The 144,179-nt window shown below is 43.8% G+C and overlaps 2 protein-coding genes, 2 long non-coding RNA genes and 1 pseudogene across 5 annotated transcripts; 3 read left to right on the forward strand and 2 right to left on the reverse strand.

Moving 5' to 3' along the window:
• Window positions 1–2,141: 2,141 nt before the first annotated feature.
• On the reverse strand, window positions 2,142–3,274 carry LOC126949017 (uncharacterized protein C12orf29-like; annotated as a pseudogene).
• A 12,965-nt stretch (window positions 3,275–16,239) lies between these two features.
• On the reverse strand, window positions 16,240–71,723 carry LOC126947835 (uncharacterized). Its single transcript, XR_007723215.1, has 3 exons — window positions 71,582–71,723; window positions 64,658–64,801; window positions 16,240–16,787 (listed from the first exon to the last, which is right to left on the reverse strand). It is a non-coding gene; the product is annotated as an uncharacterized LOC126947835 (long non-coding RNA).
• Window positions 71,724–72,011: 288 nt separating this feature from the next.
• On the forward strand, window positions 72,012–83,595 carry DPPA4 (developmental pluripotency associated 4). 2 transcript variants are annotated; one of them, XM_050778905.1, is made up of 7 exons: window positions 72,012–72,075; window positions 75,585–75,708; window positions 77,967–78,127; window positions 78,214–78,264; window positions 80,483–80,771; window positions 82,175–82,373; window positions 83,221–83,595. In XM_050778905.1, exons 2-7 carry the CDS (start codon window positions 75,642–75,644, stop codon window positions 83,255–83,257), a joined length of 804 nt encoding a protein of 267 aa, XP_050634862.1. In that variant the 5' UTR covers window positions 72,012–72,075; window positions 75,585–75,641; the 3' UTR covers window positions 83,258–83,595. The 2 variants fall into 2 exon arrangements, with proteins under 2 accessions (XP_050634862.1, XP_050634861.1); XM_050778904.1 differs by having other exon boundaries at window positions 72,016–72,075; window positions 75,588–75,708.
• Window positions 83,596–96,337: 12,742 nt separating this feature from the next.
• DPPA2 (developmental pluripotency associated 2) lies at window positions 96,338–108,464 on the forward strand. The gene is made up of 7 exons (XM_050781418.1): window positions 96,338–96,560; window positions 96,744–96,789; window positions 98,597–98,744; window positions 101,686–101,846; window positions 101,937–101,990; window positions 102,723–102,984; window positions 108,265–108,464. Exons 1-7 carry the CDS (start codon window positions 96,547–96,549, stop codon window positions 108,462–108,464), a joined length of 885 nt encoding a protein of 294 aa, XP_050637375.1. The 5' UTR covers window positions 96,338–96,546.
• A 432-nt stretch (window positions 108,465–108,896) lies between these two features.
• Window positions 108,897–116,582, forward strand: LOC126947832 (uncharacterized). The gene is made up of 2 exons (XR_007723212.1): window positions 108,897–108,968; window positions 116,366–116,582. It is a non-coding gene; the product is annotated as an uncharacterized LOC126947832 (long non-coding RNA).
• Window positions 116,583–144,179: the final 27,597 nt, after the last annotated feature.

Below are 144,179 nucleotides of genomic sequence, written 5' to 3' on the forward strand. Positions count from 1 at the left end.
ATACAAAAAAATAGCTGGGTATGGTGGCACGTGCCTATAATCCCAGCTATTTGGGAGACTGAGGCAGGAGAATCGCTTGAACCTGGGAGGCGGAGATTGCAGTGAGCCAAGATCACGCCACTGCACTCCAGCCTGGGTGACAGGGCGAGACTCCATCTCAAAAAACAAACAAACAAACAAACAAAAATATATATATATGCAAGAATATTTAAAGTAACTTTATAACAGTCCATACCAGAAGTTAATCCAATGTACATCTATATTTGGGTAGAAAAATAAATATTAGTTACTTTGGATGATAGTATTTACTGAAAACACACCTCATATTACCTTCTGGGCTGCTGCGTATATTCAGATAATTTTAACCGAATTGTGGTTAAAAGGTGTTTTCACGTGTAAAAGTTCATGGAGCACTTAAGGTTGGTACACTTTATTGTGCATATTATATGACAATAAAAATTTTAAAATGAACCAAAAAATATGATCATGTGTATGTGTGTGTGTGTGTATAAGCCTTCTTCTGGACTTTTTCGTGTTCCTTAGTAAAACAGGAGCCTGCCAGCTTGTAGCCAAGAGAGCAGTAGCCAGAGGATTCTCCCTGACCACATCCAGTTCTTACCTCTAGGTGGAATTAGAGGACCAGCTACAACCCAAACCCTCCCTGGGCACGTCCAGAGTCTACATCAACCTTTCCTTCCTACCTAGCCTCACCCTCCTGCCACTGGTGATCAAGAGAAGAAAAGCAGAAAGAGTGGGAAGCAGTCACTACTTCCAGCACTGGCCCAAATACAAATGTTTACCCAGAAAATAAAAGCTTTAAAGGATCCCATAGAGTCACTGCTTATATTAATTATGTTATACAACAGAGTAATTTCAACCACCTCTCATCTGTCTCTACTCTAGGCCTGATAATACCCCTCTCGGGGAATGTCTGACCTAAAAGTGTAGAGTGGAGGCAAAAAGTAAGGAAGATGCACCCCTTTAATGCTTCCATTATATGTTCCCTATACACAATCGATCAAAGATCACATTCCCTTATTAGTGGAACAGGAAGGTTCTACACATAGCACAGTCTTCCCAATTCTTGTTTCTGCTTTCTCCCAGTCTTTTGTAATTTTTTTGAAATGGATTCTCACTGTGTTGCCCAGGCTGGAGTGCAGTGGCATGATCTCAGCTCACTATAACCTCCACCTCCTGGGCTCAAGCCATCCTCCAGCCTCAGCCTCCCAAGTATCTGGGACCACAGGCACACCAACATGCCCAGCTAATTTTTGTATTTTTGGTAGAGACGGGGTTTCTCCATGTTTCTCAGGCTTGTCTTGAACTCCTTAGCTCAAACGATTCAGTGCACCTAGTCATCTTTTGCAGTTTTTAACAGATGTATTATTTTTTCTGTTTCGTGGCTTGTCTTCTCTTTTTTTTTTTTTAATAATAAACTAATTCTGGCCAGGCGCGGTGGCTCACCCCTGTAATCCCATCACTTTGGAAGGCCAAAGCAGGAGGATCACTTGAGTCCAGGAGTTCAAGACCACACTAGGCAACACACTGAGACACTGTCTCTACGAAAAATTTTAAAAATTAAAAACATTGGCCGGGCGCGGTGGCTCAAGCCTGTAATCCCAGCACTTTGGGAGGCCGAGACGGGTGGATCACTAGGTCAGGAGATCGAGACCATCCTGGCTAACACGGTGAAACCCCGTCTCTACTAAAAAATACAAAAAAACTAGCCGGGCGAGGTGGCGGGCGCCTGTAGTCCCCGCTACTCAGGAGGCTGAGACAGGAGAATGGCCCGAACCCGGGAGGCGGAGCTTGCAGTGAGCTGAGATCCGGCCACTACACTCCAGCCTGGGCGACAGAGCGAGACTCCGTCTCAAAAAAAAAAAAAAAAAAAAAAAAAAAATTAAAAACATTAACCAGGCATGGTGGCACGCCCCTGTAATCCCAGCTACTCAGGAGGCTGAGGTGAGAGGATCATTTAAGCCTGGGAAGTCGAGGCTGCAGTGAACTGTGAGTACACCACTACACTCCAGCATGGATGACCCTGTCTCCAAAAAATAAATAAATAAAACTAATTTTAATTGCACTTTATATGACAAGTATTGTATCTTTAAGCCTACTAAATTTCTGATTTAAAAAAATTATTAAACAGTACTAAAAGCATAGTCATATTTGTTAAATTTCATATTGATAAGAACTGGTTTTGAATTCATATAAACATCTGCAGTTGGCCAGTGTAAACAAAGACGATAGACGATGGTAATGGACCTTAATTAAACAGCCATCACTGCAATCCCATACTATTCCTTCCACTTTACCTACTCTGCGGCTTTCAAACCAGGACAACAGATCATTGTGCTTCACTGGAGGCAGGTTTCTTTTCTTTTCTCTTTTTTTTTTTTTTTTTTTTTTTTTTTGAGTCGGTGTCTCGCTCTGTCACCCAGGCTGTAGTGCAGTAGTGCAATTCTGCTCTCTGCAGCCTCCGCCTCCTGGGTTCAAGCAATTCTCCTGGCTCAGCCTCCTGAGTAGCTGGGATTACAAGAGCCCGCTACCATGCTCAGCTAATTTTTGTATTTTTAGTGGAGACGGAGTTTCTCCACGTTGGCCAGGCTGGTCTCGAACTCCTGACCTCAAGTGATCCTCTGATCTCAGCCTTCCAAAGTGCTGGGATTACAGGCGTGAGCCACCACACCCAGCCCAATGTAGGCAGGTTTCTTATTTGAAATGGTCCATGTGGTCTAACATATCGTGGATGCTTCTTCCTTCCTAACCCATATGGGTTTCCATTGATATTTGTTCCTATAAGCCGCAATATTTGTTCCAAGAGACCTGATAGTGGCACTACACTAATTTCCAAAAGCCTAGGATCCTCAGGATGATGCTTTAGTACTAGAGCAAATTCATAATTAACCACAAAGGAATGCCAGTAATGCTATTTGTAATTTTTCTCTTCTGGTGCCCAACCAGGAATGTGTCCATGTTTCATCATGGACCAGATTCCTATTTAATTTTTCTGTTTCCTTTGCTGCTATCCAGCACTCTGGAGTAGCTTTGAAGTACTCCTCAACATTCCAAGAAAATTCTTTGAAGTTTTCTTCTGAATGTAGAAAATTTTAAAATCTTTTACCAGGTTGTTTGTTAGGTTTTCTATCTAATCAAGCCCAAAGGTATCTCTGTAAGTAGCAACGTAACAACATGTTCCGTCCACTTTTTCTGTTGGAATTGCACTGTATATACCTCCATCTAATGCCTCATGACTTACAGTTTTCGTTGCCAAAATGTTTTTTTTTGTTTTTTTTTGAGACGGAGTCTCGCTCTGTCGCCCAGGCTGGAGTGCAGTGGCCAGATCTCAGCTCACTGCAAGCTCCGCCTCCCGGGTTCACGCCATTCTCCGGCCTCAGCCTCCCGAGTAGCTGGGACTACAGGCGCCCGCCACCTCGCCCGGCTAGTTTTTTTTTTTTTTTTTTTGTATTTCTTAATAGAGACGGGGTTTCACCGTGTTAGCCAGGATGGTTTCGATCTCCTGACCTCGTGATCCGCCCGTCTCGGCCTCCCAAAGTGCTGGGATTACAGGCTTGAGCCACCGCGCCCGGCCCGTTGCCAAAGTGTTAAATGACTGATGTTGCCTTTCGGTGGAGGGTTCCATTTTCCCCTCCCTAGAAACACACAGCATTTCCGCTCCTCGGAGCCGAGGGGCCTAGTGGTGAGCCCAGCAGGCGGTGCAAGAGGAGAGCGCAGCAGGCGGTGCAAGAGGAGAGCGCATTTCTGAGCAGCGCCAAGCACAGGCGGGAAGAAAGCCCTGCGTAAGTAAGCCGGGGGCTCAGGCTGCTCACACCACGTGCCCAGTGAAAGCTGCAGCCCGCGCCCCCAAAACCTTACTTCCATTTTTTTTTTATTTCTAGACTTCTTCCTTCAGGATTATGATGAAAAGGGAGAGGAATATGGGAATAGAGGCCGGGCGCGGTGGCTCACGCCTGTAATCCCAACACTTTGGGAGGCCGAAGCGGCCAGATCACTTGAGGTCAGGAGTTCGAGACCAGCCTGGCCAATATGGCAAAACCCCATTGGGCATGGTGGCACACGACTGTAATCCCAGCATTTTGGGGGTTCGAGGCGGGCGGATCACTTGAGGCCAGGAGTTTGAGACCAGCCAGGCCAACATGGTGAAACCCCGTCTCCATTAAAAATACAAAAATTAGCCGGGCGCGGTGGCTCAAGCCTGTAATCCCAGCACTTTGGGAGGCTGAGACGGGCGGATCACAAGGTCAGGAGATCGAGACCATCCTGGCTAACACGGTGAAACCCCGTCTCTACTAAAAAATACAAAAAGCTAGCCGGGCGAGGTGGTGGGAGCCTGTAGTCCCAGCTACTCGGGAGGCTGAGGCAGGAGAATGGCGTGAACCCGGGAGGCGGAGCTTGCAGTGAGCTGAGATCCGGCCACTGCACTCCAGCCCGGGTGACAGAGCGAGACTCAGTCTCAAAAAAAAAAAAAAAAAAAAAAAAAAAACAAAAATTAGTCAGGCATGCTGGTGGGCACCTGTAGTCCCAGCTACTGGTGAGGCTGAGGCAGGAGAATCGCTTGAATCCATGGAGGTAGAGATTGCAGTGAGCCGAGATTGCGCCATTGCACTCCAGCCTTGGTAACAAGAGTGAAATTCCATCAAAAAAAAAAAATTAGTAGAGACAACTTATTTTATTGTCTAAGTCTTTCCTACCAGTACAGTGGACAGATTATGTAGTAAAGATGAACCAAACCCTAACTGTTTACTAGCTGGATAGCTGTGGGGAAGCTGTTTAACTTCTCTAAACCTCAGTTAACTCATCTTTTTAAAAATTAAGATTAAGATTTATATTGATTTAGGCCGGGTGCGGTGGCTCACGCCTGTAATCCCAGCACTTTGGGAGGCCAAGAGGGATGGATCACGAGGTCAGGAGATCGAGACCATCCTGGCTAACACAGTGAAACCCTGTCTCTACTAAAAGTACAAAAACTTAGCCGGGTGTGGTGGCAGGTGCCTGTAGTCCCAGCTACTCGGGAGGCTGAGGCAGGAGAATGGCCTGAACCTGGGAGATGGAGCTTGCAGTCAGCCGAGATTGTACCACTGCACTCCAGCCTGGGCGACAGGCTGAGTCTCAAAAAAAAAAAAAAAAAAAAAAAAGATTTATATTGATTTACATTTAGATTTAGATTTAAGATTAGGATTCCTAGAAGACTTTTCGTCATTGAACCTTTGTAACCACCCGCTGAAATATATATGATTATTAATTCCATTTTACAAGTAAGGAAACGGGTGAGAGGATAAGTGATCTGTCCAAAAGTCACTCAGCTGCCAAGTGGCAGAGCTGAGATTTGAACTGGCATATGGATCCTGAGTATAAATTTTTTATCACTCTGCTCTATTGTCTCACATACTTGTTGACTTAATATTAACTATTACTGCTTGGGAATTTAGGGTAGTGAACAGATTATAACTAAAATCATATTCTAAAGATGAACCTGGGCCACACACAGTGGCTCATGCCTGTAATCCCAGCATTTTGGGAGGCCGAGGCAGGCACATCACTTGAGGCCAGGAGTTCAAGGCCAGCCTGACCAACATGGCGAAATCCTATTTGTATTAAAAATATAAAAATCAGCCAAGCGCCGGGCGCGGTGGCTCACGCCTGTAATCCCAGCACTTTGGGAGGCCGAGGCAGGTGGATCACAAGGTCAGGAGATCGAGACCATGGTGAAACCCCGTCTCTACTAAAAATAGAAAAAATTAGCCGGGCGCGGTGGCGGGCGCCTGTAGTCCCAGCTACTCAGGAGGCTGAGGCAGGAGAATGGCGTGAACCCGGGAGGCGGAGCTTGCAGTGAGCCGAGATTGCGCCACTGCACTCCAGCCTGGGCGACAGACCGAGACTCTGTCTCAAAAAAAAAAAAAAAAAAAAATCAGCCAAGCGTGGTGATGTGCACCTGTAATCCCAGCTACTCAGGAGACTGAGGCACGAGAATCACTTGAACCAGGGAGGTAGAGATTGCAGTGAGCTAGGATCACCACTGCACTCCAGCCTGGGTGACAAAGCAAGACCTTGTCCCAAAAAAAAAAAAGTAAAGGCTATCCCAAATCCCCTAAAGCTTCCTTAAAAATAAATAAATAAATAAATAAATGATGCGCCTGTGCCTGTGTTTACATAGAAAGAAAACTGGTGGTTAGCCCTCATTGACAGAAAAAAATTGATTGAGGCCTGGTGCTGTGTCTCTCACCTGTAATCCCAGCACTTTGGGAGGCTGAGGCAGGTGGATCACCTGAGGTCAGGAGTTCGAGACCAGCCTGGCCAACCTGGTAAAACCCCGTCTCTACTAAAAATACAAAAATTAGCCAGCCACGGTGGCACATGCCTGTAATCCCAGCTACTTGGGAGGCTGAGCAGGAGAATCACTTGAGCCTGGGAGGCGGAGGTTGCAGTGAGCCGAGATTGTGCTATTGCACTCCAGCATGAGCGACAGAGGGAGACTCTGTCTCAAAAAAAAAGAAAAAAAATTGATTGATCGTTATGAGAGTGGTTAACTCATTGATTTATTCATTTAACAAATATTTGAGGGCTACAGAATAAATATCTAACTATGTATGAGACAAAATGTCATGGTTTTACCTCTGTACCTTTTTACACATTCTTCCCTTTACCTGGAATGTCAACACACACACGTACACATAAACACACATACACAAACACATACATGCACACACACATATACATACACATACGCACACGCATACACCCACACACCCCCTGCTCCACGATCTGGTCAGCGCCCCCACACTTTGTCCTCACTCTGGTAGAAAGCAGCTACTCCTCAATCTGTTCTGGGTTCCCATCTTCTGCACACGTCTTTGATTCCCCAGTTAAACTCACAGAGGAATAAAGGAACAAAGGAAGAACATTTAAAAAGGAGAATGAAAACAAAGAGATGCATGTGGAGAGGTGCCAAAGGAAAGAAACCAAAAACAGAATTTAAAAAGTAGAGAAGAACACAGAGAATTAAAATAAAGAATGAAATAGATAAGACCAAGCAGCAGTTTAATAGTACTTTTTAACACATGAAGGACCTTCACCTGGAGAGTAATAATAGGCTTTTCTCCTTAGGGGATTATAAGGAAGGAAATCATTCTCAGTGAAAGTGGCAGAGACAGAGTCAGCGAGCTTTACTGGGTACTTACCATAGGCGGGGCATGATTTCTACTATCAAGGGGCTTACAATTTAATGGAAAAGACAGCTGTGCATAGAAAAAAATGACTAATAATCTATTTAATGGAACAGATTACAAGAGCAATGAATTCAGAGGAGAGGGAGATTTCTGAATTCACGAGCTGGGATAAAAAGAAAACACTTTACTGAATAGATAAAAATGGGAGTTGCTATCAATGAAAGACAGAATGGACTCGGGCAAAGAGAAGAACACGAGAGAATGGCACAAAACATGATTGGCAAGTCTGAAAAATGAATTTTCAGTAGCTCCTTACGAAACCCAATTTTTCCACTTGCCCACTACAACCTGCACCAGCCTAGGCAAATCTCTCCTCTCTAATTTTTTTTCTCCTCTTTCAGTTGGACAATTTTTTTTTTTTTAGTTGTTTGAGACGAAGTCTTGCTGTGTTTCCCAGGCTAGAGTGCAGTGGCACCATCTCAGTTCAGTGCAATCTCCGCCTCCTGGAAACAGAAAAACATTTCACAAATTACCATAAATTGTCGTTAATATGTAGAAAAACTCATGCCTACAACCTTTCTAAAATAGAAATGACTTCAGCAGCTCTGTTTCGTTATTTTTTTTTTGAGACAGTGTCTCGCTCTGTCACCCAGGCTGGAGTGCAGTGGTGTAATCTCAGTTCAGTGCAATCTCCATCTCCTGGGTTCAAGTGATTTTCCTGTCTCAGCCTCTGGAATAGCTGGGATTACAGGCTCCTGCCACCATGTCCGGCTAATTTTTGTAGTTTTAGTAGAGACATGGTTTTGCCATGTTGGCCAAGCCGGTCTCTAACTCCTGACCTCAGGTGATCTGCCTGCCTCGGCCTCCAGAAGTGCTGGGATTACAGGAGTGAGCCACCACACCCAGCCTCAGTTGGACAATTTTATCAACACTCAGTTTTGCTATCAATACACAAAAACAAAACTACTTCTGTTCTAGCTATGTTCTCATTTCTCTTCTTTTTCTTTCTTTTTTTTTTTTTTTTCTCAGACGGAGACTCGCTCTGTTACCAGGCTGGAGTGCAGTGGAACGACCTTGGCTCACTGCAACGTCCACTTCCTGTGTTCAAGCAATTCTCCCGCCTCAGCCTCTCGAGTAGCTGGGACTACAGGTGTAAGCCACCATGCCCAGCTAATTTTTGTATTTTTAGTAGAGATGGGGTTTCACCATGTTGGCCAGGATGGTCTCGATCTCTTGACCTTGTGATCCGCCCCCCCACCCTTCGGCCTCCCAAAGTGCTGGGATTACAGGCGTAAGCCACCGTGCCCAGCCTTCTTTTTTAAAAACACAGGAAAATTCTGGCTGGGGGCAGTGGCTTGCGCCTATAATCCCAGCAATTTGGGAGGTCAAGGCAGGCAGATCACAAGGTCAGCAGTTCAAGACCAGCCTGGTCAATATGGTGAAACCCCGTCTCTACTAAAAATACAAAAACAATTAGTTGGGCGTAGTAGCAATTTTTTGTAGTCCCAGCTACTCGGGAGGCTGAGGCAGGAGAATCGCTTGAACCCAGGAGGCGGAGGTTGCGGTGAGCCGAGATCGTGTCATTGCACTCCAGCCTGGGTGACAGAGCGAGACTCTGTCTTCAGAAAAAATAAAAATAAAATAAATAAACAAATACAAAACAGGAAAATTCTTTGAAATAATTATCTATACTCCCAGTCTGCTATTCCTCCCCTAGAATTCTCTTTAGATCCCACTACAATCAGGCCAGCCCCACAGCAAACACCAAACTGCACCTATCAGGTCTTCAGTAACATCCATATGGCTAAATTCACTCGTCAATCCTCAGCCATCATATTTGACCTCTTCGAAGCATTTGACTAACCTGATGCCTCTCCCCTTCCTGAAATGCTTTCTGTCCTAGCTTTCAGGATACCTAACTCCTTTGGTTTTTTGGTTTTTTTCTGATGTTTTGTTTTGTTTTGTTTTGTTTTGAGAGAAGGTCTCACACTGTCTCCCAGGCTCGAGTACAAGGGCTGGATCATGGCTCACTGCAGCCTTGAACTCACGTGCTTTATCAATCCTCCCATCTCAGCCTCCCAGGTAGATGGGATTACAAGCACACACCATCTCACCTGGATAATGTTTTTGTATTTTCTGTAGAGATGGGGTTTCACCATGTGAATTTCACCAGTTCATGCCCAGAGTCATCTTAAACTCCAGAGCTCAAGCAATTCGCCAGCCTCAGCCTCCCAGAGTGCTGAGATTAGGGGTGTGAGCCACTGTGCCCGCCTCCTCCTTTGTCTTCACTCCTTTGGTGATCTCATGCTATCTCATGGCTTTAAATACCATCTACATGCATTCTTGTGCTTTTATTAAAAGGAAGATGTAAGTAAAATAAATTGGTCAAGATATTCCTAATATTTCCTCACATTCACAGTTTGGATTTTCTGAATTACTTTTCAACTCAGTATTACTGATGCCCAAGCTTTTCCACCAACTTTGTCCATTATACCATCAGAGCAAAAGAACACTGTGATCTCTGGGGACTTATCTCATCTCACTATAAAGTGTCAGTATAAGATTTCTAATCCACAACCAGGATTTATAGTCTTTCTCAAATGTTCCTGAAATGATCCATTGGTTGCAATGCTGAGTTGCAGTTTCCCAGTCACTCCACCAGGAATAATAATGTGGGACTCTCGGCCAGGCGCGGTGGCTCACGCCTGTAATCCCAGCACTTTGGGAGGCCAAGGCAGGCGGATCACCTAAAGTTGGGAGTTTGAGACCAGCCTGACCAACATGGAGAAACCCTGTCTCTACTAAAAATACAAAAAAATTAGCAAAGCGTGATGGCACAGGTATGTAATCCCAGCTATTTGGGATGCTGAGGCAGAAGAATCACTTCAACCCGGGAGGCAGAGGTTGCAGTGAGCCGAGATTGCGCCATTGCACTCCAGCCTGGGCAACAACAGCGAAACAAGTCCTAACAATGTAGGACTCTCATACCTGGGCAACGGCAACTAGTCACATCTACCCAGCTGACAATTAACGTAAGATGCCCTAGACGGTAAGATCGTTCATATATGATGCCCTAGACACATCCCAATTTCAGAAATGTTAAATGTGTGTCTCACCACTGATAACATATGGTAATAAACATCACTTTTCTTCTCGTATGGATGCACCGAAACTTTCCCTGCAAAGTTCTGTGACACAGAATCTTTTACTGCTCCATAGCATGGAAAGATTTGATTTGGAGCAACTAGTGTGGAGGCTGCTATCAGAGGTTAATAAAAGAAAACTGATAGAAGCTAGAGTCCTGCTCAGGCTGGGTCACATGCAGAGAAAATGTCGCAAAGAAGAGGGTATCCCTCTTCTGTGTCAATTTGGTTTTGCTTGACCGCTTGCAAATAAAGGATTTTGTGAGTTTTTCAGTTTGTTTTTTGTTTTTTGTTTTTTTTTTTTTTTGCTATACTAAGTTGGGATAAATGACTTGGATAGAGAAACTTAAAGATTCACAGTTTAATACATTTGTGTTAAAAAAAAAAAAAAAAGAAGAGGCCGGGCGCGGTGGCTCAAGCCTGTAATCCCAGCACTTTGGGAGGCCGAGGCGGGCGGATCACAAGGTCAGGAGATCGAGACCACAGTGAAACCCCGTCTCTACTAAAAATACAAAAAATTAGCCGGGCGCGGTGGCGGGCGCCTGTAGTCCCAGCTACTCAGGAGGCTGAGGCAGGAGAATGGCGGGAACCCGGGAGGCGGAGCTTGCAGTGAGCCGAGATCGCGCCACTACACTCCAGCCTGGGCAACAGCGTGAGACTCCGTCTCAAAAAAAAAAAAAAAAAGAAGAAGAAGAAGAAAACTCACATTTGATATCAATATCTAACATTTATTGAGTTCCTTAGTTCTTATAACAGTTTATGAAATACAGTATAAAAGATAATTCTATAATCCTCAGGAAAAATTGTTGACTTTCAACCACAGCATGAAAAGAAGGAGCTTCCTGTTTAATAAGCCAATTCACAGTCTTAGAAATCCTATTAAAATAGCTGAATATTATGCTCGAATCTCTTAGACTCCTTTGGTACAAGACAAGGATTAGAAACTTGGCTATAGAGAAATGTTTTAGACTTGTGCATCATTAAATTTACTCCTAAATTTGAGATGGCTGGAGTTTCCCCCGTGTAAGAAAACATTGTGATTTTTTTTTCTCTTCTAGCTTACAGCAATGTTAAAATAATAAAGAAAAAAAAAAACTTAAATAAATTTATCCAAAAAATAAATGTCTCAGTATTCAGGGGAAGGGAAGAAACTAAAAGGGGTTAAGCATCAGCATTACACTAGGCTCTTGATGGGGATCATCTTATTTAATTCTCACCGCATATTTATGAGGTGAGGATTTTTGGAAACCAAGACTTGGGAAGCCAAAGTAAGATCATGAGGCTAGGCCAGGCGCGGTGGCTCACGCCTGTAATCCCAGCACTTTGGGAGGCCAAGGTGGGCAGATCACCTGAGGTCAGGATTCAAGACCAGCCTGCCCAACATGGCAAAACCCCGTCTCTACTAAAACTACAAAAAATTAGCCAGCCAGATATGGTGGCGCGCACCTGTAATCCCAGCTACTCCGGAGGCTGAGGCAGGAGAATCACTTGAACCCAGGAGGTGGAGGTTGCAGTGAGCCAAGATCTCACCACTATACTCCAGCCTGGGAGACAAGAGTGAAACTCCGTCAAAAAAAAAAAAAAAAAAAAAAATCACAAGGCTAGTGGAAGCAGGGCTGAGACTGAAGCCCAGTCTGCTTAATGTTCTCGGTTTATGCTCTTGACACCTTCACAATTGCTAACAGATGATTCAGTCTACCAAAAGTCATGATTTCTGCTTCATATATTCCTAGATTTCTGAAAGAGGGAGAATTAAGGAAGAAGCCAATTCACATGAGACAGAGGCAGAGATTCTGTTTCTGTCTGCCTGGTAGTAAATTTAATAGTCTATCTATTAAGCAGAATTTTTAGAATATCCTCTGGCTATAGGTTACTTTGCTGACGCCACTAATTAGATCCTTACCCAGGGCCCAGTCAAGGCCATTTTGTAACCCTCTACCTCCCTTCTTTGTTCTACTCCCTCTGCTTTATCCAACGTTAGATAATTGGGAATGGAAACCCAAATAGAGGAGGCAGTGCTCCTGCACCCTAATTTTATAGCCTGGAGTCTTGGGGGTCTAAATCAAGTTTTAATATTGGAACAATTAAGCAGCTTCCTGCAGCTTCACGCATAATTATGGCAAGTCCTATAAATCTAACCAGAATTCAGGGTGTTTAAACTACAATATACTCTGCTAGAGCCTATAGCAGGTGCATTTTTCAGTAGAATGGGCCCCTGATTTTTTTCCAGATGTGATTTTTCTTCTTCTTTCTTTAAAGACCTCATTTTATGTATTGAGACAGCAACAGGAAATCTCTTTGGCTTTCTTCCCTGTCCCTGCTACTCTATTTATAGTTCCAAATGTTGCCAGGTGTCAGCAACAAAATTAAAGAGGGACTATTAGAGTCTCTCCAAGCTGTTGTTGTTACTTAGGGCTCATCTAATATTTTACATTAGCAAGTTGCAGTGCAGTTGCATTCATTCAAATATTCTGAACATTTTAAAGATGCCTAATGATTTCCTGTTTTCCAAGCCCCAAACAAAGCCCTTCTCTATACTGTGTACACTTAAGCTGCTAAAACCTAAAGAATTGAGCCTGAGGGAATTATGATCCAGGCTGAAACTGTTCACTAAAAATGGCTGTGCTAGCTGGAGTGTACTCAACTTCATGTTGTGATAATGCAGATAAGTAGCTATGTTTTTGTTTTTGTTTTTTTGAGACAGAGTTTCACTCTTGTTGCCTAGACTACAGTGCAATGGCCCAGTCTCGGCTCACTGCAACCTCCCCCTCCTGGGTTCAAGCGATTCTCCTGCTTCAGCCTCCCGAGTAGCTAGGATTACAGGCACCCACCACCACGCCTAGCTAACTTTTGTATTTTTAGTAGAGACAGGGTTTCACCGTGTCGGTCAGGCTGGTCTTGAACTCCTGACCTCAGGCAATCTGCCTGCCTCGGCCTCCCAAAGTGCTGGGATTACAGGCATGAGCACTATGTTTTAACACCAAAAAAATGGAGCACATGCTTAAGGTTTAAAGGCATTCCCATGCCTTTCAAAGCAGCCGTACACGTTTGTCAACAGGTTCAATTTATTCATCTAGAAAATGGGAATAGTTTTAATTAAGTGATAACTAATGGAGGCAGGGGAGAGAATGCCTTCTCTATTGCTTTTTCTATTGCTCTCGCTTAATTAGCTTTATCACAAAAGGACGTGGTGGCTCACCTGTAATCCCAGCACTGTGGGAAGCCGAGATGGGCAGAACACTTGAGCCCAGAAGTTCAAGACTAGTCTGGGCAACATAGCAAAACCCTCTCTCTACCAAAAATACGAAAAAATTAACCAAGTGTGGTGGTGCACTTCTGTAGTCCAGCTACTCAGGGGGCTAGGATGGGAGAATCACCTGAGCCCAGGAAGCCAAGCCTGCAGTGAGCCGTGATTACACCATTGCACTCCCGCCTGAGTGACAGAATAAGACCTTGTCTCAAAAAAAAAAAGGAAAGAAAGAAACCTATAAACTCATAGCCTATAAAGTTTCATAGTTCATAGCCGTGACAGGAATTATGCAGGTGGGTGTATGGAGGGACAGGAGTCACAGAACACAGAGTCATTTGCTCTATTTCTCAGTATAATCCATTACGAACAAGCCTATACTTTGACCAGTGGATGTGAAGCATGTAGCTGGGTACTGCCATCTCCTCCCAGTCCTGCCAGGCAGTAGAAATGAAAACAAGGCCGCGGTGAAAAAAAAAAATAACCAAACCTCAAAAAGTGAGCTTGAGTTTCCCAAAGAATAAATGGTTACGAGGGCCTAGTTATAATGAGGCAATTGATGTTTGAGACTTGAACTCAGCTACTCAGGAGACTGAGGCAGGAAAATGGCGTAAACCCGGGAGGCGGAGCTTGCAGTGAGCTGAGATCCGGCCACTGCACTCCAGCCTGGACGACAGAGCGAGACTCTGTCTCAAAAAAAAAAAAAAAAAGAAAAGAAAAGAAAGTTAGCAGACATCTTTTGTAAGACCAAAAGATGGAGTTAGAGAGGGACATAAGAAAACTAAACTTCTCTTCTACTATTTGCTTTGAACAATTCTATGTGTTTTAATTTTTATCAAAACCTTTGGAAGATAAATATTTTATAGCGATTTAAAAGATGATAAAAATGCCTGGTGTGGTGGCTCTGGCCTGTAATCCCAGCACTTTGGGAGGCCAATGTTGGTGGATAGCTTGAGCTCAGGAGTTCAAGATTAGCCTGGACAACATCGTGAGACCTTATCTCTACAAAAAAACAAAGAATCAGCTGGGTGCTGTAGCATGCACCTGTAGTCCCAGCTACTCAGGAGGCTGAGGTCAAAGGCTGAGGTCAGAAGGATTGCTTGAGACCTGGAGGTCAATACTGTAGTGAGCCGAGATCACACCATCACTAGCCTGGGCAACAGAACAAGACACTGTCTGTCTGTCTGTCTGTCTGTCTGTCTCTCTCTCTCTCTCTCTCTCTCTCACACACACACACACACACACACACGAAAATAAGGTGCACATAGGCTCTGAACTTGCTGACATGCCAACATAAAGCTGACCTGCCCCAGAACCATAAATAATCATTACATGCAGGTGGAGTGGAGAATCAAACTCAGGTCTGTCTGGCTACAAAGCCTATGCTGTTTTCACTTTACTTTTTGAGTTTGTTTTTTTAATTACTATTCTAGGAGAAAAAAAATAGCCAGCATGAATAATATTTTACATATGTTTAGTTATACTTAAATGTATTTCAGTTCTAAATAAACAGTAGAAGTACTAATAACAAAGGAGATATGACTAGACGTCCAGGAATGAAAGCAAATCAGAAGCATTTGGAAATTAGAAGAGACTCACAAGATCATTTTGTGGCTTTCTACAAAAATTATCTATCTACCAAATTATCAGTTTCTTTTACAGAACACACACCCCATCACCACCACCACTGAAAGGGAATAGAAAGTAAATGCCCCAGGTTAGCTAAGGCTGGAGCATTCCCAGGGAGGACTATCACCAGTTACTCTAAATCATGCCTCAGCCTCTCACCACTGAACTAGCAACTTAATTATACAATAAAATATAATATCTGTGATGTATTCCAGCACTCACCATGGCCCCTGGCCCCAACTTTTGCTCCAGGGCCTGAGTCCATTTGCACTAGCCCACTTCAGAATAGTTGAGGGCATGGCTTGATTCCCAAATCTCTTTGTGTTGATCATTAGCATAAACATTAATCTGTCTAGTATCTAATGACATTTTAATTGCTCTAGCCTTAGCTAAGCTGGGACATTTACTCTCTATTCAATTTTTAGTGACGGTGGCGGTAGGGTGTGTGCACATGTGTGTGGGGGGAGGATAGGGGAGCTATTGACAAAGGATGCTTCAAATTTAAAACTTTACAAAATGTCTGAAAGCCTTTCCCCACCCCCCACCCAGAGATGGAGTCTCACTCTGTCGCCCAGGTTGGAGTGCAGTGACACGATCTTGGCTCACTGCAACCTCTACCTCCTGGATTTGAGCGATTCTCCTGCCTCAGCCTCCCAAGTAGCTGGGACTACAGGTGGGCGCCACCAGGCCCGAAGCCTTCTTTTTTAAACAAGAACAACAACAAAAGATGTTTAGACAAAATGCTGGGTTTTCATAGTCCCAAGCTTTTTATAATTGAAGTTTCTCATTTCTTTGCAACTGAAATCAGTGTGTAAATACTTGTATTAAAATGCAGAATGTTTGTGCTGTTCAAAGGTGTCCTAGAGCTTAGAGAATAGTTGGTTTATCTGCAGCTATCTCATATTGATCTTTCAGTCATCTTCAGGATTAATTGATTTGCTTCAAATGAGATTTTTGTACTACCAGCATCAGGGAGAATTTCAAAACCTCAGTGGGAACTTAAATAAGCAGAAAATATATAGAAAGTATCATAGCAAATAAATATTTTTTAGTTTACTGTACAAGTTATTCCAAAGAAACTTCTGAATTGCATGAATGAAACACATGGTTATAGAAATAAATGACCAATCAAATGAGAAAAGCAAATGCTATTTTTTCACAGCCTGCTATACTGCAAGGGAGTCAACTACTGTCGCTGTGTTTTGGCAGTGATTCAAAGGCAGAGAAATGAGAACACTTTATAGTGGGGTGTTGGGTGGGGACGGAAGGGTTCAGGTGTATCCTGATTGGAGGCTGTTGCCATGGAGAAGCTGTAAGCGGGCTAAACAGAAGTAGGGGCATACTGCATGATCGGTTAGGGGTGCATGTTTCGCTTTCTCTGTTTGGTCTTAAATTGGATGTAGGCACAAAAATTAGGGTAGATGTCAGTTATTAATCAAGTCCTGGCCGTGTGGGGCCAGTTGTTACAGAAGTTATCCGTTAGCTTCCTGGATTGTTACTAGCGATAGCAACCTGGCTTCCAGCAAATCTGTCAGAAGAAAAACTTCTCTATATTCTTTTCTTATCTTCAGTACCTGGGGCCTATACTGACGAAAGAAAGATTAAAAAGGAAAAAAAAAAGTTTTCTTCGCATACAACGAAGAAGTAGCTTGCTAATTGAAGTTAGAGGTTCATACGTAATTTAGTAGAGAAAAGGGAGAGGGCAGAAATGGCTCTCATAGAACAAATAGGTTTCTTTAGGAAAACAAATGAGTTTCTAGGAGAACAAACAGGAGTTAAGAAAATTTGCTGTAATGTTTGTTTATGCAGATGTGGGTGGTCTTTCCGTCTTCTTCATGGCCATGAAACTCCCCAGGAGAGGGGATTTATGTAGCCTCATTTTTCAGAAGTTGCTGCTGTTAATCAGATAAGACAAGCTCCAAGGATGCTATCCTCTGTATCTGTTGAATCTCAGATATCTTCAGTTTAAAATAATCTTCATATCAACTCTCGTGTTTCAAGTGGGTCCCCGCAACTTGTAGCAGGTTGGCGTCCTGAACTATTTATTGTAGATAAAGAAGTTAGTTTCCAAGGCAGGTTGCTGCATAATTCAGAGTTCTATTTTTTTTTTATATATGGTCCAACCATTGTTCATTTATTTGTACATTCAGTCTCTGACCGTCATGTGTGATGCCATTTTGCAGGGAAGGAAGGCAGATCTTTTATCTCTTCCTTTTCTTACAAATTCGTATTGTCATGATTACAAGCATATGTGCTGCAGTTTAAAGGAATTCAGAATGAATATGGCATATTTTCAGCAAAGTCAGCTTCTCCTTTTTGTTTCAATTGTAATTGTGCTGCAATCACACTCTGTATTGGAAGAAGATCTGTATCCCTTAGTCAGTAGATACAAAGAAAATGTGGCCGGGCGCGGAAGAGAGAAATAGCACAAATAGAAAAAAGACACCGAGACTCAATAATTCTAATTCACATTTAACTTTCATCCACTCCAGAATGGTTAGAATGACAAACCCTCTTCTTCCATACAAGCTAATGTCCTTTTCTATCTTCTCCTTTAACAATTTTAAATTGAGTTTTTCTATAATTCTGAGGCTAATGCCATCGTCTCATCCTCACTAAAAGACAGCACAGAAACTTATAGGACAAAATCAGTTGATCAAAGCAAAACAGAAATTGCAAGGGAAATAAAAGGTAGGAATCAAATATTGGCCAGGCACGGTGGCTCACGCCTGTAATCCCAACACTTTGGGAGGCAGAGGCGGCAGGTCACTTGAGGTCAGGAGTTTGAGACCAGCCTGGCCAACATGGTGAAACCCCATTTCTACCAAAAATAAAGGCTTGGCATGGTGGTTCATGCCTATAACCACAGCACTTTGGGAGGCCAACGCTGGCAGATCACCTGAGGTCAGGAGTTCGAGACCAGCATGGCTAAAGTGGTGAAACCCCATCTCTACTAAAAATACAAAAAAAAAAAAAAAATGGCGGGCGCAGTGGCTCATGCCTGTAATCCTAGCACTTTGGGAGGCTGAGGCGGGTGGATCACGAGGTCAAGAGATCAAGACCATCCTGGCCGGCCAGGCGCGGTGGCTCAAGCCTGTAATCCCAGCACTTTGGGAGGCCGAGAAGGGCGGATCACGAGGTCAGGAGATCGAGACCATCCTGGCTAACACGGTGAAACCCCGTCTCTAATAAAAAATACAAAAAAACTAGCCGGGCGAGGTGGCAGGCGCCTGTAGTCCCAGCTACTCGGGAGGCTGAGGCAGGAGAATGGCGTAAACCCGGGAGGCGGAACTTGCAGTGAGCTGAGATCCGGCCACTGCACTCCAGCCCGGGCGACAGAGCGAGACTCCGTCTCAAAAAAAAAAAAAAAAAAAAAAAAAAAAAGACCATCCTGGCCAACATGGTGAAACCCTATCTCCACTAAAAATACAATAATTAGCCAGGCATAGTGGCGGGCGCCTGGAATCCTAGCTACATGGGAGGCTGAGGCAGGAGAATCGCTTTAATTTGGGAGGCAGAGGTTACAGTGAGCCAAGATCATGCCACTGCACTCCAGCCTGGCAACAGAGCAAGACTCTGTCTCAAAAAAAAAAAAAAAAAAAAAAATTAGCTGGGCCTAGTGGTGCACATCTGTAGTACCAGCTACTCAGGAGGCTAAGGCAGGAGAATCGCTTGAACCCAGATGTTGGAGGTTGCAGTATGCTGAGATCATGCCATTGCACTCCAGCCTAGGTGACAAGAGCAAAACTCTGTCTCAAAAAATAATAAATAATAAATAAATAAAATAAAATAAATAAAAAATATAAAACAAATAGCCAGGCATGGTGACACATGCTTGTAATCCCAGCTACTGGGGAGGCTGAGGCAGGAGGATCACTTGAACCCGGAAGGTGAAGTTTGCAGTGAGCTGAGATTGTGCCACTGCACTCCAGCCTGGATGACAAAGTGAAACTCTGTCTCAAAAAAAAAAAAAAAAATTAGTGGTATCAAGGGAAAGAAGATGTTCAGTGAAAATTTTGTACTCATTTTACATAGCACACTCCACAACTTGGTATCTCTAAGTAGACTATGTTTTCAAACTGCAATCTTAATTTTTTATTAAAATAATTATAATTTAATACATGTAATATGCACTATCTGTACCAAGAGAGGGGCAGAAAGTCAAGACTGGCTTGTCTTGGGAAGAAAATGTCAAAATGTGCTTTAGATAGGGAGGGCTAATTGGCTTCCAACTTAAAATACTCAAGAAATTAGCCTACACTGCCAGGCCATTATCTCTCAGTAAGGAACATTGGGAGACAGAACATATGTGCTATGCTTAAAAAGGGCAGAAGTTATATTCATTTTTAATTAGAAAAATTGTGAGGCCCTATAAATTACAGAATATGCAACTTTCCTTGGAGTCCTAGGAAGATGCTGGGTTTACTCTTCACATAATCAGTCCAAAGACAACAACAGTGCCACGTATGGAAGAATGCTCAGCCTGACTCTGATTCTCTGAAGGGAATCTCATCAACCCATTTGCTCCTCTCCCGTAAGAGCCTACCAGGCCATATAGACAAAGTAAATACAACTGATGGAAAGTTGTTAGACTTGAATAAGATTTTAATTCTATAATACGTGATTTTCTCATCTACAAAAATGTTTAAAGTTATAGTATAAAATTTTAAAACCTTGGCAAAAGCTTATATCCAACGCGTTCAAAAGCTTAAGAACTCGATATCGCCAGAAGGACATTTCGAAAGTGTCCCATTTAAAGGCAGAGATTAACATTTTGGTCAGTACCTGAGGCTTTTGGAGCCCTGTCATTACTCAGAAAAAGGCACCTTCTCACCAGAAGATGGCTGGATGTCAGCTCATACTTATCTCTGCCCAAATATCCTTGTGCAGGACGCAGCTAAGCAGGTAGTCTGACTGCAAACCCCTCCGCCATTCTCTGATTCCTTTTTCCCTGCTTTATTTTCTCCACAACATACAACAGCTTACGGCTTGTAGCATACTGTATGCATTAGCTTATTGCACTTATTTTTTATCTCCATACTATAATATATGCTCCATGATTATAAGAATTTTTGTCTGTTTTGTTCACTGTTCTTGTCACCAGCACCTGGTGTGCCTGATTAATCATGATAGTGTTCAACAAATATTGCTGAAATAATAAATGAATTGGGTCAAGTGAAATAAAGACAAAATAAATTTTGAAAGCAAAAGGAATAGGATTTCCCTGTTATTACCCAGCTTGTCAGTAAAGCCCTACCATGATAGCCAAAGTCAAGAGACGACCGTATGAGACTCATTGTTCTTGACCTAGACCTGAGCACCACTGCACAGCATTAAAATCTTCCCTCTTCCTCCTCCTTTTGGTCCTCTTCTTTGCTCTTCTTGAATTCACCAATACCAGCTCCATTTCTAAGGCAGTGTGATGTTTGCCCTCTAGTGATTTGCCACTCTGCAAGTCTGTGAAACCAGGATGAATTGGGTATACTGATCTCATCATTTCCTATGGCATAAAAGAAGCACTCTTTTTGAAGAATTTTCAGAAAATTTCCACATAGAAAACATTACAACTGAAGACTACTTTTTTTTTTTCTTTTTTGAGATGGAGTCTCGCTCTATCATCAGGCTAGAGTGTAGTGGCACAATCTTGGCTCACTGCAACCTCCAACTCCCTGGTTCAAGCGATTCTTCTGCTTCAGCCTCCCAAGTAGCTGGGATTACAGGCACGTGCCACCACACCAAGCTAATTTTTGTATTTTTAGTAGAAATGGGGTTTCACCATGTCGGCCAGGATGGTCTCGATTTTCTGCCCTGGTGATCCACCCGCCTCGGCCTCCCAAAGTGCTGGAATTACAGGTGTGAGGCACTGCGCCCAGCCAAGACCGCTATTTTAAGGGGAGAGAGGGAGAAAGTGGTGAAGGCTTGATTTGAAGACTAACAGAAGAGTTATCACTTAATTTTGTCAGTCATTCTGAATCTAATCAGGCCTCTTCTATGAAAAGTGTACAGTTTTGTCTTATTTTACAAAATAAGCACTCTCAAATGTCTTTCATCTTAACAAAAATAAGTTTAAAACTCTCTTCCTTGACCTTGTTGCCTTTCCAGTTGCCCCAGTCCCTTGTCTTCCTTTCATGGCCACATTTCAGGATGAAATGCCATGGGTCATTGGTCTCCCCTTTCTTACCTCCAAATGCCATTCATTTCAGTTCACTTCACTCAGCTTTCCATCCATGAACATTCTCTCCTAACTCTCTTTCTTTCTCCCAAGCTATTCCTTCTCCATCCTTTTGCTGGATCCTTTTGCTCAGTTCTTAGATGGAGATTGTCTCTTCTTAGCCCCCTCTTTGTTTATCATTCGTAAACAATGACATTCACTCTTTAGAATCAGCTCAAGGCCCCAGCCCAAATGTCTCTGTGGAACTCCAGATTAATATCCCGTCTCTACCTGGATGGCCTTCAGTCATATCAAAATCAAACATACAAAACTGAAGTATTAAATTCTAATACAACGACCTCATTATTTTTTCTTTCCAAAATGTTTCCTCTTTTGGGCCCCCTCATCTGTGAATGGCACCATCAGCCACTAAGTCAAAACAAAACATGTCAGGGGTGTCCTTGACTCCTCTTTCACGGTCAGCTTCCACAGCCAAATGTCACGGTTGCACACTGAGTTCCCGAGGAAGCAAACTCTGAGATGGAGGTTTGTGAGCAGGCAGTTTATTAAGGAGAGTTCTTGGGACCAATACCTGAAGAGGGAAGGGGAAACAGGCAGGACTCAGCAGGAAGAGAAATGGAGTCAAACTGTAATGAAGGCCCAATAACTGCCTCACCTGACTCCATGGAGAGCTCCGAAGCTCGAGTGACTTTTCAGAGTTACTCTGAGATGAGCTCATATGGCAAGGCCTTTATACTACCACATTAGTAATGGCTATATGATCTCCAGGGCCCAGTGTGAAATGAAGATGCAGAACTCCTTGTTTAAAAATTACAAATTGGCCGGGCGCAGTGGCTCAAGCCTGCAATCCCAGCACTTTGGGAGGCCGAGACAGGCGGATCACGAGGTCAGGAGATCGAGACCATCCTGGCTAACACGGTGAAACCCCGTCTCTACTAAAAAATACAAAAAACTAGCCGGGTGAGGTGGCGGGCGCCTGTAGTCCCAGCTACCCGGGAGACTGAGGCAGGAGAATGGCGCAAACCCTGGAGGCGGAGCTTGCAGTGAGCTTAGATCCGGCCACTGCACTCCAGCCTGGGCGACAGCGCGAGACTCCATCTCAAAAAAAATAATAAAAAAAAAATAAAAAATAAAAATTACAAATTGTAAGAAAGTGACAGGAAATATTACACCATGCACTGGCCCCCTTCTGTGTGACTGCACAGGTCGCACGGGAGCCATGAAGCTAAGCCTATGGAGCTTAGCTCTGGAGCCATGGAGCCATGAAGCCCTCCTGACCACTCATTAGATATGGGAAAGGTTTCTCTGCAATTGAGGCAATCCCTGAAGAGGCTGGCGACTGAAGACGATTTGCCAATGGCACTCCCAGAAGCTGGGAATAGCAGGAGTCAGTTTGCAAAATGAAGATGCCATGTTTTTTATTAGGAGGTCTCTGATGCTACTTCTGAAGTCCTGAAGTATAGGTCACCAATACTTAGAAGTGGTTATCATGAAATATTGAAAAGAATTGCATAAGCCAAGTGCAGTGGCTCACACCTGTAATCCCAGCACTTTGGGAGGCCAAGGTGGGCGGATCACTTGAGATCAGGAGTTCAAGCCCAGCCTGGCCAACATAGTGAAACCCTGTCTCTACTTAAAAAATACAAAAAATTAGCCAGGCGTGGTGGCGCGTGTCTGTAGTCCCAGCTACTTGGTAGGCTGAGGCAGGAGAATCACTTGAATCTGGGAGGCAGAGGTTGCAGTGAGCTGAGAGCCACTGCACTGCAGCCTGGGCAAAAAAGCAAGATCTCACCTTGGAAAAAAAAACCAAAACCTGCATAAATTGTTTAGTTTCTTATTACATAAATATTTTTAAAATAATTTTCAGGCTGGGCACAATGGCTCAGGCCTGTAATCCCAGGACTTTGGGAGGCCAAGGTGGGCGGGTCATAAGGTCAGGAGTTCGAGCCCAGCCTGGCCAATATGGTGAAACCCCATCTCTATTAAAAATACAAAAATTAGCCGGGTGTGATGACATGTGCCTGTAGTCCCAGCTACTCGGGAGGCTGAGGCAGAAGAATCACTTGAACCCGGGAGGCGGAGGTTGCAATGAGCCGAGATCACACCTGGATGACAGAATGAGATTCCATCTCGAAAATAATAATAATAATAATAATTTTCAGAAACTGGCACTCCCAGAAAATGGAGTAACTGAATATCCTTGCAGAGAGATCTGGGCATGGGTCTTCCTTTCAGGTATCCACCATAGTCATTAAGCCTGTCAGTTTTACCACCTTGAAATTTCTTGGATCAATTCTCTCTTCTCAATTGACCCTGCTGGTCTTGGTTAAGATTCTTATCATACCTCCCATTAACTACTGAAATATTCCCATATCTATTATTTCTCTACTTCTATTCTAGCCTTCACATTCCCCCTACTGAAAATGAGACTGTCATTCTCATTCTTAAAATACTAAATGGCTTCCTTTTACTCAAAAGATTGAAATCTAAACCAACATTTCTTCTTTTCTTTTTTTTCTTTGAGACTGAGACTCACTCTGTCACCCAGGCTGGAGTGCAGTGGCATAATCTTGGCTCACTGCAACCTCTGTGCCTTGGGTTGGAGCAATTCTCCTGTCTCAGCCTCCCAAATAGCTGGGATTACAGGTGTGCACCACCACACCCGGCTAATATTTGTATTTTTAGTAAAGACGGAGTTTCACCATATTGGCCAGGCTGGTCTTGAACTCCTGACCTCAGGTGATCTTGTTATGCCCAGACCGTTTATTCCCCGAAGAAGACCACCAGAGTCCAGAGTCAAAGCTAAGCAGCAAGGATCTTTACTACAGGTTCGAACCTGGAACTCTCCCTCACTCGTGAAACGAGACGGGCAGGAGAGCTCCCCCACTCAGCTCCGAACAATGTTATATAGTCTAAGAAAAGTGGGCATAGAGTTATTATACAAATCAGATATATGATTGGCTAGTGTTTGAACAAGGCGATTTGGCTAACTATGATTGGTTCCTGCCATTTCTGATATTTTGGTTCAAACTTTGAGGCGGGAGAGCAGGTTTATGGCAGCAAGAGTTTATCTTACTTAAACACGTCTTGTGACCTTGCCTCAGAACTTACAAAATCTCTGGTATGTGCAAAACAAAATCTCTGGTACTTGCAGAAAACCAGGTACTCACAGAACTTACGAAATCTCTGGTATGTGCAAAGATTAGAGGGCAGAACAAGGGTGTAGCGGGTGGGGGGCGGGTACACATCTATCTTTGTGTCCTTTCAATCTGCCCACCTCAGCCTCCTAGAGTGCTGGGATTACAGGCATGAGCCACCACCCCTGGCCTAAACCAACATTTCTTAAACTGTGTTTCATAAAACACTAGTCTTCAGAGTAAAAAATATGTATATATGATGCTGGTAATTTTTCTTCTGAGTTGTTTTTAGTATATTCATGTAATAAAAAACGAAACCATTTATGCAGTTGATTCTATTTCATGATAATCACATCTAAGTATTGGTGACTTACACCCCAGTGTTGGGGTCCGCATGTTTCCTAAACAAAGGAATGAACACACAAGACAACACAAGACAAGACAAACATGGCGGCCACCCTGAATGGCGCTTTATTTTATACAATCGTTTGTGGAATGTTGCCAAGTCACAAGACACATTGTTGTTTTTCTGACCTTTCCCTGACTTTCTGGATTTTCAAGATGTTTACACATAAACAAGTCCCCAGGGTCAACTGTTTGCAACTGGCTCCTTTGTCCTTCCTGTTTGTAGGGAAGGAACGCCCTGCTTCGTTTGCAAGAGCAAGACTTATCAGAACGCCTTGCTTCGTTTGCAAGAGCAGGACTTATCAGAAACGTCTGGTCTGCCAGCACGTAGTCCTCTACGCCCCAGAATTTCAGAAATAGCATGACAGTGTCTCGCTGTGTCACCCAGGCTGGAGTGCAGTGGCGCTATCTTGGGTCACTGCAACCTCTGCCTCCAGGATCCAAGCGATTCTTGTGCCTCAGCCTCCCGAGCAGCTGGGATTACAGGCTCCTGCCATCACGCCTGGCCAGTTTTTGTATTTTTAGTAGAGATGAGGTTTCACCTTATTGACCAGGCTGGTCTTGAACTCCTGGCCTCAAGTGTTCTGCCCACTCTCAGAGTGCTGGGATTACAGGCATGAGCCACCGTGCCTGGCCTAGACTGGGTAATTTTAAAACAACATAAATTTATTGGTCATGGTTCTGGAGGGTGGGAAGTTTAAGGTCAAAGTGCCAGCAGATTCAGTGTCTCGTGAGGGCTTCCTCTGTGCTTCACAGATGGTTCCTTCTATTTATCCTCATGTGACAGAAGGGGCAAACAAGCTCCCTCAAGCCCCTTTTGTAAGGATTATGATCCCATTCCCGAGCATGGAGCCCTCCTGACCTAATTGTCTTTCAAAGGCCCCACCTCTTAATACCATTGCCCTGGGGATTAGGTTTCAACATATCAGTTTGTGGGGGACACAAAGATTCAGACTATCACTCTTATAAACATTTTATTAAATAATACACACATAAATAGTACACACAGAAAGTACTGTGCATAGGTTATACAGCCTGATGAATAATCACAGTTCACATACTGGTGCAACAACCACCAAAATCAAGAAACAAAGTATTACACGTGGGGCACAGTGGCTCACGCCTGTAATCCCAGCACTTTGGGAGGCCAAGGCAGGCGGATCACGAGGTCAGGAGATCAAGACCATCCTGGTTAACACGGTGAAACCCCGTCTCTACTAAAAATACAAAAAATTAGCTGAGCGTGGTGGCGGGCACTTGTGGTCCCAGTTACTTGGGAGGCTGAGGCAGGAGAATGGCGTGAACCCGGGAGGCAGAGCTTGCAGTGAGCAGAGATCGGGCCACTGCACTCCAGCCTGAGCAACAGAGTGAGACTCTGTCTCAAAAAAAAAAAAAAAGAAAGAAAGAAAAGAAAAAGAAAAAGAAATAAAGTATTACAATCTGGCTACTTCCCTTTTGCTCTTCCAGCCACTATTCTTTTCCTCTTTTCCAGTTAATCACTAACCAGCTTCTACAATTGACAATCTACTTGTATCCAAGGTGGACTTACATGAGCCCCTGTTGACATGTCATTAGTGTGCCAACTAACAGTAGAGCTGGGATTCAAATTAGACTCTGTCTGTTTGTAAAGTTTATGCTTTGGGAATGTTCTTAATGGTCGTTTCCATTCCCTACTGATACAGCAGAATTGCTAAGAAAAAGAGCCTAATTATTTCTTCAAATCACTGATGTTCCCACACTGCACCTTGACAGAAGAGAAAAATGCCCTTCACAGCCAAACAAAACATGTGAATGAAAAAGGACATTAAATTAAATTGTTTATTAAATAATAAAGCTACTGACTCTAACACCTTTGGCTAGACATAGGAAACATATATAGGATATAAGAACTGTACATAAGTGTGTGTGTATGTTTATATATACATATGTATATGATATATACATACAATATACAAACACATACACATTTATGTGTATTAGAAAGAGAATGGCATGAACCCGGGAGATGGGGCTTGCAGTAAGCTGAGATCCAGCCACTGCACTCCAGCCTGGGCAACAGAGCCAGACTCCGTCTCATAAAAAAAAAAAAAAGAAAGAGAGAGAGAGAGAGAATAAGAGTCCATGACCAAATGTGTGTAATAAAATATCTTTGTTTTTTTGTTTTTGAGACTGAGTCTCACTCTGTCGCCCAGGCTGGATCTCGGCTCACTGCAAGCTCCGCCTCCCAGGTTCACGCCATTGTCCTGCCTCAGCCTCTGGAGTAGCTGGGACAACAGTGGCCTGCCACCAGACCCGGCTAGTTTTTTGTATTTTTAGTAGAGATGGGGTTTCACCATGTTAGCCAGGATGGTCTCGATCTCCTGACCTCGTGATCTGCCCGTCTCGGCCTCCCAAAGTGCTGGGATTACAGGCGTGAGCCACCACACCTGGCCAATAAAATATCTTTCTGTAAGTCTGGCATAAACTCATTTGGTAGCACAACCTGCCCTGAACCTATATGAAACTAAATATAGAATGTTTATTATGACAATATAATTTATTATATAAATATAATACATAAATATATCTTTATGATCAAATATTAAGTGTTTAGATAACTTATACCATCCTAAACTTCACTAGGTGTGTCATGTAACGTGGCATATGTATTACATTATCTGATTTCTAGTATCATTAGTGTGACAAGTATGCATCCGCTTCCATTACTACCCACCTCAAACAAAAAAAAGAAAGCAGAAGGCCAGGCATGGTGGCTCACGCCTATAATCCCAGCACACTTTGGGAGGTCGAAGTAAGTGGATCACCTGAGGTCATGAGTTTGAGAACAGCCTGGCCAACGTGGTGAAACACCATCTCTACTAAAAATACAAAAAAATTAGCTGGACTTGGTGGTGGGCACCTGTAATCGCAGCTACTCGGGAGGCTGAGGCAGGAGAATTGCTTGAACTCAGAAGGCAGAGGTTACAGTGAGCTGAGATTGTGCCATTGCACTCCAGCCCTGGTGACAAAAGTAAAACTCCATCTCGAAAAAAAGAAAAAGAAAACAGAAAAGAAATCTGGCAGTGTATACATAGATTGTTATGTACTTAAAAACAAAACTGTTGGGAGGCCCAGGTGGGCGGATCTCGAGATCAGGAGTTTGAGACTAGCCTAGCCAAAATGATGAAACCCCATCTCCACTAAAAATACAAAAATTAGCCAAGTGTGGTGGCACATGCCTGTAGTCCTAGCTAATTGGGAGGCTGAAGCAGGAGAATCTCTTCAACCTAGGAGACAGAGAAGTTGTAGTGAGCCAAGATAATGCCACTGCACTCCAGCCTGGGTGACAGAGTGAGACTCTCTCAAAAAAAAAAAAAAAGGCCAGGCGCAGTGACTCACGCCTGTAATCCCAGCACTTTGGGAGGCCGAGGCAGATGGATCATGAGGTCAGGAGTTCGAGACCAGCCTGGCCAACATAGTGAAACCCCATCTCTATGAAAAATCTAAAGACTGGCCAGACATGATGGTGGGCACTTGTAGTCCCAGCTACTCGGGAGGCTGAGTTGGGAGAATCGCTTGAACCCAGGAGGCAGAGGGTGCAGTGAGCCGAGACTGCACCATTGCACACCAGCCTGGGTGACAGAGTGAGGCTCCATTTCAAAAAAAGAAAAAAAAAAAAAAACTGAAGGAAATTGAGACTGTTGAACTACTGTAACCAAAAGAAAGTAATGCAAACAATGTCCTCTTCTGCTGAGATGACTTGAAAACAGGAATGAGATATTGGAAAACAAAAATCATACTTAATGGAACGTCTCCATAGTCCTATAGTGTAACAAGCTGCCTCTTTCACCTGTCTCTAACAAAATATACAGAAATGTCATTTAAATATCACGTATACTTGACTACAGGATTTTTTCCATTTGATCATTTCTGAAATCCAAATGTACCATTCAATTAATGTGTATGCATGTGATATATAGGTAAAATATCTATGACTAAATCAGTAATGAGCCTTATAGCCATTGGTACCTCAGGATATGTATTACGTCCCATCACACTAAGGCATTCACCTAGCTGTTTCTACTAGAAGGCTATAATAATAAAATTACAAGGCCTTCAGAGGAAAGACAATCATAGAATTCTAAGCAATGTGTTAGTGTGTAAGGCTTTAAATTGGAACCATACAGACCTACTCAGCAATCCTTTCACTATGACTAAATTACTTTTGGGAGTAACTCCTTCAAGTTAGCAGACCAGAAAATACATTTATTCATTAAGCAAACTGTTATATCATTAAGATATAAATAGAAAAAGGTCGGGCTGGGCGCGGTGGCTCAAGCCTGTAATCCCAGCACTTTGGGAGGCCGAGACGGGCGGATCACGAGTTCAGGAGATCGAGACCATCCTGGCTAACACGGTGAAACCCCGTCTCTACTTAAAATACAAAAAAAAAAAAAATTAGCCGGGCGAGGTGGCAGGCGCCTGTACTCCCAGCTACTCGGGAGGCTGAGGCAGGAGAATGGCGTGAACCCGGGAGGAGGGGCTTGCAGTGAGCTGAGATCCGGCCACTGCACTCCAGCCTGGGCAACAGAGCCAGACTCCGTCTCAAAAAAAAAAAAAAGAAAAAGGTCAAGTTAGACTGCAAAAATACCAAAACAAAGTGCACCTAATTCTTAATAATTAAATAATATTATAAATATAAAATTTATATTTTTCATGTTATATTTTTGTGTTTGTTTAAAAGGTAGATATCACAATAAACACATATGTTGCAGCCTGCTTTTTTAAATTACTACATAATATCCAAAGGGTGGCTATTCCACAGACATTTCCCAAAGTAATGAATATTTTTATTGTTTCTAATTTATTGCTATATCAAATGTACTTCAGAATATCTCTAGAGGGCATGTTAAAAAATGGTATATCCTGGTTGCCTCTAGGAAAAACAAATAGTATAAAAGACACAAGGGTTTGAGGAAGATCTCTTCACTTTTCCCTGAGTAACCTGTTATACTATTTGAATTTTTTTATGTGAAAATAATAATTACATTAAAAAAGGTTTAAATATAATATCAGTACTGTATAGCCATTAAAATTGAAATACACAAAGAAAAGCTGCAATGAACTTGCTCTCTTGGATGTATTTTTTGGTTGCAATCTACCAGGCACTGTGTTAAGAGCTGTATGTATGTTGTCTCATTTTGCCTCACTTAATCTTCATAGTAATCTTATAAGACAGGTATTGTCCCTACTTTACAGATAAGAAAATTGAGTGTGAACAAGTTATTTTCTCAACTCGCAGAGAGAGGCTGTGTGTGACAAAACCAGAATTTAAACCAGATTTTTCTGGCTCAAAAATCCTTGCTCTCAGCCACTGAACTGTAATAACTGCTCTGTCTCCAGAAAATGCTAAACTCTCCTACCTCTGGCTGTGCTACAACTTTAGTGAATTACTTGCAGGACTCTGGTGAACTAGATTTTCCCATGTCCTTGGACTTTTGCACATTTTGTCTTTTCTGATTACAAGCCTTCCCCTCTTGATTAATCCCTACCTTTCCTTCAATGGTCAGATTTGATCTCTTGCAATCTTTCCCTAAGCATCAGACTTAGTTGAAAGCCTTCTGTCTGCCTTTTGCAGCATTCTGTGCTACCAATGTGTTCATTAACATATCAGATCACTTGTGTGTCTCCCAGCCAAATGACACATTTTTAGGGTCAGAAAAATCTAAATATTCCTCATATTACTAGTCCCTATATTTGCAATATTTAGCACATTTATTTAGCTGGTAATATTTAGCCTCAATCACTATATGCTTAATTTGACTTAAGGACTAATATATACAAAGAATCATAGAATGATGGAGCTACTGCAGTGGTTTCCAACCTCAGCTGCACACTGTAAACTCAGGAGCTTTAAAAATAGATTATCTGGCTTACCCTAGCCTTAATAAATCAGAGTATCTACAGGTGGAAATCCATAATCTATATTGTTTAAATGGTCTTCCAGTTGACGCCAAGCTTGGGAATTTCTGATCTACTCTACTTGTCTCATTTTATGGAATATGAAGATTGAGATCGAGAGGATAAATAACTGGCCAATGGCACAAGCAGAAGTAAAGATAGGACTTGCACTCCAGTCTCTTGATTTATAGCCGCTTCACTTAATCACTCAAAAACTATTTATTAAATATCTTTGGCTGGACACAGTGGCTCACACCTGTAATCCCATCACTTTGGGAGGCTGAGGCGGATGGATCACGAGGTCAGCAGTTCGACACCAACCTGGCCAAAATGGTGAAACGCCGTCTCTACTAAAAATACAAAAATTAGCCAGGCATGGTGGTGCGTGCCTGTAGTCCCAGCTACTCGGGAGGCTGAGGCAGGAGAATCATTTGAACCCAGGAGGCCAAGGTTGCAGTGAGCCAAGATTGTGCCACTGCACTCCAGCCTGGGCAACAAAGTGAGACTCCATCTCAAAAATATATATATATGTGTGTGTGTATATATATATATGTGCATGTGTGTGTGTGTGTATATATGTGTGTGTGTGTGTGTGTGTATATATATATCTTTTATGTGAAAAGTATTGTACTGAGCACTGAAGATACAGCAGTGAATAAACCAGACTTAATAACTGTACCAGAACTTGTGTTGTAATGGCAAAGATAGCACAGCATTAAACACATGACCATATAATTAATTGTTTAACTTGTATTGCATTGAAAGAGTACCTGGTGGTGGGCCGGGCGCAGTGGCTCATGCCTGTAATCCCAGCACTTTGGGAGGCCGAGGCAGGCGGATAACAAGGTCAGGAGTTCAAGACCAGCCTGGTCAAAATGGTGAAACCTTGTCTCTACTAAAAATACAAAAATTAGCCAGCCATGGTGGCGGGTGCCTGTAGTCCCAGCTACTCGGGAGGCTGAGGCAGGAGAATCGCTTGAACCCAGGAGGCAGAGGTTGCAGTGAGCCAAAATCACGTCACTGCACTCCAGCCTGGGCAACAGAGCCAGACTCAGTCTCAAATAAATAAATAAATAAATAAAAGAGTACCTGGTGGTATAAAGCATATATATATAATTGGGGACCTGCCTTACTTTTGGGGGTTGAGGGTAGTCACATAATCTTACTTGAGATGAGCTCTCGAGGGAACATACAGAAATAAATAAAAAATATTATCTCAAGATAATCTTGGGCCCATGGGTTCTCTATGAGACATATTTTAATTTTCTGTTTTCATTGTGATGACAACCTTAAAATTTAACAGAAACACTTTTTGGATCCTGTTTTTATAACTGAGTTCTGCCCGAGGCCCATATTGAACACGTGTGTTTTTTACTGAGTTGGCCACAAGTAGTACAACTGTAGTAATCTTAGCCTAAGGTGAAAAGAAGATATCATTTAGGCCAGGCACGGTGGCTCACACCTGTAATCCCAGTACTTTGGGAGGCCGAGGCAGACAGATCATGAGGTCAAGAGTTCAAGACCACCCTGGCTAACATGGTGAAACCCCATTTCTACTGAAAATACAAAAATTAGCCAGGTGTGGTGATGCACACCTGTAATGCTCAGCTACTCGGGAGGCTGAGGCAGAAGAATTGCTTGAACCTGGGAGGCAGAGGTTGCGGTGAGCAGAGATCACGCCACTGCACTTCAGCCTGAATAACAGAGCAAGACTCCATCTCAGAAAACAACAAAAAGAGAGAAAAATAGAGACCCACTTAATATGTACGTGTTGCATTCCTGCCAAGTGAAGATCAAACGTGCATCATGAATGCTGAAAGAAAGAGGGTTTCACAGTAGTTCACACAGAGGAGAGTGGTGAATGGTGTGTGTCATGACACAGCACCTATAGACCAGTCATGTCGAGCTCAAAAAGACCTGTAATCCCAAAGTGCTGGGGTTACAGGTGTGAACCACCACACCCAGCCACATGGTCTCTTTCTGTTTAGTTAATAGCCATTAACTAAAATTCGTTTTGGGTGTGATGTTGTATATGAACTGTGAACATAGGAGTTACAATTTTATATTTGTATCCAGCCAGGCGTGGTGGTTCATGCCTCTAATCCCAGCACTTTGAGAGGCTGAGGAGGGTGGATCACTTGAGGTCAGGAGTTTGAGACCAGCCTGGCCAACATGGCAAAACCCTGTCTCTACTAAAAACACAAAAATTAGCCGGGCATGGTGGCACCCAGCTGTAATCCCAGCCACTCGGGAGGCTGAGGCAGGAGAATCACTTGAACCTGGGAGGCGGAGGTGGCAGTAAACTGAGATCATACCACTGCACTCCAGCCTGGGCAACAGAGTGAGACTCTGTCTCAAAAAAATAAATAAATAAATTTTATGTTTGTATATATTTTATGTTGTAATAAAATAAATTAAACCAATATTTGGACCCAAGAAGATATATATATATTTTTTTTTCTTTAAACTGATTCTGGCTGGGTGCTTACATCTATGATCTCAGTGTTTGGGAGGCCAAGGCAGGAGGATCACTTAAGGCCAGGAGTTCAAGACTGGGCCTGGACAGCATAGTAATACTCCATCTCTAAAAAAAAACGTATTAGCTGGGTGTGGTGGTGCACACCTGTAGTCCTAACTACTCTGGAGGCTGAGGCAGGAGGATCACTGCAGCCCAGGAATTCAAGGTTGCAGTGAACCATGATCACACCATTCTACTCCAGACTGGGCAATAGAGTGACACCCTGTCTCAAAATAAATGAAAAAGTAAATAATAAACTGATTCATACATTACTCACTAGACAAGGGGGCAGGTGTGTGCACATGTATTGGAGGGTCAGTGGGAGGAAGCATCCAGCAGAATTAAAAAGGTTCACAGGGCACCTAGGGAGAACTCCGTAAGTAGCCCTGAGCATGGTTGGTGCAGAACCAGCAGAGGGCAGACAGGGCAGGCCAGTTGCTGACATGGGCTACTAAGAGGAATTTAGCCTTTTCCCTAAGAACAATGAGAAGCCCTTGTTCCTTACATTACATTAGCCATTCTAGAAATCTATTTCTGTTGTGGCATTTAAAATTCTAAGACAACTTTTTTTTTTTTTTTTTGAGATGGCATCTAACTGTGTTGCCCAGGCTGGAGTGCAATGGCGTGATCTCAGCTCACTGCAACCTCTGCCTCCTGGGTTCAAGCGATTCTCCTGCCTCAGCTTCCTGAGTAGCTGGGATTATAGGTACATGCCACCACACTTGGCTAATTTTTAAAAAAATATTTTTAGTAGAGACGGGGTTTCACTTTGCTGGTCAGGCTGGTCTCAAACTCCTGACCTCAGGCGATCCGCCCACCCCGACCTCCCAAAGAGCTGGAATTACAGGCATGAGCCACTGCGCCCAGCCACCACATCCATGAATCACACGTTTTGTGAACTCCTGTGCATGCATACAATTAAATTGTTGTATTTGTGTATTAATCTGTCTTTTGTCAATTTACTTTGCAGAGATCCAGCGCTGGACCTAAGATGACAGAGGAAAAAAAATATTCTACCTGCAATTCATGGACTTTCTCTATAAAATACAGTAGCTACTACCAGGCGCGGTGGCTCATGCCTGTAATCCCAGCATTTTGGGAGGCTGAGGCAGGTGGATCATGAAGTCCAAGGGTTTGAGACCAGCCTGGCCAATGTGGTGAAACCCATCTCTACTAAGAATACAAATATTAGATGGGCGTGGTGGCACTTGCCTGTAATCCCAGCTACTTAGGAGGCTGAGGCAGGAGAATCGCTTGAACCCAGGAAACGGAGGTTGCAGTGAGCCGAGATTGTGGCCACTGCACTCCAGCCTGGGCAACGGAGCAAGACTCTATCTCCAAAAAAAAAAATACAGTAGCTACTATTGATATGTAGATATTAGGCACTTAAATCAGAAATGGTCTCAGTTGAGATGTTTTGTAAGCATAAAATACACCCTAAATTTCAAATACTTAATACCAAAAAAGAATATATCTTATTAAAATATATTTTTATTGATTACATATTTAAATGATATTATTTTGAATATACTATGGTAAATAAAATATATTATTAAAACATTTTCTTTTTTTAACTTTTTAAAAAATGTGGCTGCTAGAAAATTTAATATTACATATATGGCTTACATTATATTTCTATTGGACGGGCCAATATATAATCTTCATACTAGTACATGCATAATAATTTTTAACTTTTAAAACGTGAGGTATGTACACCTGGTGCTACAGAAATGCAAAGGATCATGAGAGACTACTATGAATAACTATGCCAACAAATTGGATAATTGGCCGGGTGCGGTGGCTCAAGCCTGTAATCCCAGCACTTTGGGAGGCCGAGACGGGCGGATCACGAGGTCAGGAGATCGAGACCATCCTGGCTAACACAATGAAACCCCGTCTCCACTAAAAATACAAAAAAATTAGCCGGGCGTGGTGGCGGCGCCTGTAGTCCCAGCTACTCGGGAGGCTGAGGCAGGAGAATGGCGGGAACCCGGGAGGCGGAGCTTGCAGTGAGCCGAGATCGCGCCACTGCACTCCAGCCTGGGCGACAGAGCGAGACTCCGCCTCAAAAAAAAAAAAAAAAAAAAAAAAATTGGATAATTTAGAAGAAATGAATAAATTTCTTTTTTTTTTTTTTTTTTTTTTTTTTTTAGAGACGGAGTCTCGCTCTGTCGCCCAGGCTGGAGTGTGCAGTGGCCGGATCTCAGCTCACTGCAAGCTCCGCCTCCCGGGTTCACGCCATTCTCCTGCCTCAGCCTCCCGAGTAGCTGGGACTACAGGCGCCCGCCACCTCGCCCGGCTAGTTTTTTGTATTTTTTAGTAGAGACGGGGTTTCACCGTGTTAGCCAGGATGGTCTCGATCTCCTGACCTCGTGATCCGCCCATCTCGGCCTCCCAAAGTGCTGGGATTACAGGCTTGAGCCACCGCGCCCGGCAGAAATGAATAAATTTCTAGCATACAACTTAATAAGACTGAGTCATGAAGAAATAAAAAGTTTTAACAGTAAAATAATGAGAAAGAAGATTGAAGCAATAAAAAAAAAATAAAGAAAGAAAAGCCCGGGACCAGATGGTTTTACAGGTGAATTCTAACAAGCATTTAAAGGAGAATTAACACCAATCCTCTTCAAACTCTTCTAAAAAATTAAAAAGAAAGGAATACTTCTAAACTCATTTTAATCAACCAGCATTACTCTCATACCAAAGCCAGATAAAAACATTATAAGGAAGGCCGGGTGCGGTGGCTCAAGCCTGTAATCCCAGCACTTTGGGAGGCCGAGACGGGTGGATCACGAGGTCAGGAGATCGAGACCATCCTGGCTAACACGGTGAAACCCCGTCTCTACTAAAACATACAAAAAAACTAGCCGGGCGAGGTGGTGGGCGCCTGTAGTCCCAGCTACTCGGGAGGCTGAGGCAGGAGAATGGCGTGAACCCGGGAGGCGGAGCTTGCAGTGAGCTGAGATCCGGCCACTGCACTCCAGCCTGGGCGACAGAGCGAGACTCCGTCTCAAAAAACAAAAAACAAACAAAAAAAAACATTATAAGGAAAGAAAACTACAGGCTAATATTCCTAGTGAAAAGAAATACAAAAATCTTCAACAAAATCCAGCAAAATGAATTTAACAGCACATCGAATGATTATATAACATGATCAAGTGGTTTGTAGCTGGCACCTTTGTAACTAGCACCGTTGTAAGTGTTTATGCACATGTTAATGCATGTAATCCTCACAAGAGCCCAGTGAGACAGGCACTATTATAATCCCGATTTGCAGATGAGTAAACTGAAGCACAGGTGGTACACAGAACATATTTGGAAGAATGTACAAGAAACTGACAACAGTAGTGGCCTTTGAGGAGCAACTGGGGGATTGAGGTCAGGAATAAAAACGAGACTGATATTCACTGTTTACCTTTTTGTGCAGATTGAATTTTGTTACAATGTGAATGAATATACGTTACCACTTTTTGTTTTGTTTTGTTTTTTTTGAGACGAAGTCTCGCTCTGTCGCCCAGGCTTGAGTGAAGTGGCGCGATCTTGGCTCACTGCAAGCTCCGCCTCCTGGGTTCAAGCAATTCTCCTGCCTCAGCCTCCCAAGTAGCTGGGACTACAAGCACGTGCCACCACGCCCGGCTAATTTTTTGTATTTCTAGTAGAGACGGGGTTTCACCATGTTGGCCAGGCTGGGCTACGTTACCACTTTAATTTTTTTTTTTTTTTTTTTTTTTTTTTTGAGAAGGAGTTTCGCTCTGTTACCCAGGTTCGAGTGCAATGGCGCTATCTCTGCTCACCACAACCTCTGCCTCCCAGGTTCAAGCAATTCTCCTGCCTCAGCCTCCCAAGTAGCTGAGATTACAGGTTCCCACCACCATGTCCAGCTATTTTTGTTTTGTTTTTTTTTTTGTATTTTTAGTAGAGACGGGGTTTCTCCATGTTGGTCTGGCTGGTCTTGTACTCCTGACCTCAGGTGCTCTGCCCGCCTTGACCTCCCAAAGTGCTGGGATTACAAGCGTGAGCCACTGTGCCTGGCTTAATTTTTGTAAATATAAAAATATATTGGCTCTTATATTACCTGTTTTTCTTACAACAGTGTAATAATAAGGAAATGGGGCCAGGTGCAGTGACTCATGCCTTTGGGAGGCCTAGGTGGGTGGATCACCTGAGGTCAGGCGTTTGAGACCATCCTGGCCAACATGGTGAAACCCTGTCTCTAGTAAAAATAAAAAATTAGCCAGGCATGGTGGTGCATGCCTGTAATCCCAGCTACTCCAGAGGCTTAGGCAGGAGAATCACTTGAACCTGGGAGGTGGAGGTTGCAGTGAGCAGAGATCACGCCACTTCACTCCAGCCTGGGTGACAGAAGGAGACTCTGTCTAAAAAATAGATAGATAGATTAGATAGATAGATAGATAGATAGATAGATAGATAGATAGATAGATAGATAGATAAAAATAAAAAAGATTATAAAGGAGCTGAAAAATTCCTATTGCCTAGTAACTGTAGCCATCATAATGTTACAGTGCTTGTGTTTCTGGTGATGCTGGTATAAACAAACCTACTGCACTGCTAGTCATACAAAAATATAGAATGTACAATTATGTTCAGTACATACTACTTGATAATGATAATAAATGACCACGTTACTGCTGTATTTACTATACTATACTTTTTATTATTATTTTAGAGTGTACTCTTACTATTAAAAAAAAGTGCAAACTGCAAAACAGCCTAAGGCAAGTTCTTTAGGAGATATTCCAGAAGGCATTTTTAGTATAGGAAATGACAGATCCATGCATATTATTGCCTCTGAAGACCTTCCAGTGGGACAAGATGTGGAGGTGGAAGACAGTGATATTGATGGTCCTGACCCTGGGTAGGCCTTGGCTAAGGTATGTGTTTGTGTCTTAGTTTTTAACACAGAAGTATTTAAAACGTTAAAAATAAAAAATTTTAAAAATAGAAAAAGCATACAAAAAATATAAAGACATTTTTGTACAGATGTACGTGTGTTTTAAGTTAAGTGTTATTACAAAAGAGTCAAAAAGTTTTTAAAAATTTATATGTTTTTAAAGTAAAAAAGTTACAGTAATCTCCACTACTTGGGAGGCTGACTCATGAGAATTGCTTTGATCCAGGAGGCAGAGGTTTCAATGAGCCGAGATAGTGCCACTGCACTCCAGCCTGGGCCACAGAGTGAGACCCTGTCTCAAAAAATATATATAAAGAAAAAAAAAGTTACAGTAAGCTACGGAAGCTAATGTATTATTAAAGAAGAAAAAAATTTTAATAAATTTAGTGAAGCTTAAGTGTAGTGTTTATAAAGTCTACAGTAGTGTTCAGTAACGTCCTAGGCCTTTACATTCACTCACCACTCATTCACTGAGTCACCCAGAACAACTTCCAGTCCTGCAAACTTCATTCATGGTGAGTGCCCTATACAGGCATACCATTTTTTATCTTGTATACCATGTTTTTACTGTATCTTTTCTAAGTTTACATGTGTTTAGATGTGGGGAAAAGAAAGAACAGACTGTTACTGTGTCTATGTAGAAATAAGTAGACAGAAGAGACTCCATTTTGTTCTGTATTTGAGATGCTGTTAATCTGTGACCCTACCCCCAACCTTGTCCTTGCAAGAGACATGTGCTGTGGTGACTCAAGGTTTAATGGATTTTGGGCTGTGCAGGGTGTGCTTTGTTAAACAAGTGCCTGAAGGCAGTATGCTTGTGAAAAGTCATCACCATTCTCTTAATCTCAAGTACCGGGGAACACGTACACTGCCAAAGGTCGCAGGGACCTCTGCCTAGGAAAGCTAGGTATTGTCCAAGGTTTCTCCCCACGTGATAGTCTGAAATATGGCCTCGTGGGAAGGGAAAGACCTGATCGTCCCCCAGCCTGACACCCGTGAAGGGTCTGTGCTGAGGAGGACTAGTATAAGAGGAAAGAAGGCCTCTTGGCGGTTGAGATAGAGAAAAGCATCTGTCTCCTGCCCGTCCTTGGGCAATGGAACATCTCCGTGTAAATCCCAATTGTACGTTCTGTTTACTGAGAAAGGAGAAAACCGCCTTAGGGCTGAAGGTGGGACTTGCTAGCGCAATGCTGCTCTTTATGCACTAAAAAGATTTATGTAGATGTTTGCATATGCATATCAAGGCACAGTACTTTTCCTTAAACTTATGTCACAGAGATCTTTATTCACATGTCCTACTGCTGACCTTCTCCCTACGATGATCCTACTATCCTGCCACTTCCCTTTTTCTAAGATGGTAAAGATAATGATCAATAAATATGGAGGGAACTCAGAGACCGGTGCTGGCGTGGGTCCTCTGTATGCTGAGTGCCAGTCCCCTGGGCCCAGTTTTTCTTTCTCTGTACTTTGTCTCTGTGTCTCATTTCTTTTCTCAAGTCTCTCGTTCCACCTAACGAGAAACAGCCACAGGTGTGGAGGGGCAGGCCACTCCTTCATTTAGATACACAAATACTTACCACTGTGTTACACCTGCTTACAGTATTCAGTATAGTAACATGCTACACAGGTTTCTAAATAGGCTATGCCACACAGCCTAGGTGTGTGGTAGGCTATGTCATCCAGGTTTATGTAAGTACACTCTATGATGTTCCTATGACAAAAATCATGTAATGATGCATTTCTCAGAATGTATTCCTGTCATTAAGCAATGCATGGCCATATATGGATTCATTAGAATTTTTGTAATAACAGAGATTAGCCAGGCACGGTGGCTCACTCCTGTAATCCCAGCACTTTGGGAGGCCGAGGCAGGCAGATTGTCTGAGCTCCGGAGGTCGAGACCAGCCTGGGCAACACAGTGAAACCCCGTCTCTACTAAAATACAAAAAATTAGCCAGGCTAATGTATGTGTTTGTATCTTAGTTTCTAACAGGCATGGCAGCGTGCACCTGTAATCCCAGCTACTCGAGAGGCTGAGGCAGGAGAACTGCTTGAACCTGGGAGGCGGAGATTACAGTGAGCCAAGATTGTACCACTGACTCCAGCCTGGCGACAGAGCAAGACTCCGTCTCAAAAAAAAAAAAGGAAAAACTGAGAATCTGTTGCAGATTAAGGAAGACTGAAGAGATGTGGCAATCAGTGCAACACATAATCCTAGACCAAATCCTTGACATTTTATCTTTCATCAGGCAACACCTCATTCTGATCACAGAATGTCTTCCCCTTAAACTTTATTTATTTATTTATTTATTTATTTATTTATTTATGTATTTCTGTAGAGACAAGGTCTCGCTATGCTGCCTAGGATGGTCTTGAACTCCTGGCCTCGAGCCATCCTCCTGACTTAGCCTCCCTAAGTGCTGGGATTAAAGGCATGAGCCACCATGCTTGGCCTTAAACTTTATTTTTAAAATTGCAGTAAAGGACATTACTGGGACAACTTACAAAATTGAAATATAAACTGTAGATAAGACAAAAATATTGTATCAATATTTGAATTTGATAACTATACCATATGTGGTTGATACGTGGTTACATGAGAGAACATCCTTGTTCTTAGGAAATAACGAAGTGCTGAGGAAGAAAGAAATATGATCTATGCATCCTACTCTCAAATGATTAGGAAATCTGTGCCCAGGCATGGTGGTTCACGCCTGTAATCCTAGCACTTTGGGAGGCCAAGGCAAGTGGATCACAAGGTCAGGAGTTCAAGACCAGCCTGGCCAAGATGGTGAAACCCCGTCTCTACTAAAAATACAAAAAATTAGCTGGGCGTGGTGGCGGGTGTCTGTAATCCCAGCTACTTGGGAGGCTGAGGCAGAGAACTGCTTGAACCCAGGAGGCAGAGGTTGCAGTGAGCCGAGACTGCATCACTGCACCCCAGCCTGGATGACAGAATGAGACTCCGTCTCAAAAAAACAAAAAGAGTACACAGTGGTAATTTGTACTATTCTTGCAATATTTCTATAAGCTTAAAATTATTCCAAAATAAAAGTTAAACATACAGCCAAGCATGGTGCCTCACGCCTGTAATCCCAGTACTTTAGGAGGCCAAGGCAGGTGGATCACAAGGTCAGGAGATGGAGACCATGCTGGTCAACATGGTGAAACCTCGTGTCTACTAAAATTACAAAAATTATCCGGGCGTGCTGGTGGGCGCCTGTAGTCCCAGCTACTCAGGAGGCTGAGGCGGGAGAATCACTTGAACCCAGGAGTCTGAGATTACAGTGAGCCAAGATCGCACTACTGCACTCCTGCCTGGGCGACAGAGCAAGACTCTGCCTCAATAAATAAATAAATAAATAAATAAATAAATAAATAAATAAAAATACAATCTGTATGCTGAAGAAAACATATTTACTGTGTTCCTTGAAAGGTGTAGTGGCAAATGGAAGCAGTTTCAGAACAGATTATATAAAACCTTGACAGGGAAGGAGTCTACTTAATTCTATAGGAAATAGAGAACGATAAAGATTTTCTAGCCAAGGACTAGCTAAAAATCTGTGTTTCAGACAGCTCAACTGGGGGCAACAGTGAGGACTAAGAGGAAGGTGGGAGCCCTCATCAGTCAGTAAGCAATAACAGTAATTCGGAAGAAAACTGGTTAAATAACAGTCTGAATTAAGGAAAAGAAAATAAGAAACATATTTAAGAATACTATGTTCAGCCGGACATGGTGGTTCACTCCTGTAATCCCAGCACTTTGGGAGGCCGAGGCAGGCGGATCATGAGGTCAGGAGTTGGAGACCAGCCTGGCCAACATGGTGAAATCCCGTCTCTACTAAAAACACAAAAATTAGCCAGGCGTGGTGGCAGGTGCCTGTAATCCCAGCTACTCAGGAAGCTGAGGCAGGAGAATTGCTTGAACCTAGGAAGCAGAGGTTGCAGTGAGCCAAGATCATGCCATTGCACTCCAGCCTGGATGACAAGAGCGAGGCTTTGTCTCAAAACAAAACCACAACAACAACAACAAAAAAAACTATGTTCACTGTTTGGGTGATGGGTTAAATAGAAGCATTGTGCAATATATGCATGGGAGGCCAAGGCTGGCAGATCAGCTGAGGTCAGGAGTTCAAGACCAGCCTGGCCAACGCAACAAAACTCCATCTCTACTAAAAAAACACAAAAATGAGCCAGCATGGTGGCACATGCCTGTAATCCCAGCTACTCAGGAGGCTGAGACAGGAGAACTGCATGAATCTGGGAGGCAGAGTTTGTAGTGAGCAGAGACCTCGCCACTGCACTCCAGCCTGAGTGACAAAGAGAGACTCTGTCTCAAAAAAGAAAAAGAAAAAAGAATTAAGGGCATTATTGGATATGGAAGACTAGGATGAGCTGCAGATAATTTTTGATTTACATATCTATGGTTTTGTTGATTGTTGTATTTTAGATCCAGAAGTAGTTTAGGGTACTCTATTAGGGTAGTCCAATAGTTAATATAGTGTACAGAAGAAAAAGTATGATTTTTGAAGTCATGCAAACATGTCTTCAAATCCTGGCTTGAACATATATGATGTGTCTCCGAAAATATACTTTTACTTCTCTGAGCTTTTATGTTCTTATCTGCACAAGTATAAAATCAGAACAAGTATAATCTATCAGAAAAATACTACTGACTGACTAATTGTTTCACAGTCCAAAATCTATGTTTGAATCCTAGTTTTTTTTTATTTTTTAGCAGTGTGCATCAGGACAGGGTATTTTTCTTTCTAAATTTCAGTTTCCTCATCTATAAAATAAAAACTGTGCGGCCAGGCCTGGTGGGTCACGCCTATAATCCAAGCACTTTGGGAGGCCAAAGCGGGTGGATCACCAGAGGTCAGGAGTTCGAGACCAGCTTGGCCAGCATGGTGAAACCCTCTCTTTGGATCATCTGAGGTCAGGAGTTCGAGACCAACCTGACCAAGATGGTGAAACCCTGTCTTTATTAAAGATACAAAAATTAGCTGGGCGTGGTGCCTGTAATTCCAGCTACTTGGGAGGCTGAGGCAGTAGAATCGCTTGAACCTGGGAGGTGGAGGTTGCAGTGAGCTGAGATCGCGCCACTGCACTCCAACCTGGGTGACAGAGTGAGACTCTGTTTCAAAATAAATAAATGCATAAATACATAAATAAAAATAAAAATTGGTAGAGTATTTTGTGGGGATTCGGGTAAAAAATTTTTTGTTGTGGGATAAAATGAAATGTATATAAAATATCAGACTGATAATAGTTCAATTAAAAATAAATATTACTGAGGTCAGGAATCTGAGACTAGCCTGGCCAACAAGATGAAACCCTGTCTCTACTAAAAATGCAAAAAATTAGCCAGGCTTGGTGGCATGTCCCTGTAATCCCAACTACTCAGAAGGCTGAGGTAGAATTGCTTGAACCCGGGAGGCAGAGGCTGCAGTGAGCTGAGATATACCACTGCACTCCAGCCTGGGCTACAGAGCAAGACCCCATCTCAAAAGTAAAAATAAAAATAAAAATAAATAAACAAATATTATTTCTTTGTTATTACTTCATAGGATGTGATGGAGATTAATTCAGTTTCCTCAAACATTCCTTAAGTACCTGGCACCCTGCAGTCGAAGGCCAGGCAAGGAGTTTCATTTCTGGCTTAGTTTTCCTCTCTTCCAACCTCATCCACCTAACGTGTGCTTGACCTTGCTTAGTGGAATCTAACTATGCACTGCTGTCTATGTTCACCTCCACAGCCACCACCCTCTTCTCAATCATTTTCCCAAACTTTGCTAACAATGTCCTGACTCTTCTGGTTTCCAGTCTTGCCTGCTCAAATCCTTTCTCTTCATAGTCACTTTTTTTCTTCTTCTTCTTTTTGAGACAGAGTCTCGCTCTGTCGCCCAGGCTGGAGTGCAGTGGCACAATCTCGGCTCACTGCAACCTCCGCCTCCTGGGTTCAAGCGATTCTCCTGCCTCGGCCTCCTGAGTAGCTGAGACTACAGGTGCCCACCACCACGCCTGGCGATTTTTTTTGTATTTTTAGTAGAGATGGATTCCACCATATTGGCCAGACTGGTCTCAAACTTCTGACCTTGTGATCTGCCCGCCACTGCCTCCCAAAGTGCTAGGATTACAGGTGTGAGCCAACTTGCCTGGCCTAGATGAAGGTTTTTTTTTTTTTTTTTTTGAGACGGAGTCTCGCTCACCCGGCTGGAGTGCAGTGGCGCGGTCTCAGCTCACTGCAAGCTCCACCTCCCGGGTTCACGCCACTCTCCTGCCTCAGCCTCCTGAGTAGCTGGGACTACAGGGGCCCGCCACCACGCCCAGCTAAGTTTTTCTATTTTTTAGTAGAGATGGGGGTTTCACCGTGTTAGCCAGGATGGTCTCGATCTCCTGACCTCGTGATCTGCCCGCCTCGGCCTCCCAAAGGGCTGGGATTACAGGCGTGAGCCACCGCACCCGGCCTAGATGAAGGTTTTAAGAATAAGATTACTGGCCGGAGAAGTGGCTCACACCCGCAATCCCAGCATATTGGGAGTCTGAGGCAAGTGGATCACCTGAGGTCGGGAGTTCAAGACCAGCCTGGCCAACATGGTGGTACCTTGTCTCTACTAAAAATACAAAAATTAGCCGGGCATGATAGCAGGTGCCCGTAATCCCAGGTACTCGGGAGCCTGAGGCACGAGAATTGCTTGAAACTGGGAGGTGGAGGTTGCGTGAGTTGAGATTGCACCACTGCACTCCAGCCTGGATGACAGAGTGACACTCCATCCCAAAAAAAAACAACAACAAAGGCCGGGCGCGGTGGCTCAAGCCTGTAATCCCAGCACCTTGGGAGGCCGAGACGGGCGGATCATGAGGTCAGGAGATCGAGACCATCCTGGCTAACAAGGTGAAACCCCATCTCTACTAAAAATACAAAAAATTAGCCGGGCGTGGTGGCAGGCGCCTGTAGTCCCAGCTACTCGGGAGGCTGAGGCAGGAGAATGGCGTGAACCCGGGAGCTGGAGCTTGCAGTGAGCTGAGATCTGGCCACTGCACTCCAGCCTGGGCCACAGAGCCAGACTCGGTCTCAAAAAAAAAAAAAACAACAACCAAAAAAGAATAAGGTTCTTAAGAACAACCAGATCCTGGTTGGACACGGTGGCTCATGCCGGTAATCTCAACACTGGGAGACTGAGGCAGGGGGATCTCTTAAGCCCAGGAATTTGAGACTAGCCTGGGCAGCGTGGTGAGACCCTATCTCTACAAAAAAAACTGTAAAAATTAGCCAGATGTGGTGGCCTGCACCTGTAGTCCCAGCTACTTGGGAAAATGAGTCAGGAAGATTGCTTGAGCAAAAAGGTCAAGGCTGAAGTGAGCGATGTTTGTGCCACTGCACTCCAGCCTGGGCAACAGAATGAGATCTTGTCTCAAAAACGAACAAACAAAAAAACTGAAGTTGGCCAGGCGTGGTGGCTCCCGGCTGTAATCCTGGCACCTTGGGAGGCCGAGGCGGTGGATCACCTGAGGTCAGGAGGATGAGAACAGTCCAGCCAACATGGTGAAACCCCATCTCTACTAAAAAAAAAAAATAATAATACAAAAATTAGCCAGGCATGGTGGCAGGCACCTGTAATCCCAGCTACTTGGGAGGCTAAGGCAGGAGAATCGCTTGAACCCAGGAGGCGGAGGTTGCTGTGAGCCGAGATCACGCCATTGCACTCCAGCCTGGGGGACAAGAGCAAGGCTTTGTCTCAAAACAAACAAACAAAAGCAAAAAAAACCCTGAAGTTTTCCAACAGAGAAAGAATTCAGCCTGAGTTTCCAACCAGGTGGCCTGCCCCATGGATTCTAGACGTCAGTGTCCACAGTCATGTGAGCCAATTTCCTGAACCTCTCTGTCTCTCTTTCTTTGGGAAAACCTACTGCGCCTGGTTTCATTTTCTCTCTTTTTTTTTTTTGAGACAGTCTTGATCTGTCGCCCAGGTTGGAGGGCAGTTGCGCGCAATCTTGGCTCACTGTTTTATTTTATTTTATTTTTTTGAGACGGAGTCTCGCTCTGTCACCCAGGCTGGAGTACAGTGGCCGGATCTCAGCTCACTGCAAGCTCCGTCTCCCAGGTTTATGCCATTCTCCTGCCTCAGCCTCCCGAGTAGCTGGGACTACAGGCGCCTGCCACCTCGCCCGGCTAGTTTTTTTGTATTTTTAGTAGAAATGGGGTTTCACCGTGTTAGCCAGGATGGTCTCGATCTCCCGACCTCGTGATCCACCCGTCTCGGCCTCCCAAAGTGCTGGGATTACAGGCTTGAGCCACCGCGCCCGGCCTAATCTTGGCTCACTGTAACCTCTGCCTCCCGGATTCAAGCAATTCTCTGCCTCAGCCTTCTGAGTAGCTGGGATTACAGGCAGCTGCCACCACGCTCAGCTTATTTTTGTAATTTTAGTAGAGAAAGGGTTTCACCATGTTGGCCAGGCTGGTCTTGAACTCCTGACCTCGTGATCCACCTGCCTCGGCCTCCCAAAGTGCTGGGATTACAGGCGTGAGCCACTACACCTGGCCTTACCATTCATTTTCATTTTTTTTCTTTTGTGTCCTTCCATGGGTTCTGTTGTGTTCTAGGATCTGGGAATGTAGCGGGGACCTAGACAGAGGCTTTTCTCTCATGGCTGAAATTCTTATGGAGGGAGACAGAAATTTGTAGGGGCTAAGACAAATCTCTTTTGCCCTCTAAAGGTTCACTAGAAATCAACTGACAAAAGGCTGATTAAAACGAGAAAGGCAGACAAAACATTAATGTACACACGCGTGCATGGGAGGAACACAGATTTTAAAAACTCAAAGAAAGGGCCAGAGAAGCTGGGTGCAGTGGCTCATGCCTGTAATCCCAGCACTTTGGGAGGCTGAGGTAGGCAGATCACCTGAGGTCAGGAGTTGGAGACCAGCCTGACCAACATAGAGAAACCCTGTCATTACTAAAAATACAAAATTCGCCGGGCATGGTAGTATATGCCTGTAATCCCAGCTACTCAGGAGGCTGAGGCAGGAGAATCGCTTGAACCTAGGAGGAGGTGGAGGTTGCGGTGAGCCGAGATTGAGCCATTGCACCACTCCGGCCTGGGCAACAAGAGTGAAAAAAAGAGAAAGGGCTAGATAGTTGATGCTTTTAAACCACCTGAGGTTACAGAAAGAAGAGGGGCTTGGAGCATGGCAAGACAGGTTATGGGAGGGAGAGAAGAGGAAAAGCTTTTTAGCCATTCTTATGTTTTCAGGCTCTCTAAATAGCCATCTTTAAATATGTCAAATAAGTATATTTGGTGTAAAATTTTTTTTGTTTCCTTTAGTCAATAAGCAAACAAATAAGCAGACCAATTTCAAACAGCTATCAGTGCCATGTGGGGAGAGGGCTAGGAGACAGAGAAGCAGAGGGAAGGTGGTCTCTCCAGAATGGGTGCTCAGGGAAGGGCTGAAGAGGTGACATTTGGGCTGAATGAAAAGGGAGCAAGCCATGAGGTTATGGAGGGGGAGGTATTCTAAGCAAGAAGTCCAAGGAGCAGTAAGTTTGAAGGCCATGAAGAGAAGACGGGTCTGGCATGTATGAGAAGCAGCAAGAGTAACTGTGCCCTGAAGAAGAGTGAGCCAGAGGAAAGCAGTGGGGGAGAGTTCAGAGACTTTGTCAAATTGAAAGACTTGTAAACAGTAGTAATGTGTTTAGATTATACTCTAAACTTAATGGGATTTTCAAGATTTATGTTTTTAAATGCCTGCCACTTAAACGTCAAGCACTGGCTTAATGGTAGGCATTGAAATCATTATGCAGAATCTACTTGTGTCAGAGTTAATATCTATTGAAGGGTTTGCATTGCTCTGTTCCCACCTTGATTCCCCTACCCCAGCAGAGTAATTGGCTTCTGGGAGCTGAGTTGGAAATGCAGAACTCAGGCCCTGCTCCAGACCTACTGAATCAGAATTTGCATTTTAATAAAATCCCCAGGTGGTTCATGAACACCTGAAAGTTTGAGGGGACTCAACTTTGACTGCATTATGGAAATACCTGGGAACCTAATTTGCTTAAAAAACGAAACAAAACTGTTACCTGGGTCACCCTAGAGTCATGGTATAATTGGTCTGAGGTGCAGCCTGTGCATCGGAAATTCTGGAAGCCACTTATCTTCCAAAGGTCAAAAACCGCTGCCCTAAAGCCACAGTGGGTGTTTTTCATGCTCAGCTGATTGCCCATGCTCCATTTTCCTTTATGTCTTCTTGTAGCAGTTCCCACGGACTCACCTCGTTTTCCTTTCTTTCGTGACTAGAAAAAGTATTTCTCTCCCCAGGGATTCTCAGGACTAAGAAAGGCAGTCTGGTTGGCCCTGAATACACACATACTGGCTTTAATGTTGAGTTAACTGCTCTCATTAGTAGACAACGAGATGTCAAATAAAACAATCCTGAAGAAGTTGCAAAACACACAGTGTTCTTACAAGTGTGATCCTGAGTCTAAGATTCCTATTTCCCTTCAATATGGAAAGCCTAGAATGAAGAACTCAACTTCTCTGTCAGTCCCAGCATACCAAAAGTCCATTTTGTCTTGCATTCAGGAAAGCCTTTTCTTTAAACTGAATCTATAGAACAATAGGTTGTATTCTGCAGTTAATTTGCATCTCTGAAGACCTGATTTCTCCCAGGTCTCACCAAGCAGCGAGTGAGCCCCCTGTGCGTTTCCTGCCAGCCTTTTAAGTCACTTCCTTGGCAGACTTATGGAGCAATAAGAGTTCACAGGTCTCATGATTCCTAAGTTGCAGGAAAGGGTCTATGACAGCTATCCTTCCCTTAATAAAGTTATTTCTTTTACGTTAAACTTCTGACATTGGGGTAGATTGCATGTAAGGGAAAAGGGAGACACTCCAAATTATCACACAATGATTTAGCCTCTTCACTGTACTGTTGCAAAATGTTTAAATTGCCTTTCTATAATTTATCATTACTTAAGAGAACTATGAAAACAGTATCTCATTCTCTTTAGATTTTCTGAACTTTGAGCCTCAACAAGTAGTTACCATTCTAAATCTGCAGCTTGACAGCTTGTAAGCAAAAGCATTGAAACTACTCATGAAGGGTCAGAGTAGAATAAATAATTTCACACAAATGCAAATTTCATTGAAAACTTATTTAAAAGTATTAAATTGGGAGGACATGGAAGTCTAAGATTTATTTCCCTTACTGATGATACATAGTAATATTTACTGGCCAATACTGCAAAAGAACTAAACGATTGTATAAAATATTTTTACAGTGCTTTTTAAAAAGAGATTTAAAAGTGGAGGTGAGAGTGAGGATTGGGTTTGTTATAGGCCATTGCCTTCTTTTTTTTTTTTTTTTTTTTTTTTGAGACGGAGTTTCGCTTTTGTCGCCCAGGCTGGAGTGTAGTGGTGAGATCTCGGCTCACTTCAACCTCTGCCTCCCGGGTTCAAGCGATTCTTCTGCCTCAGCATCCTGAGTAGCTGCCTGCCACCACGCCCAGCTAATTTTTGTAGTTTTAGTAGAGATGGGGTTTCACCACGTTGGCCAGACAGGTCTTGAATTACCTCAGGTGATCTGCCTCAGGTGATTACCTCAGGTGATCTGCCTGCCTCGGCCTCCCAAAGTGCTGGGATTACAGGCATGAGCCACCGTACCTGGCCAAACCATTGTCTTTTACAATGGTGATGCTATAGTCTGATTTCTTCCTAAAGTTCGAACTGCAGAAAAATATTCTACTCTTTGGGTCTATTCTGATGATATTCTTATGATGGCTTTGAGTCTAGGCCAGGAGTCACTGGAATTAATTCAGGAATTAAACTCACTAACTCTGTAACATCTGGCCCTTTGTAAATGTGTCTGGTTCATTTCTGTGACCACACTGCAATCATCAGCACCATTCTTGGACACTTTAAATTTATTTCCCCTCCTAAGGATTTGTTAGTTATCTACCATTTGTACTGTCATTGCCATCATATTTAATGCAACCAGTAACTTCATCATACATACATCATATTTTCCATGCTTTGTTCCTAATGACATTTATTCCTGCCTTAGGACCTTAGCACTAGCTCTGTCTGCTGTCTGGAATATTCTTGCCTCATTCTTTATGTAATTGGCTCCTTCTTGTTATTCAGTTCTCCATTTATATGTTCCCTCCTCAGAGAGCCTCGGCAATAGAAGGAGACCCTGAATCAGAAAAATAAACAAATAAAATAAAATAAAAACTTGAAAATAACATTTCTTCAATAATGAAACATCAACTATGAAGGTCGAATTGCCAACTTGGGTTTTTTTCTCCCAAAGTCAGAAAATAACAAAAAATAGATTGGATTTTTTATGCCATTTTAATTTCTCTTACTGTGACGAAAACTCAGATTGGATTCACTGTCTCAGAAAGCTATCCCAGGCATGGTGATGCAAAATATAGAGAAAAGGCCAAGAATAAAAATTCTGCCATGAAAGTCATCTTAAAAATATTGATAATGCATTGAACATTTTATAAGTTGATCTCAAAAAAAGCTTTATTAGAGTTATGGACCTGTAATCGATTACCAATATATGTCTCTGCTTTACTTCTGAAAAAATTGTTTGTTTTGCCTCATAAGCACTGCTGATAATCCGATAAAATGATAGCAATCTTTAGCAGAAGACAAATTTGCTGTATTTTATATAGTAACCCACTGCAATAGAGTTAATAGTTTATAGGTTTTCTATAAACTGCCTTCTTCTCTTTCCTGATTGCTACAATTCCAGCTGCATATTCCATATCTGTTTAAAGGAGGATTTTATTTTTTAAACTGTATCTCTGATTTCCACATCTAACATGACTCATTTTTGGCTGCTATGTTCCTGCTCCTTGCAGAAAGATAAAGAGATCATCTGCTACTTGAACTTTTGTTTAGCTTGTTAGGTATTTAGGTTGACTCTAATGTGCCAGATGTTATCCAGTTGGCAAAACAGTGCTTTCTTACCCATCTGTGTGCTGATCTTGCCATTTAATTCTCCAGCTGTACTGTTCTCTGCATCCTTGTATAAATAACAATATTGAAATGTTTCCTAAGAAACGTGCTATTTCTTCTTAGCTTTTACTTCGTTGTCCACAAGGACCTTGGGGTCATCTGCACTTGCCTCCTGGGACTCTATTGTTCTTCTCACATGATATAAAAGCATCACAGTTGCAATATTGACATTCCATCCGTAAGGGTAAGACAGTTCTGAAGCTGACTACATCAACTGAGATTATAGCTTCTAAATTCAGCTAGGCACCACGAAGAGCTTTAGCAAAGATGGTTACCTTTTCTGAAGAATGCACATACATTATTTATGCAAACTAAGAGCAAGTCATGCTGTACTGGCATTAATGAATGATGAAAGTATTTTCATTTTAAAATCATTTTCCCAATGCCCAAAACCTATTGAAAGTATTTCAATGTCATTAACTCATGTTATTAATTTACATAATCTTTGAAGTTTATAAATCAAATATTCTATAAAAGCTCATCACTTTCCAAGTAATTATTTAGACAGCATCCTTATTATTAGCTATTTTTCCTATACAAATACTCAAACTGAGTGGAAAAGAAAGTAAACAACTCTAGGCTGGGATCAGCAGCTCCACGCCTGTAATCTCAGCACTTTGGGAGGCTGAGGCAGGAGGATCTTTGAGCCACGGGACCAGCCTGGGAAGCATTGTGAGACTGTGTCTCCTCAAAAACTAAAAACGTCAAGCAGGCACAGTGGCATGTGTGCCTGTAGTCCCCACTACTCAAGAGGCTGAGGCAGGAGGATCACTTGAGCCTGGGAGGTTAAGACTATAGTGAACTGTGATTGCACCACTGCACTCCAGCCTGGGCAAAAGAGCAAGATGTTTCCAAAAAAAAAAAAAAAAAGGATTAAATTCTCATGTGGGAAAGCATGATACATTTATTTCTCAAGCAAGAAGAATGATAAGGGACAAAAAATGGTAGGGAGAGTTTATTTGTAATGGCTGCTTTGTTGCTTTGTTTAGCAATGTGATAAAAAAAAAAAAATTATTGCTTTCCAGGGCCAGGCTCGGTGGCTCATGCCCATAATCCCAGCACTTTGAGAGGCCAAGGTGGGAGGATCACAAGGTCAGGAGTTTGAGACCAGCCTGGTCAACATGGTGAAATCCTGTCTCTATTAAAAATATGAAAATTAGTTGGGCGTGGTGGCATGCGCCTGTAGTCCCAGCTAGTCGGGAGGCCGAGGCAGAAGAATCGCTTGAACCCAGGAGGCGGAGGGTGCAGTGAGCCAAGATCATGCCACTGCACAATTATTGCTTCCCAAAACAAAGTCAGTGTTTTAAAAGATATGCCATTTAAATATGGTTTTTACCCAATTTATACTATAGATTATTATTATATCCAAAGCAGATATTGGATCTATATTGGAATCACTAAGAAAGAGACTTACTTTATTTATTTTTTTTTTTTTTTGAGACAGAGTCTCACTCTGTCCCCCTTGCTGGAGTGCAGTGGCCGGATCTCAGCTCACTGCAAGCTCCGCCTCCCGGGTTCAGGCCATTCTCCTGCCTCAGCCTCCCGAGTAGCTGGGACTACAGGCGCCCACCACCTCGCCCGGCTAGTTTTTTTGTATTTTTTAGTAGAGACGGGGTTTCACTGTGTTAGCCAGGATGGTCTCGATCTCCTGACCTCGTGATCCACCCGTCTCGGCCTCCCAAAGTGCTGGGATTACAGGCTTGAGCCACCGCGCCCGGCCGCATTTTCTTTATTCATCCATTCAGTCATTTACTCATGACTTAGTCAATATCTCTGTGCTAGGCCTTTAGTCTAGTGCTAGCAATATAAAGTTAAATAAGATATAGTCTTTGTAATCTAGGAACTCCCAATCCAGCAAAGCATTATTTTGTAGAATAAAAACTATGCAAGCTATATGAGGTGCTCCGCAAAAACCAAGAAGGGAGGAATCGCTCAAGTTCACGGTACATCTTCCTCTCTTCCATATCTCTTTTGTTCTAATGTGATGTGAATAATAGCACCAATTAACAGTACTCAAATTTAAACCTCATTATTATAACAAAGTTTAATTCCCATATCTTATAAGTTCCCCTGAGATTCTAACTTTGCAATGCTTCATATAACTTGCCTTTCCAGGCCCACCAACAACCACCTCATTCTGATTTTCTCTGTCCCTAGCAAGAAGTCCCACAATAGCCCCTGATCAAAGTAATTTTCCTAAAGCACAACCCTCATCATGCATCTGCCAGGAACACAACTGTGCTATCATTAAATTCTCGTCAGTGCTGGCCCATAGGAATCAATATATGTTTGTTGGAATTGACCCCGGCTCCTGCTAATGAACTTCCCCATGTGAGCAGAAGGGATTTAATATTCTTAATATCTGCTTCACTGTAGTGTCAAGAATGCTTATGTCCACTAGCTGAGTCTCTCTCTCCTTTGGACATCTGTCTGATAATTGCCTCTGAATCACATCAAATGAGGTATCATACCTGAATATTCTAACATGCTTAAAAAATGCATTTCATAGGCTGGGTGCGGTAGCTCACACCTGTAATCCCAGCACTTTGGGAGGCCGAGGTGGGTGGATCACGAGGTCAGGAGATCGACACGATCCTGGCTAACACAGTGAAACCCCATCTCTACTAAAAATACAAAAAAATTAGCCAGGCATGGTGGTGGGCACTTGTAGTTCCAGCTACTCAGGAGGCTGAGGCAGGAGAATGGTGTGAACCCGAGAGGCAGAGCTTGCAGTGAGCTGAGATCGCGCCACTGCCCTCCAACCTGGGCGACAGAGCGAGACTGTGTCTCAAAAAAAAAAAGAAAAAAAATTCATTTTATAAGGTTTTTTATGATCTTTTACCAAAGCCATCTCTAGGACAGTATTTGTGAAGTTCATCTTAATTGTGCATCAGAGCTGTTGTTCACTGTCTATGCAGGGTAATCAATCTGTGTAAACATCCTAATTACTACTTTCAGTATCACTTAGCCTAATATAAGGGTCATGTTGGTTGAATGGTGCTATGGTCTGAATGTGTCTGCCAAAATTCATGTCTTGGTAACTTAATTACCAAAGCAACAGTATTGGGAGGTAGGGCATTTTGGGAGGTGTTTAGGTCATTTGGACTCTGCCCTGATGGAGGGAGTTTGATCCCTTTTTGCCCTTTCTGTCCCTTCTGCTTTGTGAGGACATAGCGTTCCTCCCCTCCAGGGGATGCAGCAACAAAGCACCATCTTAGAAGCTGAGAGACTGGGGCCTCATCAGCTGATGCCTTGACCTTGGACTTCTCTGCCTACAGATCTATGAGAAATAAATGTCTATTGTTTATAGATTATCCAGTCTGTGGTATTTTGTTATAGCAGCACAAACTGACTAAGACAAATGGTCTTATCTATTCTCTTTAAAACCAATTCCATACATAGACAAAATGGGAAGCTCCCTAGATAATGTGCCCCACACAACACTGCACCAATTCCAATGGTTTTCTGACACTATCCTGCTATAATTGCTGCTAATTGCCTACATTAGTAGTTCTCCTTAGAGGTGAGGGATGATCTAAAAAAGGAACCAGTAGTCAAGGATGTTAAGGAGACAATAGCTGTGCCATCTAAACATGGACGCCACTGAACATATGTGGTTATTTAGATTTTAATTGACATTAAATAAAGGCTGAGCGTGGTGGCTCACACCTGTATCCCAGGACTTTAGGAAGCCAAGGTGGGATGATCACTTGAACCCAGGAGTAGTTCCAGCTACTCGGGAGACTGAGACAGGAGGATCCCTTGAATCCAAGAGGTTGAGGCTGCAGTGAGCCAGGTTCATGCCACTGCACACCAGCCTGGGTGACAGAGCAAGATCTGTCTCAAATAATAAAATAAAATAAAAATTAAATAAAATTAAAAATTTAGTTTCTCAGTCACACTAGCTGTATTTCAAATGCTCAGTAATCACATGTGGCTAGTAGGTACCTTACTGGACAGCAGAGAGTATGAAACCTTTCCAGGACACAAAGATGGGAATGACAGACATGGGGCCTACTTGAGGGTGGAGGGCAGGAGGAGGGTAAGGATCAAAAAACTACCTATTGGGTACTATGCTGATTACCTGGGTGATGAAATAATCTGTGCACCAAACCCCTGTGACACATAATTTACCTATATTACAAATCTGCACATGTACCTCTGAACCCAGAATAAAAGCGGAAAAAAAATTTCCACCACCTCAGAAAGTTTAATTACACAACACAATTCTGTAATTTAGGGCATCAGCCTGCACTAAAATCACCTTCAGGCCTTGTTTAAAAACGGCTTTCTGCGTCTCAAAGTATCTTATTCAGTAAGTCTGGAGAATTTGCATTTCTAACAAATTTCCAGGTGATGTTGATGTTCCTGGTCAGGATTCACATTTTGATAACCCTGACTTAAGGGTTAACATCTCACGTTTCTGAAAAAGAAACATCTGTGTTGGAATCTCAACTCATCTCTCATTAACTGTATGGCACTGAGCAATCTTCTGACCATCAGTTTTTCTCATCTATAAAACAGGCAAAATCATGAGAAGTAATGTGATAATGTAAATATACTGCTTAGTACATATGTGCTCAATAAATGTTAACTGTTATAATTATCTATATCTACCTGGAATAAGTGTATTACTTACCCAGTTCCCACGCAAGGAGCACAACTAGAGGAAATCAATCAAAAACCAGGATTTGATGGTCGAGTAGGAAGCAAGTGCTAGGGCTCAGATCAGCATTAGGGCTCACAGCATGGTCCCTGGGAAGAGTGTCCCTATGGATAAGATCTTTGGCTCCTGAGGTGCCACCTGTGTTACTGAGTAAAGAAGATCAGAGGGCCAGGCATGGTGGCTCATGCCTATAATCCCAGCACTTTGGGAGACTAAGATGGGAGGATTGGTTGAGCCCAGGAGTTGGAGAGCAGCCTGGGCAACAAAATGCGACCCCGTCTCTACAAAAAATACAAAAAATTAGCTGGGCATGGTGACGCATGCTTGTGGTCCCAGTTACACGAGAGGCTGAGGCAGGGGGATCACTTGATTCTAGGAGGTCACTCGCCCAGGCTGCAGTGAGTTGAGATTGTGCCACTGCACTCTAGCCTGGGAGACAGAGTGAGACCCTGTCTCAACAACAACAAAAAGAAGGGCAGAGGAACCTAAGAACGTCCCCAGGTATGGCCACACTGAACACAAAGTTAACAAGTTGCACCTCTTTCTAAGGATACCCTGACCCTCTCACCTTTAATAAAATGAGGGTCTCTCTGCTCCATTTAGACACATTGTGTGATGAATTGGGAAGTTATGTTTTTCTTTCTTCTGGTTGGTCTAAATCCATCCCCAGAAGAAAAATGGGAATCTCTTACAGCCTGATGCACAATCATTAATCCTGTAAGTAACAAATTAAGTCCCCTTTCAGTGTAGTTTGAATGTCAGTTGCTTAAAATACTTCTAGGCTAAGAAATGCTATTATTAAAAATACAATCTTTGGCCAGGCACGGTGGCTCACGCCTGTAATCCCAGTACTTTGGGAGGCCGAGGTGGGCAGATCATGAGGTCAGGAGTTCAAGACCAGCCTAGCCAACATGGTGAAACCCCGTCTCTACTACAAATACAAAAATTGGCCAGGCGTGCTGGAGCGCACCTGTAGTCCCAGCTACTCGGGAGGTTGAGGCAGGAGAATTGCTTGAACCCTGGAGGAAGATTTTGGTGAGCTGAGATGACACCACTGCACTCCAGCCTGGGCGACAGAATGAGACTCCATCTTAAAAAAAAAAAAAAAAAATCTGTTAACATGGGAAAACATGGCTAATTCTTTTTTTTTTTTTTTTTTTTTTTTTTTTTTGAGATGGAGCCTCACTCTGTCACCAGGGGAGAGTGCAGTGGCACAATCTCAGCTCACCTGGCCAAGAGTGGCTAATTATTTTTAATGTTTTTTTCTAATTATAAAAATAATGCAGGGCTGGGCACGGTGGCTCACTCCTATAATCCCAGCACTTTCAGAGGCCGAGGTGGGTGAATTACCTGAGGTCAGGAGTTCGAGACCAGCCTGGCCAACATTGTGAAACCCTGTCTCTCCTAAAAATACAAAAATTAGCCAGGCATGGTTGTGGGCTCCTGTAATCCCAGCTACTTGGGAGGCTGAGGTGGGAGAATTGCTTGAACCCGGGAGACAGAGGTTGCACTGAGCTGATATCGCGCCATTGCACTCCAGCCTGGGCAACAGAGTGAGACTGTATCTCAAAAAAAAAAAAGATAATAACAATAATGACAATGATAATGCAGATAGCTAATGCATGCGGGGCTTAATACCTAGGTGACAGGTTGATAGGTGCAGCAAACCACCATGGCACATGTTTACCTATGTAACTAACAAACTGCATGTCCTGCACATACATTATCCCAGAACTTAACACAGAATAAAATTAAATTTTAAAAAATAATAATGCATGCTAAAAAGTTCAAATATTACAGAAATGTCTGACATAGAAAATGGCATGCCCAACAATTTCTTCTCCTGTTCTTCACATTATTACTGTATTAAAAATGTGTCATAGCATACACATTGCTCAGAAATTTATTTTTTTAACTTCAAAATATACGAAAGCTAGGCTGGTTGTGGTGGCTGAAGCCTGTAATCCAGAACTTTGGGAGGCCAAGGTGGGCACATCAGGTCAGGAGTTTTGAGAGCAGCCTGGCCAACATGGTGAAACCCCGTCTCTACTAAAAGTACAAAAATTAGCCAGGCGTGGTGGTGGGGGCCTATAATCCCAGCTACTCGAGAGGTGGAGGCTGGAGAATTGCTTGAACCCAGGAGGCAAAGGTTGCAGTGAGCTGAGATCATGCCACTGCACTACAGCCTGAGTGACCGTGAGACTATGACTAAAAAAAAAAAAAAAGTGTATATATATACACACACATAAACACACACACACACACACACACACACATATATATATACACATATGCCTAAGCTTTCTTTACTATGTGACAAGACACTGCTCCATTTCATTATTTTTAGTGACTGGAGAGAATTGGATTATATGAAGGGACCATAGATTGACCCATGCAGTTATTTATGGCTGGATAATTGGATATTTGGGTTATTTTAAGTTTTTCACTATTTCAAACTGCAACTATTTATATTTTATTTTTTTTTCCTCAGATGAAGTTTCGATCTTGTTGCCCAGGCTGGAGTGCAATGGCGCGATCTCAGCTCACCGCAACCTCTGCCTCCCAGGTTCAAGCCATTCTCCTGCCTCAGCCTCCCTAGTAGCTGGGATTACAGGCACGTTACACCACGCCCGGCTAATTTTGTATTTTTAGTAGAGGCAGGGTTTCTCCGTGTTGCTCAGGCTGGTCTCGAACTCCGACCTCAGGTGATCCGCCCGCCTAAGCCTCCCAAAGTGCTGGGATTACAGGCGTAAGCCACTGCACCCAGCCAATTTTGTATTTTTACTAGTGACGGGGTTTCTCCATGTTGGTCAGGGTGGTCTTGAACTCCCAACCTCGGGTGATCCGCCCGCTTTGGCTTCCCAAACTGTTGGGATTACAGGATTGAGCCATCGTGCCTGGTTTTTTTTTTTTTTTTTTTTTTTTTTTTTTTTTTGAGACAGAGTCTCTTTCTGTCACTAGGCTGGAGTGCAGTGGAGCCATCCCAGCTTACTGCAACCTCTACCTCCTGGGTTCAAGTGATTCTCGTGCCTCAACCTCCCAAGAAGCTGGGATTACAGGCACGCACCACCACACCTAGCTAACTTGTATTGTATTGTATTGTATTGTATCTTATTTTATTTCATTTTGAGACGGAGTCTAGCTCTGTCGCCCAGGCTGGAGTGCAGTGGCCAGATCTCAGCTCACTGCAAGCTCCACCTCCCGGGTCTACGCCATTCTCCTGCCTCAGCCTCCCGAGTAGCTGGGACTACAGTTGCCCGCCACCTCGCCCGGCTAGTTTTTTGTATTTTTTAGTAGAGACAGGGTTTCACCGTGTTAGCCAGGCTGGTCTCAATCTCCTGACCTCGTGATCCGCCCGTCTCGGCCTCCCAAAGTGCTGGGATTACAGGCTTGAGCCACCGCGCCCGGCCCATATTTTTTATTTTTTTTGAGATGGAGTCTTGCTCTGTCGCCCAGGCTGGAGTGTAGTGGCTCAATCTCAGCTCACTGCAAGCTCCGCCTCCGGGGTTCACATCATTCTCCCGCCTCAGCCTCCTGAGTAGCTGGGACTACAGGCGCCCGCCACCACGCCAGGCTGTTTTTTCTATTTTTAGTACAAACGAGGTTTCACCATGTTAGCCAGGATGGTCTCAATCTCCTGACCTTGTGATCAGCCCGCCTTGGCCTCCCAAAGTGCTGGGATTACAGGCGTGAGCCACAGTGCCCTGCAACAAATTAAATTATTTAATTACAATTATAAATTGGTTACTAGTGAACATTTGCCTAGAAAGAATGAGCACCCCAGCCGGGAGTGATGGCTCACGCCTGTAATTCCAGCACTTTGGGAGGCCAAGGCAGGCGGATCATGAGGTCAAACGATTGAGACCATCCTGGCCAACATGGTGAAATCCCATCTCTACTAAAAACACAAAAATTAGCTGGGCATGGCAAAGTGCTGGAATTACAGGCATGAGCCACCATGCCCAGCCTGGAGATAATTTTAAATATCTCAATGTGAGGCTATTTGAGAATGTGAAGCCTGGGTCTCTTTGTGGCAGGCTGTGGTGTTACTTTTCTTGATAATTTTATTCACCTTGGTGGGGAAAAACATATTATTTACCTTTTGTCTGAGTATTTTTTTTCTGTGAGTGATGAACCATCAAAAAAAATTTTTCTTTTCCTATCTAGTTAAAGATTTACAGGCTAGTTGTTTAACTTTCCATATGTTAAGGGTCAAAAATGGATGTGCTGGCCAGGTGCAGTGGCTAAATACAAAAATTAGCCAGATGTGGTGGTGCACACCTGTAATCCCAGCTACTTGGGAGGCTGAGGCTGGAGAATCGCTTGAACCTGGGAGGTGGAGGTTGCAGTGAACCGAGCTCTTACCACTGCACTCCAGCCTGGGCAACAGAGCAAGATTCTTGTCTCAAAAAAAAAAAAAAAAAAAAAAGATGTGCCTATAAAGAGATACGATATGCCTGTTTTACTTATTTATTTTATATTTTAGTAGCCCTGCAAATGCACGGCCTCAAAAAAAAATTAGGTTAAGAACTCGGAATTGTTCCTCTCCAAAAAAAATCTTTCGTTTTAGTAAAAGATGAAAGATCTATGGGCTGGGTGCAGTGGCTCACGGCTGTAATCCCAGCACTTTGGGAGACTGAGGTGGGCAGATCACCTGAGGTCGGGAGTTCGAGACCAGCCTGACCAACTTGGAGAAATCCTGTCTCCAAAAAAAAGTTTACAACCTCACAAGAGGAAGTATGTAAAGAGGGTCCCTACCAATACACTTCTGGGATTTCTAGATCTATCAATATTCAGAACATTCCCAGTATTATAATTCAGGGCCTTAATGGAAACAGTTACCATTTATACCACTAAGCATACCTTGTGAATCTTGTGTTTCAGTAAAGTGAATCAGGCCAGTTCTCTGGCACATTCTTGAAGTGTTTGTTAGTACCATGAATGAATTGATTCTGGGGGTGCAGAGAATATTCTGTCTCTATCTTCATCTCTTTATTTTTCCACCGTAAGTTTAGAACAGCTGAGTAAGAACTTCTTCTATCCTTTATTATTGTATTTTTCTCCAATGACCGCAAATGCTTCAAAATCACAAAAGCATGTGGTTCACTGATGCCTTTGCAACTTGCGGTTGATGTTAAAGGGGTAGAAAACAAGAGAGAAAAAGCCTGTGTTCAAAATCAATACACATTGAATTCTAGAGATGCTTTAACTCGGTATAATATTTGAGAGGGGAAACAGGAATAAGGAAATTGCACAGTTGTAATTTTCAACCATAACACAACATCAGCTACATTTTGCTTTCCTTTGAGATACTCAGATGAAAGGCAGGCTTGTGTGAATGCAAAGTATTATTACCTATCTTCTCTTTGAAGCCACAGTTATTTAGTAATTCTCATTTAAGTTAGTCTTACTGTTCTATGCATGGCTGTGCTTCAAGCTCAGGAGGAAAGCAATTCTTATCATAAAAGTCACCTTATTTCAGAGCTGGGTAAAATTTAAAGCCACGGGAAAATGAATTATATTTAACAAGAGTTAAGGCTTTTGAGCAAAAATGCAAACATTCTGCAGAATTAAATTAGCCTGCTTTTAGAAACTCTCATAAATTCCTTGGGATGATTATCTATGTAAAAAAGCCTCATGTACTCATGTTTTCTGTTCCCCGAGTTGTTGGGATACAAGAAATGAAAGAACTCCAGGGGGTGCCATTCACATCAGAGCTGTGTTCCCTAGAGATGGGCAGAACAGCCTTCCACAGCCACGCTCATGTGGAGGATGGTTTGAAAGGAGTGAGAGACCAGATGAAGACAAAAGCATCAATAAGGAAGCTACCACAGTGATGCAGGTGAGATGAAATGAGATCCTGAATGCAGATAGTACTAGAGGATGAAAACGAAGAATCAGCCCTGAGAAACATTTAGGAGGTAGATTCATTAGCTTACGGGGAGAAGGAAGTAAGGATGCTGACTGAGGGAACTGAAAAAATGATCTCAGTCACTGCATCTTATCTAAATCTTTGTGTGCTCCTTCCTTTACTTCAAAGTAGATCATTATATTTCAGTGGGTTCTTATGATCACAAAGAATAGTTCAGAGCCAGCCTGTTTTCAACTGAAATCGGTTCATTAGGGCCTGCAGTCTCACAACTGCCTCTCTTCCCCAGCAATGTACCAGCAGATGACTTGGGAAATCAACACTAATCAATCTACAGGCACTAAAAGTTGACTTGGTGAAAAACACACTTTGGGAAACTTACCAATGTCCTTTACAACAGTGATGAATCTCCTTAAGTGTTGATAAATACACAGTAATATATCTTGGCTTCTAAAGCACATAAAGAAATCCTAGCTAGAGCAATTAGGCAAGAGAAAAAATTAAAGGGCGTCCAAATTGGAAAGGAGGAAGTCAAACTGCCCCAGTCAAATACAAGATCATTTGGAAATGAGAGGGGAAACTGTCAGGAATAAGGAAATTGCACTGTTGTAATTTTCAACCATATACGATTTGGAAATCATCTTATATTTGGAAAAACCTAAAGATGTCACCAAAAAACTCTTAGAGCTGATACACAAATTCAATAAATTGTGGGATACAAAATCAACATACAAGACCTGCCTGGCCAACATGGCGAAAGCCCATCTCTACTAAAAATACAAAAATTAGCCAGGCATGGTTGCGCATACCTGTAGCCCCAGCTACTCAGGAGGCTGAGGTGGGAGAATCACCTGAACCCAGGAGGCGGAGGTTGCAGCGAGCCAAGATGGCACCACTGCCCTCCAGGGTGAGCAAAGAGAGCAAGACTCCGTCTCAAAAAAATAAAATAAAATAAAATAAACAAAATATACAATAAAGCTATAGTCGGCTGGGTACAGCAGGTCACACCTGGAATCCCAGCACTCTGGCAGGCTGAGGTGGGCGGACCAATGGAGGCCAGGAGTTCAAGACCAGGCTGACCAACATGGTGAAACCTCATCTCTACTGAAAATACAAAAATTACCCAGGTGTGGTGGTGCACACCTGTAATCCCAGCTACTCAGGAGGCTGAGGCAGGAGAATTGCTTGAACTTGGGAGGTGAAAGTTGCAGTGAGCTGAGATCTTGCCATTGCACCCCAGCCTGGGTGATAGGGCAAGACTCTGTCAGACAAAAGAAAATAAAAGTTATAGTAACCAAAACAGCATGGTCTGGCATAAAAACAGATATAGAACAACAGAACAGAATAGATAACCTTGAAATAAATCCACATATTTATAGCCAGTTGGCTTTTGACAAAGGTGCCAAGAACACACACTGGGGAATGGATAGTCTTCGATAAATGGTGCTGGGAAAACTGGATATGCATATGCAGCAGAATGACACTAGACCCCCATCTGTCACCCTATATAAAAACTGACTCTAAATAGATTGAAGGCTTAAATATAAGAACTGAAATTATAAAACTACTGGAAGAAAACATAAGAGAATTGCTTCAGGACATTGGTTTGGGCAAAGATTTTATGGATAGGATCTCAAAAGCACAGGAAACAACTCAAAATTTATCCAAAAAAAGGGACTAAATAGGCCAGGCGTGGTGGCTCTGGCGTGTAATCCCAGCACCTTGGGAGGCCGAGGTGGGCAAATCACCTGAGGTCAGGAGTTCGAGACCAGCCTGACCAACTTGGAGAAATCCCATCTCTATTAAAAATACAAAATTAGCTGGGTGTGGTGGCAGGCGCTTGTAATCCCAGCTACTCGGGAAGCTGAGGCAGGAGAATCGCTTGAATCCGGGAGGCGGAGGTTGTGGTGAGCCAAGATCGCACCATTGCACTCCAGCCGGGGCAACAAGAGTGCGACTCCATCTTAAAAAAAAAAAAAAAAAAAAAGGCCGGGCGCGGTGGCTCAAGCCTGTAATCCCAGCACTTTGGGAGGCCGAGGCGGGCGGATCACAAGGTCAGGAGATCGAGACCACAGTGAAACCCCGTCTCTACTAAAAATACAAAAAATTAGCCGGGCGCGGTGGCGGGCGCCTGTAGTCCTAGCTACTCAGGAGGCTGAGGCAGGAGAATGGCGGGAACCCGGGAGGCGGAGCTTGCAGTGAGCTGAGATCCGGCCACTGCACTCCAGCCTGGGCAACAGCGTGAGACTCCGTCTCAAAAAAAAAAAAAAAAAAAAAAAAAAAAAAAAAGGGACTAATATCCAGAATATACAAGGACCCAAAAAACTCAAGAGAAAAAAAGAATCACAATTAAAAATGGGCACACAAATTAGCGGGGCATGCACCTGGAGTCCTAGCTAGTTGGAAGGCTGAGGTGGGAGGATCGCTTGAGCCTAGGCTGCAGTGAGCTGTGATTGTGCCGCTGCACTCCAAGTCTCACTATTTTGCCCAGGCTGATCTCAAACTCCTGGGCTCTTATCATATTATCCCTCCTCAGTCTCCCAAAGTGCTAGGATGACAGGCAAGGGACACCGCACCGGGCAGGGTGACTATAATTAACAACAGTTTATTATATATTTTTAAATAGCTGGAAGAGGGGATTTTGAATGTTTGCAACCTAAATAAACGATAAGGGCCAGGTGTGGTGATTCATTCCTATAATCCCAGCGCTTTGGGAGGCTGAGGCAGGAGGATAGTGTGAGGCCGGGAATCAGACCTGCCTGGACTGATAGTGAGACCTCATTTCCACAAAAAATTGAAAAATTACCCAGGCATGACAGTGCATGTCTATAGGTCCAGCTACTTGGGAGGGTGAGGTGGGAGGATCACTTGAGCCCAGGAGTCTGAGGCTGCAGTGAGTTATGATCATCCCATTGCTCTTCAGCTTGGGTAACAGATGGAGACCCTGTCTCTAAAAACAAAAACAAAGAAATGATAAATGTTTGAGGCAGTAAATATACTATAATAATTACCCTGATTTTATCATTACATGTTGTACACATGTATGAAAATATCACAATGGCCGGGCGCGGTGGCTCAAGCCTGTAATCCCAGCACTTTGGGAGGCCGAGACGGGCGGATCACGAGGTCAGGAGATCGAGACCATCCTGGCTAACACGGTGAAACCCCGTCTCTACTAAAAAATACAAAAAACTAGCCGGGCGAGGTGGCGGGCATCTGTGTTCCCAGCTACTCGGGAGGCTGAGGCAGGAGAATGGCGTAAACCCGGAAGGCAGAGCTTGCAGTGAGCTGAGATCTGGCCACTGCACTCCAGCCCGGGCGACAGAGCCAGACTCCTTCTCAAAAAAACAAAAACAAAAACAAAAACAAAAACAAAAAAGTTTGGGTTTTCTTGTTTTTGATGATACCAGCTCTATCATCTATCTACAACTTTTCCCTTTTTAAACAAAAGTTACTAACCTCATGGTCTGTCTTACTCCCTAAATTTAATTTTAACTGACTCACCTATTTCCTAAAGTAAAATTACCACTAAAACAGCAATGATTATCCACTATAGGAGATACTACAAGGTGGAATTATTATAAATTAGGTGTGTCAAGTTCTGGTGTACTTGTTAAAATACTAGTCTCTTGGACATGGGAAAAGAGGTATTTTCATGCACTGTTATCAATTGGTGAACTGTAATATTTAATAAATATTAAATAAACCCAGCTTTTGACTCAGTGCTTCTGGAATACACAGCAGAGAGATACAGGCAAGGGTTCCCTCCCTCCCCACAGCCACACCTCCTGCCCCCTCTCTCCATTGGGTCAGACAGGAAACAGTGTTACATATGAATCAATGCTGGTTTATTTTCTGTAGATGCAGATTAATGACTTTGGAAGACTCACTGCCTCTGGGTAAACTAAAGGACTCATTAATTCAGCTCATTTTATTCAATTAAAACTTTTTTTTTTTTTTGAGACGGAGTCTCCCTCTGTTGCCCAGGCTGGAGTGCAGTGGCCGGATCTCAGCTCACTGCAAGCTCCGCCTCCCGGGTTCACGCCATTCTCCTGCCTCAGCCTCCCGAGTAGCTGGGACTACAGGAGCCTGTCACCTCGACCGGCTAGTTTTTTGTATTTTTTAGTAGAGATGGTGTTTCACCGTGTTAGCCAGGATGGTCTCGATCTCCTGACCTCGTGATCCACCCGTCTCGGCCTCCCAAAGTGCTGGGATTACAGGCTTGAGCCACCGCGCCCGGCCAATTAAAACTTTTTTTACAAAAAAAAAAAGCAAAACGAAAAAGCTGGGTTTAGGGGTGTTGGCCTTTAATCCCAGCTACTCAGGAGGCTAAAGCGGGAGGATCACGTGAGACCAGGAGTTTCACCTGGGACAAGCAGTTTCACCTGGGACCAGCCTGGGCAATATAGGGAGACCTCTTAAAAAAAAAAATAAAAATAAGGAAAAGGAAAAATGAAAGAAAACCCAGCCACAATACCCCTACATCTCTCAAATTCATTCCTCTCCAAATTTCTCTCTCTCTCTCTCTTTTTTTTGGTCCTTTTTTTTTTGAAACAGGGTCTCACTATGTCACCCAGACTGGAGTACAGTGGCATGATCTCGGCTCACTGCAAACTCCACCTCTTGGACTCAAGCCATACTCCCACTTCAGCCTCTGGAGGAGCTGGCACCCGTGCGTGCGCCACCACGCCTGGTAAGTTTTGTATTTTTGGTAGAAATGGGGTTTCACTATATTGCCTGAGCTCAAGCGATTCTCCTCCCTCCCAAAGTGCCGGGATTACTGACATAAGCCACCAGAGCTACCACGCCCCGCTCTTCTGATCCCAACATGTGCTGTGCCAGACACTGCGTTCTCCAGACACGCCCACAACCCTCTAAGTAAAAGCTATTATTTTCATCAGCCTCATTTTACAGATGAGAAAAGAAAGAGACTTAAAGTTATTGCCCAGTTCACACAGCTAGTGAAGGGGAGATTGGGGTTTAAATCCTGTCTGGCTAGCTGCTAAAGCCTTACATTTAAAAATCAGTCAGTCTGGCCTGGATTTGGTGTCTGTGCTTTTATGTTTTATTTCTTATTTTTATTTTTATTTTTTTGAGATAGAGTCTCGCTCTGTTGCCCAGGCTGGAGTGCAGTGGCCGGATCTCGGCTCACTACAAACCCCGCCTCCCGGATTCATGCCATTCTCCTGCCTCAGCCTCCCAAGTAGCTGGGACTACAGGCGCCCACTACCACGCCCGACTAATTTTTTGTATTTTTAACAGAGACGGGGGGGGGGGTTTCACCGTGTTAGCCAGGATGGCCTCGATCTCCTGACCTCGTGATCCGCGCGCCTCGGCCTCTCAAAGTGCTGGGATTACAGGCGTGAGCCACTGCACCCGGCTATGTTTTATTTTTATTTTTTATTTTGAGATGGAGTCTCACACTGTCGCCCAGGCTGGAGTACAATGGCGCAATCTCTGCTCACTATAACCTCCGCCTCCTGGGCTCAAGCAATTCTCTTGCCTCAGCCTCCCGAGTAGCTGGGATTACAGACATGTGCCACCACGCCCAGCTAATTTTTGTATTTTTAGTAGAGACGGGGCTTCACCATATGGGCCAGGCTGGTCTTGAACTCCTGACCTCGTGATCCACCTGCCTTGGCCTCCCAAAGTGCTGGGATTACAGGCGTGAGCCACCATGCCCGGCCTGGGGTCTGTGCTCTTAAACACAGTCCATACTTCCTCTCCAGTCTCAAGGCTGCTCAGTAGCCTCCTAACTCACCTCTGTGCTGTCTCTGATCATCCCCACTTCTTTCTCATTGAAGTTGAAAGGGCTTTACAAAATGCTCATCAGAGTCAGCCCATCCTTACCCACACCTTGAATATTTCAGTAGCTTCCCCGTGGTCCTCAACCTAAAGATCAGAAGGCCTACCTATCCCACTCAGCTCACACTTAACCCCTCCCTCTCTGAGCTCCAGCCCCACTGCTCTTCTTTCAGTCCCTGACCATGCTGAGCTGTCTCAGGAGTGGGGTGCCTTCTTCCCAGAGCTCATCCTTCCCTTCCCCTATTCATTAGTTCAGTTCCCCACCTCCTCTAGATCTGATACTTTTCTGACTTCAAAACCCCTGTTGCAGGGCAGGGCAAGGGGCTCATGCCTATAATACAAGAACTTTGGGAGGCCAAGGAGGGAGGCTCACTTAAACCTAGGGATTTGAGACCAGCCTGGGCAACAGTGAGACCTCATCTCTATAAACAAAACAAAATAAAAACCTCTATTGTAGGCTGTCATACACAGGGAATTATCCTGCTTTGCAAGGGTCATAATTGAACAGTTTGCATTTGTTTTGATTATACATATAAATAAAATATATTTTGAAAGCAACGGCCGGGCGCGGTGGCTCAAGCCTGTAATCCCAGCACTTTGGGAGGCCGAGACGGGCGGATCACGAGGTCGGGAGATCGAGACCATCCTGGCTAACATGGTGAAACCCCGTCTCTACTAAAAAATACAAAAAAAAACCTAGCCGGGCGAGGTGGCGGGCGCCTGTAGTCCCAGCTACTCGGGAGGCTGAGGCAGGAGAATGGCGTAAACCCGGGAGGCGGAGCTTGCAGTGAGCTGAGATCCGGCCACTGTACTCCAGCCTGGGCGGCAGAGCGAGACTCCGTCTCAAAAAAAAAAAAAAAAAAAAAAAAAAAAAAAAAAAGAAAGCATGTGGGCCGGGCGTGGTGGCTCATGCCTGTAATCCCAGCACTTTGGGAGGCTGAGGCAGACGGAACATCTGAGGCCAGGAGTTCAAGTGCTTGGTTAACATGGGGAAACCCCATCTCCACTAAAAATACAAAAATTAGATGGGTGTGGTGGCATGAGCCAGTGGTCCCAGCTACTCTGGAGGCTGAGGCATGAGAATCGCTTAAATACAGGAGGTGGAGGCTGCACTCCAGCCTGGGTGACAAAGTAAGACTTCCTCTCGGAAAAAAAAAAAAAAGCACTTAATACATTTTTTTTTTTTTTTTTTTTTTTTTTGAGACTGAGTCTGGCTCTGTCGCCCAGGCTGGAGTGCAGTGGCCGGATCTCAGCTCACTGCAAGCTCCACCTCCCGGGTTTACGCCATTCTCCTGCCTCAGCCTCCCGAGTAGCTGGGACCACAGGCGCCCGCCACTTCGCCCGGCTAGTTTTTTTGTATTTTTTAGTAGAGACGGGGTTTCACCGTGTTAGCCAGGATGGTCTCGATCTCCTGACCTCGTGATCCGCCCGTCTCGGCCTCCCAAAGTGCTGGGATTACAGGCTTGAGCCACCGCGCCCGGCAATACATTTTTATTCAATAAGTGAATGGGAGATTCGGTTGTTCAATTATGAATAGTTTTGAAATCAAAATAGAAGTGTAGGCACTGGAATTATAACATTAAAAATAGCAGTAAAGTTTTTCTTTTGACTACCAAATATTTGTAGGAAATTTTACACACAAAATTAGTTATTTCTCAGAAAACACAATAAACTTGCAGTTATTCCTACGTTACATTTGACAAACCAATGCACAAATAGGTTGTACTCTGCTCCAAACTGCCTATAAATTACAACTCCAACAAACCTGACAAAAAGATATTTGACTTTTTTTTTTTTTTGCTTTTTCATGAGGAGAGGGGACAGGGTCTGGCTCTCTTGCCCAGGCTAGGGTGCAGTGGCATGATCACAGCTCACTGCAGTCTCAAATTCCTGGGTTCAAGTGATCCTCCTACCTTAGCCTCCTGATGGAACTACAGGCACGTGCCACCACACCCAGCTAATTTCTTTTTCTATTTTTTGTAGAGACAGGATTTCACTAAATTGCCCAGGCTGGTCTTAAACTCCCGGGTTCTGGCAATCCTTCTACCTCAGCCCCCCTAAATGCTGAGATTACAGGCAGGAGCCAACCATATTTGGCTTTTTGCTTATTTCCAGAACTCAGTAATATTATTTCCAGTTATTTCCAAACATTTTAAATTAAATTGTACTAATTTATTTTATGTATAGGATGTCAGCTAACCCATGTTTTAAATGGTTGGTGCAATTCTTTTGGAATTGTGTTTCCCGGCCGGGCGCGGTGGCTCACGCCTGTAATCCCAGCACTTTGGGAGGCCGAGGCGGGCGGATCACAAGGTCAGGAGATCGAGACCACGGTGAAACCCCGTCTCTACTAAAAATACAAAAAATTAGCCGGGCGCGGTTGTGGGCGCCTGTAGTCCCAGCTACTCGGGAGGCTGAGGCAGGAGAATGGCGTGAACCCGGGAGGCGGAGCTTGCAGTGAGCCGAGATCGCGCCACTGCACTCCAGCCTGGGCGACAGAGCGAGACTCCGTCTCAAAAAAAAAAAAAAAAAAAAAAAAAAGAATTGTGTTCCCAGAAATAGTAGTGGACCCAATAATTTATAAATGATTAATCCCAGTATACACTCCATCTGTTCATACCAAATTAGTTTGTACCTTGCCCAGAATTAGATGTTTCAGTGCCTCAGTTTATATTTAATTCAGAACTCCAATTATTCTGTTTGTTTGTTTGTTTTGAGACGGAGTGTCGCTCTGTCACCCAAGCTGGAGTGTGGGGGCACCATCTCGACTCATTGCAACCTCTGCCTCTCCGGCTCAAGCAATTCTCCTGCCTCAGCCTCCTCAATAGCTGGGATTACAGGCACGCACCACCATGCCCGGCTAATTTTTGTATTTTTAGTAGAGAAGGGGTTCTGCATTGTTGGCCAGGCTGGTCTCAAACTCCTGAACTCAAGTGACTTGCCCACCTCAGCCGCCCAAAGTGCTGGGATTACAGGCGTGAGCCACCACGCCCAGCCCAGAACTCCAATTATTCTGAATGTTACATTCAATTACACTGAGAAAAGAAAGATGATTCAATTATACACTCTATACACAAACCTTAACTAGTAAGTCGTACTGGTGGTTATCAAAGGCTGTAGTAAAGAATTGTTAAATCAAAGCCCTAATATCTCCCAGATGACCTCAACTCACCTGGTTTCCTCTTTGCCACCTTGGGGGTTGCCCAGTCCACAACCTGCACTTCCTTCTCCATTCCTAGGCTCCGTTTACTTACTTTCTCTGTCCGTGGATTTCTAGCCTGTGAGCAGATTACTAACACCATTTGGATTAAAGATGGTCTCTTATTTATCATTTTAGGACAAGCGAAAAAAATACAACAAAGTAAACCAAAGAACGAAGGAGACTTTGGACCCTGACAAGGGAGGGTTTCAGTCGCACAGCCACTGCTTCCTTCACTTCACATCTCTTGACAACCTGACAGGGAACATTGATCTGAGGAAGGATTTTTCAAATTATTTTAAGGAGAAAAACTTGAACTTCTTTGGGAGTCAGTAGGTTAGGGGTTCACTTACTGTGCTATTGGAAAAGTTACCAATAAAATTTTATACCAAACTTTAGTCATATATAAAATGGGGAACAATAATGACTGAGTTTTAAACCCTCAATTTGAGATATAAAAAAATACTTGGGCTGGGAGTGGTGGCTCACGCCTGTAATCCCAACACTTTGGGAGGACAAGGCTGGAGAATCACTTGAGGGCAGGAGTTCGAGACCAGCCTGGTCAAAATAGCGAGATCCCCACCCACACCCAACTTGCCCTCTACAAAATAAATAAATAACAAATATTCTATAGACTTTAAGAGCTGCTATTATTAGTTCGTTGGCAGATGAAATGATGCTGGGTATTAGTACAGAGAAACCTGGAATTTTAGTTGAGTGAGTAACTTAGGAAATGGAATGTATTTGGTACGAGAAAATAGCTTTCTTCAAGCCGCCAGTCTGGTCCCTGAAGTCTACTGTTTACACAAGTCCTATTATTAAATCCCTTCACACATCCTGCTCAAGTCTCTGGCCACATTTTTTTTTTCTCTCTCTGTAGAATCGTTCTGAAGGAGTCCTGAATCTCCCAGTCTCCGGAACCATACTTTGGATAATTACATTTAAAGTGCACAGAAAAGGGCCAGGAATGGTATTAGTAATTCAACCCAGACAAAGGTCACCCCATGAATAAGAAAGAATGCAATTTTAGCATTTACAAATTGTGGGGGAGGGAACAGACGGGGAGAAGAAAATAAGAGGTGAGGAGGGGAGAAAAAGGGTCTTCGGGCGGCAGGAAGTGGGAGGAGACTTTGCAAACAGCAATCTTAGGGCTGGGGCCATTTTGGAAGCATTTGCGAGGCTCCGCTTCTACAAGTATGGAGAAGGCAAAAGGCAAGGAGGTCAGTACAGTTTTAGTGGATTTGTTTTCTGTCTTCGTCTTCGTGTTTCTGTCTTCCCTGGGCACTCTTGATTTTTCTATTGAGGAGAAAAGAATGCGCCTTCGAATTTTCTCCTCTTGACTTTTTTTTTTTTTTTAAAGAGTAAAGCCCAAGAACATGATTGCAGCCTGGTATATTGGAGTGAGGAGACAAGAAATGAGGTTTTCTAGGGTTAGTTGAGGAGGTTGAGGGTGTCAAAAGATAGGGGGAAAGAAAGAGGCCGGGCGCGGTGGCTCACGCCTGTAATCCCAGCACTTTGGGCGGCCGAGGCGGACGGATCACCTGAGGTCGGGAGTTCGAGACCAGCCTGACACCATGGAGAAACCCCGTCTCTACTAAAAATACAAAATTAGCTGGGTGTGGTGGCGCACACCTGTAATCCCAGCTACTCGGGAGGCTGAAGCAGGAGAATCGCTTGAACCCGGGAGGCGGAGGTTGTGGTGAGCCGAGAAGGCGCCATTGCACCCCCAGCTTGGGCAACAAGAGCGAAACTCCATCTCAAAAGAAAAAGTTAAAAAATCAGGCTTTCAGGTTAGTTTTGGAACAGGGTCTCTCACTTTGTCTCCCGGGCTGGAGTGCAGTGGCACCATCACTGCTCACTGCAACCTCGACCTCCCAGGCTCAAGAGATCCTCCCACCTCGGCCTTCCAAAGTGCTGCTGGGACCACAGGCGCGCGCCGCTGCTGCCCGCCGGTTTTTCTGTTTTGAAGAGGTGCTTTGTTCTGTCAGAAAGAATTAACCAAATATCGGGGCTAGAGGGAAATGGTAACAGGAGAAAAGGGTGGTAGGAAGAAGTAATTGAGATTATTATTTTTTTTAATGAATCGAGTTTCACTCTGTCGCCCAGGCTGGAGTGCAGTAGCCGATCTCGGCTCACTGCAGCCTCTGCCTCCCGGTTCAAGCGATTCTCCTGACTCAGCCTGGGACTGCAGGCGCGCACCACCACGCCCAGATAGTTTTGGTATTTTTGGTAGTGATTGAGTTTCGATATGTTGACCAGGCTGGTCTCGAACTCCTGACCTCCATTAGCCCACCTCGGCCTCCCCAAAGTGCTGGGATTACAGGCTTGAGCCACGGAGCCCAGCCTTGATATTTAAATTTTAATTTATATCTAACGTACTCTTAATCTGTGTGTCTTTATGTTACCTCTGATCCTCAGCTTCTGTGTCTGAGAAGTAAATTGTTGCCAGATTGTTATGAGAATTAAATGAATGAAAATAAGGAAGGCCAAGACCAGGCACAGTGGCACATGCCTGTAATCCCAGCACTTTGGGAGGCCGAGGTGGGCGGATCACTTGAGGCCAGGAGTTTGAGACCAGCCTGGCCAGCATGGTGAAACCACGAAAACCAGCTGGGCGTCATGGCGAGCGCCAGTAATTCCAGCTAGTCGGGAGGCTGAGGCAAAGAACTGCTTGAACCCGGGAGGTGGAGGTTGCAGTGAGCTGAGATTGTGCCACTGCGCTCCAGCCTGGACGACAGAGCGAGACTCCTCTCAAATAAAAAGAATATAGGGAGCCCTTGGGCGCTGTGGCTCACGCCTTTAATCCCAACACCTCATCTCTACGAAACATTAGCCAGGCGTGGTGGTACCTGTAGTCCCAGCTACTCAGGAGACTGAGGCAAAGGATCACTTGAGGAGGTAGAGATTGGAGTGAGTTACCCTCCTGCCACTGCATTCCAGCCTGGGTGAAAGAGCAAGCCCTTTTCTTTAATGAATGATTTATTTTTTTTGACACGGAGTCTCGCTCTGTCGCCCAGGCCGGAGTGCAGTGGCCGGATCTCAGCTCACTGAAAGCTCCGCCTCCCGGGTTCACGCCATTCTCCTGCCTCAGCCTCCCGAGTAGCTGGGACTACAGGCGTCCGCCACCTCGCCCGGCTAGTTTTTTTGTATTTTTTTTAGTAGAGACGGGGTTTCACCGTGTTAGCCAGGATGGTCTCGATCTCCTGACCTCGTGATCCGCCCGTCTCGGCCTCCCAAAGTGCTGGGATTACAAGCTTGAGCCACCGCGCCCGGCTAATAAATAAATATTTTTTAAAAAAGAATGAAAATGGCCGGGCGCGGTGGCTCAAGCCTGTAATCCCAGCACTTTGGGAGGCCGAGACGGGTGGATCACGAGGTCAGGAGATCGAGACCATCCTGGTGAACACAGTGAAACCCCGTCTCTACTAAAACTACAAAAAACTAGCCGGGCGAGGTGGCGGGCGCCTGTAGTCCCAGCTACTCGGGAGGCTGAGGCAGGAGAATGGCGTGAACCCGGGAGGCGGAGCTTGCAGTGAGCTGAGATCAGGCCACTGCACTCCAGCCTGGGCGACAGAGCGAGACTCCGTCTCAAAAAAAAAAAAAAAAAAAAAAAAAAAGAATGAAAATAAGGAACATATCAAAGCGAATGCCTGGTATGAGACAGGGGATCAACATATGTTACTGTCTCTGGATTAAACAACTTTTCTCCACTCCCACTTAGCTTCCTTTGATTCAATTAACCAATATTTATGAGTGCCTATGATGAAAAGGAAAGAAATGCTATCCTCATGGAGCTTATAGTCAAGAGGAGTGTCAATCATTAATCAAATCACACAAACAAATTTAATTGCAATTAACAAGTAGTAGAAATGAGAGAGTATGTAGTAGATTTGTCTGAAAGGACTAGAAGGGGTTCCCAGGTTAAATAACACTTAAAAGAGGAAGATTTTTAAGGTATAAGATTTTAAAGTGTAAATAGAAGTAGGGTGGAGGTTGGGGCTGAGGAATGTGTAACAACTTTGGAAAGGAAAGGAATTACGCGGCTGGAGCTTGGGTAGGGAGAGCAGTGTGAAATAGAAGGTAAGAGTCTGGTAGGTAATGTTAAAGACAATTATTTTTATGCTGAGAGCAATAAACCACTGAAAGGATGTGTCACTCTGCCAACAGTGTTAGAAAATAATTTATTTGGAAGGGGTCAAGAATGAAGGATTGGGGGAAAAAAATTCTTCAGGTGAGAGATGATGGAATACAGTAGGTGAGTTAAGGGCCTTTCTTTCTTTTTTTTTTTTTTTTTTTTGAGACAGTCTCATTCTGTCACCCAGGTTGGAGTGCAGCGATGCAGCCTCTACCTACCTCCCTGGCTCAAGTGATTCTCCTACCTCAGTCTCTTGAGTAGCTCGGGCTACAGGCATGTACCACCATGCTCAGCTAATCTTGTTTCCTTTTTGTAGAGGCAGGGTTTCACTTGTTGTTGCTCAGGCTGGTATCCAACTACTGGACTCAAGCGATCCTCTTGCCTTGTCCTCCTAAAGCACTTGGATTACAGGCGTGAGCCACCACGCCTGGCCTGCATGACAGTGTGTATTAAGATGATACCCAGAGGAGAATCCACACTGCCAGTGGAGTCCAGTGACTGCCTTGGTGCCTTAGAAGTGAGTTATCTTGAGGCAGGTAGTGTATGTGTGGTTTGGACACTGGAGGAATGACTGACCAGCTCCTCTGTTCCCAGTAGACCTCCACAGAGAAGTCGAGGGAAGAGGATCAGCAAACTTCTAATCAACCAAACATGATTGCTTTGCCAGGAACATCAGCAAAGGGAACCAAAGAAAAAATGTCTGTCAAAGGCAATAAAGGTAAGAGGTCTTCAAATCCTCAAATCCCACTTTCTCACGTCTTAGAAGCCAGAGGAATTTTTCTGAAGAAGAAAAGCCAGGGAAGAAATTTCCGTCATATATTTTGCAAATCCTACAGTTCATGGGAGTCTAGCTTAAACTGCACCTTCCTGAAGCATCTTTTGGTCACCATTGCCCTAACCGATCCCTTCCTATCTTCAGACTTCCACAGCATATTTGGTTCTGTTGATCATTTTTTCCTTCACTTGCTACTTGGAGTTAAGAATTTCAATGTGCAATGATTTGGGAACAGACAGCTGTAAATTTGAAGACCCATTCTTGAAACCGGACTACCTATTCTAAAAATAAGTTTGAACAATATCTACCTTTATTCGGGTGTGGGAATGGAGTGTTAAAATTTACATAGAATAATAAAGTGAAGTACTTACACTATGCCTAAGAAGTAATGGCCGGGCGCGGTGGCTCAAGCCTGTAATCCCAGCACTTTGGGAGGCCGAGACGGGCGGATCACGAGGTCAGGAGATCGAGACCATCCTGGCTAACACGGTGAAACCCCGTCTCTACTAAAAAATACAAAAAAAAAAAACTAGCCGGGCGAGGTGGCGGGCGCCTGTAGTCCCAGCTACTCGGGAGGCTGAGGCAGGAGAATGGCGTAAACCCAGGAGGCGGAGCTTGCAGTGGGCCAAGATCCGGCCACTGCGCTCCAGCCTGGGCGACAGAGCAAGACTCTGTCTCCAAAAAAAAAAAAAAAAAAGAAGTAATGTGTACACAGTAAACCCTACTAACTGTAAGTGTCATTACAGGCTGTGTCTTTTTTTTTGAGACACCAAGACAGGGTGTTGGTCTGTCATCCAGGCTAGAGTGTGGTGGCACCATCTCAGTTCCCTGCAACCTCTGCCTCCCTGGTTCAAGCGATTGTCCTGTCTTAGCCTCCCAAGTTAGCTAGGATTGCAGGCGTGTGCCACCATGCCTGGCTGATTTTTGTATTTTTAGTAGAGACGGGATTTTACCATATTGGCCAGGCTGGTTGTGAACTCTTGGCCTCAAGTGACCCATCTGCCTTGGCCTCCTAAAGTGCTGGGATTACAGGTGTGAGCCACCAGACCCAGCCTTAGACATTTTTTTGGCATGATCCTGGCCCACTAAAATCTCTGCCTCCCGGATTCAAACAGTTATCCAGCCTCAGCCTCCCAAGTAACTGAGATTACAGGCATGTGCCATCATGCCCAGCGAATTTTTTTTTTTTTTTTTTAGTAGAGACAGCATTTCACCATGTTGGCCATGCTGGTCTCAAACTCCTGACCTCAGGTTATCCCCCCACCTCGGCCTCCCAAAGTGCTGGGATTACAGTGTGAGCCACTGTGCCTAGCTAAATATCTTTACTGAATGAAGACAAGGTATGTGAGGTGCAGAAGCAGGATGAACAGAAACACAGCTCAGCTAAGGAAGCATACCTGCTATGAAACCAGAGTGCTGCCCTGACTAGGGTGGGCTGGCAGAATTAGGAATATTAGTGGTTGCCTGTGTAGCATTGTCAGGTGTTGAGTTTGCTCTGTGTGTAGAGGACACCACTGAGTATGATCTGAAGTCTAAGACAGCGGTAATTCCCCTCGGGTGGAAGTGCCATCTCCGGTGCCACCACCTGGGTTCTGTGGATTAAGGGGTTCACAAAGGTATGATCTCAAGTCTAAGACAGTGATAATTCCCCTGGGATGAAAGTGGCATCTCCGGTGCCACCACCTGGGTTCTGTGGACTAAAGGGTTCACAAAGGAGCATGTGTACCTGAGTAGTGGGGAGATTGAGGAATAAAACTGGGATTTAGAAGTGGTAAGTCCTAGGTTTGAGAGGGATTGAACTATTAATAACTAAAACTGATTTTAGGCCGGGCGCGGTGGCTTAGGCCTGTAATCCTAGCACTTTGGGAGGCCTAGGTGGGCAGATCACAAGTTCAGGAGTTCGAGACCAGTTTGGCCAACATGGTGAAACTTCACCTCCACTAAAAATAGAAAAAAAATTAGCCGGGCGTGGTGGTGGGCATCTGTAATCCCAGCTACTCAGGAGGCTGAGGCAGGAGAATCGCTTGAACCCAGGAGGCGGAGGTTACAGGGAGCCAAGATTGCGCCACTGCACTCCAGCCGGGCGACAAAGCAAGACTCTCAAAAAAAAAAAAAAAAAAAAAAAACAGTGATTTTACTTTTGAAATTCTGAAAAGGTACACAAAGTTAATTACTACTAATTTGATTCCATTCTCCTTCAGTGCTCTGTCCTAAGAAGAAGGCAGAGTGCAGTGACAACCCCAGACCTCAGAGGAAGATACCAATCCCTCCATTACCCTCTAAACTGCCACCTGTTAATCTGATTCACCGGGACATTCTGCGGGCCTGGTGCCAACAATTGAAGCTGAGCTCTAAAGGCCAGGTGAGGGCCTAGGCTGGGGATGGTACTGCTGGGAGGAAGGGTAGGAACCTTACTTGCCTTACTAACTCAGTTTTCTGTTGTCTTAGAAATTGGATGCATATAAGCGCCTGTGTGCCTTTGCCTACCCAAATCAAAAGGTAACTTTTTAAAGGATGTACGTTTCAGTGCTTATCCTAATTACCTATTGTAGCCTCAAAAGTGAGTAAAGGAACTGTCTTAGCCTCCGCTTGTCCCTCCACCCCTAGTTCTAAGAAAGAACAGTATTTTCCATGCCTGCTTTCCTTTTTTTTTTTGAGATGGAGTCTCACACTGTCACCCAGACTGGAGTGCTGTGGCACCATCTCAGCTCACTGCAACCTCCACCTCCCGAATTCAAGCAATTCTCCTGCCTCAGCCTCCTAAGTAGCTGAGATTACAAGCACCCGCCACCACGCCCAGCTAATTTTTTGTATTTTTAGTAGAGGTGGGGTTTCACTATTTTGGTCAGGCTGGTCTTGAACTCCTGACCTCGTGGTCTGCCCACCTCGGCCTCCCAAGGTGCTGGGATTACAGGTGTGAGCCACCGTGCCTGGCCTTCCATCCCTACTTCTCACCAAGTCTGCAAAGAATAATAAAAATGAGGCAGCCCAGCCTGGCCAACATGGTGAAATCCTGTCTCTACTAAAAATACAAAAATTAGCCAGGTGTGGTGGTGCATGTGTGTAATCCCAGCTATTCAGGAGGCTGAGGCAGTAGAATTGCTTGAAACCAGGAGGCAGAGGTTGCCATGAGCTGAGATGCACCATTGCACTCCAGCCTGGGCACAAGAGTGAAACGCTGTCTCAAAAATAAAAAGAGGCAGCACTTAAATTTTTTTAATTGACAAAAATTGTATATTTTTATCATGTACAGCACATGGCTTTGAAATACGTATACATTGTGGAATGGCTAACTCAAGCTAATTAATACATACATCACTTTACATACTATATTATTATTATTATTATTATAATTATTGAGACAGAATTTCGCTCCATGCATCCGCTGCCTCCCGGATTCAGACGAGTCTCCCGCCTTAGCCTCCCGAGTAGCTGAGATTACAGGTATGCGCCACCACACCTGGCTAATTTGGATTTTTAATAGAGACGGCATTTCTCCATGTTGGTCAGGCTGGTCTCGAACTCCCGACCTCAGGTGATCTGCCCACCTCAGCCTCCCAAAGTGCTGGGATTACAGGCGTGAGCCCCACCGTGCCCAGGTTTTCTTTCTTTCTTTTTTTTTTTTTTTTAAGACAAAGTTTCGCTCTTGTTGCTCAGGCTGGAGTGCAGTGCGCAATCTCAGCTCACTGCAACCTCCACCTCCTGGGTTCAAGCGATTCTCCTGCCTCAGCCTCCAGAGTAGCTGGGATTACAGTCACCTGCCACCATGCCTGGCTGATGTTTGTATTTTTAGTAGAGACAGGGTTTCACCATGTTGGCCAGGCTGGTCTAGAACTCCTGACCTCGTGATCCGCTCACCTCGGTCTCCCAAAGTGCTGGAATTACAGGCGTGAGCCACTGTGCCCGGCCAGCAATTTTCTTTCTTTCTTTTTTTTTTAAAGACAGAGTCTCCCTCTGTCACCTAGGCTGGAGTGCAGGCTCACTGCAACTTCCGCCTCCCTGGTTCAAGTGATACCCCAGTCTCAGGCCCCTGAGTAGCTGGGATTGCAGGCATGAACCACCACCACGCCTGGATAATTTTTGTATTTTTAGTAGAGATGCGGTTTCACCACGTTGGCCAGGCTGTTCTTGAACTCCTGACCTCAAGTGTTTCACCAACCTTGGCCTCCCAAAGTGCTGGGATTAAAGACCTGAGCCATGTGCAGCCAACTGTGCAATTTTCAAGAAGACAGTACATTGTAATTAACTATGTATAGTTACCAAGTTGTACAGTGGATCTCTTGAACCTAGACCTCCTGTCTAAGAGAAACTTTGCATTTGATCAAGAACTTCTTAACTCTGAGGCCATTTATTTTTGTTAGAATTTTAATCTTTTTTTTTTTTTTTTTGAGACGGAGTCTCGCTCTGTCGCCCAGGCTGGAGTGCAGTGGCCGGATCTCAGCTCACTGCAAGCTCCGCCTCCCGGGTTCACGCCATTCTCCTGCCTCAGCCCCCCGAGTAGCTGGGACTACAGGCGCCGCCACCTCGCCCGGCTAGTTTTTTGTATTTTTTAGTAGAGACGGGGTTTCACCGTGTTAGCCAGGATGGTCTCGATCTCCTGACCTCGTGATCCACCCGTCTCGGCCTCCCAAAGTGCTGGGATTACAGGCTTGAGCCACCGCGCCCGGCCAGAATTTTAATCTTTATTTTTATCTTTATTATCTAACTCTTTCTGTAGGATTTTCCTAGCACAGCAAAAGAGGCCAAAATCCGGAAATCATTGAAAAAAAAATTAAAGGTGGAAAAAGGGGAAACGTCCCTGCAAAGTTCTGAGACACATCCTCCTGAAGTGGCCCTTCCCCCTGCGGAGGGGCCGCCTGCCCTGGAAGATTCCACTGCTCTCCTTGAGGGAGTTAATACAGTTGTGGTGACAACTTCTGCCCCAGAGGCTTTGCTGGCCTCCTGGGCGAGAATTTCGGCCAGGGCGAGGACGCCAGAGGCAGTGGAATCTCCACAAGAGGCCTGTGGTAAGCCCAACACGAAGAGCTTATTCTGGTCCAGTGGGGAAATAAGCTTAGTAGAGATTAATGCCTGATATATTTTTAGGGTATATCAAAATGCCTTTGAGGGCCGGCGATTCCTGGACCCTGCCCACAGTGTTTCTAATTCAGGTCTAGGACAGGACCTGAGCATTTGCATTTCTTTCTTTTTTTTTTTTGAGACAGAGTTTCGTTCTTGTTGCCCAGGCTAGAGTGCAGTGGTGCGATCTTGGCTCACCACAACCTCAACCTCCCGGGTTCCAGTAATTCGCCTGCTTCAGCCTTCCTGAGTAGCTGGGATTACAGGCAGGCGCAACCATGCCCCGCTAATTTTGTATTTTTAGTAGAGATGGGTTTTCTCCATGTTGGTCAGGCTGGTCTCAAACTCCTGACCTCAGATGATCCACCTGCCTCGGCCTCCCAGAATGCTGGGATTACAGGTGTGAGCCACTGCACCCAGCGAGAGTTTGCATTTCTCAGTTTTCCGGGCAGCAGTAAGGATGCTGGTCTGGGGACCACAGTTTGAGAACCACTGCTTTAAATGATTGATGGCATCAGAAGAGGATAGCAGTTTGGTTTTCTTTCTTTCCCCTTTAAGCAATTTAAAAGTAAGATCTAAAATTAATTGCCTGCAGCTGAGCCCCAGAATGGCATTAATAAGTTATTTAAAATATTTCCCAGTGTTTTCATTGTAAAATGGGCGATACCTAGCTTATATGTTGTAAGAATTACAGAAAATACAACAAAAGAAGACAATAAACTGTTTAGCACAATCCAATGTGTGTTCAGAGCTGGGGCCCCTGAGCTTGTTTCATGAAGCCCTTTCCAGACACTCTGGGTTAGTCTTTCTACCATCTGCCCACCTACAACTATACTACTTCCAACTAGATTTATTTATTTGTTTGTTTGTTTGTTTGTTTATTTGAGACGGAGTCTTGCTCTGTCGCCCAGGCTGTAGTACAGTGGTGTGATCATGGCTCACTGCGAGCTCCGCCTCCCAGGTTCACGCCATTCTCCTGCCTCATTCTCCCAAGTAGCTGGGACTACAGGCGCCCGCCGCCACGCCCGGCTAATTTGTATTTTTAGTAGAGACGGGGTTTCACAGTGTTAGCCAGGATGGTCTCGATATCCTGACCTCATGATCCGCCCGCCTTGGCCTCCCAAAGTGCTGGGATTACAGGCATGAGCCACCGTGCCCCGCCTAGATTTTTAAGTTTTAACAGGAACTGTCTTGTATGCTTTTCTAAAGGAGAACAGAATAGAGAAGAGGTTAAGTTAGGATTTCAGGGTTCACGTCTTGGAGTTGGTCAATCAAGGGTGATGGGCCATAATGCAGCCTTACATCGGTATGTCATCCTGGTGTGTGGGTGCCTGTCTCTCTCCTTCGCCAGGTGTCAGGTGGTGTGTGGTCCATGGGAAAAGTCTCCCTGCAGACACAGATGGTTGGGTTCACCTGCAGTTTCATGCTGGTCAAGCCTGGGTTCCAGAAAAGCAAGAAGGGAGAGTGAGTGCACTCTTCTTGCTTCCTGCCTCCAATTTTCCACCCCCGCATCTTGAAGACAATATGTTGTGCCCCAAATGTGTTCACAGGTAATTACCTGATGCTTTTCTACAAACTAAAAGTGGGTGCTGGATTTTCAATTGCAGAAAGTCAAGATACACATTAATCTTATATAGCCATGTATTTCAAGCTCAAATTGTCAGTAAAGAGTTTCAAGAAAATCATTACTCAGTTAAGTTTATCCCCAGGAAACAGAAAGCATTTCTGTGTCAGGGTTTAACGCTTCTACCTGGAGACACAGAATTCTGGGAGCAACAAACATTGTATAATTACTATATTCAAAGTGTATGCCCTACACAGAAATAATGACTAGTAAAAAATCTCTTCCTTTAAGTAGCCTACAGTCTAAACAGGGATGGTGCACATACAAACACCTGGAATAACGTGAATATCAAAGAAGAGATTCCTTAAGTTAAGGGAAGAATTGACTAGATCGGTAATTTCTCAGCCAGGGAAACATAGCAAGACCATCTCCCACAGGAGGAAGTGTGTGAATGTGTGATTGGCTTTTCCTTTGGGATATCCTGCTTTTTGCTGTATTTTGATAATCTCTCTATGCCAAGCAAGTTGAATAGAAGTGAGGAGGTCACTTTGGGTAGTCCTTTAATGACATACTTGGGTTTTTGGGAAAGTGATGCAAAGAGCCCCTCCAAGGTCTCTTGTCCATGGTTCGCACAAGTCGGGGAACATATTTCAGAGGCATGCTAACTTGGCTAATAATCTTCATTCTCGAATGACAGCGTCATAGGCTTGTTACCTATGATCCTAAAGTTGTAAGGGCAATTTCAACAGCATTCCAGCAACGGGTTTCTTGGCTATTTTTGATATTTCTTGATTCTTAACTTTTTGAAAACAAACATTTTATTTGCTTTATAGGAACAAGGTCTTAATAAAAAGCCTCCAATGGGAATAGAATATCAGGAAAAAGGCCACATCTATGGTAATTAATGGCAGAAAGTCTGGAGAGTCGGATTCCGCGGGGCTGCTGACAGGTGAACTCTGGTCCTCTGCACACCTGTTTATGGACCATGCAGACTGGTGGGGTGGCAGATGTTAGCCTAAGAGCCCTAGCAGTGCCTGTTGCTTTGTGAGTGGAGATAGAGACTCTCAGATTTAAAAACGGAAAAACATTTCGCAAATTACCATAAATTGTAGCTAATATATAGAAAAACTCATTCGTACTACTTTTCTAAAATAGACATGACTTCAGCAGCAGCTCTGTTTTGTTTTGTCTTTTGAGACAGTGTCTCACTCTGTTGCCCAGTCTGGAGTGCACTTGTTCAATCTCAGTTCAGTGCAATCTCTGCCTCCTGAGTTCAAGTGATTCTCCTGCCTCAGCCTCCTGAGTAGCTGGGATTACAGGCACCAGCCACCACACCCAGCTTTTTTTTTTTTTTTTTTTTTTTTTTTTTTTTTTTTTTTTTTTTTTTAAGTAGAGATGGGGTTTCCCTATGTTGGCCAGGTTAGTCTCGAACTCCTGGACTCAAGTGATCACCTGCCTTGGCCTTCCAAAATACTGGGATTATGGGCATGAGCCACTGTGCCTGATCTTCAACAGGTCTTTTAAGTGAGAAGTTCTTCAGCTGAGCATTGTGAAGGAGTTGAGTAAAACTCAACTGGCTCTTGTGCTCAATTTTCTTTTCCTCTGAACACTGACTACTTTAGGAGCTGCTTCATTCCGATTGCAATTTCATAAAACATAAAGTATTTTAAGGCAAATAAAGGCTGTTAATTCTCTCCCTCCCTCAAACACATGATTTTTAATATTCGAAACAATATTTTTCAAAGTTCTCTTAACCTGAGATTTCTGTGGTTTGACTCCAGGATCAAAACACAAGGACTTTGTATTATTTCACTTATAATTGTTTTGTATATTTCTGGTGTTAAAAATGTTTAAGGTTGCTTTCCACTCATAAATACATAATATGTTGAACTTAAAATGTGTTTATTAACCGATTCTCCATAAATAAAAATAAGATGTGTATATAAAATAATTCATCTGTTGTATTTAGGGAACCGTATTCGTTGCATGCAAATTTTATTGTTAGTGTTCTTAAAAGTAGGAGTAGGCCGGGCACGGTGGCTCAAGCCTGTAATCCCAGCACTTTGGGAGGCCGAGACGGGCGGATCACGAGGTTGGGAGATCGAGACCATCCTGGCTAACACGGTGAAACCCCGTCTCTACTAAAAAAATACAAAAAACTAGCCGGGCGAGGTGGCGGGCGCCTGTAGTCCCAGCTACTCGGGAGGCTGAGGCAGTAGAATGGCGTGAACCCGGGAGGCGGAGCTTGCAGTGAGCTGAGATCCGGCCACTGCACTCCAGCCTGGGCGACAGAGCGAGACTCCGTCTCAAAAAAAAAAAAAAAAAAAAAAAAAAAAAAAACAGTAGGAGTAAACCAAAATGTGTGATTTTTCTTTTGTATGACTCATTTGTTTGTTCTTTATTAGTTGGCGGTATGGGTCGGATCATTTGTTTTTAAAACTACTTAGGTATGATTGACATACAAAAACTGTACATATTTAATGTATCCTATTGAGTGTAATTAATTTTTAATTTTTTTGTGTACTTCCTAAATTTATAGTCCTGTGAGTCTGGGAACAGATCTGTTTTTCACTTGTCCTGATTTAATGACAGTTTCCAACATTGTTTTGTTATTACAAGTACGGAATTTCTATTATTTTTATTTTATTTTATTTTGCACCTTTAATGAAGATACTAAAAATAATGCACTGGAAGGAGTGGCAGAGTTGGAAAATTTGTAACCATCATAATTCAGATGTAATAGGTTTGGGAAAGAATCCTCAAAAATGTTAAAGCAAAGGAGGAAAGTTTGTTGAGAAGCAAGATGTTCTTCTCTCCTGGACCCCATTGGTTGTTGGTGGTCAGAATTGTTCAGTGTAATAAATAAGACATTTTTTTCTTATACTATGTGTATTGTTCGTTTTAATTTTGTTTCCTTTTTAAACTTCTATCCTGCTTTCTTTGGATGGGTCAAGTTTCTATTCCGTTTCCTTCCTTTCTATTAATTTGGAAATTTCCTTTGCTTTATTATTCTGCTGGTAGATACCTCCCTGGTTCTAACATATTTCAATAAACTTAAATTTCTCTCTATACAAAATAAATTAATAATTGGAGTCTACCAGTAAGACAGTTTATTTACTCATCCTTCTTGCCCCGGCAAGATAAAATTTTAAAGTTACATAACTCACCACATCACCCTAATTTTCACAGGCCTCCGCCAAAGTTCCTATCACCACATTCAGTCCCCCACTCCCTGTCTGCCGGCTATACTCCCAGAATACTAAGAGGAAGACAGTTGGAGCTATAAACTCCCTGTGTCTCAGATGAGTTCCCTGGCAGAGGCATGACATCTTGCTGTTTTGTGGGGGAGCTGAGAGAAGAGGTTTGTATTCCCAATATCCCATCTGGATGTTAAGGTAACATTTGTACAAATAGGTCTGTGCCCACGTTGTAACTGGTGTGGGAAACCTGGAGCCAGCCTTCCAAATTTCTCTTGGCACCAAAGGGACATGGCAGCTTCCAAGGGTAAATGTTGGTCAGGGCCTCTGACCACATTGCTGATGGAAATAAAATTTCTGTATTTTGGCATGATGGAGTTTATGGACACAAAAATTGGAGTTTAGCTACAGCCACCTAAACCAAGGATTCCAACTTAGCACCACCAAGAATGTTACAAACTAAAATGTCTTTTCTGATAAACGATGGGAAGTACACAATATCATTGCCAAAAAGATAATGTAAATCTAATCATGAGGGAACAATTAGTCCGGATTACACCTGTTGTCTCAGGCTAATTGAGTCTACCTTGCTTTGAATGACACTTAGACATAGCCATTTGTGAAGGGCCACAGAGGCCAGGGGCAGTGGCTCATACCTGTAATCCCAACACTTGGGAGACTGAGGCTGGCAGATGACTTGAGCCCAGGAGTTCGAGACCAGCCTGGGCAACACGTTGAAACCCTTTCACCAAAATACAAAAATTAGCCAGCTGTGGCGGCCTGTGGCTAGTAGTCCCAGCTACTGGGGTGGCCAAAATGGCAGGATTGCTTGAGCTGGAGGTCGAGGCTGTAGTGAGCCGTGATTGCACCACTGCCCTTCCAGCCTGGGCAACAGAGCAGAGACCCTGCCTCAAGAAAAAAAAAGTCTGGAAAGAAAAGTAACAAAAGGACAATCTCTGTATTCAAATAAAGTTAAAATTGGCCGGGTGTGGTGGCTCACGCCTGTAATCCCAGCACTTTGAAAGGCCAGGCGGGTGGATCACCTGAGGTCAGGAAGAGTTTGAGACCAGCCTGAGCAACATGGTGAAACCCTGTCTCTTAAAAATACAAAATTAGGCCAGGCACAGTGGCTAACGCCTGTAATCTCAGTATTTTGGGAGGCCGAGGGGGGCAGACCACCTGAGGTTGGGAGTTTGAGGACAGCCTGACCAACATGGAGAAACCCTGTCTCTACTAAAAACACAAAAATTAGCTGGGTGTGGTGGCACATGCCTGTAATTCCAGCTACTCGGGAGGCAGAGGTTGTGGTGAGCCAAGATCACGCCATTGCACTCCATCCTGGGCAACAAAAGCAAAACTCCACCTCAAAAGCAAAAAACAAAAAACATTAGCTGGGCGTGGTAGCACATGCCTATAATCCCAGCTACTTAGGAGGCTGAGGCAGGAGAATCGCTTGAACCTAGGAGGTGAAGGTTGCAGTGAGCCAAGATTGTGCCTCTGCACTCCAGCCTGGACAATAGAGTGAGACTCCGTCCCACACACACACAAAAAGGGCCAGGTGCGGTGGCACACACCTGTAATCCCAGTAATTTGGGAGGCCCAGGGGGTCGGATCACCTGAGATCCAGAGTTTGAGACCAGCCTAGCCAACATGGTGAAACTCTGTCTCTACCAAAAATACAAACTAGCCAGGTATGGTGGCACACACCTGTAATCCCAGCTACTTGGGAGGTTGAGGCAGGAGACTTGCTTGAACCCAGGAGGTGGAGGTTGCAGTTAGCCAAGATCCCACCATTGCACTCTAGCCTGGGCAAAAATAGCAAAGCTCCACCTCAAAAAAAAAAAAAGGTTAAGTTTTCCATAAAATGTGAGTGATTCTCATTTAGTTCCCAAACCAGGAGCATCCATATTAGTGTGGAACTTTGAAATGCATGTTACTTCATCTCAGACCTACTGAATGACACAGGGTGTGGTTCAGCAATGTGTTATCACGAGTCCTGCAGAAGAGTATAAGAATTGCTAATCTTGGTGATAAAAAGCAAAACAGGTTTTCTAAAGGGTGGAAGTAATGGGAATTGACTGGAAGAGCCCCAAAGGAATTTTTCTAGTTATAGAAATATTTTCTATATTGATTGGAGGAACTGGCTAATCATTTATTTTTCATCTTATTCTATTTTATTTTATTTTATTTTATTTTTGAGATAGAGTTTCACTCCTGTTGCCCAGGCTGGAGTGCAATGGTGTGATCTTGGCTCACCACAACCTCTGCCTTCCGGGTTCAAGTGATTCTCCTGCCTCAGCCTCCTGAGTAGCTGGGATTACAGGTATGTGCCACCACCCCCTGCTAATTTTTTGTAGTTTTAGTAGAGACAGTTTCTCCATGTTGGTCAGGCTGGTCTCGAACTGTCAACCTCAGGTGATCCACCCACCTCGGCCTCCCAAAGTGCTAGGATTACAGGCGTAAGCCACCACACCCAGCCTGGCTACTCATTTTTTAAAGCTCATTACAGTGTACACTCAAGATCTGTGCATTTCACTCTAAATTTTATCTCAAAGGAGAAAAAATGGTTAGTTTGGAAATTAAAGAGGAAATAGTTTGTGTCACATAACTGTACCCCTAATATTTCTGTACACGTCAGAGCTAGAGATTGAGAGAAGTCTTGTTTATCTCCTTGGTAGACGACAAGGAGGAGGACCACAATACATCAGGGGGTTTATAACACCAAGGAGGGTTCTAAAGAGGTACACAGACTGGACAAGAATTCCTCACCATTCCAGAACTCATGCAGCTCTAAGTAGAATGCAAACGTTAAGAACTTTCTACATTCTGCTCTTCCTTCAAACTCCTGTTTCAGGCCAGGCTCATGCCTGTAATGATTCTCCTTCCTCAGCCTCCCAAGTAGCTGCGATTACAGGCACCTGCCACCACACGCAGCTAATTTTTTGTATTTTTAGTAGAGATGGGGTTTCACTGTGTTAGCCAGGATGGTCTCGATCTCCTGACCTCATAATCCGTCCGCTTTGGCCTCCCAAAGTGCTGGGATCACAGGCATGAGCCACCGAACCTGGCCTTTTTCGTTTTGAAACGGAGTCTCACTCTGTTGCCCTGGCCTGGCTGGAGTGCAGTGGCGAGGTCTTGGCTCATCACAACCTCAGCCTCCCAGGTTCAAGCCATTCTCCTGTCTCAGCCTCCTGAGTAGCTGGGATTACAGGCATGCACCACCGGGCCCGGCTTTTTTTTTTTTTTTTCTTGAGACGGAGTCTTGCTCTGTTGCCCAAGCTGGAGTGCAATGGCATGATCTTGGCTCACCACAACTTCCGCCTCCCGGGATCAAGTGATTCTCCTGACTCCAGCCTCCCGAGTTGCTGGGACTACAGGTGTGCACCACTAGCCCCAGCTAATTCTTGTATTTTTAGTAGAGATGGGGTTTCACTATGTTGGCCAGGCTGGTCTCGAACTCCTGACCTTGTCATCCGCCAGCCTCAGCCTCCCAAAGTGTTGGGATTACAGGCCTGAGCCACCACGCCCAGCTAGTTTTTGTATTTTTAGTAGAAATGGGGTGCCACCTTCTTGGCCAGGCTGGTCTTGAACTCCTGACCTCGTGATCCATCCACCTCGGCCTGAAGTGCTGGGATTACAGGCTTTAGCCACCGCGCCCGGCCCCACTGATCTATTTTTCACTTTAATTATTTGGCTTTTCTGGGATGTTGTAAAAATGTAATGAGTCTGAGTTATGCATCTGAGTTATTTAATTTAACGTAATGTATTTGAGACTGATACATGTTTTTGCATGTATCATTAGTTTGCTCCTTTTCATTAATTAATAGTGCTATTCCATTTTGTGGGAGTACCACGGTTTGTGAACCATTCACCACTTGAGGGATATTTAGTTATTTTTAGGTTTTCATGATTACAAATAAGTCTTCTATAAACCTCTTTATGTAATTTTTTGTTTGAATATTGAAGTTTCACTCATTTGGGCTAAATACTCAAGGAAGGAGATTGCTGGACCATATATTAAGTGTACGTTTAGCTTGACAAGACACTGCCAAACTGTTTTCCAAACTGACTGTGCCATACTGTATTTTCACTGAAATATATGAGATGCGACCAGGCGCGGTCGCTCATGCCTATAATCCCAGCACTTTGGGAGGCCGAGGCAGGTGGATCACCTGAGGTCAAGAGTTCAAGACCAGCCTGACCAACATGGAGAAATCCTGTCTCTACTAAAAATGCAAAATTAGCCAGTCGTAGTGGCGCATGCCTGTAATCCCAGCTACTAAGGAGGCTGAGGCAGGAGAATCGCTTGAACCTGGGAGATGGAGGTTGCGGTGAACTGAGATCACACCATTGCATTCCAGCCTAGGCAAGAAAAATGAAACTCCACGTCCAAAAAAAAAAACTCAAACCAGAATTGCTCCACTTTTATCTATTATATATTGGTGTTCCACAAACATCTATTTTTGTAGAACATATTTCTCTGATTTAAAAGAATAAAAGTGTTAGCTGGGTGTGTTGGCATAAGCCTGTTGTCCCAGCTCTTGGGGAGGCTGAGGCAAGAGAATCACTTGAGCCCAGGAGTGAGAGGCTGCAGTGAGCCCTGATCATACCATTGTACCCCAGCCTGAGCAACAGAGTGAGATCCTGTATCAAAATAAACAAATAAATAAAAGCGATTTTGAAAAAAGATAAGATTAAATTTAAAAAATAAAAACGATTTTGAAAGCACTTATCTAAATAAGAAATACAATGCATTTATATTTATCTTACAATATAGAAAATAAAATATATATTTGAAAAAAGTAATGCATTTTTATTTCAGAACTATTGTCTATTATTAGAATAAATAACAGAAAAAAAGTATTCAGAAAAGATTTTTTTGAAGGTTGTTTTTAATAGTTTGGCGTCCTGTTAGTGGCTACTTTTTAGCTTTGAAGTACACGTACACTAATTCCTAAACTAAAATTGGTGCTATCTGTTTTAGAGTTATTTTGGGGACCTAATTAGGAGCCTTCTATGAACTGGACACTACTGAGCCCCATGGGAATAAGGATGTGTCTGAGAACTTCAGATTGCCACAGTCTAGTAGAAATAGTCACATCTGTCTGTGAAAAGTATTTACACCAAATCCTTTAGCAGCAGCACAGAAACAGACATCTGCTATACAATGGAGTTGGGTGAAAGGGGTGGAAATGTGGAGGTTCAGGTAATATTAATAACCCTAGCATTGGCTGGGTGTGGTGGCTCACACCTGTAATCCCAGCACTTTGGGAGGCCGAGGCAGGCGGATCACCTGAGGTCAGGAGTTCGAGACCAGCCTGGCCAGCATGGTGAAACCCCATCTCTACTTAAAATACAAAAATTAGTTGGGCGTGGTGACAGGCGCCTGTAATCCCAGCTACTCAGGAAGGTGAGGCGGGAGAATCGCTTGAACGCAGGAGGCGGAGGTTGTGGTGAGCCAAGATCACACCAATGCACTCCAGCCTGGGCAACACACTGAGACTCCGTCTCAAAAAATAAAAAAATAAATAGGCCGGGCGCGGTGGCTCAGGCTTGTAATCCCAGCACTTTGGGAGGCCGAGGCGGGCGTATGACCAGGTTAGGAGCTTGAGGCCAGCCTGGCCAACACGGTGGAACCCCGTCTCTACCAAAAATACAAATATTAGCTGAGTATGGTGGCAGGCGCCTGTAACCCCAGCTATTCGGGAGGCTGAGGCACAAGAATCACTTGAACCCGGGTGTGGAGTTTGCAGTGAGCCGAGATCATGCCACTGTACTCCAGCCTGGGCGACAGAGCTAGACTCAGTCTCGAGAAAACAACAACAACAAAACCTTTAGCATTGATTGAGCTTCTCTTATGAGCCAGATAGAGTGCAAGGCTCTGGGAGACCAAAGGTGATTGAAACCTACCTGGCCATTGCTGTCATAGAACCTGCTAATTGAGGAGATGAAATTACCCTAAGATTCCAAATATGTACAGAATTACAGATTCCAAATATGTACGGAATTACAGATTCCAATGATTTTTCTTAAAAGGACTAGAGTGAGAGAATGACAAGAGGAATCGCTTTTAGGGTTACTCTTAAGAAATGCATTTAAGCGGCCAGGCGCAGTGGCTCAAGCCTGTAATCCCAGCACTTTGGGAGGCCGAGACGGGCGGATCACAAGGTCAGGAGATCGAGACCATCCTGGCTAACACGGCGAAACCCCGTCTCTACTAAAAACACAAAAAATTAGCCGGGCGAGGTGGCGGCGCCTGTGGTCCCAGCTACTGGGGAGGCTGAGACAGGAGAATGGCGGGAACCCGGGAGGCAGAGCTTGCAGTGAGCTGAGATCTGGCCACTGCACTCCAGCCTGGGCGACAGAGCGAGACTCCGTCTCAAAAAAAAAAAAAAAAAAAAAATGCATTTAAGCTTGGCTGGGCGCGGTGGCTCACACCTGTAATCCCAGCACTTTGGGAGGCCGAGGCGGGCGGATCACGAGGTCAGGAGATCGAGACCATCCTGGCTAACACGGTGAAACCTCGTCTCTACTAAAAACACAAAAAAGCCGGGCGTAGTGGCGGGCGCCTGTAGTCCCAGCTACTCGGGAGGCTGAGGCAGGAGAATGGCGTGAACCCTGAAGGCGGAGCTTGCAGTGAGCCGAGATCGGGCCACTGCACTCCAGCCTGGGCGACACAGAGAGACTCCGTCTCAAAAAATAAAACAAAAAATAAAATGAAAAATAAGAAGTGCATTTAAGCTTAAAGAATGAGGCGTCAGATGAGTGAAGAGGGACAGAAATAACATTTTTCTTAAAAACTTAAAATAGCAGGCTGGGTGTGGTGGCTCACACCTGTAATCCTTACACTTTGGGAGACCTACGGGGGAGACTGCTTGAGCCCAGGAGAGACAAGCTTGGGCAACATAGTGCGACCCCGTCTCTACAAAAAAGTAAATTTAGACAGGCGTGGTGGCACATGCCTGTAGCCATGGCTACTCAGGAGGCTGAGGTGGGAGGATCTCTTGAGCCCAGCAGGTAAAGGCTGTAGTGAGCTGTGGTCGCACCACTGTACTCCAGCCTGGGCAACAGAAACTAGAACAGACTAAAGGGTAAAACAAGTAAAACTGGCAAAATTCAAATAGGAAACTATAGGAAATTCACACAATTATTTCAACAGTAACAACAACAACAACAAATTGTAAGAAGTAAGAAGTGGAAGCTGCATGTGATGGCATGTGCCTGTAATCCCAGCTACTCAGGAGGCTGAGGCAGGAGGATTGCTTGAGCCCAGGAGTTCAAGCCCAGCCTGTGTAACATAATGAAACCCTGTCTCCATATAATGAATAAATAAATAAAAACAGATGTAGATAACTTATAAAGAAAAATTTAAGACATATTTCAATTTATCACAGAGCTTGATTGGACGCTGATTCAAACAGATTGCTCAAAAAAGAAAATGAGGGAAGAGAAAAACATATAAGATAAATGGAGTTTTTTTTTGGAGATCCACCACCTGGGTTCAAGCAATTCTCCTGCCTCAGCCCCCACCAGTAGCTGGAACTACAGGCGCGTGCCACCATGCGTCGCTAATTTTTGAATTTTCAGTACAGACGGGGTTTCTCCATGTTGGCTGGCTGGTCTCAAACTCCTGACCTCAGGTGATCCACCCGCCTTGGCCTCCCAAAGTGCTGGGATTACAGGTGTGAGCCATAGTGCCCGGCCAGATAATTGGAGTTTTGAATACTGCTGGATATTTGAACATAACATATATTTGAATACTTTGATAATATTAAATAGTGATTTTTAAAATTATGTTTAGATGTAAAAAGGATATCGTAGTTATAATAGGAACAAAGTTTTTCCCCCCCCGGATTTATTTATTTATTTATTGAGACAGCCTCACTGCAGCCTCCGGCTCCTGGGCTGATGAGATCCTCTGACCTCAGCCCCCTGAGTAGCTAGGACCACAGTCATGTCCCACCACATCCACATGCCCAGTTATTTTATTTTTATTTTCTTTTTTTTTTTTTTTTTTGGTAACAATGAGATCTCACTATGTTGCCCAGGCTGGTCTCATACTCTCAGGTTCAAGTGTTCCTGCCACCTCAGCCTCCTGACGTGCTGAGATTACAGGTGTGAACCATGGCACCGGCCTTTTCCCTGAATTTATGAATGAAATCATAGGCGATCTGGATTTGCTTCAAAATAACCCATGGAGAAGGAATGGACGGCAATTGAGATGAAACCAGACTGGCTGTAAGTAAATTATTGTTGTCTACTTTTGTACATGTTTGAACTTTCCCATACTAAAACATTCTCAAAAAGCTGGGCAAAAAAACCCAGGAAAACAAATAAGATGACCTTTGTTTTCGTTTTTGTGACAGTCTCTCTCTGTCGCCCAGGCTGGAGTGCAGTGGCTTGATCCTGGCTCACTGCAACCTTCACCTCCTGGGTTCAAGCGATTCTCGTGCCTCAGACTCCGGGGTAGCTAGAATTACAGACATGCACCACCATGCCCGGCGAATTTTTGTATTTTTAGTAGAGACGGGGTTTCGCCAAGTTAGCCAGGCTGGTCTTGAACTCCTGACCTCAGATGTTCCGTCTGCCTCAGCCTCCCAAAGTGCTGGGATTACAGGCGTGAGCCAACGCGCCCGGCCTAAAATGATTATATTGCAAAAAATGCAATGAAGGGCCGGGCGCGGTGGCTCAAGCCTGTAATCCCAGCACTTTGGGAGGCCGAGGCGGGTGGATCACGAGGTCAGGAGATCGAGACCATCCTGGCTAACATGGGGAAACCCCGTCTCTACTAAAAATAAAAACTAGCCGGGCGTGGTGGCGGGCGCCTGTAGTCCCAGCTACTCGGAGGCTGAGGCGGGAGAATGGCGTGAACCCGGGAGGTAGAGCTTGCAGTGAGCCGAGATCGCGCCACTGCACTCCAGCCTGGGCGACAGAGCGAGACTCCGTCTCAAAAAAAAAAAAAAAAAAAAAAAAAAAAAAAAAAAAAATGCAATGAAGAAAAGAAAACATGGTAATGAAATGGTCTTTCCACTCGAAATCCTGTCCCTACCTAAGGCATTAGGATCAGCTCAGGCCATTAGGTCAGCTTTCCTCTAAATTGCCCATTAAAAGCAACAGGGGCCACACCCAACCGGGTAGGCGGAATGCTTTTCTGTCTGCATCTTAGAGGGCTGCATTCAGGTTCCATCCTGGAAGGGAGGAGCCGGAATTCCAATCATTATCTGCCGTTGACTGCCTGTCTCCAAAGCCCTTTGTTTATATCCTGATTTAGCTAACGCTTCCAGACTTCAGGAGTTGAAGAATCATCCAGAGGGCTGGGCGTGGCGGTGCAGGCCTGTAGTCCCACCCACTCCGAAGGCTGCGGAGGGAGGATCACTCGAGTCTGGGAACTCAGGCAGGAATTCAAGACTAGCCTGGGCAACGCAGTGAGGCCCCCTACCCACATCCTCTCTGTCCCCGCAATCCCCTTCCGCCCCAGGTCTCATCTCTACAAAACATTTAAATGTTGGCGGGCTGGAGTGTGGGGGGAGGGGCAGGGGTGGGACGCCATGGGCTGAGGTGGGAAGATCGCTTGAGTCCAGGAGGTCGAGGCTGCAGTGAGCTATGATCGCGCCCCCGCACTCCAGCCTGGGCTACAGAGCCTGTCTAAAAAATAAAAAAAGAAAAAATTACCTGGAGGGCTTGTGGAAGCACAGATTCCTCAGCTCCTCAGCCACACCCTCCAGGATCTGATTCAGGATGTCTCCGGTGGTGGGGTGGGGCCTCAATTTATTTTTCCAATCAGTTCCTCAATAAACTAAAGCTGAGCCTTTTCAGGCTACACTTTTTTTCTTTTTTAAAATTATTTACTTTTTTTTTTCCATAGAGACGAAGTCTCACTATATTGCCCAGGCTGGTCTCGAACTTCTGGACTCAAGTGATCCTCCTTCCTCGGCCTCCCAAAGGCCTCCCAAAGGATGACAGGCGTAAGCCACCACGCCAGGTCCAGACTATATTTTGAATGTATTATACTACTAACTTAAATGGACCATGGTCACCCTGGGTTCTGAGATTAATGGACCAAATCATTTTCCCAGGGACAGAGAAAGCCCATTGTAAAGGTACTTGGTTGTCAGTGCTGCCATATTATTTGTGAATGAAATTTCTTTTAGTTGCTCTGGCTTCTTAGAGTGACCTCTGAGAACATCTGCGTCATATTTTGCCACATTCTGCGTCCAACATTAGGCTCCAGTAATTCCTAAGTGCATCCGTTCCGTCTGCCTTCATTACTCCACCACTTGCCTTAGTGTTTTGGTTCTTGTTGCTATTCTGAACAATCAAATCCTTCTCCTCTAACCAGCTCAATATTATTGCAGGCTTAATATTTGTATTTAGAACTAGATTGAAGAGATTATGTTATCCAACCCCCACAGTTTAAATCTGGGGTCTTTCAGTGAGTAACATACCCACAGGCATAAATCAGGTATAAAATACCTGCCTAAAATGCTCTGAATCTTTTTTCCATTCCCTTCATAATAAGTAATTTATTACCAATATCGTCCTATAACTGTTCTCAAACATTCTGTTCATTCCATTGGAACTTGTCAACAGGTGTTTGTCATTTTCAGTTTTCTTTCAAGTTTCACCTATTTTTTTTCTTCTTTCTTTCCTTCTTTCACTTTTTGAGACAGTCTCGCGAAGCTGGAGAGCAGTGGCGCGATCTCGGATCGCTGTAGCCTGCGTCTCCTGGGCTCAAGCAGTCCTCCCACCACCCCCTCCCGAGTAGGTGGGATTACAGGCGCGCTACAACGCCCGCCTAATTTTTGTGTTTTTTCGTAGAGACGGGGGTCTCGCCATGTTTCTCAGGCTGATCTCGAACTCCTGGACTCAAGCGATCCGTCCCCCCCGGGCCTCCCAAAGTGCTGGGATTACAGGCATGAGCCATCGCGCCCCGCCTAATTTTTAAAAAAACATCACCACCGAATGGACAAGACAGGGTATAAAATTGATAAAATTATCCCATTACCAGAAAATGAGGGGGGGGGGGAAAAGGAGGAAAGGAAAACAGAGCTCAACTGGGTAACAGGAAGTAGAAGGAGACATTTGCTTATAAAAGGAGAAAGCAGGTTAAGAGAAGTAAACTACCATATCCTTAACATTGCTGTCCTTGCCTACCCCAGGGTGTTGCTGAAAATGTCAGACGCAAATTTGGATAGCAGCAAGAAGGTAAGTTTTGTTCTAATAGAATTACTTTTCTCACAGTCCCTTTTCAGAGTCTTTCTAGGTCTCCCTTATGTTTCTGTTTTGCCACAAATCTTTATTCCTGGATGTAAGAAACCTCCATCTTGAAACCTCCTCCTCTTTGCAAATGGATTGTTAGTTTTCTTTCATGTGATTATGCTTTTATGTGCATTTGGATGAGAGTAAAAAGAAGTAAGATTTTCTCCGCCAAGTCCAAAGGAAAGTATTTCTCTGGTAGGAAAGACGAGAAGTGCTATAGCTGGACAAGATAAAAATGGTAAATACATAAATATGGCATGGATAATAATATTAGAGAAAACATAATTAAAAATAAAAAATAATTTTTTTTAAAAACTAAAGTAAAAAGAAAGTGAAGGCGGTAATGTGGATAAAGTCATAAAGTGACCAATTGGTTACTTTCTCTTGGAGTAGGAAATATGTACTCCCAGTGGCCTTAGTACCAAATGAGTTTCCAGATTAGGCTTGGGTAGTCCTGGCCCTATGAGAAACTAGAGAAGGTATCATAGTGTATTTATAGGCGCCACTGTTCCAGTCCTCTGGCTAAAGGACTGAATTGGCCAATATTAGCTATATAATTATGGGGAAGTCACATAGCTGCTTTGAGCCCCTGCTTTTCTCTGTAATAGAGTAACGTTCCTAAATAATGTCAGTGTTATTTTGAAGTCAACTAAGAGTAATGGGAAGTCATTGAAGAGGTTAAATAGGAGACAGGAGTGTGGCATCAGCACTAGAAGAGAATATTGCAATAGTACTGGAATGGAGTTTATTCACCCTTGGATTTGAGAAGAAAAGCTAACTTCAGAACCATACTCAAACCTGTGTTACTCTATGGCATTGCTCATTTAGTTTTCTCATTTGTAAAGCAGGAAAATTAATCAATTACTACAAGTATACCATGAGAATTAAATTTGAGAAATACAGAAAGCACCTAGCACAGTGCCTGTGTACTGTAGAGAACCAGTAAATGTTAGTTGCTTTCTGTCTACCTGCTTTCCTACTTAATCTTTCATTCATCAGATCATAAAAACAACATTGAATGCCTCCTCTGTGTTGGGTGCTGTGTTTCTGTGAAGGCAACAGAGAGTAAAACAGATACCCTCCCCTCAGGTCTTGGAGCTGAAATGAGCCCAGTGGGGCTGGAGCTCAGAAAGCTCGGAGGTCATGAGCTGGAGAGGCAGGCAGGGACCAGACTGTTGGAGAATTTGTAAGCTACACAGCTCTGTGAGCTAATTTGAGTTTTGTCATTAACCAGAATAACAATGACAAGCCATTGAAGAATTTTTGACAAGCATGGAACAATCGGCGCAGAAATAGCAGAGTTACAGTGGATTTGGGGATAACAGGAGGTTATTGCTTGTGCTGTGAAATTTGATATGGGAATTGGGAATCTGGGGAATCATGTGATAGAAGATGGAAAGCCAGGAACACATTCCATACAGATTTAGGAGTTAATGAAAGTATTTTGTGTTTTGACTGATGAGGAGGAAGGCCCTGAGGGAAATAATTCTCTAAACCCAAGCCCTACCCTTCTATTTTCTCTTTCATTAACACCTACATGTAAATTGACTTTGGCCCATTTTTTTTTCCCATATTTCCTTTATTTAATAAAGGGTCTGCTAATCAACATCACATTCAAGGAATCTCAGTAATTCTTTTCTCCATCTACCTACTTACTGTCTTCTCAGTTCCTTATTCATTAGTTGTGCCTTGAAAGCAAGCAGTTCAGTTGTACTGCATCAAATGAGAATCAGTGACTGACTTCTCTTTCCAGAATTTCTTTGAGGAGGAAGTAGATGATGAGGAAAGTGTGATTTTGACACTGGTGCCGGTTAAAGATGACGCAAATATGGAACAAATGGAACCAAGTGTTTCTTCAACTTCTGATGTCAAACTGGAGAAGCCTAAGAAATACACTCAAGGTATGGGGACAGGGATTGCTCAGTTAGTTCCGCCTACAACTCTGGGAAGCCTAGGAAACAGTTAGGTTTGTCTTTCCTATCCTCTGATTATACAACACCCAGCTTAAATCTCACCTTGTTACTCTTAAGAAATTTTGCAAACTCTCATACTTCTCGCTTGCTGAGCCTGTTGTACTGCCATACTTTTATTTATTGGAGATGGAGTCTCACTGTGTCACCCAGGTTGGAGTGCAGTGGCGCAATCTTGGCTCACTGCAACCTCCACCTGCCGAGTTCAAGCGATTCTCCTGCCTCAACCTTCCAAGTCGCTGGGATTACAGGCGTGGGCCACCAAGCCCGGCTAATTTTTGTATTTTTAGTAGAGATGGGCTTTCACCATGTTGGCCAGGCTGGCCTTGAATTCCTGACCTCAGGTAATCTGCCCGCCTCAGCCTCCCAAAGTGCTGTGATTACAGGCATGAGCCACCACACTTGGCCTGTTCTGCCTTATTTTTAAGACACAAAATAAGCATGGGGAGCGCTTTGGGCAAAGAGTGCTCTTCTGGACCAGCTCAACATGAGTTCACATTCCCAACACATGAAGCTCAATCTCCTCTTCTGTAAAAACGAGATTAATACATATTTGCTTCCCACGAAGATTAAATAATTTTGAAAAATGTCTGGTATTTTGCTTAGCAAGTAATTATGAATCAAATATATATATATATATATATAGTAGCTCTTAAAATCATGACCCTTCGTATCTGTGCTCAGTGTCTCAGTGCTTCCTATAAAAGCATCAAATAAGTATTTTCTTTCTTTCTTTTTTTTTTTTTTTTTTTTTTTTTTTTTTTTGAGACGGAGTCTTGCTCTGTAGCCCGGGCTGGAGTACAGTGGCCGGATCTCAGCTCACTGCAAGCTCCGCCTCCCGGGTTTATGCCATTCTCCTGCCTCAGCCTCCGGAGTAGCTGGGACTACAGGCGCCCGCCACCTCGCCCGGCTAGTTTTTTTGTATTTTTAGTAGAGACGGGGTTTCATGGTGTTAGCCAGGATGGTCTCGATCTCTTGACCTCGTGATCCACCCGTCTCGACCTCCCAAAGTGCTGGGATTACAGGCTTGAGCCACCGCGCCCAGCCATTTTCTTTCTTTTTTTTAAAAAAATTTTTCTGGAGATGGAGTTTCATTCTTGTTGCCCAGGCTGGAGTGCAATGGTGTGATCTTGGCTCACTGCAACCTCTGCCTCCTGGGTTTAAGCGATTCTCCTGCCTCAGCCTCCCTAGTACCTGCGATTACAGGCACTCACCACCACGCCCAGCTAATTTTTGTATTTTTAGTAGAGACAGTGTTTCACTATGTTGGCCAGGCTGGTCTCGAACACTTGACCTTGTGATCCACCTGCCTCGGCCTCCCAAAGTGCTGGGATTACAGGCATGAGCCACTGCGCCCATGGCTTGTTTTGTTTTGTTTTGAGACAGGGTCTCGCTCTGTCACCCAGGCTGGAGTGCAGTGGTGCGATCTCAGCTCACTGCAACTTCCACCTCCCGGGTTCAAGTGATTACATGCCTCAGCCTCCTGAGTAGCCGGGACTACAGGCATGTGCCACCGTGCCTGGATAATGTTTGTATTTTTTGTAGAGACAGGGTTTCTCCATGTTGGCCAGGTTGGTCTTGAACTCCTGGCCTCAAGTAATCAGCCCTCCTCGGCCTCCCAAAGCACTGGGATTGTAGGTGTAAGCCATCATGCCCGGCCTCAAACCTATGTTTGGATTCTAAATTCTGTGTTTCTTTTATGCTACATATAGCAGCCTGTTATTTTCTGTTGCCCTCAACAACCAACTGAATAGAACATTATGTTGGCTTTATCCTCCAAAATGTCTAGATTTTGGAGCACAAAATATCAGCTCTCCCTATAGAAAACAAAGAAACCACCACGTTGTCTATCCCCAGTCAACAATGGTCCACATCATTCTGTCAGCCTGAATCATTTTTCTCTACAGCTCCCCATCTCACCTCACTCTGCTTAGCTCTAACACATCATTATTTACTTCATCTTGAAATCCTCATTATTGACCCAGAAGATAAAATCCTTCTGAAAATACTTATTTGGGCTGGTCACAGGGGCTCACGCCTGTAATCCCAGCACTTTGGGAGGCCAAGGCGGGTAGATCACCTGAGGTCAGGAGTTTGAGGCCAGCCTGGCCAGTATAGTGAAACATTGTCTCTACTAAAAATACGAAAATTAGCTGGGCATGGTGTTGCGTGCCGGTAGTCCCACCTACTTGGGAGGCTGAGGCAGGAGAATTGCTTGAACCTGGGAGGCGGAGGTTGCAGTGAGTTGAGATTGCGCCACTGCACTCCAGCCTGGGCAACAGAGCGAGACTCCATCTCAAAGAAAAACCAACAACAACAAAACAAAGAACAAAAAGAAAACATAGGTTTGAGTCCCAAGTCTGCTGTTGTAATGGGCAAGTCTTTAAATACCTGAATCTGTTACCTCATTTTTTTTTTTTTTTTTTTGAGATAGAGTCTCACTGTGTTTCCCAGGCTGGAGTGCAGTGGCACAATCTCAGCTCACTGCCGCCTCCACCTCCTGGGTTCAAGCAATTCTCCTGCCTCAGCCTCCTGAGTAGCTGGGACTGCAGGTGTGCACCACCATGCCCAGCTAATTTTTCTGTTTTTTGTAGAGATGGGGTTTTACCATGTTGGCCAGGCTGGTTTCTATCTCCTGACCTCAAGTGATTTGGGCGAATCACTTGTGATTCACATCAGCCTCCCAAAGTTCTGGGATTATAGGTGTGAGCCTGTTACCCGGCCTTGTTAGCTCATTTTTAATGTGAGAAATAAAATTTGATAAGTATATATGCAAATTGCATTGTGAAAAATGTAAAAAGATATTTGTAAAATTTTAAAAGAATCTTGCCAACTTTCAATTATTACTACTTTGGTTCCATTCTTTTCTTAGGTCATCTACTTCAAACAAATGAACAATTTACAGCTCCGCAAAAAGCTAGATGCAAAACACCAGCCCCTCCCTTGCCAACCATTTTGCCTCCCATTAATAAGGTGTGTCGGGACACCTTGCGGGACTGGTGTCAACAACTCGGTTTGAGTACTAATGGCAAGGTTAGTACACTTGGGTGAATGTCTGCTGCCTGGAATAACTGTGGGAATCTTTGTTAACTTTTAACTTTATTTCTCTCTTCATTTCCTAAGAAAATCGAAGTTTATCTGAGGCTCCATAGGCATGCTTACCCTGGACAACAGCAAGTGAGTAATGAGTGTGTTGATGGTGTGAAGGTGGGTTCTGATCATGATTTTTCCGGTCCCTACCCAGGCACCATTTCTATATGTTGTACCTCTAAGGCAGGGTTTCTTAATTGTGGCATTATTGACATTTCGGAACAAATAAGTTTTTGTTTGTTTTGGGGCCTGCTCTGTACCTTGTCGGATGTTTTGCAGCATCCCCAGCCTCTACCAACTGGATGTCAGTAGCAACCTTTCCTCCCCCTGCACAGGTTCAACAACCAAAAATTTCTCCCAGTGGAGAATTTGCGGTTTATGGGAACTAATATTCCTAAACCCTTTCCACAATGACATACTTGTTCAGGTCAGTACAAAGAATAATAAAATTGGCTGGTCACGCCTGTAATCCCAGCACTTTGGGAGGCCGAGGTAGGTGGATTACCGGAGGTCGGGAGTTTGAGACCAGCCTGACCAACATGGGGAAACCCTATCTCTACTAAAAATACAAAATTAGCCAGACGTGGTGGCATATGCCTATAATCCCAGCTACTAGGGAGGCTGAGGCAGGAGAATCGCTTGAACCTGGGAGGCAGAGGTTGCGGTGAGCCAAGATCGTGCCATTGTACTCCAGCCTGGGCCACAAGAGCGAAGCTCCGTCTCAAAAATAAAAATAAAAAAAAAGAATAATAAAATTGACCCAAAAGTCCTTACAGCTCTAGTGGTTTACTGAATACTCATCATGAATTTCATTTGCAGGATATGCCTGAAATGTCACAAGAGACCAGATTACAGCGATGTTCGAGGAAACGCAAGGCAGCGACCAAGAGAGCAAGGCTTCAGAAATGTTATGAGGTGAAAGAGAGAGCGGAAGAGACTAATACAGTTGAAGTGATAACTTCAGCACCAGGAGCCATGTTGGCATCATGGGCAAGAATTGCTGCAAGAGCTGTTCAGCCTAAGGCTTTGAATTCATGTTCCATTCCTGTTTCTGTTGAGGCCTTTTTGATGCAAGCCTCTGGTAAGATCAACCTTAAAGTGTGAGTCCCACTCCAGAGGACGAGGTTAACTTTTTTTTTTTTTTTTTTTTTTTTTTTTTTTTTTTTTTTTTTTTTTTGTGACGGAGTCTCGCTCTGTCGCCCAGGCTGGAGTACAGTGGCCGGATCTCAGCTCACTGCAAGCTCCGCCTCCCGGGTTTACGCCATTCTCCTGCCTCAGCCTCCCGAGTAGCTGGGACTACAGGCGCCCGCCACCTCGCCCGGCTAGTTTTTTTTTTTTGTATTTTTTAGTAGAGACGGGGTTTCACTGTGTTAGCCAGGATGGTCTCGATCTCCTGACCTCGTGATCCGCCCGTCTCGGCCTCCCAAAGTGCTGGGATTACAGGCTTGAGCCACCGCGCCCGGCCGAGGTTAACTTTTAGTAGTCCAAGACCAAAACGTGGTCAAAGGGAAGGCGTTTGCTAAAATATCTGAAGATTAGAAATTGGATTCACATAGGACATCTCTCTTTCATCCGTCATATTGATGGATGAATATGACCAAGACCACACCATTGCACTCCAGCCTGCACTCCAGTCATGTTTTGTCTGGATGGGTCTCTAAGTCAGGTGACTAAGTAGTGGCCCTTTTCCATCACTAAGCAGAATTCCAAGGTGGGAAGAAAGCATAGCCCGATAATCTTGGACCACAGTCTGAGGTCTTCCCCTTTTCTTTCTCTCTTCCTTAAGGCATGTATGACATAGTGAGTAAGAGGAATGTGTTGGTTCAAATTCTTGCTTTACCATTTCCTAGATATGTGACATTGGCAGGTTACTTACTTTAAACCTTAATATCCTGTTTGTTTGTTTGTTTGTTTTTTGAGATGGAGTTTCACTCTTGTTGCCCAGGCTGGAGTGCAACGGTGCGATCTTGGCTCACTGCAACCTCTGCCTCCCAGGTTCAAGCAATTCTGCCTCAGCCTCCCAAGTAGCTGGGATTACAGGCACCTGCCACCATGCCCAGCTAATTTTTTGTATTTTTAGTAGAGACGGGGTTTCACTATGTTGGCCAGGCTAGTCTCGAACTCCTGACCTCAGGCGATCCACCGGCCTCGGCCTCCCAAAGTGCTGGGATTACAGGTGTGAGCCACCGCTCCCGGCCAAGTATTCTGTTCTATGAAATGAAGATATACCTATGTCATAGAATCGTAGTGGCTGAGCGTGGTGGCTCACTACAGGCCCAGCACTTTGGAAGGCGGAGGTGGGAGGATTGCTAGAGCTCATGAGTTAGAGACCAGCCTGGGTAACATGGCGAAATCCCCTCTCTACAAAAACTACAAAAAAAAAAAAAAAAAAAAAAAAAGCCAGGCATGGTGGTGTGTGCCTGTAGTCCCAGCTTCTCAGGAGGCTGGGGTGGGAGAGTGGCTTGAGCCCAGAAGGTGGAGGTTGCAGTGAGCTGAGATTGTGTCATGGCACTCCGGCCTGACAGACAGATCCAGACCCTGTCTTTAAAAAAAAAAAAAAAATGTTGGCCAGTTGCACTGGCTCTTGCCTGTAATCCCAGCACTTTGAGAGGCCAAGTAACGTGAATCACCTGAGGTCAGGAGTTTAAGATTGGCCTGGCCAACATGATGAAACCGCGTCTCTACTAAAAATACAAAAATTAGCCAGGTGTGGTGGCACGTGGCTGTAATCCCAGCTACTCGGGAGGCTGAGGCAGGAGAATCGCTTGAACCCAGGAGGCGGAGGTTGCAGTGAGCTGAGATGGCGCCACCGCATTCCAGCCTGGGCAACAAGAGCAAAACTCCATCTCAAAAAAAAAAAAAAAAAAAAGTGACATTTATATGAGACACAGAACTTGGCGTGTTGAAATCAGGCAATAATAATTAAACGGTTTGGGGTCCTTGTCCGCTAAGAAATCTTTTTTGCTTTTTGAGACACAGTTTCAAAGACACCACGCCCAGCTAATTTTTGTATTTTTAGTAGAGATGGGTTTCACTGTGTTAGCCAGGATGGTCTCGATCTCCTGATCTGGTGATCTGCCCGCCTCGGCCTTCCAAAGTGCTGGGATTACAGGCATGAGCCACTGCCATGTTGGTCAGGCTGGAGTGCAGTGGCACGATCTTGGCTGACGGCAACCTCTACCTCCCATGGTCAAGCGATTCTTGTGTCTCAGCCTCCTGAGTAGCTGGGATTACAGGCATGTGCCATCATGCCCGGCTAATTTTTGTATTATTAGTAGAGATTGGGTTTCACCATGTTGGCCAGGCTGGTCTTGAACTCCTGACCTCAAGTGATCCACCCTTCCGAAGTGTTGGGATAACAGACGTGAGTCACTGCACCAGACCCTCTAAGAAATCGTTTTTTTTTTTTTTTTTTTTTTTTGAGACGGAGTTTCACTCTTGTTGCCCAGGCTAGAGTGCAATGGCATGATCTTGGCTTACCGCAACCTCTGCCTCCCAGGTTCAAGCGATTCTCCTGCTTCAGCCTCCTGAGTAGCTGGGATTACAGTCATGCGCCACCACGCCTGGCTAATTTTTTTTTTTCCCCCCAGTAGAGACGAAGTTTCTCCGTGTTAGTCAGGCTGGTCTCGAACTCCCAACCTCAGGTGATCCGCCTGCCTTGGCCTCCTAAAGTGCTGGGATTACAGGCATGAGCCACTGCACCCAGTGCCCTCTAAGAAATCTTGAGGAGGGCCAGGTATGGGGGCTCACGCCTGTAATCCCAGCACTTTGGGAGGCTGAGGCGGGTGGATCACTGGAGGTCAGGAGTTCAAGACTAGCCTGACCAACGTGGAGAAACCCTGTCTGTACTAAAAATACAAAAAAGTTAGCCGGGTGTGGTGGCGCATGGCTATAATACCAGCTACTTGGGAGGCTGAGGCAGGAGAATCGCTTGAACCTGGGAGGCGGAGGTTGCAGTGAGCCGAGATTATGCCATTGCACTCCAGCCTGGACAACAGGAGCGAAACTCCATTTCAAAAAAAAACAAAAACAAAAAAAAACAAAAAAAAGAAATCTTGAGGATAACTTAACTCCACTTTTCCCCAACTCCTGCTTTTCTTTTCTTGCTATTGCTTTTATTTCCAGGGTCTGCTATCTGAAGTCACCTTCCGTTTTGGCTTGAATCCTTTTCTTCCTCCCCCATCTTCCAATTTCCAGAACTATTCTAGATCCTGTTTTACTCCGGCTAACTAGTATGGTAGGCCATATTATTCGTCATACAAGGAAACCAACCAGAAGGAAGACCTAAAGCTAAAATTGGCGTATCCTCTGCTCTTCAAGCTATGTTCCTTTATGTGGGGACAGTGGACACCTTTTAATAATTTGTAGAAAAGGCATTGTCTAGCCATAAAGCTGCGTGCCTGGGGGCACTGCCTTCCCAAAGATGACACCTCTAATTTTTATTAATATGCTGTATGAGTTACTATTATCCCACAGTGACTTATCATTTTATATTTCTCTTCATTCTGCAATTGTTAAGCATCTGCTATGGTCCAGAGGTATGTCTAGCTGCTAGGTATATACTGTGTAAACACACACGTGTTCTCTTGTTTTACAGTCTAATTGGGGAGCTATCACGGTACATATACTGCTTATTTACAGATATTTAAGTTCACTGTGACTGCTCCTTTCCCTCAATTTCAGATGTTCCATAAGTGTACCACTTATTTTCTTGCAAATATCCCATCTCCCTAATTAAATTGTTCCGTACACTTTTAAACAGATACTTGTCTGTCTCCTGTAGCTGAGGCAGTACAATGCAGTGGTTAGATAAATGAGCTGTAAGTCATTCAGAATGCTGACTTTCTCTCAATTTCAGACGTTCCATAAGGGTACCGCTTGTTTTCTTGCAAATATTGCATCTCCCTACTGAAATTGTTCCTTACACTTTTCTTTTTTTTTTTTTTTTGAGATGGAGTTTCACTCTTGTTGCCCAGGCTGGAGTGCAATGGTGCCATCTCAGCTCACTGCAACCTCTGCTTCCCAGGTTCAGGCAATTTTTCTGCCTCAGCCTCCTGAGTAGCTGGGATTACAGGTGCGCACCACCACACCCAGTTAATTTTGTATTTTTAGTAGAGATGGAGTTTTGCCATGTTGGTCAGGCTGGTCTCGAACTCCTGACCTCGGGTGATCCACCCACCTAGGCCTCCCAAAGTGCTGGGATTACAGGCGTGAGCCACCACACCCAGCCTGTTCATTACACTTTTATTTATTTATTTATTTATTTATTTATCTTTATTTATTTTTTTGAGACGGGTCTTGCTCTGTTGCCCAGGCTGGAGTACAGGGGTGCAATCTCGGCTCACTGCAACCTCCGCCTCCCGAGTTCACGCCATTCTCCTGCCTCAGCCTCCTGAGTAGCTGGGACTATGGGCGCCTGCCACCACGCCTGGCTAATTTTTGTATTTTTAGTAGAGATGGGTTTTACTGTGTTAGCTGGGATGGTCTCGATTTCCTGACCTCATGATCTGCCCGCCTCGGCTTCCCAGAGTGCTGGGATTACAGGCGTGAGCCACCGTGCCCAGCCTCCTTACACTTTTAAACAGACGCTTGTCTGTTTCCTATAGCTGAGGAAGTACAATGTAGTGGTTACATAAATGGCCTATAAGTCAGTCAGAATACCTGGATCCATGACTTGGCTCTGGGTAACGTATGATATTTAACACCATAAGCTTCAGTTATCTCACCTGTGAATAAGAAATAATAAGAAAAGCAAATAGAAGGTAAATATTAATAGTGAACTTAATAGTAAATGTATTAATACATGTAAACCACCTAGCAAAATACTGGACACAAAGCAAGCATTTCAAAATGGCAACCATTATTATTTATTTATTTATTTATTTTTTGAGATGGAGCTTTGCTCTCGTCACCCAGGCTGGAGTGCAGTGGTGTGATCTCGGCTCACCACAACCTCCGCCTTCTGGGTTCAAGCGATTATCGTGCCTCAGCCTCCCGAGTAGCTGGGATTACAGGCATGTACCACCACACCTAGCTAATTTTGTATTTTTAGTAGAGATGAGGTTTCTCCATGTTGGTCAGGCTGCTCTCGAACTCCCGATCTCAGGTGATCCTCCTGCCTCAGCCTCCCAAAGTGCTAGGATTACAGGTGTGAGCCACCGTGCCCAGCTGGCAACAGTTATTATTCTTTGTATTATGTAACTTGTGAAATTAGATCATAGTGTCATGTGGTGTACATTTTCATGCATCTCATTCAATTGATTTGTGAGCAGAATATAAAAGCAAATTCAAGAGTGACTTGCTGAGAGGTGTTGGGGTGCTATCTTGATTTTTGCTGTCTATGTTTGTTTTTCCTTTCCAGGTGTCAGATGGTGTGTGGTCCATGGCAGACTTCTCTCGGCAGACACAAAGGGTTGGGTACGCCTGCAGTTTCATGCAGGTCAGGCCTGGGTGCCTACCACTCGCAGGAGGATGATTTCTCTCTTCTTGTTACCTGCCTGCATTTTCCCATCCCCAGGCATAGAAGATAATATGTTATGCCCCGACTGTGCTAAGAGGTAACCCTTATGTATCTTGTTAAGCATGGTACACGGAAAAGTAGGTGTATAAGCCGGGCGCGGTGGCTCACGCCTGTAATCCCAGCACTGTGGGAGGCCGAGGCGGGCGGATCACGAGGTCAGGAGATCCAGACCATCCTGCCTAACATGGTGAAACCCCGTCTCTACTAAAAATACAAAAAATTAGCCGGGTGTGGTGGCGGGCGCCTATATTCCGAGCTTCTCAGGAGGCTGAGGCAGGAGAATGGCGTGAACTTGGGAGGCGCAGCTTGCAGTGAGCCGAGATCATGCCACTGCACTCTAGTCTGGGATTATAGGCGTGAGCCACCGCGCCCGGCCCAGAAGTGCATTCTTTATTTTATTGGTCATTTTAAAGGGATTGGTATGGAATGGTTTATCTTACTGTAGCACGTTTTCACAGTTCTTTTCTACTTGCCTTACAGGAATAAGAAGATGTTGAGAAGATTAATGACAGTAGAGAAGTAGCAGCAACCTGTTTGAATACAATGTAAGAGATCAGAATATGCCACCTCAAAATAAGTATTATTTTGATTTGAAGGCAGTTGAAAAGAGTCACATACAAGAGAAACTCTGCCTTCCCACTATTCACTAAAAAGCAGGACATAAATGTATCAAGGTCCCTTGTCCGCTGTCTACCAGGAAGCACAAATGGTGGCGCACCTGTAGATGACTTGTATCCCAATCATTGCTGTGCTGTGTCCTGACCATCCTTGGTACCTCCCGATGCCTTGAGTACTGACTTACTAAATATTTAGCTGTACAGAATACAATTTGGTTTTGTTTTAATTAATATAAATGAAAACTTGAGTGAAAAGTATAGAGTTCCCATGTATTCCCATGTACACGGTGCTTCACACCCCCTCCAGTTTCCTCTGTTACTAACTTGTGTTAGTGTGCTACATTTTTTACAATTGATGAGGCAGGGCTGGGCATGGTGGTGGTCACCTGTAGTCTCAGCTCCCTGGGAAGCTAAGTCAGGAGGATCATTTGCACCCAGGAGGAATTCAAGGTTGTAGTGCTCTGTGATCACACCTGTGAATTGCCATTGCACTCCAGCCTTCCCAACATAGTCTCAAAAAAAAAAAAAAAAAAAAAAAAAATTCATGCCTGTAATCCCAGCACTTTGGGAGGCTGAGGCGGGCAGATCACCTGAGGTCGGAAGTTTAAGACTAGCCTGAGCAACATGGAGAAACCCCATCTCTACTAAAAATACAAAATTAGCTGGGTGTGGTGGCGCATGCCTGTAATCCCAGCTACTCCGGAGGCTGAGGCATGAGATTTGCTTGAATCCAGGAGGCGGAGGTTGCGGTCAGCTGAGATCGTGCCATTGCATTCCAGCCTGGGCAACAAGAGCGAAAATCTGTCTCAAAGAAAAAACAACAAAAAAAAAACAACAAAAAAAACCACTAACGAGTCAATATTGATACATTATTCTTTTTACTTTATCTTTATCTTTTTTTTTTTTTTTTTTTTTGAGATGGGGTCTCATTCTTGTCACCCAGGCTGGAGTACAATGATGAGATCTTGGCTCACTGCAACCCCTGCCTCCCAGGTTCAAGCGATTCTCCTGCCTCAGCCTCCCAAGTAGCTGGGATTACAGGTGCACACCACCACACCCAGCTAAATGTTTTGTGTTTTTTTTTGAGACAGTCTCACTTTGTTGCCCAGGCTGGAGTGCAATGGGGTGATCTCAGCTGACTGCAGCCTCCACCTCCTGGGTACAAGCAATTCTGCTTCAGCCTCCTGAGTAGCTGGGATTACAAGCATGTGCCACCACACCTGGCTAATTTTTTTGTATTTTTAGTAGAGACGGGGTTTTACCATATTGGCCAGGCTTGTCTTTTTTTTTTTTTTTTTGAGACGGAGTCTCGCTCTGTCGCCCAGGCTGGAGTGTAGTGGCCGGATCTCAGCTCACTGCAAGCTCCGCCTCCCGGGTTCACGCCATTCTCCGGCCTCAGCCTCCCGAGGAGTAGCTGGGACTACAGGCGCCTGGCACCTCGCCCGGCTAGGTTTTTGTATTTTTTAGAGACGGGGTTTCACCGTGTTAGCCAGGATGGTCTCGATCTCCTGACCTCATGATCCGCCTGTCTCGGCCTCCCAAAGTGCTGGGATTACAGGCTTGAGCCACCGCGCCCGGCCTGGCCAGGCTTGTCTTAAACTCCTAATCTTGGGATCCACCTGCCTCGGCGTCCCAAAGTGCTGGGATTACAGGCGTGAGCCACCACACCCGACCCCCAGCCATTTTTTTTTTTTTATTTGTATGTTTAGTAGAGTCGGTTTCACCATTTTGGCCAGGCTGGTCTCGAACTCCTGACCTCAGGTGATCCACCTGCCTCAGCCTCCCAGTGCTGGGATTATAGGCGTGAGCCACCGTGCCCGGCCTCTTTTTCTTCTTTTTAAATTTGTTTATTTTTGAGATAGGATCTGCCTCTGTCACCCAGGCTGGAGTGCAGTGACACGATCTCAGCTCACTGCAACCTCCACCTTCCGTGTTCAAGCCATCCTCTCACCTCAGCATCCCAAGTAGCTGGGACTACAGATACACACCATCATGGCTGGCTATTTTTTTTTAACTTTTGGTAGAGGCCGGGTTTCACCATGTTGCTCAGGCAAACAGCCTGGTTCAAGACCATTGAACTTCTGAGCTCAAGCAATCCATCCTCCTCAGCCTTCCAAAGTGCAGGGATTACAGGCATGAGCCACTGTGCCTGGTTATTTTATTATTGTTGTGTTTTTTAAATTTGGTTTTTAGAGAGTCTTACTCTATCACCGGGCTGGAGTGCAGTGGCGCCGATCTTAGCTCACTGCAACCTCCGCCTCCAGGTTCAAGTGATTCTCCTGCCTCAGCCTCCTGAGTAGCTGGGATTACAGGGGTCTGCCACTAGGCCCAGCTAATTTTTTGTATTTTTCTAGTAGAGATGGGGTTTCGCCATGTTGACCAGGCTGGTCTTGAGCTCCTGACTTTGTGATTCACCCGCCATAGCTTCCAGAAGGGCTGGGATTACAGGTGTGAGCTACCATGCCCGGCTCTTTTTTTTTTTTTTTTTTTTTTGAGACGGAGTCTCACGCTGTTGCCCAGGCTGGAGTGCAGTGGCGCGATCTCGGCTCACTGCAAGCTCCGCCTCCTGGGTTCACGCCATTCTCCTGCCTCAGCCTCCTGAGTAGCTAGGACTACAGGCGCCCGCCACCGCGCCCGGCTAATTTTTTTTTTGTATTTTTAGTAGAGACGGGGTTTCACTGTGGTCTCGATCTCCTGACCTTGTGATCCGCCCGCCTCGGCCTCCCAAAGTGCTGGGATTACAGGCTTGAGCCACCGCGCCCGGCCATGCCCGGCTCTTTTATTATTTTTTTATAGAGATGGGGTCTCACCATGTTTCCCAGGCTGGTCAAACTGCTGGGCTCCAGCAGTCCTCCCACCTCAGGCTCCCCGAGTTCTGGGATTACAGACGGGAACCTCTACACCCAGTGGATACCTTATTATTAACTAAACTGTATAGTTCATATTAGGTTTTATTATTCATGTTGTACATTCTATGGTTTTGACAAATGTAAAATGACATTTATCTAACATAGTATCATACAGAATAATTTCACTACCTTAGAAATGTACCAATTCATCCCTCCCCCCAGGCCCATACACTGGAAACCACAGATCTTTTATTGTTGCCATAGCATTGCCTTTTTTTTTTTTTTTTTTTTTTTTTTTTTTGACTCAGTCACCCAGGCTGGAGTACAATGGTGCAATCGTAGCTCATTGCAGCCTTGAACTCCAGGCTCAAGGGATCCTCCTGGCCCAGCCTTCGCAGACACTGGGACTACAGGTGTGTGCCACTGTACCCAGCTAGTTTTGTTTTTTAATTTTTGGTAGAGACGGGTCTCACTGTGTTGGCGAGACTGGTCTCAAACTTCTGGCCTCAAGCCATCCTTCTGCCTTAGCCTCCCACAGTGCTGGGATTATAGGCATGAGCCAGTGTGCCTGGCCCATCATAGCTTTGCCATTTCCAGAATGTTGTGTATAGTTGGAATTATACAGTGTGTAGCGTTTTCATATTGGCTTTCACATAGCAATATGTAGTGAAGATTTCCTCCATGTGTTGTCATGGCCTGATAGCTCATTTCTGCCAAACTGTAAAAGTGGCTGTAGCATTTTACATTCCTACCAGCAATGAATGAGAGCTCTTGTTGCACCATATCCTTGTTAGTATTTCATATTGTTTGGATTTTAGCCATTCTAATAGATGTGCCATAGTATTTTTTTTTGGGTTTTTTTTTTTGTTTTTTTTTGTTTTTGTTTTTGTTTTTGTTTTGAGACAGAGTCTCCCAGAGAGTGAAGTTGCCCAGGCTGGAGTGCAGTGGTGTGATCTCAGCTCACTGCAACCTTTGCCTCCTGGGTTCAAGCAATTCTCCTGCCTCAGCCTCCCGAGTAGCTGGGACCACAGGCACACACACTACCATGCCTGGCTAATTTTTGTATTTTTAGTAGAGATGGGGTCTCGCCATGTTGGCCAGGCTGGTCTAAAACTCCTGACCTCAGGTGATCTGCCCACCTTGGCATCTGAAACTGCTGGGATTACAGGCATGAGCCACTGTGCCCAGCCAGCATCACATTGTTTTAATTTGGAATTCCCTAATGATATGAAGTAGAGCATCTCTTTTTATGTTTATTTGTCATCTGTATATCTTCCTTGATGTGGTGTTTTTTCAGGTCTTTTGTACAATGTTTATTTTTTAACTTATTTATTTTTTATTGAGAGAAGGTCTTGCTCTTTCACCCAGGCTGGAGTGCTGTGGTGCGATCATGGCTCACTGCAGCTTCTACTTTCTGGGCTCAAGCGAGATCCTCCCGTCTCAGTCTCCTACTGGGACTGCAGGTGCACATTATCACGCCTGGCTAATTTTTCTATTTTTTTTGTAGAGACGGGGTTTTGCCATGTGTCCCAGCTGGTCTGGAACTCCTGGCTCAAGTGATCCACCAGCCTCAACCTCTCAAAGTGCTAGGACTTTGCCTGGCCTTTTTGCACATTTTTTAATTGGGTTGTTTTATTATTGAGTTTTAAGAGGCCTTTGTATATTTTGAATAACTGCCCTCTACCAGATATATCTTTGGCAGATAATTTTCTCATTTCTTTCCTTCTTTTGAGACAACAGAGTTTTTGCTCTTGTTTTCCAGGCTGGAGTGCAGTGGCGCAATCTTGGCTTACCGCAACCTCTGCCTCCTGGGTTCAAACAATTCTCCTGTCTCAGCCTCCCAAGTAGCTGGCATTACACGCATGTGCCACCACGCCCAGTTAATTTTTCTATTCTTAGTAGAGACAGTGTTTCTCCGTGTTGGTCAGGCTGGTCTCAAAACTCCTGAGCTCAGGTGATCCATCTGCCTCAGCCTCCCACAGTCCTGGGATTACAAGCATGAGCCACTACGCCCAGCTTTCTTTCCTTCTCTTTAAATGTCACTTTACTCCCTTTTTGTTTGTAAGGTCTCCGAAGAGAAGTCCAATGTAATTCTTACCTTTGTTGCTTTGCAATTAAGGTGTTTTTTTCTCTTCAAGATTTTCTATGTGTCTTTGTTTTTCTGCAGTTTGAGTATGATATGCCTAGGTGCTGAATTTTTGGTGTTTATCTTACTTCCTGTCTTTGAGCTTCCTGGATCTGTGGTTTTGTATGTCATTAATTTTGGGATATTTTCAGTCATTGCTTCACAACTTTCTATTCCTTTCTCTCTTCTGGTATTTTCATTACATGTTGAAGCCTTTTTGTAATTGCCTCACAATTCTTGGATATTCAGTTCTGTCTTTTTAAAAAAATTTTTCATTTTGCTTTTTCAGTTTTGGAGGTTTCTATTGATACTTTTTTAAGCCCTCTGATTCTTTTGTTGGCAGTCCAGCTGTAGATGAGTCCATGAAGGCAGTTTTCATTTCTGTCAGTACTTTCTTCTAATTTCTATCATTTTATTTTGATTCTTAGAATTTCCATCTTCCCACTTGCATTACTCATTTGTTTTGTATCTTGTCCACTTTTTCTGTTAGAGCCCTTAGCATATTAATCAACACTGTTTTAAATTCCTAGTCTGGTAATTCCGATGTCTCTGTCATATCTTAGTCTGGATCTGAGGCTTCCTTTGTCTTCAAATCATGCTTTTTGTCTCTTTATATATATATGTGTGTGTGTGTGTGTATATACACATATATACACGTATATATACACACACACACATATATATGCTGTTTGTCTCTTTATATATCTATATATAAATATATTGTATCTGTATATATAGATATATACATATATGTATATGTTTATAAATCAGACTTGTATAAAAGAAAACCAGGGGCCTAGCATGGTGGTTCACACCTGTAATCCCAGCACTTTGGGAGACCGAGGTGGGTGGATCATTTGAGGTCAGGAGTTTGAGACCAGCCTGGCCAACATGGTGAGACCTCTGCCTCTACTAAAAATACAAAAATTAGCTAGGCATGGTGGCGGGCACCTGTATTTTTAGTAGAGACGATTGTACTTTTAGTAGAGATGAGGTTTCCCCATGTTGGCCAGGCTGGTCTCGAACTCCTGACCTCAGGTGATCTGCCTGCCTCAGCCTCCCACAGTGTTGGGATTACAGGCGTGAGCCATCGCACCCGGCCAATAATTTGTTCTTACTCCAAAAAGAAAATTATACAAATACCAAATGGAAACAATCTTAATTTTGTTACTTAAAATATTAATGTGAACAATTATTTAATTATTATAACGGATCAACGAATGGAGTTCTCAATTTGAATGGAATTTGGCAATAGCTTTCAAAACCTATGACATTTGTATCAAAACTAATAAACAGTTTTTTGGGTTTTTTTTGAGATGGAGTTTCGCGCTTGTTGCCCAGGCTGGTGTACAATGGTTCATTCTTGACTCACCGCAACCTCTGCCTCCTGGGTTCAAGCAGTTCTCTTGCCTCAGCCTCCCAAGTAACTGGGATTACAGGCATGCGCCACCACACCCAACTAATTTTGTATTTTTAGTAGAGACAGGGTTTCACCATATTGGCCAGGCTGTTCTTGAACTCCTGACCTCGTGATCTGCCCACCTCGGCTTCCCAAAGTGCTGAGATTACAGGCGTGAGCCACTGCGCCTGGCCAATAAACAGTTTTTTTTACAGAACCTTCTCAATTAAGGCTGATTTAGTAATTTTATCCTCTTAGTTTTCAGCTCTGTGCAGAAAGGGAAGAAGGACAGTTTAGGAAGATGTTATGGTCCAAGTAAGCACTTAAGCTCACCCTTTGCACTTAACTGCTTACATTTAGAACTCTGAGAGCTTGAGAATATGTGTGCTTGTGACCTGCAGTATATTCTGTGGAATTAAAACGAAGCTGTCCTGAACTCAGCCTATTGACGGCTAATGGCACAGTTGCCCAGTAGGCAGACTGTTTTAGAATGAGCCCAAACTTAAGGGAGAATAGAACAGAAAAATTTCCACATTATACGTCACGTGGAAGCCATCCCAGTTGAGTGCTTAGTTAGGCTTTCAGGTCAAAATAAAGGTAGAGCAAAATGCTATAACATCTGTCTTCTGAAAGTATCACTAATCAATGGTCTTCTAGTAAAAACATGTCTTGTCTAAAGACTGGCCTGAAGACCAACACAGGAATGGAAAACATGATATCATTAGTCTTTGAAATAACTAAGAAGGGGTCTAATTCAGTAACACAAAGGAAACCAATTCTGACTATACACTATTGTCTAGTATTTCCATCTGCCATTCTTTCTCTATTAAAAGTTACATTTGTTCCATTTCTTTTCCTATTGTAGTGCACAAAACACCCAACTCTTTTGACCCCAAACTCTGCGTATAGCTCAAAGCTGCTCTTAAATATACCATTTCAAATTTGCTTCTAGGTACTAAAGGAGGGATGTACTTTCAGACCATGTAACCTATTATGAAGGAATGGAAGAGGAGACAATATGAATGAATCCTCATGATCTACAAAACAAAATCATAGTGACTAGGACTCCACAGTGAAGATGGTTGACTAGTGACCCAGCCCCATCTAAAGAACCCCTTTCTGTAAGTCTGAAAACCCATTAAAATAAAGTCACTGCAATTGGCCTTGTATTCATTCAGTGTGTGTTAAGGATCCATCAAGAAATCAGACTGTCTCTGATGTTACAAACTGACTGTTGTTGGGGACACACAAATGAGAAGGACTGTAGACAGGACAGATAAGGGAGAGGTGCCAGACTCGAGCAAGGAAGGGATAAGAGTAAATGGGTCTGTCTAGACTTAACCCTAGAGACCAGGGTGAGAAGAAAAATGGTCTACATCTGTTAGTGGTTTCTATGTGCCAGGGGCTGGGTTAGAAGTGGGTAAAGAAAAAATAGAAAATGGCCCCGGCCCTTATATAATGTAAAGGATGGTAAAGAAGACTGATACTATACAGTGTACCTACGGAGATCCAACATTTACACAGAAAGAGACAAGGAGCCAAAAAGAAGCAGTACTAGAGGGGTGCTTCTATCATTGTGTGGTAAGGGAAAGACTTTCTAAATAAAGTCACATCTGAACTCGAAAAAGGAGCCATTCAGAAAACAGATTCAGTGAGACTAATAATTTGCCTAAGCAAAGAGAAAAAATACTTTTAGAATCCAGAATTTAAGTTGTCCTGATTCCAAGAAATCATAAGTTCTCTTTAATTGTTAACAGTTTCCTAGAAAGCAAATTTCTTGAGGCCAGAGGCATACATAGCGAGAGAGAGATGGAGTCTGCTCCGTCGCCCAGGCTGGAGAGCAGTGACTCAATCTCGGCTTACTGCAACTTCTACCTCCCAGGTTCGAGCAATTCTGTCTCAGCCTCCAGAGTAGCTGGGACTACAGGCACCTGCCACCACGCCCAGCTAATTTTTGTATTTTTAGTAGAAATGGGGTTTTACCTTGTTGGTCAAGCTGGTCTCGAACTCCTGACCTCAGGTGATCCACCCGCCTTGGCCTCCCAAAATGTTGAGATTACAGGCATGAGCCACCACACCCAGCCCAGAGGCTATAGTTTTATCACGCTATCTTAAATCTAACATAGTAAGACATTTGATCAATTATTATTGCATTGATGCATTTGAAATATTTAGCTTTTTATAGATTAAAAAGTAGAACATTAAAGGTTATATAACAATCATATTCTAGAAGAGATCTGCTTTCAAATCTGATGAACATACTAGACAATTTGGGTTAGGAAGACAACGAATGAAAGTACAGGTAAGAGAATTAGGGATAAATTTTACATCATCAGGGTTATGTTGGAGAGAACATATTACATAAAATAACTAAAACATTGAAAGAAAAAATAAAATATGAGAATGCTTTTCATAATTTTATTTGAAGATTGGGAGTGTATATGTGCATAATGAAATAATGTAATTCAAAATTCTTGAGTTGTAGAAAGGGTATACTGTTTCTCCTTGTCTCCTTCCTTCAGGATATGAGGATTTAAGGTTTTTTTTGTGTGTGTATCCCATCGAAGTATATGCATGTTTAGAAAAATTTACTTCAATCTTTCATTTTTTTTTTTTTTTTTTTTTTTGAGACGGAGTCTCGCTCTGTCGCCCAGGCTGGAGTGCAGTGGCCGGATCTCAGCTCACTGCAAGCTCTGCCTCCTGGGTTTACGCCATTCTCCTGCCTCAGCCTCCCGAGTAGCTGGGACTACAGGCGCCCACCACCTCGCCCGGCTAGTTTTTTGTATTTTTTTTAGTAGAGACGGGGTTTCACCGTGTTAGCCAGGATGGTCTCGATCTCCTGACCTCGTGATCCGACCGTCTCGGCCTCCCAAAGTGCTGGGATTACAGGCTTGAGCCACCGTGCCCGGCCTCCATCTTTCGTTCTTATGAAAATGATGCAGTAAATAATACTGTGTTTTTGCACTACCATGAGTCTATTTTTTTTTTTGAGACGGAGTTTTGCTCTTGTTCCCCAAGTTGGAGTGCGATGGTGTGCTCTCGGCTCACTGTAACCTCCGCCTCCCGGGTTCAAGTGATTCAACTGCCTCAGCCTCCTGAGTAGCTGGGATTACAGGCACATACCACTATGCCCAGCTAATTTTTGTATTTTTAGTAGAGATGGGGTTTCTCCATGTTAGGCTGGTCTCGAACTCCTGACCTCAGGTGATCTGCCTGCGTCAGCTTCCCAAAGTGCTGGGATTACAAGCGTGAGCCACTGTACCCAGCCGAGTCTATTTTTATTATAAATTCCAAGAAATGAAATTGCTAAGCAAAATACAGATATCAGTCATTGAAACTTTTTATGGCTAGGTGTGGAGGCTCGCGCCTGTAATCCCAACACTTTGAGAGGCTGGGGTTGGAGCATTGCTTGAGGCCAAGGGTTCAATATCAGCCTGGGCAATGTAGCAAGACCCCAATCTCTACAAAAGATAAAAAAATTAGCCGGGCGTGATAGTGTGTGCCTGTAGTCCCAGCTACTTGGGAGGCTGAGGCAGGAAGACCACTTGTGCCCAGGAGGTCGACACTATAGTGAGCCATGATCATACCACTGCACTCCAACCCGAGCAACAGACAGAAAAATTTTTGCCAAATTGCCCTCCATAGAGATTAGTTCAGTGTGTATTCCTATGCATCCCATGATGATTAAGAAGGCCTATTTCTAGCCTGGTAGGGTGGCTCACGCCTGTAATTCCAGCACTTTGGGAGGCCGAGGTGGGTGGATCACGAGGTCAGGAGTTCGAGACCAGCCTGACCAACATCGTGAAACCCTGTCTCTACTAAAAATGCAAAAATTAGCCAGGCGTGGTGGTGCACACCTGTAATCCCAGCTACTCGGGAGGCTGAGGCAAGAGAATCACTTGAACCCGGGAGGCGGAGGTTGCAATGAGCTGAGATTGCGCCACTGCATTCCAGCTTGGGCGACAGAGCAAGACTCTGTCTCAAAAAAAAAAAGAAAAAGAAGGCTTGTTTCTTCACAATCTCATCAAATGAGTATAAAATAAAGTTGTATGCATTGTTATTCTAATTATTGGAAATGGCACATTTGTATAAGATTTTTTCCTTTAAAATAAAACTTTACTTTTTTATTGCAGTTTTAGATTTACAAAAATATTGTGAAAATAGTACAGAGTTTTCATATGCCCTGTGCCCAATTTCCCTTATTAACATCTTACATTAGTATGATAGATTTATTACAATTAATGAACCAATGTTGATATATTATCTGCGGTTCATACTTTATTCAGATATCTTTAGTTTTTACCTGCACTTTTTCTCTTCCAGGATCTCAGCAACATTAATTGTTGCTAAGGTTTGAACGTGTCCCTTCCAAAATTCAGGTGTTGCCAAATTGATGCCAATGTGATTGTATGAAGAGGTGGGGCCTTTGAGGGGCGATTAGGCCATGAGGTCCCCCCACTCTGCATCGTGACTGGGGCGAAGGCTTTATAACAGAGACTTCTTGGTTCATATCCAAGTCATGACCCCAAAACTATATAAATAAATAATTTAAAAACGTTTATTTATTTCATTTATATTATTATTATTATTATTATTTTTTTTTTTTTTTTTTGAGACGGAGTCTCGCTCTGTCGCCCAGGCTGGAGTGCAGTGGCCAGATCTCAGCTCACTGCAAGCTCCGCCTCCCGGGTTCACGCCATTCTCCTGCCTCAGCCTCCTGAGTAGCTGGGACTACAGGCGGCGCCACCTCGCCCGGCTAATTTTTTGTATTTTTAGTAGAGACGGGGTTTCACCGTGTTAGCCAGGATGGTCTCGATCTCCTGACCTCGTGATCCACCCGTCTCGGCCTCCCAAAGTGCTGGGATTACAGGCTTGAGCCACCGCGCCCGGCCTATTTCATTTATATTATTAAGAGACAGGATCTCACTCTGTCACCAGGCTGGAGTGCAGTGGCATGATCATAGTTCACTGCATCCTGGGGCTCAAGTGTTCCTCCCACCTTGGCCTCCCAGAGTGCTGGGATTACAGGGGTGAGCAACTGCACCTGCTCCAACAGCATTTTAAATAATCCCTCTTTTCTACTCCGAGTTGAAATGCTACTTTTATCATATTCAGAATGCATCTGTGTGTTTGGGTCTATATCTGGGCTTTCTATTCTGTTCTGTTGATTTGTGTGAATATTCATTCGTTGGCATTCTTTTAATATAAATATGTAATTAATTTTAGGCTGGGTGCAGTGTCTTATGCCTGTAATCCCAGCACTTTGGGAAGCTGAGGTGAGCAGATCACCTGAGGTCAGGAGTTCATGGCCAGCCTGACCGACATGGAGAAACCCCGTCTCTACTAAAAATACAAAATTAGCCGGGGGTGGTGGCGCATGGCTGTAATCCCAGCTACTTGGGAGGCTGAGGCAGGAGAATCGCTTGAACCCAGGAGGCAGAGAACACGTGGTGAGCCGAGAACGCGCCATTGCACTGCAGCCTGGGCAACAAAAGCGAAACTCTGTCTCAAAATAATAATAACAAGAATAATTAATTTAAGTATCTAATAGGGCTATTTTCTTTTACTGCTCTATTTAAAAAAATATCTTCCCCAGCTATTACTTAGTCCATTTTTACATATAAACTTTGAAATCAAATTGTTACCTCCCAGGAGAAAAAAAATTCTTTGGGAGTTCTTATTGGGTCAACATCAAAATAATAGATAAACTTGGAGAGATTTGACATGTTTAGGTCTTGGAGTCTTCCTTCCAAGAACATGTTATACCTTCCTATGTTTTTCTAATTGTCATTTATGATTTTTAGAAGTATTCTATGAATGTATTTATGTAAATTGTTACATAAAAAATTTTTTGCAGTATATAGATATGTATATGTATGTATGTAAATACATATGCACACATATACATAGATATTTATTTCTTCCTTTATCTTGTAACTGGTTATTTTATTTTACTTCTTTTTTTTTTTTTTTTGTCTTTTTGGGACAGAGTCTTGCTCTGTCACCCAGGCTGGAGTGCAGTGGCACAATCTCGGCTCACTACAACCTCTGCCTACTGGGTTCAAGCAGTTCTCCTGACTCAGCCTCCTGTGTGGCTGGGATTACAGACATGCACCACCACGCCTGGCTAACTTTTGTATTTTTAGTAGAGACAGGGTTTCACCATGTTGGTCAGGCTGGTCTCCAATGCTTGATCTCGTGATCTGCCCACCTCAGCCTCCCAAAGTGCTAGAATTACAGGTGTGAGCCACTGTGCCAGGCCTATTTCATTTTTTAGAGATGGGGTCTGGCTCTGTCACCCCGGCTGGAGTGCAATGATGTAGTCGTAGCTCACTGTAGCCTGAACTCCTGGGCTCAAACAATCCTGTCTCAGCCTCCCAAGTAGCTAGACTACAGGAATGCACCACCATACCTAGCTAATTTTTGTATTTTTTGTTATACTGATGGGGTCTCACTTGTGTTTCCAAGGCTGGTCTCAGACTCCTAGCCTCAAATGATCATCCCTCCTTGGCTTCCCACAGTGTTAGGAATACAGGCGTGAGCCACCATACCTGGCTGGTTTTTTAAATTATATTTTTAAATAAAATACATTTGAAACTAAATAATAGTTAATAGATTTATAATGAGAACGTGTTCTAAAATTTTTCATGGGAATATTGTAGCAACTAATTTAATCAAATTCAGAAAAATGACATATCAATTGGTAAATACATTGATTAGGATAAATGGAGTAAGACAGTAAAATAAGCCAGAATATCGATAATATAGTGGGGTTTTTTTGTTGTTGTTTTTTGTTGTTGTTTTTCTTTTGAGACGAAGTCTCGCTCTGTTGTCCAGGCTGGAGTGCAGTGGCATGATCTCAGCTCACTGCAACCTCTGCCTCCTGGGTTCAAGCGATTCTCCTGCCTTAGCCCAAGTAGCTGGGATTACTGGCGCCCACCACCATGCCTGGCTAATTTTTGTATTTTAGTAGAGACCTGGTTTCACCATGTTGGCTAGGCTGGTTTTGAACTCTCGACAGGTAGTCAGCCCACCTCGGCCTCCCAAAGTGCTAGGATTACAGGCGTGAGCCACCGTACCCGGCCTTAAATAATGTAGTTTTTAAAAATGGTGATGAAGGCCGGGTGCGGAGGCTTACGCCTGTAATCCCAGCACTTTGGGAGGCCAAGGCGGGCAGATCACCTGAGGTCAGGAATTCAAGACCAGCCTGACCAACATGGAGAAACCCCGCTCTACTAAAAATACAAAATTAGCCAGTTGTGGTTTTGCATGCCTGTAATCCCAGCTACTCGGGAGGCTGAGGCAGGAGAATCACTTGAACCTGGGAGCCAGGGGTTTCCGTGAGCTGAGATCGCACCGTTGCCTTCCAGCCTGGGCAACAAAGAACGAAACTCCATCTCAAAAAAAAAAAAAAAAAAAAAAAAAAATTGGTGATGAACAGTGTAAACATCAAGTTTATCGTAATGCATAGTGATTTACCCTCCTCTTCCAACATTAATGTTGTCACTTCTCTTCAATTTATTTCATCAGTGTTTTATAGTTTTTCTCGTAGATATCTTTAACTTCTTTGGTTAAATTTATTCCTAGGTGTTTTATCATTTTGTCACTTCTTAGGCACACTCCCATCATCACCATCTCCACTTGCTCCCAGGATTGAATGGATGCAGTTTTTGACATAACTATACGTATTAGTCAGGGTTCCCCAGGGAAACAATAGGACATATGTAAATATGCAAAAAGAGATTTATTATGGGAATTGGCTCACACAATAATGGTGACCAAGAAGTCCCACAGTGTGCTGTCTGCCAGCTGAAGAACCAGAATATCTGGTGTGACTCAATCTCCATTCTCAGGCTGGAGAGCCAAGGGAACGGATGGTGTAACTCCCAGTCTGGAAAAGGTAGCGGGAAGGCGAGAGGGCAAGAAAAAAATTGATGTCCCAGCTCAAGAAGAGAAAGAATTTGCCCTCTTTCCACCTGTGTGTTCTACTTGGACCTTCATAAGATTGTATCATATCCATGCGTCCTTTTACTTAGGCTACTGATTGAAATGTCAGTCATAGGTGTGGTGAGGTAGAATTTATTTTTTTTAACCTGAGCTCATTTATTTTATTCAATTAAAAAATATGAAGTTACAAAGAAGCAACTCCTCAGATCCCCTCACTTCAGTGCACATCTGCCCCAATTCAACACTCACATTTTAAAGTAAAGCTAGAGGGCTCTTCTCAAAAGTGGAATCTGGTCTTGTCATTCTCCATCCCAATCCACCCCTTGCTAAAATCCTTCAACGCTTTCCCATTGTTCTCAGCCAAGGGGATCCCCCCCGTACAAGGCCTTTAAGGGCCTGGTCTTCATCTCCTGTATCTCCAGTGTCTCATCCTGTCTCTTCTTTGCTCTCCGGCCTTCAGCTAAACTGGCTTTCTTTTTATTCCTTTGTATTAACCAGCCTTCTCTTTACTTCCAATGGCTGAGTTAATATAAAAGAATCTTTATATTAGGAAAAGGGTTAGGAAAGGAATCTTCCTAACCTTTTTGCTTAGTTAAAAGTTATTTGTAGTTCAGACCTTAAATATCAATTTCTCAGAGAAAGAATCACAGTCCACCAATGTTTTTTTTTTTTTGAGACGGAGTCTCGCTTTGTCCCCCAGGCTGGAGTGCAGTGGCACGATCTTGGCTCACTGCAAGCTCCGCCTCCTGGGTTCACGCCATTCTCCTGCCTCAGCCTCCCGAGTAGCTGGGACTACAGGCGCCCGCCACAGCGCCTGGCTAATTTTTTGTATTTTTAGTAGAGACGGGGTTTCACCGTGTTAGCCAGGATGGTCTCGATCTCCTGACCTTGTGATCCGCCCGCCTCGGCCTCCCAAAGTGCTGGGATTACAGGCGTGAGCCACCGCGCCCGGCCTCCACCAATTTTCTTTTTTCTTTTTTTTTTTTTTTGAGACGGAGTCTCGCTCTGCCGCCCAGGCTGGAGTGCAGTGGCCGGATCTCAGCTCACTGCAAGCTCCGCCTCCCGGGTTTGGGCCATTCTCCTGTCTCAGCCTCCTGAGTAGCTGGGACTACAGGCGCCCGCCACCTCGCCCGGCTAGTTTTTTTTGTATTTTTTAGTAGAGACGGGGTTTCACTGTGTTAGCCAGGATGGTCTCGATCTCCTGACCTTGTGATCCGCCCGTCTCGGCCTCCCAAAGTGCTGGGATTACAGGCTTGAGCCACCGCGCCCGGCCCCACCAATTTTCTTAATCCATCCTTAATGCTCTCCTGCCTCCCAAGAGGGTCAAGAATAGATTGTTATTAATTAGAAAAAAGTAGATGACTGTTTGATAAAATTATCAACCACTTAAGTGGCTACTGAGTTTAGGCTTCTTCTTTTTTTTTTTTTTTTTTTTTGAGACAGAGTCTCACTCTGTCGCCCAGGCTGGACTGCAATGGCGGGATCTCGGCTCACTGCAACCTCCACCTCCAGAGTTCAAGCGATTTTCGTGCCTCAGCCTCCCAAGTATCTGGGATTCCAGGCATGCACCACCACACCTGGCTAATTTTTGTATTTTTAGTAGAGACAGAGTTTCAGCATGTTGGCCAGGCTGGTCTCGAACTCCCTACCTCAGGTGACCCCCCACCTAGGCATCCCAAAGTGCTGGGATTATAGGCGTGAGCTACCACAGTTGGCCAAGTTTAGGCATAAAGTAAATAACTGACATGGGTCAAAATTTAGCCACATTTAGCTTTACAGAAAAATTCTCCCAGACCAAGGTTGTTTACTTATTCTAAACTTAGTACTCTAGTTGGTTCTAGAAGAAAAAGGTTGTTGGCCGGGCGCAGTGGCTCAAGCCTGTAATCCCAGCACTTTGGGAGGCCGAGACGGGCGGATCACGAGGTCAGGAGATCGAGACCATCCTGGCTAACACAATGAAACCCCGTCTCCACTAAAAATACAAAAAAAAAAATTAGCCGGGCGTGGTGGCGGCGCCTGTAGTCCCAGCTACTCGGGAGGCTGAGGCAGGAGAATGGCGTGAACCCGGGAGGCGGAGCTTGCAGTGAGCCGAGATCGCGCCACTGCACTCCAGCCTGGGTGACAGAGCGAGACTCCGCCTCAAAAAAAAAAAAAAAAAAAAAAAGAAAAAGGTTGTTAAGCATATTAATTTTGCTACTGATGCCACAAACGTAGTGATTTAAGACAGATTTATTTTACAGTTCTAGAGGATCAAAGGTTTTTTTTGTTTTTGTTTTTTTTTTTCAGACAGAGTCTCACTCTGTCACCCAGGCTGGAGTACAGTGGCGCAATCTTGGCTCACTGCAACCTCTGCCTCCCAGGTTCAAGCAGTTCTCTACCTCAGCCTGCTAAGTAGCTGGGATTACAGGTGCCCACCACCATGCCAGGCTAATTTTTTTTGTACTTTTAGTGGAGACGGGGTTTCACCATGTTGGCCAGGCTGGTCTTGAACTCCTGACCTCGTGATCCACACGCCTCAGCCTCCCAAAGTGCTGCGATTACAGGTGGAGGACAAAAGTTCTAAATTTAAGGCATCAACAGGCTTCTTGAGGCTCTAAGGGAGCATGTGTTCTCGTGCCTTTTCAAGCTTCTAGACACTGCCTTCATTCCTTGGTGTATGACCCCTTCCTTGCCTCACTCCAGCCTCTGTTAGTCACATTGGCAAAGTTTATTTTGTCACGCAGGGTAACATATTCACAGCTCCAGAGATTAAGACATGAGACATCTTTGGGAGGCTATTATTTTATCTTTCACACCAAGATAAAATCCTTGTCTTCAGACAACTCAGTCTTGGAGGATTTATACAGTGGAGTATCCCTATTCCAAAAACATGAAATCTGAAATGCTTCCAAAATATTAAACTTTTTGGGCACCAACATAATGTTGAAAAGAAATGCTCATTGGATGGCCGGGCACAGTGGCTCACGCCTGTAATCCCAGCACTTTGGGAGGCCGAGGTGGGAGGATCACGAGGTCAGGAGATCAAAACCATCCTGGCTAACACAGTGAAACCCCGTTCTCTACTAAAAATACAAAAAACAGCTGGGCATGGTGGTGGGCGCCTGTAGTTCCAGTTACTCGGGAGGCTGAGGCAGGAGAATGGCATAAACCCGGGAGGCGGAGCTTGCAGTGAGCCGAGATTGTGCCACTGCACTCCAGCCTGCGCGACGGAGGGAGACTTTGTCTTACCAAAAAACAAAAAACGAAAAACAAAAAACAAAAAGAGAGAAGGAAAGAAAGAAATGCTCATTGGAGCATTTTAGATTAAAATTTTTGGATTAGGGATGCTCAACCAGTAAGTATATAATACAAATATTCCAAAATCAGAAAAAAAAATCTGAAATCAGAAACACTAATTGTCCCAAGGATTTCAAGTAAGGGATATTCGACTTGTATAATACGACAGCCATAGGTGATATGAGAATCTGCAGAAGGTATCAGGCTGTTCTTCGGGTACCAGAATAAGAACGAAAATATCCCAGACGGGACGTCCTGGAACTAAGTAGTGTTTTGGATAAGAAGTTGAGGGTATTTTGTTACAGGGAACTGTGCACACAAAGCATAAAAATGAGAGAAATGTGTTTGGCTGGGCGTGGTGGCTCACGCCTCTAATCCCAGCACTTTGGGAGGCAGAGGCGGGTGGATCACCTGAGGTCAGGAGTTCAAGATCAGCCTGGCCAACATGGAGAAACCACGTCTCTACTAAAAATACAAAATTTAGCCAGGCATGGTGGTGGGCGCCTGTAGTCCCAGCTACTTCTAGGCTGAGGCAGGAGAATCGCTTGAACCTGGGAAATGGAGCTTGCAGTGAGTGGCGCTTGCGCCCCTGCACTCCAGCCTGGGCAACAGAGCGAGACTGCGTCTCAAAAAAAAAAAAAAAGAAGTATGTTCATTTCAGTTCATTTCAGCAACTCTAATAAGACTAGAACCTGATACATAGTGGTAGTGGAAGAGTGAAAAAGATCATAGTTTTTATGTGTGTACTGATTTTTAATTTTATGATTTATACATACTCTTGTATAAAATTTCAGGGGTCCATTGAGCTTTTGAAGAACTGCTATGTATGCGTGATGATGAAATTTGGCTACAAGTACTGCAGGGTTTGGTGATTACAAGGAGTGGACTTGATTTATATCCAAGAGGTAGACTAGGAAGAGATAAAAGAAAATCACTTAGGAGGTTATGTTGGAAATCCAAGTGAGGAATAATTTTGGGACTAAACTATGGCAGTAGTAGAGGAGATAAAAATGTGACAAACAAGAAAACTTGAGAAGATAAAAAAAGAAATCACTGGACTTCTGAAATATTGGGTATGTTGTTGAAGGCGAATGTGGCCTTATTCTAGGCTTTTCTGGCTTAAGTGATGTAGGTAGTTGGTGTTACCACTCAGGAGATAGGAAATAGAAACAGAAAGTCAGATTTGGTGAGAAAGTTATTGGTTTAAGTTTAGATCTACTTGATGTAATTTGGTCTGGGGCTCAGAAAAATTCTCTTAGAGAACCTTCTACATATACCAGCAAGTACTGGTACCTGACACCTTTGTAATGGATGAGGTTGCTTAGAGGGAACATACAGAGAAAAGGTTTAATTTTAGGCAAAAGTCCTAAAGATCCTTGTGTTTCAGCTGGGCGCAGTGGCTCATGCCTCTAATGCTAGCACTTTGGGAGACTGAGGCGGGCGGATCACCTGACGTCAGGAGTTGGAGACCAGTCTGGCCAACATGGTGAAATCCTGTGTCTACTAAAAATACAAAAATTAGCCAGGCGTGGTGGTGCATGCCTGCAATCCCAGCTACTTGTGAGGCTGAGGCAGGAGAATCGCTTGAACCCAGGAGTCGGAGGTTGCAGTGAGCTGAGACTGCGCCACTGTACTCTAGCCTGCACAACAGAGCAAGACTCCATCTCAAAAACAGAAAAAAAGGAATTCCTTGTATTTTAGATGCAGGTGAGCATAGGAGACAGAATATCACTTAGAAATAAGAAGTTGGAATTATGATCAATTGAAAATATGTTTGCCATAATCTATTCAAGTGACTATAACAAAGTACTGTAGTCTGGGTGGCTTATAAACAACAGAAATTTATTTCTCACAGTTCCAGAGGCTGGAAGTTTGAGATGAGGGCCCCAGCATGGGGTCAGGACCCTCTTCTAGGTTGCAGACAGCCAACTTCTTTTATCTTCACATAGTAGAAAGAGAGTGAGCTAGCTCTCCAGCCTCTTCTTCTTTTTTTTTTTTTTTGAGATGGAGTCTCGCTCTGTCACCCAGGCTGGAGTGCAGTGGCGCAATCTCGGCTCACTGCAACCTCCGGCCCCTGGGTTCACGCCATTCTCCTGCCTCAGCCTCCCAAGTAGCTGGGACTATAGGTGCTCGCCACTACGCCTGGCTAATTTTTTGTATTCTTTAATAGAGATGGGGTTTCATTGTGTTAACCAGGATGGTCTCGATCTCCTGACCTGGTAATCTGCCTGCCTCGGCCTCCCAAAGTGCTGGGATTACAGGCGTGAGCCACCACACCCAGCCTCCAGCCTCTTCTTATAAGGGCACTAATCCCAATCATGAGGGCTTCACCCTCATGACCTAATTACCTCCCAAAGGCCCCACCTTCAGAATGAGGATTAGTTCTGGAGGTGGGGCTTCCATCACATTGAGGATTAGATTTCAGCATGTGAACTTTGGAGGGACACAATCATTCAGTCCATATCAGTTGTTGAAGATGTAGAAAAGGGCATCATTTATAAGGTGGTGTCGAATGAGTTGCCTGAGTGAAGACTAAGAGAGGAATTCCTTCCCTTATTATGTTGACTCTTCCTTCCCCACCCTCCACTCTCAGGTGGAGTGACACTGCTCAGAGCTCTCAGAGCTTTCAGGAGGGTTTCCTTGTTTAACTGCCACTTTCCAGAAAAAGGGCTTCATGAAATAACCTCTCTAACTCTGCTTTTTTTTTTTTTTTTTTGAGATGGAGTTTTGCTCTTGTTACCCAGGCTGGAGTGCAATGGTGTGATCTTGGCTCACCACAACCTCCGTCCCCCGGATTCAAGCAATTCTCCTGCCTCAGCCTCCCAGGTAGCTGGGATTACAAGCATGTGCCACCATGCCCGACTAATTTTGTATTTTTAGTAGAGACAGGATTTCTCCATGTTGGTCAGGCTGGTCTCGAACTCCTGACCTCAGGTGATCTGCCTGCCTCGGCCTCCCAAAGTGCTGGGATTACAGGCGTGAGCCACCATGCCTGGCCAACTGTACTCTTCTTTAGCAAAACTTTTAGCAAAATTGTCTTATAGGCCCCTGAGGTTGATTAAAAACCTCCAATCAAGCAGATAAGCAAAAAACAAAATTGGTATCAACCACCAAGAGCCTTTTCTGGTTGGTAAACCTTCAACTAAATAAACTCTAGGTCTGTTTGACCACAGTTGGGTCCCAGTGACAGCTATGTCTTTGTCCTCACATACTCCTCTTCACAGTCTTCCATTGTGCAGAGCCCAGAGGAGAAAAGTAATGATCTGTATAGGATTCTGAACTTCAGGATCCACCAGAAAGTGTTGCTACTTTGAGAGTTGGTTTAAAGTCTCCAGAAGAGACTTTAAAAGAAAATGATTCAGAATGCTTGATTTTCTCCACATGTCATTTAAAAAAGATGTAACTCTTGTGCTTTTTGGCTCTGAAGTAAAAATAAATCAGCAGTCCCTCAAATTAAAATTTTCTTGCATATAGTGTTACATGAGGGGGCAAACAGAAGTTTTCTTCTGTGCTGCTTCACTTCCTTTTTTCTTAGAAGAGAGATGAATTTAGGCGCTGTCTCCTCCAAAGTGACACATGGCCTCATGACGATGAAGCTGAATTTCTAGAAGTAGAGGAACATGTTAAAAGAGAAAAAGAATTCTAAAAATTTATATTTTCACATTCTCTGGCACCATCTGATCAAGCAAAGTTTAAGCTACTTCTCAGTGGCCAAGAAACAGGCCCCTTTAAGTTGGGCAGCTACACTTTATTTAGTTTTATGTAAGATATAAGACATAATGTTTAACTGTCATACAAATAAACAGGATATATATCCCCTTAACATGAGGCAAGATTGGAATTAAGGAAAATTTCTCTTTCCTTTCACCTATAAATTCTGTTCAGAACTGATAAACCTACATCATCCGTTGAAAAAGTAATGACATGTAGGTGAGTCATCTGTTCTTGTTCTTTCTTGTTTAACAAACAAGGAAATAAATTGATGACATTGGTGTGGGTGGATGTTTCATGTGGAAATGGCTTTTTTAGGTTCTATAGCTATCATAAGGCTCAGTGCCCAAAATTTGGCTATTTGATTGAATCCTTAATATTGAAGTTGAATCCTGAATATATGTCCATTTTGGAAATGATGGGAGCAATTTTGGAGTGAAAAAGGGCCTGGTACGATGTAAGGATGTAAGAGGAAACAAACTTTAATAAGTCAACTTAAGAGCTAGGAGTTTGATGAAGTATGGAGAATATGTTGCGTGCAAATGTGATCCAGAAATTCAGACATAACTGAGCCTACTGGGGGGCTGGCAGTGAGCTAATTATTGTTAGCACTCCTTATTATCCTGAAAAGGAACTTAATATAGGATGCTTTTGGTTTAAGGGAAATTTAACGCAGTATTATTCCCCTTAAATTATAAAACCAATATACATCAAGTAGTGAATGTTAAATCATGTTACCATGGAATATAATGAGACCATTTAAAACACTGAGGTAATTCTACAGATAGGAAAGCTATCTGCCCCATATTAAATGAAAGAGAAACTTCTAAAGTATCTCTAAGATTTGCTTAGCTGTATTTTCTAAATGAATCTTTACGCATATTGCAGACTTTATTAGTTTGCTTTTGCTGCCTAATGAACCACCCCAAAACAGAGCTATTTAAAACAATCCCTGAATAGTTGGCTGTTTAGGATGGGGTTAGTGATTCAGGATGGCCTCACTCATATGCTGGACATAACAGGCTAGGTGGTCAAGGGGGAACCTCATTTGTAGATACGAAGGTTGGTTCCATGTCCGCTAGGCAATGGCCACATAAGTTTCGTGACCAAGCAGACTAGCCCAAGCTCTTTCCCACGGTGGCCAGAGTTCCCTGCAGCAAGAGAAGGCAAGTCTCAATGCACATGCATTTTTCAACCCTCTACTTGAGTCAACATGTGTATTGTCCAACTGACCAAATCTAGTCCCACAGCCAAGCACAGAGTCAGAGAGGGAGGTGGCTACCCAAGGGAGGGAGTTAGAGCGATGTGAATAAACTGACATTATCTACCACACAGAACTCATGTGCATTGATATCTAGTACAATGTTGTAAATGTCCATTTCTTTGCTTTCATTGGTTAAACTCTGGATTTTTATTTATTCATATAAACTACAATTATTTTGTGTAATCAAAATAAGACTGTTGAGTCTAGACAAAGGAACGTTCATACTACTATTATCCAAAGTCAAAGGCTGTTTGATATGGTTTGGATGTTTTCCCCTCTCCAGATCTGATGTTGAAATGTGAACTCCTATGTTGGAGGTGGTCCTAATGGGAGGTGTTTGGGTCAGGGGGGCGTATCCCTCATGAAGGGCTTGGGACTGTCCTTGCGGTAATGAGTGAGTTCCCACTCTATGAATCCACACAAGATCTAAGTGTTTAAAAGAGGCTGGAACCTCCTCCCTCTCTCTCTTGCTCCCTCTCACCTTGTGATACTCTGGCCCCTCATTTGCTTTCCACCATGATTGTAAGCTTCCTCTGGTGACGCCACGCCAGAAGCTGAGCAGATGCTGGTGCCATGCTTGTACAGCCTGCAGAACTGTGAGCTAAATAAACCTCGTTTCTTTATAAATTATCCAGTCTCAGATACTCCCTTATAGCAATGCAAAATGAACTAATACACTGTTTTACCAAGAGACTAATCTGGAACTGAGAATAGGTGCAACAAATATGATTTATCTTTCTTTTTATTTTTTGAGTAAAGAATTCATTCACACAGATCAAAACTTAAGTTACCAAAGGGTGAAGAACCTCCCACCTGTATCTGTTATCCACCTGGTCTCTTCCTCCAAGAGAATTAATGTCAAGAGTCTCCTACATGGGCTTCTAGAGATGTTTTATGTGTATGCATGCAAATATGTGTATGCATCCCCTTTCAAATATGACTTAGATCCCTCCCCAGTGTAGCTTCAATTCAGGATCTCCTGGAAATCAGGAGAAAGAAAGTAAAGTGCCATGTGGTCTGTTTTTTGAAGTGTTACAAATGAACTAACAGGTAACTAAAAAAAAAAAAAAAATTATTGATCCACAGATAAGTATGGTATCAGAGTTGTGATATTATTAATCTATAATATTAAGTGGTTGAACGCAGTGGCTTATTCCTGTAATCCTAGCACTTTGGGAGGCTGAGGCAGGCGGATCACCTGAGGTCAGGAGTTTGGGACCAGCCTGGCCAACATGGCGAAACCCTGTCTCTACTAAAAATACAAAAATGAGCTGGGCGTGGTGGCTTATATCTGTAATCCCAGCTACTCAGGAGGCTGAGTCAGGAGAATCATTTGAACCCAGCAGGCAGAGGTCGCAGTGAGCCAAGACCATGCCAATGCGCTCTTGCCTGAGCTACAGAGTGAGATTCCATCTCAAAATAAATAAATAAATAAATAAATAAATAAATACTAAGCATGCACTAGTCAGAAAAGGAGATTAACAGTTTGGAAATATGCTGACCTTCTGCTGTTTATTGTCTATCGTATGGAGGTAGATTAGTGACTCTATGGCCAATACCATAAATTGTAGAACACTTCTTTTTTTTTTTTTTTTTTTTTTTAGAGATGGGGTCTTGCTATGTTGACCAGGCTAGTCTCAAACTCCCGGCCTCAAATGATCCTCCCATCTTGGCCTCCCAAAGTGCTGGGATTACAGGCATGAGCCACCACACCTGACCATAAATTGTATAACATTTCTTGAAAGTGATTTTAGATTTTTTTTAAAGGAGGCTTTCTAAAAAATCCTCAGACACTTTTATGTTAGTAAAATGTATTTTCTGAATCTCTAACTGTAACCACAATTCCATAAAGTTAAGATTTATTCCTGTATTTTAAAGTTGGACTTGTCTTTCAAATGAAACAATATATATGAGGTAATGAAACATACAGTTGTCTACTTGCTGCATTTATCTATTTATTCGTTTCTGTCACTGCATTTAAATGTGTTTCACCGGGACATCTCAAGAGTCTTTTCCAGCTTTGCTATTGGTTTAAGATCAAGCATGCTTAGCAGATAGTAGATATTCAATCAATACTTCTTCAATGAATGAGTAAATGGCTCACACATAAAAAGCATGGGTGGTGTTTAAGAGGGGCTGGATTTCTCAGTCTTCTTTTTTCCCGACAGATACGACTAACAGTGAAAGAAGGAGGTATCATGAAGCTGAGCAATGAAATGTAGCAGTTCATAGAATTCCCACAGGTTACTAAATTCCAGAAAGACAAAACTGTTACTCCTTTTTCCTTCAGCCTCTCTTATTTTATTTTATTATTTTATTTTTAAGTTTTATTTATTTATGTTTTCTTTTTTTTTTTGAGACAGAGTTTCACTCTTGTTGCCCAGGCTGGAGTGCAATGGAGCAATCTCGGCTCGCTGCAACCTCCACCTCCCGGGTTCAAGCGATTCTCCTGCCTCAGCCTCCAGAGTACCTGGGATTACAGGCTCATGCCACCACGCCTGGCTAATTTTTGTATTTTTAGTAGAGACGGGGTTTCATCATATTGATCAGGCTGGTCTCAAACTCCTAACCTTGTGATCCGCCTGCCTCGGCCTCCCAAAATGCTGGGATTACAGGTGCGAGCCACCATGACCAGCCTCAGCCTCCCTTATTTTAAAAGTATAGTGAAGAGAATACTGATGTTGTAGTTAAACAGAGCCATCGTCAAGTCCTGGCTTTATCACTTCCCAGCTATGAGAAAGCAGGGGCGCTCCTCACCCTCCCTCAGCCTGTTTCCTCCTCAGTGAAAGAGCAGTGGTGGTTCTTATCAGATTGGGCTGTTGTTTTGTGAGAGAGTGTTTATAAAACTTGCAGAAAACAGATCCTTAATAAATGGTAGCTATTATTGTGATTCTCAGTAGTTCTCAGTGGAATGTGTAGAAAAGGAAAGACAAACTACACCAAGGTAAGCTAGGAACCTTGAAAAGTTATGAAGGGCTGATGGCAGGAACTGAGACAGCACTTCGTCTCATCTCTCCAGTAGTAATTTCCTCCGAAATGTCCTGACTGTCAAATAAATAATCTTGAGAATTTACCTCATTCAACTCTCCTACTTGAAACCTCTTCATGGCTTTCTGACAATGTCTTCATAGGAAGTTCATGTCTATTCTTAATGTGCTATTCTTTTTTTCAGATTTCCCAGTGCAAAATCTCTGCTCCTGCTGACACTGGTGAACTTGTTCTCATTCACGTCTAGGCTTTACTTCCAGCTCTTCTTCCCACCTTGCCTGTCCTCTCACTCACCTTTCCCTGCCCCATATCCCATAAAAGGATCAAATGGCAAAGCCCTCCCAGAGGAGAGTTGAGAGCTACACTTCTTGTTTTCTAAATTATCATGTATGCCTTTTGTCGCAATTTAACTTTACATTAGAAGTATCATTTTGTCTTTCAATAAGACAAAATTTGTCTTATTTGTCTTTTTAATAAGAGTGTTTTGGCCTTGTACGGTAGCTCATGCCTGTAATCCTAGCACTTTGGGAGGCCAAGGTGGGCGGATCACCTGAAGTCAGGAGTTCAAGACCAGCCTGGCCAACATGGTGAAACCCTGCCTCTACTAAAAGTACAAAAATTAGCTGGGGGTGGTGGCAGGCACCTGTAATCCCAGTTACTGGGGAGGCTGAGGCAGGAGAATCTCTTGAACTTGGGAGGTGGAGGTTGCAGTGAGCTGAGATCGTGCCATTGCATTCTAGCCTGAACAACAAGAGTGAGACTCTATCTCAAAAAAAAAAAAAAAAAAAAAGAGTGTTTCCTCAAGGCTTTATTTGTACTGTTATATTTTTTGGCATCCAACCAAGATGCTAATATCTTTAATTCATGTTCCTTAGTGAATTCTACAAAAGGAGTCTGTGGGTCCAATTACCCCTTCACTGATAATTTTAATAATGCATCTAAGGAATTAGGGCTTTCTTTTCCAAAAACCACATGGGTCTGTGGTTCCCTCAGCTATTTCTACCTTAAAGTACAATTTTCTCCACCATAAATAATTCTATTTCAGGAATACCCCCTGAAAGCAGGGCAAGTAGCTTTCAGTTAATGTAAGCTACCTGAAATTTAAGGATAGCATACTTTTTCTATTCCAAATTTCCATCCACAAGTAAGGACAGGATGCTTAAAGCAATGGTACAACCCCAATGTAAATTAATCATGTTTTTTTCCCTTCCTAATCCTACTATGACCTGATGTCTCTTGATGACTTTTTATGTAGAACTATTCAGACACATGGATTCCTACCCTTGTTTAATTTTCTTGGCTTGAAAAATTGGCTCAAGTAGAGCCAAGATTCCATTCTTACACTTCATTCTCTTAGTCCCCTAGGACTGTGTAGTCAATTAAGCTATGCTTCCAAGAATGCTAAATACTCATTAACATTATTAATCATTTCTAAAGTACCACTGGTCTGATTTCCTCTGGGAAATGCTGTGTCCTGCTTTCAAGTGTTTCTCATGTCTGGTCTACTACAAAAGCCTTTCCTAGGGCCATATTCTTCAGCTCTGTTGCCAAATATGCCAAGGCTAAAACTTTCTTGTTGATAGAATGACTTTGGGTTTCAGGTTCAGTCTTGTGGCTTCATAAATCACTAGAGACTTAATATCTGGATATAGTTTCCTTTCAAATGAAATTATTTAAGGCACAACTGAGCATTAAAATGTTCAATGACAAGAACTGGATTAAGTTTGAAAATGAGATACATATAATAAAAAAGATACACCATTGCTAATAGAAACAAACACTCATATAGTCCTTCACATACATTAACTCATTTGATAGTCACTCTATGAGATGGTATTATTATAACTTCTATTTTACTGACAAGGAAGAGGAAGCTCAGAAAAGTTAAGTAATTTACCCCAGGTCACCCAGGTATAAATGGCAGATCCACAATTCAAACACCCAGGCAATGTGGACCCAGAGTTATTTCTCTATAAACGCTACGCTACTATAAAGTGAGAATATCTGAGCGTGAGAGAAGTTGCTGAAATTAAGATGCCTCTGCAACTTGGTGTGTACTATACAAAGGTAATATTGAGGCTATGGGCACGACCCCATCTTTTTTTCTTTTTTTTTTTTTTTTTGAGACGGAGTCTCGCTCTGTCGCCCAGGCTGGAGCGCAGTGGCCGGATCTCAGCGAACTGCAAGCTCTGCCTCCCGGGTTTACGCCATTCTCCTGCCTCAGCCTCCCGAGTAGCTGGGACTACAGGCGCCCGCCACCTCGCCCGGCTAGGTTTTTTTTTTTGTATATTTTTAGTAGAGACGGGGTTTCACCGGGTTAGCCAGGATGGTCTCGATCTCCTGACTTCGTGATCCGCCCGTCTCGGCCTCCCAAAGTGCTGGGATTACAGGCTTGAGCCACCGCGCCCGGCCTGACCCCATCTTTTGAGGATAGGCTTTCAGTAGTTACCCATGAAACTGATTTAATTAGAAATCTGTTTTGTTAATGGCCCTGTCTGTGAAATCTCTGCCAATAAACACATTTGCATATGCCAGTTGAAATGCCACCTTACACTGTGTTATGTGTAAGTTTCTAGTACTTACATTTGACTAGATGAGACTGAATAATTATGACTCCTACCACTCCTCCACACTCAACATCAAATTAGCACAAGTCTTCCCACTTCTCCCTTTAGTGCTGTAATTCAGGGCATGAAGAGTTTTCTAGATAATTTGTTTTTGACACATCTAATTTATGTATTTGTCTTTTATATTAGTTTAGGAGACTATGGTAATGATAGCAGCTTTTTGTTATTCATTGTCCCTTCTGTAGGGCAGAGTTTTAAAAATTATATTATACCGTTATAATACCATGCAGCCATTTAAAAAGATTAAGGTAGATATAGGCAACTAACTACTAATGCTATTGCTACTACTGTTACCACTGCCTTGCTGCTGCTAACACCTCCACCTCCAATACTATTTTTTTTTTTTTTGAGACCAAGTTTCACTCTTGTTGCCCAGGCTGGAGTGCAATGGTGCGATCTTGGCTCACCGCAACCTCCGCTTCCCAGGTTCAAGCGATTCTCCTGCCTCAGCCTCCCGAGTAGCTGAGATTACAGGCATGCACCACCATGCTCAGCTAATTTTTTTGTATTTTTAGTAGAGACGGGGTTTCTCCATGTTGGTCAGGCTGGTCTCGAACTCCTGACCTCAGGTGATCCACCTGCCTTGGCCTCCCGAAGTGCTGGGATTACAGGCGTGAGCCACCGTGCCTGCCCCCCCAATATTATTATTGTTACTAACAACAGACACTTGTATGGTCTTTGCCTCGAGCTAGGGGATGTTCTAAACACTTCATGCTTATTAATTAATAGCTATCTCTGGAAGGATATGCAAGAAATGATCATTGTGGTTCCTCTGGAAAGGGAATCTTGGGCAACTGCAGTCTGACCTAGGAGCTTAGGTTTCATTGTATCCCTTTATATTTGTTTGAAATGAGCACAGATGTTGTATTGAATTTAATAATAAAATAATTTTAAAGTAATTTATTAATTTTAAAATAATAAGACCATAAAAGTTGAAGTAGGTAAATGGAAAATAAACAGCAAGCAGTGCATGAATACATGTGCACCGTGGCTGTAAATTTAACAGCAAAAATATATCATGGCCAATACTAAGAGACACACTTCAAGTCTCCCTTCAAGAAAAGTTTCACTGGTTTTCATTTCTACCCACAGTATACCAGCATCCCCCTTCTTCCACATCCTCTCCAGCATATGTTACTTTTTTGTCGTTTTGATGATAGCCATTTTAACTGGGGTGAGATGATATCTACTTGTGGCTTTGATTTGCATTTTCTTAATTAGTGATGTTGAGCATTTTTAATATACCTGTTGGCCATTTGTCTTCTTTTAAGAAATGTCAGGTGTGGGGCATGAGGGGACGTAGGTCAACGGGTATAAAAATACAGTTAGAAGGGATAAGTCCTAGGTTTGATAGCATGGAAGGGTGACAATAGTTAACAATAGCTTATTGTATATTGTGAAATACAGAAGATTTGGAATGTTTCCAACACAAAAGAATGATACATGTTTAAGGTGGTGGATATCTTAATTACCCTAATTTGGTCATTCCATAGTTCATGCATATATCAAAATATCACATGCACCACATAAATATGTACAATTATTATGTATCAATTTTTAAAAAGGAACAAAGGGCTGGCTGCCCAGCTTCCAGAAGTGGTGAGTTGATAGCCTCCAGCTAGATATTCAGACCAAGGGCCTTCTCTTTTCCAAATGTCTGAGCTAGGTGGTGGAACAATGGCCTGCCCAGTCCTCTCCACTGTGAAATTCCTTTAATCTTTGCTCCGGAACTCTGCACCGTGCTGGGAGGTTGTCAGTTCCACGTGGCAGTCTGACAGCTCCCCCTGCTGTTATGTGCTTGCCTTTTCTTTTCTCCTTTTTCTTTTTCTTTTTCCTTTTCTTTTCTCTTTTCTTTCATTTTCTTTTCTCTTTTCTTTTTTCTTCTTCTTTTCTTTTCTTTTTTTTTTTTTTTTTTTTTTTTTTTTTTTTGAGACGGAGTCTTGCTCTGTAGCCCGGGCTGGAGTACAGTGGCCGGATCTCAGCTCACTGCAAGCTCCGCCTCCCGGGTTTATGCCATTCTCCTGCCTCAGCCTCCGCAGTAGCTGGGACTACAGGCGCCCGCCACCTCGCCCGGCTAGTTTTTTGTATTTTTAGTAGAGACGGGGTTTCACGGTGTTAGCCAGGATGGTCTCGATCTCCTGACCTCGTGATCCACCCGTCTCAGCCTCCCAAAGTGCTGGGATTACAGGCTTGAGCCACCGCGCCCGGCTTCTTTTCTTTTTTTTTGAGACAGAGTCTCACTTTGTTGCTCAGGCTGGAGTGCAGCGGTGAAATCTCAACTCACTGCAAGCTCCGCCTCCTGGGTTCAAGTGATTCTCCTGCCTCAGTCTCCCGAGTAGCTGGGACTACAGGCATGCGCCACCATGGTCTGCTAATTTTTGTATTTTCAGTAGAGACAGGGTTTCTCCATGTTGGCCAGGCTGGTCTCGAACTCCTGACCCCGAATGATCCACCCGCCTTGGCCTCCCAAAGTGCTGGAATTACAGGCATGAGCCACCGCACCCAGCCTCAATATTTTAAACATCACTGTGTATTAGTTAGGTTATTATTTAATATTTATGTTATTATGACTCTGAAAATGCCATTTACAACACCACCATGTAGACAACTGTAGTTATTTTTCCTTTCTTACACAATTTTCTGCTTTTCCTGAAGTTAAATTTTTCTTTTTCTTAATTGGTAACATTTCTATTTCTGTGGGGAGTCAGTATAAAATGATGCTTTCTGGAAGTCTCTGTTGATACCTGTGGAAATGAAGAGAAAAATATGAAAATAAAAATAAAAGGTTTCTGAAGTCAGATTGCCTGGCTTTGAGCCCTGTGATGCTTCTTACTAGCTGCGTGATCTTGGACTATCTAGTTAATCTGCTCTGCTCTTCTTTCCTTTTCTGTAAAATAAGTACAATAAATACATCTATTGCATAAGTTTCCTATGCAAAGTGTCTTAGAAGAGCATCTGCCTACATAATAGCACACCATAAATGTCAACCTCAAGCCTTCTGTCAGTTTGCCTGAGCCTCTAAATATGCTCACTCACCTTAGAGAGTCCGTCACTATGATCTTTGCAGAAGTGTCTCCCAGAGTCTTCCAACCTGCCCCACACAGGAGTGTTTGCCCTCTCCTTTCCTTTTCTTTTCCCTTCTTTTTCTTTTCTTTTCTTTTTTCTTTTTTTTTTTTTTTTTTTTTGAGACAGGGTCTTGCTCTGTCGCCCACGTGGGAGTACGGTGGTAAGATCATGGTTCCCTGCAGCATCGATCACCTGGGCTCAAGCAATACCTCTGCCTCAGGCTCCCGAGTCGCTGGGACTACAGGAAAGCACCACCATGCCCGGCTAACATTTTTTGTTTTTGTTTTTTTGTGGAGATGGGTTTTTGCCATGTTGCCTAGGCTGGTCTTGAACTCCTGGACTCAAGTGATCCTCCTGCCTTGGCTTCCCAAAGTGCTGGGATTACAGGCGTGAACCACTGTGCCCGGCCTTGTCCTCTCCTCTTATCCAGGATTTCTGTTTATCTTTACCTTCTCTTGCTCCTGGTTTTGATCCCCTGACTTTTGGTAGTACATGTCTTCCTCTTTCTTGGTTCATAACTGTATTTTAATCAAGCGTATCTATAGCTTTTTGGAAAAGAGCTTTCTGAGAAGTATTTTTTTTTTTTTTTGAGAAATTGCATGTCTGAAAATATCTGTATTCTATCCTCACACTGATTAATAATTTGATTGGATATCGAATTCTGAAAGAAAAACAATTCGTCTTCAGATTGGTAAAGGCATTATTTCATTATGTTCCTGCTTCCATATTGCTGTGGAGAGGTCTAAAGCTGTTCTGATTCCTGATCCTTAACTATGACTTCCTCTCTTTGACCTCAATATTCTAAAATTTCTTTCTTTCTTCCTTTCCTTCTTTCTTTTTCTTTTTCCTTTCTTTCCTTCTTTCCCTCTCTCCTTCCCTTTTCTCCCCCACCTTCCCTTCCCCTCCCCATCCCTTTCCCTTCCCTTCCCTTCCCTTCCTTCTTCCTTACTTTCTTCTCTCTCTGTCTCTCTCTCTCTCTTTTTTTGAAACAGGGTTTCACTCTGTCGCCCAGGCTGGAGTACAGTGATGCAGTCATGGCTCACTGTAGCCTTGACCTCCTGGGTTCAGGTGATCCTCCCACCTCAGCCTCCCTAAAAAGCTGGGACTACAGGAATGCACCACCACGCCCAGCTAATTTTTGTATTTTTTTGTAGATATATGGTTTTGTTACGTGACCAGGCTGGAATAATAAAATTTTATGGTGATGTATATTTACATTTAAAATGTGTTGTGGGTTTCTTTCTTCTATAAATTATAACTCATTTTATGCAGTGTTCTGCTTCTTGCTTTTTTTTCTAAGTGTATCTTCAGATCTTAGCTTATCAGCTACCCTCCTGGAAGATCTGCCTCACGAAGCACAAGATGCAGAGATGGCAATGCATCTGTAGGACAAGCTCATCATAAATTATGGTGTATTAAAAAATCTTTAAATAATAAAGTAATTAAAGAATATATTTAGTAAAAAAAAGAATGATAAAGATCTTCTTGTGGGTATATGTACATATTTCAAATAAACTTTTTGGTCATTTTAGGATTTTTGGCTGACATCAGGGTAGACTTGATTTGATTGTCATTGTTTTTGTCTGGAATGTGACTAATAAAGAGCCTGCTTAAGGACTATGACTGGCCAGGTGTGGTGGCTCATGCCTGTATCCCAGCACCTTGGGAGGCTGAGCCAAGAGGATCGCTTGAACTCAGGAGTTCAAGACCAGGCTGGTCAACATAGTGAAACTTCCTTTCTTCAAAAAATACAATTTAGCTGGGTGTGATGTTCTCAGCTACTTAAGGGGCTGACGTGGGAGGATCACTTGAGCCCAGGAGGAGGAGGTTACGGTGAGCTGAGACTTCGCCACTCGCCACTGCACTCCAGCCTGGGCGACAGAGCAAGACCCTGTCTCAAAAAAAAAAAAAAAAAAAATAACTGCCCACTTTGCCCTTTGAGTTACTGGTCTCCTCTCCTTATATTTAAATTATCTTTTTTTGTTTGTTTGTTTGTTTCTTCGTTTTGAGACAGAGTCTTGCTCTGTTGCCCAGGCTAGAGTGCAATGACACAATTTCTGCTCACTGCAACCTCTGCCTCCTGGGTTCAGGTGATTCTCCTGTTTCAGCCTCCTGAGTAGCTGGGATTATAGGCACTTGCCATCATGCCCAGCTAATTTTTGTAGAGATGGGGCTTCACCATTTTGGTCAGGCTGGTCTTGAACTTCTGACCTCAGGTGATCTGCCAGCCTCGGCCTCCCAAACTGCTGGGATTACAGGCATGAACCACCATGCCTGGTCTATTTGAATTATTTTAAATCTGCATTTCCCTTGCAGGAATCTTCTGAAGTCATTTGTCCACTTAGTTGCATTCATTTAACAAGACACACATAAACTAGAGAAAATTTCAATAATCTGAGAGTGCTGCTGTTAATCTCATGAACTATTTTACATATGGATTGAGTATAGGTACCAATGTCAATCTGAATACTAAACTATTAGTATAGCTCCTTTAAAAAATAAAAATGTAAAGAAAAATTTTAGTATGTTCACCTTATGTACTATTGAATTGTTTTTTATACCTCTAGGGGCAAACTTCTCACTTTGAAAGCAGATACTTGGCCAGGCACAGTGGCTCAGGCCTTTAATCTCTACACTTTAGGAGGCCACTTTAGGAGAATTGCTCGGGGCCAGGAGTTCAAGAGGAGCCTAGGCAATATTTAGAGACTCCATTTCTAAAAAAAAAAAAAAAAAAAATTGCTGGGTGTGGTGGTGGTGGCACATGCCTGTAGTCCCAGCTACTTGGAAGGCTGAGGGAGGAGGATTGCTTGAGCCTAGGAGGTTGGGGCTGTTGTGAGACAGGATTGTGCCACTACACCTCCTCCTGGGTGACAGAATGAGACCTAGTCTCAAAAAAAAAAAAAGGAGAGTAGATGCTCTAGAACATCCATTCTTTTGGCATGTCGTTATGGTGCATTAAAAAAAACCCACAATATCTTTGATAGGCACATGTTTTTGTAGTGCACCTTCTTTTTATATTTTTCTCTCAGACCGTTATATCTCTCAGATCTACAGACCCAACCAATTTACAGTTTATTATGCCTTTGTTTTTCTAGGGTAATTAAATACATGTAGTGAGTCCTATGGTGCATAAGGCACTATGCTAGTACTATGGAGGCATGTTTCTTAACCTTTCACATCTATTCAAACCACTCGAGGTTTTGTTTTGTTTTATTTTGAGCCAGAATCTCACTCTGTCACCCAGGCTGGAGTGCAGTGCCGGGATCTCAGCTCACTGCAACCTCCACCTCCCGGGTTCAAGGGATTCTCCTGCCTCAGCTTCCCATGTAGCTGAGACTACAGGTGTCCACCACCACGCCCAGCTACTTTTTGTATTTTGATATAGACGGGATTTCACCATGTTGGCCAGGCTGGTCTTGAACTCCTGACTCTGCCCACCTCCGCCTCCCAAAGTGCTGGGATTACAGGCGTGAGACACTGAGCCCAGCCTGAAGATTTTTTTTTTTGAGACGGAGTCTCCCTCTGTCCCCCAGGCTGGAGTGCAGTGGTACAATCTCCGCTCACTGCAAGCTCCACCTCCCAGGTTCAGGCCATTCTCCTGCCTCAGCCTCCGGAAGAGCTGGAACTACAGGCGCCCACTACCACGCCCAGCTAATTTTTTGTATTTTTAGTGGAGAAGGGGTTTCACCGTGTTAGCCAGAATGGTCTCCATCTCCTGACCTCGTGATCCGCCCACCTCGGTCTCCCAAAGTGCTGGGATTACAGAGGTGTGCCACCGCGCCTGGCCTGAAGATATTTTTTAATGCAGATCCTGATTCAGTATGGCAGGGGAGGGGCCTGTGATGCGCATTTCTCATAAGCTCCCAGATGATGATGATGATGATGAT

This window comes from Macaca thibetana, chromosome 2 (genome assembly GCF_024542745.1).
Source record: "Macaca thibetana thibetana isolate TM-01 chromosome 2, ASM2454274v1, whole genome shotgun sequence".
Lineage (NCBI taxonomy): Eukaryota > Metazoa > Chordata > Mammalia > Primates > Cercopithecidae > Macaca > Macaca thibetana.

Coding starts and splice junctions, on each gene's coding strand:
- DPPA4 (XM_050778904.1), top strand. CDS start 72,052: ATGGAGAAGGCAAAAGGCAAGGAG. Junction 75,709..77,966: donor GTCTGTCAAAGGCAATAAAG/GTAAGAGGTCTT, acceptor ATTCTCCTTCAG/TGCTCTGTCCTAAGAAGAAG. Junction 82,374..83,220: donor TGCCCCAAATGTGTTCACAG/GTAATTACCTGA, acceptor TTTGCTTTATAG/GAACAAGGTCTTAATAAAAA.
- DPPA2 (XM_050781418.1), top strand. Junction 101,847..101,936: donor GTTTGAGTACTAATGGCAAG/GTTAGTACACTT, acceptor TCATTTCCTAAG/AAAATCGAAGTTTATCTGAG. Junction 102,985..108,264: donor CTTTTTGATGCAAGCCTCTG/GTAAGATCAACC, acceptor TTTCCTTTCCAG/GTGTCAGATGGTGTGTGGTC.